General features: G+C 42.3%; 1 protein-coding gene and 1 non-coding gene across 5 annotated transcripts; both read left to right on the top strand.

Moving 5' to 3' along the window:
* The first annotated feature begins 378 nt into the window (after positions 1-378).
* Papola (poly(A) polymerase alpha) lies at positions 379-58,564 on the top strand. 4 transcript variants are annotated; one of them, XM_074067191.1, is made up of 22 exons: positions 379-595; positions 11,626-11,799; positions 12,394-12,460; positions 17,588-17,669; positions 19,738-19,847; positions 20,663-20,716; positions 22,037-22,148; positions 22,846-22,935; positions 23,026-23,164; positions 24,717-24,789; positions 26,027-26,147; positions 27,094-27,178; positions 31,871-31,924; positions 32,701-32,820; positions 34,253-34,362; positions 38,281-38,402; positions 43,423-43,565; positions 46,805-46,902; positions 47,166-47,386; positions 52,314-52,376; positions 53,915-53,989; positions 56,265-58,564. In XM_074067191.1, the coding sequence occupies exons 1-22, from the start codon at positions 588-590 to the stop codon at positions 56,358-56,360; spliced, it is 2,217 nt and encodes a 738-aa protein (XP_073923292.1). In that variant the 5' UTR covers positions 379-587; the 3' UTR covers positions 56,361-58,564. The 4 variants fall into 4 exon arrangements, with proteins under 4 accessions (XP_073923292.1, XP_073923294.1, XP_073923291.1 ...); XM_074067190.1 differs by having other exon boundaries at positions 380-595; positions 46,802-46,902; XM_074067193.1 differs by lacking the exon at positions 52,314-52,376.
* LOC141422017 (U6 spliceosomal RNA) lies at positions 17,187-17,293 on the top strand. The gene has a single exon (XR_012446686.1). It is a non-coding gene; the product is annotated as a U6 spliceosomal RNA (small nuclear RNA).
* Positions 58,565-121,896: the final 63,332 nt, after the last annotated feature.

Here is a 121,896-nt window from a genome sequence, read left to right as displayed (position 1 = left end):
TCATAACCCAAGACACCGACCCTGCTGGCCTGTTCCTAACCCTGCGCTCTGGGGCAGCACGTGGTGCACGCGCGATGCCTCAGCCTGCAAACAGCGTTTCCTCCCACAACACGCCCTAGGCGACGCCTCGTGGGCCAGGAGCCTCTCGATACCCTTCCTCGCTCTGTCAGCCACGAGAGCGTCCCCAGCCGAAGGAAAACCGGCTGCTCAGAGCCTCCTAGACCCGCCACCAACCGCACAGGCTTGAGAGGATCTAAACGGAAATTGCCAGCCGCGGGTGGTCTCATGAACTACATTTCCCGTGAGGCTGCACGGCGCCAGGCGTCTGGTGCGCAGGCGCTCGCACAGCGTGCGTGGTGGCGTCAGCGGTTCTAGAACGTTGCTGTGGTAGCGCTCGGGCGCCATGTTAGGACGAAGGGGAAGGAGGAGAAGCGCTTAAAGCGGCGGGAGCGGGTGCGGGAGTGGGGTTGGACCCAGGGCTGAGGCAGGCCCCCCCCCCTCCCTCCCGCCTCAGTGGATCATGCCCAGGGCGGCAGCGGCGGCGGTTGCGGGGGGGAAGTGACTGGGCGGTGCCGGCGCAGGAGACGATGCCGTTGTAAGTGATTATTGTGTTCTGTTTTCTCTCGCACGCCGGCTGGGCCTTGGGGGGGCGTCGGGGAGGGGGAGGGGAGCGCGCGAGCCGGGCCCTCGCTCTGTGGGGGAGGCGGGGGACTGCGGCCCTTCCTGTTTCCTCACCCCTCTCCGCCGCACTTCCCTTGTGCTTGGTCCTCATGTCCCCCACCCCTTCCTGGCTGGGTCCGCAGCCGTCTGGCCGGGGGCCTTCCTCTTCCGGGAGAGCCTTTGGAATCTTGTTCTTCCGCCGGGTCTGAAAACAAACAGAAGGAAAGGAAAAATACCCCCAACCCGAAAACCCAAATAAAGCAGGACAGTGGCCAGTGGCGGGGAAGGCAGGCAAACCCAGCTCCTCGTGGGCTCCGCCCGCCTTCCAAGCCCCTTTCGGTGATTCCCTCCCCGGGTACCTCTGCTCGGGTGCTCCCCCGTGAACGTGCGCCCGAAGCTCCCCACTTCCGATCCCCATTTCCCGGCCGGGTGTGCGGGAGCTTGCGGGGAGGCCCCGCGCTCGGGCCCCTCCTGCCGCCCGCCAGGGCCCACGGCTCCCCAGGCGCGTTGTATTAGCTATGGCGGCCCGGTTCTGTCTCGACGGGGTACCCAGGTTCCTCCCTGGTGCCTTCTCTCTGCATCTGTGGATACTTTTTTTTTTTTTTGCCTCCCTGATTGTAGATTTAAGTCTAGTGAAGTTACATGTTTTATAATCTTACCAGGCTTATCTCACGTACTTTATCCTTCAGGGTTTTAAAAAACTTTTTTCCCCCTTTTCCTTCTAAGAGAAAAAGATGACTGAAAGCTCATTTTGGGGATCAGAAAGTAGAACACAAGCTTTTATTCTGCGCATCTTCAGTGCAGAGGCTTAAATTGTGGGACTGCTTTTCTTCGGTTTTTGAAGATTGAAGTATAAGAGTGCTCCTCTGAGACAAGGACCGTGTTTTCTTTGTATCTCAAAACGAAACATGTAGTTGATACTCAGTTTTGCTTCAGTTAATTCCAAGATAAGGGTTTTATGATTTCTAGATAGCGAATGTAGCAGCTCCTTTTTTTTTTTTTTAAATAAAAGTTACAATAAAGTTTATTAGGAAAGGAACTGGATAAAAAGTGGAGAGAAACGAGAACAAAGGGGAGAATACATTTTCTGCTCCCCCGTGAAGGAAATGGGAATGAAGACTCTTGGTTAATTTTTTAAAAGATAGATTCTATTTTGCAAGTATGACCAATGAGGTTTTGCATTTATACATGCGTGTACATGTATGTGTGTCTCTCTCTACAGGTGAGACTTGACATTGACACAAACTTGATATGACATCTATCGAATTGTATATAGCAATTTTGAAAAAGAATTTCATGATTTCTCATGTCCTTGCCTCACTCACCTACCGCTGACACTTTGTTCAGAGGCCTGTCAAATTGTTATTTCTGTAATGAGAACATTTGTTAAGCTTAATTAACTACCACGTAAAGAATCTAAAGTCTTAAAATCTACAAGGTTCTAGTTAATTGACTCTTTCATGGAATGGGGAAAAAAAGCACGAGGAGGATGGAGTCTGAACAAGATTTTTGTGTTTTTCAGTTCAGTAAGAATTCAGATAAATATTTGAAGTGATGTCATGTGATGACCTTGTGTTCATAATTTATTGCTATTTCTGAAAAGGGACTTATGTCAGTACTAAAGATGTTAGGAATGTACACTCTGAAGAAAAGGCTTCAATTTACAAGTAATGCTAAGTAATTTGTATCTTATTTCAGGGAATTAAACGTACTTTTATATTTTTTCCTAACATTCTTTGAGGAAGAAAGGATAAGTTTCCGTTAAATTGTCACTTTGGCAGCACAAGTATACAGAGCTCTTTAGCATGGTTACTACTTGATGATGAAAGGAGGTCTTCATTAAAGACCTTAAAGGCTTCAAACTCTTTGTAAGTTCAAATGTACAAAAAAGAATAATCAAGCAGAATGACATGCAGATGTCTCTAGTGTGATTCTTGAGATTTGAACTGTATAGGCAGTTTTTTATTAGCTCTCTCTCCCACTTTTAACCCTAGTACTCTATAAAGTATACTTACAGGGTTAAACTTTTAACCTTAACAATAGGGCTGGAGCTAGAGGTCCGCTGAAGTGGTAAACAATGGGACCTGAGTTCAAGCTCCAGTACTGCCAAAAAAGGCAGATGAACAATAGACCGAAAGACTGCTTTAAAGAAAATAGGTCTTCTCTTCATTAATTCACTTTCTTTGTATAATTTCTTTTTCCTCTTTCTGGGGTACTGGGATTGACCTTAGCCTCCCAAATGCTAAACCCACTGTCCTATTGAGGGTTTTCTTTTTTTTTCATGTTCAGTTGTCACATCATTAATTACGCTTCTTCCATGTGTTGAGCTGTGATTTCCTAGGTGTTTTGTGTTTGACATGTAGTTTGAACTTTGGTAGGCTTGTTCAATTGTTAAATTAGGATGGGACCCCATAAATGAGTTGTAAATACCATGATCAAATGTCTGTATTTTGTCTCATTATTGTATATACTTCCATATGTAATTTAGAAAATGCTGCCACGTTTAAGGAGCAATGGTGGTGACACTTTTAAAAATTTTGGAAGTGTCAGTTTGAAAGTGTTTTGTTTCTCATTTAAGTACTATTGATGTGTAAGCTACGTAATTCCTTGCCAGAGGACTGTCCTGTGAATCCTAGAGTATTTAACAGTGTCCCTGACCTTTACTTCTTACCTAGGTGTCAGGAGTTCCACCTCCACAACTCGTTAGCAATGGCAACCATGAAAATGTGTCCAGATTTTGCCTGATGTACCCTAGGGTGCAACATTTTCTCATTTGAGACCAGCCTGGGCAAAAAGCAGGACCCCCAAGCCCATTGTGGTAACTCACTGCTGTAATTCCAGCTATGTGGGAGGTGTTGGTAGAAGGAGGCTGACCCCGAAAAAATAAAGAGCGTTTGAGGTCCCAAGTTCAAACCCCAGTTGTATCCCCCCCCCCCCCCCCCCCCCGCCAAAAAGGGTTTTTTGGTGGTATTGGGGTTTGAACTTCATGCTTGCTAGGCAGGCACTCTACCACTTGAGCCTTCAGTCCATTTTGCTCTGGTTACTTTGGAGGTGGGAGTCTCACCACCTATTTGCCTGGACTGGCCTCAAATCTCAGTCTTCCTTATCTCAGCCTCCCAGGTAGCTAGGATTACAAACCTGAGCCACCTGCTTGGCTAGAATGATGGTTTTGAGAAAGAACAGTTGTATGATTTGACTTGTGAGCCTTCGTTCCATGAAGCTCCATTTTTAAAAGAAAGAGCAAGTGATGAACTGTTGGCATTCATGTTTGAGTGTTCAGCAGACACTTGAGAATGTAGTGAGCCTGGCACTTTAAGGAAAGCAACTGGCAGTTTTGTTTTGGGAAAGGTTTTTCCCTTTCCCCTTCAAAGTTGTGTAAACATGTAATGTATTTCTTGGTATAAATACTTTAAAAAATTATTGCATGGCTTGGTGGCACATGTGCCTATAGCTGCAGCACTGGAGGCTGAGGCAGGAGGTTTGTGAGTCTGAGGCCAACCTGGTGAGACCCTGTCCCAAATTTTTTTCTCCATTATTTTTTTGTGTGTCGTATTAGGGCTTGAACTCAGGGCTTCACACTTTCTAGGCAGGTGCTCACTACTGAGGCACTCTACCAGCCCACAGTTATTTTTAAGGCAATTAAGTATTGGTAGACATAATTATATAAATAAGAGCTTTGGGATGGTCATTGAATTTTAAAAGTTCTAAAGGGGTCCTGAGAACTGTTATACAGTAATAGCTACCAAGACAGTGTAGGCTACATCTAGTATGAGTTGTCCAGGCAGTATATCCGATGATTTTTGAACATAGTCTGAAAGGGATGAACACAAACACACATGATTAAAAATTTTTTGTTGTTGTAAATGAAAAACAATGCATTAGTAACCTTTAGGAAAAATAACTTCCAACTTGTAGAATTTTGACTCTCAGATTTTAAGATTTGGAGATTTTTATGGTGAATTGCTTGCTGCTCAGTAAATGCTGGTTATGGTTTTCGGTTGTGGTGTTTTATCTTAGGTGTAATTTCAGTTGGTGCTTTTTGATAGAGAAGTTGGGGGGAGTAGTTGAGTAAGCTAATGAACTTTATTTGATCATTGTTTCCTGAACACCCCTCTTACTCCCTTTTTTCAAGGCAACAAGCTCTCTGGCTTGATAACAGTTTAAAAAAAATGTTTTGGCTCATCAAAACATTCCATTCCTAAGTGAACTTTAATATTACACTTAAATTTCTCCCTCATTTGCATCTAGGCAAGTTTATAAAAACTTTCTGAGAAAATGAGACCATTTGGATTCTTAGCTATTTCTCATTCTTCTTTGTATCTTTAATTCTGTATTTTTGGTGTTCAGACTATCCAGCGGCAGCTTTTAAATAATTGCATAACCTCAGCTTATAATTTACAAAGCAGCAGCATTGAAGGAGGTATTGGTTCTCCTTAAAATTGGTTAAATTGAGACAGAAAGTAGCCTCTTGACCAAGGTTTTAAAGATGATAAGATGAAGATTAGAATTTTTTTTCTTTTTAGCTGTATTTGGGTTTGAACTCATGGTCTAGTGCTTGCTAGCTCTACCACTTTAGTCATGTGTCCTGTTTGAAGCAGCTCTGGATTTCATGTTCATTCTCATTCTAATACCTTATCTCATCTCCTGTTGGGAATTTTTTTGTTTTTTTGAAACAGGGTCTCCTTATGTAGCTCAAGATGGCTGCAAACTTGAAATCATTCTGCCCCAACCTCTCCATGCTGAGATTAAAGACATGTGCCACTATGCCTGACTTATCCTCTTGGTTTAAGAGTTAATTTCAAGTTTTTGTGTGTACAACATTTAAATCTATTTGCTGATAACATATACTATATACTTGTATTTACAGGGTGTAGAACCTAAAATCTTAGTTTTTTGTCTTTTTTTTTTTTAGAAAAAAAAATAGGCTGGCCCTATTCTCCTGGGCTCATGCAATCCTCCTGTTTCAGCCTTCCAAATACCTGGGAAGTATCTGGCTTTGAGTAGGTATTTTTAGTGACTCCATAGAAGCTCACTGAAAGTCATGCACAGATTTTTAGGTTGTAGACCTGGATTGTTTAACATTCTCATTTGTGGAAATTTAAGGATTTAGAGAAGGAACAATGTAGAGGATTTGTTAGATTTCTCCCTCTTCTCTTAGAGTTGTCTTGCAGATTTGTGTTCTGTTTATATTTCATCCACTAACTAGCTTGGTTTTTATGCCAGTTTTTATAGTTTTTAGGATAAGTATAGTATTCCAGTCATTTAGGTCATAAGAAACATCTAAATTGAGCTTCTTGGAGTTAATGTGTGTAATACTGTGATTTAATTATTTTTGACTGTTCTCAGACATACTTTAATACTTTTTAAGGGTCTCTATATTTCCTTCATTTTAAAGTTCTTGGGAGTTGACCCAGGACTGCTACAATTTGGGTGAATTTTTACTTCCAGCCGTTCAGGAGAGAGAAGGCATAAAGGAGCAATTGGATCAACCTTGTATTTACAGTTTGGCCTTGAGCTTTATCATACTTTATTCCACTTGAGCAAAACCTATTACATCATTTCTGCTTGAGCTACTTAAAAAAATTGATTGAATAATCCATCCCATAATACAGTTTTAAGGACGTTGCCAGGTGTGGTGGCCATGCCTGTAATCTCAGTGCCCTGTAAACCCAGCACTCGGGAGGCTAATATAGGAAGATCACAAGTTTGAGGCCAGACTAGATTACATAGTTCTCAAAGAAACTGGGAGAAGGGGAGAAGAGATGGGCATATGTTCTGTGTAAACTTTGCCTTGATGAAAATATCTCAGATATCAAGAGACTACCCTCCTTTTTGGTGCTGGGGGTTTGAATTGGACCTCACACTTGCTAGGCAGGTGCTCTACCACTTCAGCAATGTCCTCATCCCCTTTTGCATTGGTTATTTTTGAAATAGGATTTTGCTTTTTTGCCTGAGCTGGCCTGGACTGTGATTCTCCAGTTTGTGTTTTCCTATGGTTAAGATGGGGTCTCTTGAATTTTTTGCCTGGGCTGTCCTCAAACTGCAGTCCTAGGGATCTCCACTTCCCAAGTAGCTAGGATTACAGGCATGAGCCACCTGCTCCCATATTCTAAGGAGAGAAAAGTTCTCAGAGTACACTTTTTACATTATGTCCTGACCCTGAAAAGGTGTGTGTGTGTTGGGGGGGGGGGTGGTTAGCTGTCTTGTGATTTTGAGAGGACACAATTCATGTGTGTAGATAATGTATTTATATCTTAAACAATTTAAAAAGGATTAAGACTTAAGAATTTTTTTTTTAAGAGGTCAGAAAAGATTTTATTTGTAGAGAAGAGAAAGACTGCATGGTGAGGCATATAGGGGGATCCAGAAACCAGTGGTCCCATAAGAATGCTTTTGTCATATATTAAAAGGTAGTGAGATGTTTGCATTGGAGGTGGGTGAAAAGTAAGAATAAGAATAGAGATCCAAAACAGCAAGAGCTGGATATGGTGTTTACTTCTGTAATACCAGCATTTGGGAGGCTGAGGCAGGAGGATTAAGTTTGAGCCCAGTATGGGCTTTATCAAAGCTATTTCAAAGACGGGGAAAAAAAAAAAAAAACCAGCAAGAAATTAGGGTACTATAACTAGTTCTTATGGGAATATGGTGATTTTTAAGGATAGTCAGTAGTTTCGCTCCTAAGTATTCAAACAAAATTTTAGCGGTAAATACAAATCACACTCGTGAATGAAAATGAACTGTGTGCTCAGAGCAAGCATGTCTGTACTTGTTTTTTCTTTTTCTTTGTGTGTGTGTGTGTGTGTGTGTGTGTGTGTGTGTGTTTTGATTTTGAAGGGCTGGGAAAGAACCCAGGGCCTTGTGCATGCTGATCAAGCATACTACCACTGAGCTACACCCCCAGCCCTGCATACATCTGCATGCATCTGTTTTCTTGATAGTTTAAAACAGAAACTTTAGTGAATTATACGTATTCTGGCTCTATGTGTAGTTGTGTGCTTTTTCCTCTCATTATTTAACATACATTGTAGAAGGATACTTTTTAAAGTAGAATAAAATCTGAAGAAGATTAAATACTGTGAAAAATGTTTCCAGAAAGTAATAGGCATAGGCAGATGTCCAAGTGTTCAGGAATGGAAAGAAAAGCTTCGCATTCTTGGGATCAATAGCTCTCTGATGTATGGTTCAAGGAGATGGTGTTAGTGCATGTGTAAAGCAGGATCATTGTTCTTCTGAGGTTTGTGTTTCAAGTTGCTCAAAATTGAAGTGTATATTTTTGTTTTGTTAGAAACCGAACAGCAAAAAGATGTTTTAGTAGTTTTTATCACTCTTATTTAATTTCTTCTTCCTTTTCCTTCCTTTCATATATCCCTTTTGTAGTGCTGGGTATAAAACTTAGGGCCTCACCCATGCTTGGCAAGTACTATGCCACTGAACTACATCCTTGACTCATCACTGTTTAATTTCTAATGTTAAAATTAAATGGAAGAACTTAGCTTCTTCCATTTAAAATGCGGAAATGCTTAATGTTTCTACTTGGGACATTTTGGACACTCAGCATCGGCAGCCATTTTTATTGGAGACTTAAATAGTAAGATGCAGAACATGTTTTTTATTTGGTTGTGATTTTTGCTTATTTTATGTATGTTTTTGAATTAGCTCTGTATGCATAAATATGTATGTATTATGTGTTCTTCATTTAGATGGTTTTATCTTAACTCATAATATGCAGTATGGATTTTATACAGCTGTGTTTCAAATGAAGTAAATATAATCCATCTTGCATGTGATTTATTTCCCCCATCAAAATGTTAATGTGGAAGTCAGGTGTGGAAGTGCATGTGGTAATCCGTGCATTCTGGGAGGCTGAGGCTGGAGGATACTGAAGTCAGCCTGGGCCACATAGCAGGTTCCAGGCCAGCCTAGCAAGACCCTGTTTCAAACCCCCTTTCCCCCTGTCCCCTATTGTAATGTGGAGACATCAGCATTTTTTTGAAATTAGAATGACAACTTTGTGTAAATTTATAAATGTGAACCTATATCATGATATTCTGGTAAGATAGTTGAAGTAGACAGGAGCATTCCAAGCATTGCTTTTTGGGTGTGTGATAATGAAAACTGAAGATTTGAAAGAGAAAAAAATGGCAAAGATAAGAGCGTCCACAGAGAATGAGTATACTTATTTGTTAATGCTCCAAATTGAACTGGTAAGGGATTTAACTCAGTCATAACAGAAAAAGAATTCAGAAAAACATGACTTACACGAAACAAAAATTGAAACTTTTTTTTTTTACTGTTTGAAGCTGCAAAAACATGATTTCTGCTTAGATTTGACTTGAAAGCTCATGCTGAGTCTAGCCTAGATGAAATAAATTTTACACTTGTTTTCATTTTTCCTTCTGTGACAATCATTTATGAGAGCTGGGTGTGGTGGCACAAATGACAGTAATCCCAACACTCAGGGATACTGAGGCAGGAGGATGATGAGCTTGAGACCAGCCTGGGCTACTACATAGCAAGACCTGTCACAAACAAACAAAATCATCTGTGAAAACACTCATAATATCAGCATAATTGTGAAGGCTATAATTTACATGGAGATGCTCCATGAAGTGATGACCAGCATAAGAAAATACAGTTAGGCTAGGATATGTGCTAAGTGTCTGTGTACTGAACAGTAAGGCATCTTGCATTTAAAAAAATAGAAGGCTCTCTTGTTAAGTACTCTTATAACAACAACAACAAAATAAAGGGACACAAGGAAATGAGGCAGTGGTGGATGTGATTATTACTTTGATGGGAACACAAGTACATGCATGTGAACAAACTCATCAAGTTGTATATGTTAATTATGTTCAGTTACTCTGATACACCAATTATACCCTAATAAAGCTGGAAAACGTAATAATCCCTTCAGAAAATAAGTAAATATTTTATCTGAAACCTACTAGTATATGGTGCAAGGGAGGGTCTCATGGTTAGGCAGTTTGAGGACAACCTTCTTGGTGTCAGTTTTGAAGAACTAATGATAATGGTCTTTTGTTTTTTTGTGGTCTAAAATAAACACTGCACATTTGTGACTTGTGTTATTCATAGGGTGAGAAACCCTGTCCTTACTCCCACTCTCACTCCTACTCCCAGGTACAATCTGTCATTGTGGTCTAGCTGTCGGTGAGGGGATGGGGTGAGTAGTACATGGGCTATGACCCAGGCTCTTCAGGGTGGGGAGCTCAGACTGGTGTTGGTTGCACTGCCTCAGGGACTCACTGACACCTTCACACAAGGACAAGCCACTCTGAGTGGTCAAGATGTCCATGGACTACCTGCTGTCATAGGAGCTGGGCTTCATCTCATCTGTAAGGGTTGGGGGACAGCACAGGTGAGGCCTGTTGGGCAGCAGGCCTGGCACCTTCCTAGCTTCCTCTACCGAGGGTCCCATCAGGGCCCTGCCCACAGCCAAACACACAGCTTTCCCAGTGGCTATGAATGCAGTCTGTACCATGAGATCCCTCAGTGAACTCACAGTGGAAGCAGGGGTGGCTGCTGATGGTTGTGAGGTATAGAAGGTTGGGCAGGAAGGTGCGGCCAGTGCCTGGCTGTCTGTCTGACTGGGCCACAGCATTGAGGCTTACCTGAGGCATGGTGACTGAGTTGGGACCCAGACATAAGAGTAGCGATGGCTCTCAGCTGTTTGTTGTTAGATGAAAATATGTAGTAACCAAGACATTATGAATTCAGTTACACTTAGTTTAATGTGTATGTTTTAATCAAAGATTCTCAAAAATAAAACATTTATTTTTAGTCTTCAGGAAGTGCTTGTTGCTCATGTGGCTCCCTAGCCTTGTGAGTTAACAGTGTAATCTTGTATAACTCTGCAGTTTGGATTAGAAGAGGAGGAGGAAGTGACCCAACATGAATTAATTGCTGAAAGAGATACAAGATTTATATTTACTCAGTAAATGTTACTACTGTAGTCTGAATAAAAAGTTGAGAGAGCATGCACCTAGACCAGAACACATTGACAAAAGATACACAGCATAGAGACCACTGGCTAGTTAGTAACAAGCAGTATGGACCTCCTGGTGTTCTTAGGTCCCCATTGATAGCAGAAGACAAGACAAAACATAGCCTATTAGGCATAATGTAGACTAGAGCTCCAGTGGACCTGGGTATAAATGTGTCATGGAACTTACTACATAACCTTCTTAGGTTTGTTGAAATATAAATTTTTCTTCCCAAAAATCAGTAACAAGTTGTATTTGTTATGCCACTTGCCCCATTATCTGTGTGTGAACTTCATTAAGTCAGGTGCTAAGTTCCGTCTGAGAAATGTCTTAAGTTGGCAAAATAGCATTTTTGTTGTATTGTTTATTAATGCTTTAGAAATAGAAATGCAAAAGATTTTGGCTCCTTTTCCAATAGGTAAAATTTCTCAAAAGTTTGTTTTATGGTTTTTTGTTTTTGTTTTTGTTTTTTTTTTTGTGGTGTTGGTGATTGAACTCAGGGCCTCATGCATGCTAGGCAAACACTAAACCACTGAGCTATATCCCCAGCCCTATGTTGCATTTTCTCCAGCAATATATTTGATCTGGATTTTAGTAGTTTTGTCACTTGGGGGAAGGGAAATAATTTTCGTTTATTTGTTTTCGGTTACTTTTTGCTATAAGACAAAATGTCTTTCAAAGTAGAAATTTGGAACCAGGTGTGGCGGTATACGTCTGTAATCCCAGCACGTGGGAGGCCAAGACACAAGGATCCTGATTGCAAGGCCCCGTCTGAGGCCTGGGCTAAGTCTTAATGAGACCCCCGTCTCAAAAGAGTAAACATTTTGGGGATATGGCAGGGAACCAACTGTTAAGACATATTTTACTAAAATAGTGGGTTTTTTCTTTTTCCCCAAGTCATGTGGATTGTTTTCAAATGGTAGAATTTTCTTTTGGCAGTAATTTTATCCAATTCTATTTTTAGTCCAGTTACAACGCAGGGATCACAACAAACACAGACACCACAGAAGCACTATGGCATTACTTCTCCTATCAGCTTAGCAGCCCCCAAGGAGACTGACTGCATTCTCACACAGAAACTGATTGAGACTCTGAAGCCCTTTGGGGTTTTTGAAGAGGAAGAGGAGCTGCAGCGCAGGTAAATAGATGGGGGTGTGTATTTTAATTTGTAATAATATTGAAATTAATTTTGTCTATTCACTTAGGAGGTCAGTTAGGTTATTCACCCAAATCTGTATGTCTGTTTCAAACAGTCGTGATACTCAGATACCTCATAATTTTTCTACTTAGAATTTTTTTCCTTGATTTTTGACGTTTTTTTGTTTGTTTCGTTTTGGTGGTTCTGGGAGTTGAATTTTGGGCCTGGCTATACCACTAAGCTACACCCTTAGGCAAATTTTGATTATTGATGTTTTTGGTCATTATAGTGTAGAGTGGTCAAGAGAGAGGGGGAATGCCTTACCCAGTGTTAACAGTGACTGTTCATAGCTAATTACTCTTTCTGATCAAGTAAAAATGTAAAATTTAAAGCCTGAGTGGTGGCTCATGTCTAATCTCAGGACTTGGGAGGCTGAGGCAAGAGAATCAGAAGTTCTGTTTAGGCTAGCCTCGGCTACATAGTATGATCCAATCACAAAAACAAAAATGTAAAATATAGGAAGCCACATATTTAAAACTTTTTAATCACTGATGTGGGTAACAACTTAATACTTGATAATTTCTTTGTCAACAGGATTTTAATTTTGGGAAAATTGAATAACCTGGTGAAAGAGTGGATACGAGAAATCAGTGAAAGTAAGGTAAGGTGACTTGTGTACAAAATCATTTTTTGAACACAGCAGTTGTATCATCTGGTCTTATTTGAGTGGATTTAAAATCTTTAATATGGAGTTCATTGTAGTCTTTTGATAATGTATTTTGTTGTTTTAAAGCAAGAAAAACTAAACTGAGTGGAGTGGCTTTTGTTTATATAAGTACTCTTTGGTTATAACCTTTCGAAGTTGGACTCAGTAATTGTAACCTCTGCCCCTCAGAGAGGCGATAGATGTTTCCCTGAAAAAGAAGTTTAAAGATGTACTGTATTAGAATTAATGCACCAGGCCCTACATTTGATCTCCAGCATCTTTGTTTTTGTTTCTTGAGACAGGGTCTTGCTATGTAATTTAGGCTGTACTGAACTCTTCCAGTTTCCTGCCTCAGCCTCCCACGTTTTGGAATTACAGATGTGCACCACCATGCTTGGTTTGAGAATCTTGTTAATTTTTAAGGAGTCATATAACAGTGAACATTTTTTTTTAAAAGGTTTTCATTATTAGACAAACTGAAAACCACTATTTAGTGGTTTTTTTTGTTTGTTTTGGCGGGACTGGGGTTTGAATTCAGGACTTCACACTTAAAAAGCAGGCACTCTACTGCTTGAGCCACAGCTCCAGTCCATTTTTGCACTGGTTATTTTAGAGCTGGAGTCTCTCAGGTTACTTGCCCAGGCTGGCCTTGAACCATGATCCTTCGAATCTCACTCCCAAGTAGCTAGGATTACAGGAGTGAGCCACCCATAACAGGCTTATTTAGTGTTTTGTGATAATGTTCTTTGAATTCCTAATACTTTTACTATGAATACGGATACACGCGTGGAGGAGTCCTTGGCTAGGCTTCTGGTAAAAGAAATGTATTTTTAGAGCTGTGTGTAGTATTTACTTGAACCATTTTTTAAAATTATCAAAAATAGTGGTAATTTTTCCAGGTTAGTGGTAGACTCAAGTTTAATTGTATAAATGCAGCTAGAAAATTGATAGAGAACCAAGGGTAGATGACAACCTTAGAACAGGGGGAAAAGTGTTAATTTAGAAGAAAAGTTAGTCGTTTGGTTTTAGTTAAACTTTGATGTTTTTCTTAAAGCAGTGTAGATACAGTTGAAACAAATGATTAAAACTTAAAACAGGGTAGGGGAAAGAAATGGCCCAAACATTATTGTATGCACATATGAATATACGAAAAAAAAAAAAAAACCCTAAAACAACTGGAATATATATATATATTTTTTTTAGTGATTGAAAATGAGATTTTCGGAAAGGAAATTGTTTTTTGAGCTTAAGCAAAAGATGTTTAAGCTTAAGAACTTTTTAATTTGTTGAACCTAGTACTAACTTAGTGGTGGAAACATAGGTTTGCTTTAAGCATTTGTTCTTAGTTGTTTTAAGTTTTAAAAATCCTCAAGTGGAAAAACAATTTTTTTTTTTTTTTGGTGGAGGGGGGCATAACTGGGATTTGAACTTTGGGCCTTGCACTTGCTTTACTAGGCAGGTACTCTACTGTTTGAGCCATACCTTCAGCTCTTTTTGCTAAGGATGTTTTTGAGATACAGTCTTGCTTTTTGCCTAAATTGGTCTGAACTGTGATACTCTTGTTTTAAGCTTTCCATTGTTGCTATGACCTGCTTTTTCTGTTGAGATAGGATCTTGCTAACCTTTTGCTCAAGCTGGCCTCAAACTGTGATCTTACCAATCTTGGCCACCCCAGTAGCTAGAATTACAGGTTTGAATCACTGTGCCTGGCCTTTCAAAAATTTTTTTAAGATAGGGCCTCACTGTGTAGGCCAGGCTGGCCTGGATTTTGTGGTCCTCCTGCCTCAGCCTCTCTAGTTCTGGGATTACAGACATGTGCCACCATGCCCAGCCAGAACTTTTTTTTTTTTTTAAATAGTGAAACCAGAGTACTGCTTCATTGACTTTTTTTCGTTAATTAAAAGTCCAGGTATTTGAGTGTCTGGTAAATTTCTTGAATTAGTAGTTCTTGATACGGATGTTCTTGCTTTATTTTCCTGAGTTTTAATAACAATTGCTTCATTCACAGGATTAGTGCTCATTCCTATTCTAATTGTCCTTTAGATAGTTTGGTGCTATAGGTAGCAAGTTGATTAGAAAATGGGCTAAAGGGCTAAGCATGGTGGCTTATGCTTATAATCCCAGCTACTCAGGAGGCAGAAATCAGGGAGATCATGGTTTGAGGCCAGTCTGGCATAAAGTTAGCAAGACACCATCTCAACCAACAAGCTGAGCATGGTGGTACATGCCTGTGATCCTAGTTATACAGGAGGCAAAAACGAACATACCTGATACCCTATCCAAGAAATACCCAACACATTTGAGCAGGCCTGGCTCAAGTGATAGAGTGCCTGCCTACCAAGTACAAGGCCCTGAGTTCAAATTGCCACAAAGAAAAAAAAGATGGGGTTAAAAAATTTAGGCTTCACAAGTTTCGATCTTTGGATCTGCCTTTTGTAGAGAGAATTTCTTCCTTAGCTGGTTAATTTTAAGATTTATCATGGAATTTCTTGGCCTTTTTGGGTCAGGTGATTCTTTTTTGTTGGGGCCATTCTGCATGTTGTAGGATGTTAAGTAGTAGCCCCAGCCTCTATCTGTTAGATACATTCCCCCTTTCACCTCTTTACCAGTTGTGGCAACCAAAAATGTTTTCAAACATTGCCATATGCTCCTTGGGGGGAGAATTCTCTTTGATTGAGAAGCATTGATTTATATATAGTTAGAAGACATTACAATGTCCTGGGGGAAAATTATATAATGTTTGAATTTTACTTTAGATGGCTGGTTTGTTTGCATCTAATACTCCTGCGAGTTCAAAAAAGAATGCAAGCTGGGTGCTGTGATTCCCTTCTGTAATTCTAGACACTCAGGAGGTGAAGTTTGGGAGGATTGTGGTTTGAGGCTAACCATAAGCAAACAGTTAGCAAGACTCCATTTCAACCAACAAAAGCTGCATGTGGTTGTGTGCACCTGACATCCCAGCTAAATAGTCAGCACCGTTCTAGGTCTAGAAGTGAGACTATTCAAAAATACTTAAAGTGAAAAAGACTGGCAGTGTGGCTCAACTAGTAGAGCCCCTGCTAAACAAGTGCAAGGCCTGACCTCAAACCCTAGTACTGTCAAGGAAAAAAAAAGATTTGCAGTTGAAATTATCTTTTGCAGTGCTGGAGAGTGAACCCAGATTCCTTGAGCATGCTAGCCAAAGACCTGGGTTTTATCCCCAGCTGGGAAAGTATTTTTCTGTGACCTGAATTAAGAAATCTCTTCTGTTGTAGTAAGGCTCATAGTAGGTATAAGCATACTAATACCTAGAAGTGAGTCTCTAGTGCACATTTAAATAAAAACTAAACATTCAGCTCTTTAATTACATTAGCTACATTTCGGATTTTCAACAGTGGTGAGTATAGTGGCTAGAATATCACACATTGCAGATACACAATGTTTAGACTCTTGTCAGAAGTTCTGTTGGGGAGAGTATTTGTGGGAAGGATTTGTTTGATTTGCTGGAGAAACCTGCAGTGTGGTGTTCTAAGGAAGTTTCTGTGACTTCCTTTATGGGCCTCTTTCTATATATAGCTTGCTGGCTCCCCCCCCCACCCACAGTAGTGGGGTTTAAGCTAAGTGCCTGTGCTTGCAAGGCAAGTGTTCTACTAATTGAGCCATGCTCCCCCCAACCCCCCTGCCTCCCACCTTCTTTTTGCTTTATTTTTCAAGTAGGGTTTTGAGGGCTGGCCTCAGACCATGATCCACCTGTCTCCGCCTCCTGCATTGTTGGGATTATTGGCATGTTCTACTATGTCCATCTTAATTAGGTTTATTTTTCAATATTCTGAAATTGGGTAAACACATTGTTGAAAATAGAATTACTTTCCTAAGGTTTTTGGAGTTAGATAACACTTGTTTTATTTATGTTTTAGTTAGGGGAGGTCATCTCTTATATTCTGGTACTGAGTACAGACTTTATTACACTAAGAAATTAGGAGATGGAAGTACTGATTAGTACTCATTAAAGTTGCTTTTTGTTTGGACAGACATTATTATTCTTATGGCCATGGGCCTGAGGCACCCAGCATACTACTTTACTACAGTGCTAGGACCAGGAGGACACTTACTCCAGACGACTTGCCTGCTCTCCCTTCCTGATGGTTCTACTCTTTCTGACCAAAAACAATCAGTAATTTCAGTTCTTTTCAAAATCATCCCACCAAACCCTTTTGCATATCTAAAAACCTAAACTACTTAGTAATACTGACTTTCAAGTCATTTTTGATGTGGTAAAATTATACTCTTAATGTGCTACTGGATATTTGCTATAGTTGTTCAATATGATCGTTTCTGTTAGCAATCAGAATATTTTCAGTCTAATATTCGTAATTTTTAAAGCAATTTGTCATAAATAAAAGCCCTGATGCTGGCATTGCTTAAATTTCAAGTTAGACAGTGCTTGAATTTCAAGTTAGACCTTTTTTGTTTTTTAAAGCACTTATGTATGTGTTTGAACATACTGTATAAATTTGCATTATAATCTTGATTTTTCTTTTCCTTTTTATTTTTGAGGTGGGATCTTGCTATGTTGACTAATTTGGCCTTGAACTGCTGGGCTCAAATGATCCTTAAGCCTCAGCTTCCCAAGTAGCTAGGACTGCAGGTTTGCACTACTATGCCTGGCTTGTTTTATTTTTTTTTTAAAGTACAGTATCAAGTGCTTGCTTCAGCAGCACATAAACTAAAATTGGAATGATACAGAGAAGATTAGCATGGTCTCTCTGCAAGGATGACAGGCAAATTTGTGAAGAGTTCCATTTAAAAAAAAGAGAAAGTAAAAGAAGTACAGTATCAAAAACTGGGTATGGTGGGGGACTAAGCTCAGCACCTCAGGAACTAAGACAGGAGGATGTTGTTTGAGGCCAGTCTAGGTAGTACAGCACTACCCTGTTTCAGAAAAGCTGAATGTATGGTATTATTTCTTTTCTTTTTTTTTTTTTTATTGTTTTATTACTCATATGTGCATACAAGCTTTAGGTCATTTCTCCCCCCTCCCCCACTCCTTACGGTATTATTCCTTGTGTGCTCTACTAACAACCATTTTGTTTGTTTCAACAGAATCTTCCACAATCTGTAATTGAAAATGTTGGAGGAAAAATTTTTACATTTGGGTCTTACAGACTAGGAGTACATACAAAAGGTAAATATTAATTTGTTTATCTTGAATAAATTTACTTTTTATTTCTTAAAGTTACAGCAATTTACTGATTTCAGTTTTTTATGGATTATACACTAGCTTAGGTTTGCATGGAAGAGAGTACTTAAAGGATTTTAAATTTGTCAAGAAAGATAAAAATGATGCCTTCTGTACCTGCATTGTCCAATGTAGTAAAATTACATGAAATAAAAAATTCAGTTAGTAAAAGTTAGCCCATTTTTTATATATTGACTAGCCGCTATGGCTAGTAGCTACTGCTTTGGAAAGTGCAGACATGGAATGTTTTTCCTTTGCAGAATTTTTTGGACAGTGGTGCTCTGTATGTATCTTTTCCTTCCACCTGAACTTGGAAATGAGCACTCTGGAAATTAGAACAAAGTGAGTTAAGACTTTTAAGAAAACTTGTGGGCTGGTAAAGTGGCTCAAGTTATATAGTGCCTGCCTAGCAAGTGGGAGGCTTGAGTTGAACCCCCAGAACTTCCACAAAACAAAACAAATCACAAAAACAAAAGAAAAATAGAAAACTTGTTCATTTTTTCCCTCACCCTTCATTGCAGACAAATTATAAAATATAGCTTAACAAAAACAAACCAGTGTGTATCTGTGGCTTCTGATAATCATGGTGAATATTTTCTTGGAGTTATTCCCTCTGCAAATAAATACAAAATAAGCATGTTATTGTGGCAAAGAACATGTACTGAATTGTTGCTTTTTTATTGGGCACTGAGCTAAGCGCTTTATCTTCATATCTTATTCTCATAGTACTTTTATTCTCATAGCAAATAGGATCTCAGACTTAAGAGACAATAATACTCGAACAGATCTTCCAACACACCTGCTGATAGAATGAGTAGATATAGCTCAGGCAGTATGAAGCTAAACTCTTAAATCATTAAAAAACTGACTTTTTTGGTTTTTTCCTCTGTGGTGTTTGGGGATCAGAACACAGGGCCTTGCACATAGCTAGGCAAGCTCTCCACCACTGAGCTATATCCTCAGCCCTTGGGTTTTATTTTTTTGGTGGTGCTGGGCTTTGAACCTAGCACCTCTAGGTAGGTGCTCTACTACTTGAGCCACTCCACCAGCCGTTTTTTTGTGTTGGGTCTTGCGAACTATTTAGCTGGTGGCTTTGGACTGTGATCCTCCTGATCTCTGCCTGCCAAGTAGTTAGTATTACAGGTGTGAGCCACCAGCGCCCTACCAACCCTTGGTTTTTTGAGACAGGGTTTGAATATGTAACCCAGGGTGGCCTTGAATTCCTACCCTCCCCTGTGCTGGAATTGCAGGAGTGGGCTACCACATCTACCTGACCTCTCTTTTTAAAACTACCTGCCAGTAGTGGTCTCTGTGAAGCTGCCAATACAGCATTCTCTGTGTTCTGGCATTCTTCCCTGCCCCTATCTTTCATTGCTTTATCTCAGTAAGATCACATCTGCTTTTGATGTCCTGTGTGTTCTGTATATCCTTCTTGCCATTTATTCATTTATTTATTTGTATTGAGCCCAGGGCCTCAAGCATGCTAGGGAAGTGCTATACCATTGAGCTACTCCACACCTCTCCTTTCTTGAAGGTGCTAAATTGTCTTCAGAGTAGTGCCTCAGTCTCTCATCTGTTGGAAAATGACTGTGTTGACCTGATTTCCTATAGATCTCTTTTTATAATCTCAGTTAATTGATTTTAACCCTCTTTTTTGGTAGGGGAGTCAATAAACACCAATCACAAAGTAGGTAGAGGAGAAAAGCTTTGTTTAACTAATGAGTATGGCTATGATTAATGACATCAAGCCATTGCGTATGTGTTTCAGTAATTCCCTGTCTTAACTATGAGACTTTGCTCTAATTTTTCTTAGGCCGTTGTAAATACATCATACTTCAAGAAAAAACAGACCCCATTACTTACAGCTATTTTTCCTCTACTGATTGGTTGTTTTTTATTAAGGAGCAGTGAATTTTTAGAACTTGACAGTATAATGTTAAATAGGTTGTTAACATCAGATGCTGTCATGATAGGATGTAATGTAATTGTAACAGTGTTTTTTTTTTTTTGAAAGGTGCTGATATTGATGCGTTGTGTGTTGCACCAAGACATGTTGATCGAAGTGACTTTTTCACCTCATTCTATGATAAGTTAAAATTACAGGAAGAAGTAAAAGATTTAAGAGTATGTAAATGTTTGGGGTGAGGGAGAGGAGTTAAAAAATGCATGTAGTTAATTAAGTGAATTTTTTTGCATAGCCAGCATTTGTTGATCTGTTTCAATTTGTTAGGCTGTTCTAAACATTTAATATGTGTTTGCATTTTAGTCTTTGAACTTAAAATTGTAAATGTGTAAGCTTATAGAATAGGAAATAGAGACAAGCAAAATAAACACTTGGTAATCTGGGAACAGTTACACATCTGAATTACAGAAATCAAGATTTTTGAATTCTAGTCTTTTTGGTGGTACTGGACTTTTGAACTAAAGGCATCACTCTAGCTAGGTAAACACTCTACCACTTGAACCATTTCACCAGTCCTTTTTGAGATAGGGTTTCACTTTTTGCTTGGGCTTCCTTGAACCACAATCCTCCTGATCTCTGCTCCCCTAGTAGCAAGGATTACAGGTGTGAGCCATAGGTGCCCTGCTGAATCCCAGAGTCTTAAAAGCTAGTTGCTGGGAAGTTACTTTGTGTAAAGCATTGTTCTAAAAACAATTTCAAGTATCTCAGTGGTAGAGTGCTACCATGCTAGTGGCAGACCCTAGCATGCGCCAGGCCCTGGGTTTGGTCTCCTGGCACTGAAGAAAAAAACCAGATAGTCACAATAAAAGTATTAAATAAAGTTTGGGCCTAATGAAGGTATAGCTTAAGCACTTGCTTGCTTTCCAAGTGTGAAGCCCTGAGTCCAAATCCCAGTCCCATCAAAAAAAGAAAAAGAGAGAGCAAGAGAGAGAGAGAGAGAGAGACAGACAACTAAACTTGTTTACTTTTCTTACAGGCTGTTGAAGAGGCATTTGTGCCAGTTATCAAACTCTGTTTTGATGGGATAGAGGTAAGGTGTAGCTCACATGGATAGTTCTTAGTATTCAATGTCACTAATTTTTATATGAGTGTAGGTTAAAGGTTTGGTTTATTTTCAAGTAATAAGTAGTGAACTGGTTCATATTAATAAATTTTTTAATGGAGGAGGAGCCTATTTTGTAGAATAAACCTGTTTGGTTCTTTTATCATAAATCATAAAAATAAGGAGCCTAAACATAAGCAGAAGGAATGAAATCCTGACTAAAATGCTACTATAAAACAGTTTCTTGGTAGTTTTTTCAGGTGCAAGATTTGTTTTGCTTTAGTCTCACTGAGGCAGTAACAAAGTATATTTTTACAAATAGCATTTTACCATAACTTCATTTAAGTTAAATATAGAAAAACTTGGGAGAAAAGTGTGTGAAACAGTAGTGTGTGTGTTGAAACATTTTCTGACAGGAGAAGATTTAGAGGTCAAGTTTTTGAGATGGCGTGTATTTCTCCTTGCTGCTTTTTAAACATGCATAGCGAAAGCCATTAGAACAAAGTTGATGGTGAGGCAACTTTAAATATTTTAGTATGTTAATTCTATGTACAGAATAGTGCTGGAAAGTCACTGATAGTGATGGTGAAGATTATTAAGTTGTAGAAACTGGAAAAATGATAATTTGATGTTTTGCAAATGATGGTAATTTCTAGAATTGTTGCATAAGATGCCCAACTCTGTCTTTTATGAAAACATGAACTATTTGACCTTATTAATAAGTAGGCATAAAATGTTAAAATTAGATTTATAATCAGCTTTTAAATACAAAACAATGTGTATACACACACACACACACACAATTTTCCTCATTTTTTCAGTGGTTTTGCTTTCTTCCTACACAAAACCAAATTGGAAAAACACTGTAATACACTTTTAAGTTCTCGTAGAAAACAGGAGCTCCTTTTTTACTACGAAATGGTTGAACTAAATATAAAGATATTTATCTTGTATTTGAGTACCTTTTAATACGTAATCAGTTTAGAATTCCTATAGATGAAAAACTAAAAAGTTGAATTTTAAGAAATTCAGTGTAAGTCTTTATCAAACCTAGTAAATTAAACTTATTAAGTATGATTAAAATGAAAAGTAGGTATTTGTACAAGTTCCATTTCATATTATCATGCTTTAACATCTGACTTAAATACATATGATATGAATTAATAGTGTGGCTTTACAGGGGAGGGCATTGTCATATTCATAATTGATGAAAAAATCCTTTCCTTAAGTAGACTTATTTTCTTTTTTATAGAAGTGGCTTAAAATAGTTTGACAGGTATGGAATGTTAAGTTTTGTTTTTGTTTTAGATTGATATTTTGTTTGCAAGATTAGCACTGCAGACTATTCCAGAAGATTTGGACCTACGGGATGACAGTCTGCTTAAAAATTTAGATATAAGATGTATAAGAAGTCTTAATGGTATGTCAAAAAACCTATTTCCTTTTCCATAGTTGGAGTTTTTGTCAAATATTAGTTGTTTTTAGCTCAAGTTTTGAAATCAAGCTTATTGTAGCTTTTCTGTCAATGCTTAGTGAATAAAATAAAGTGTACTTTAGAGTATAGAGAAGTTTTTGGTAACTTATTTTACTCATTGGTACCTAACACTTCTTTTCTGTTTATGGCATGTGGGATACTTAAAAAGATTCTTTGACATTTGTATTCTATTACTAGTGATTTATATTTTACTGTGTAATACTAATGACTTTTTCTCTTGATACCCTCCCTTTAGTAATGAATGCTACCAGTTAGAAAGGGCTGTTGTGAACAGTTGTATATTAGCATAGCTTGATAATCATTCTCTTTCAGAACAGTTCTTAGAAATGTAAGTGGATTGAATCCTTAGTATAGCTAGAGAAGGAAAAGTTTCAGTTGTGAGTTGTAAGGTTGAGATTAGGCAGATTGTAGTGCATTTTCATTGATTTGGGATTGTGTTTATGATAGGAAAGAAGTGGTTTAGAGTTCTTATTTTTTGTCCTTTATTGAATTAACAATGATGATTCTATCAAATAAAGCTTTTCTTTAATTTAACATCAGTCTCAGAAAGTTAAAAAGTAGTATTGCCATTAAACTTTCAATGATTTAATTTCTTTTTTTTCCCCCCACTCCTGTTAATCAGGTTGCAGGGTAACCGATGAAATTTTACATCTAGTACCAAACATTGACAACTTCAGGTTAACTCTGAGAGCTATCAAACTGTGGGCCAAACGTGAGTTCAGAATTTGTTGGATAGCTTATTAAAAATGTTTAAACTTTTCTTCAACACTAACCTATGTTTTTGTTTTTCCCTTATCAACAGGGCACAACATCTATTCCAATATATTAGGTTTCCTCGGTGGTGTTTCCTGGGCTATGCTAGTAGCAAGAACTTGCCAGCTTTATCCAAATGCAATAGCATCAACTCTTGTACATAAATTTTTCTTGGTATTTTCTAAATGGTATGTGTTTAGATTATATTAAAATAAAATTGATTGTAGACACTGAAGTTTAGTCTTATTTCTATGACATTTCTGCAGCTGGTTTCAGATTCAAATTTTAGTTCATGATATAGCCATTTAGGTAGCCATGGGATATCACATTGCATGTAAAATAGCAAACCTGAACTCCATCCTTTTTCATAGTGATGCCAGCAGATTCTATTTGTGCTTACTTGCATATAAACCTTACCCTTCAGATAAACACTAAAATTTAGTGGTAATGTCTGCTAAAATCTAACTTATTAATAGCTTGAGATAGCAGTTATTTTTAGATAAAACCTATACACACCACCTCTTTCATTCTTTGAATGCTTCTAAATCCATAGACAATTACTTTTTTCTGATTGTATTTTGCTTTTAATTGTCCATTTATCTTTAGTAGTGTGTTTAAAGGGGTTAGTTTTATAAAAATCTTTTAAGAAATACATTAATGTAAAGTGCCCGGAAGAAAAAAACTACAGTTGCTGGATAAGTCATTAACCTAAGAGAGATTTTTTGTTGTTCCTTCATGTTCACAATTGTGAACGATGATTTCTCTTAAGAAACCATCAAGGCTTATTGTCACTTTGTAGTAGTTGCTTTGGCCTCAAAAGTGAGGGTTCTTGGTTTTTAATCGAATTTATCTTAAGAGATTTAAGTCTTTATCCCACCCGATCCTCCCTTTCCTCAATCTACAAAAACCCCAAAACAAAACAAAAAAGCTTCCTAAAACAAAATTCTTTTCCAGTAATTTTGTAAAAATTAGAATTATTGGATAAAATTTATGAGTAAGCACTGTGACACATTTTATGATACACACTCTGCTGTTTTGTGATTTGATAGCACATTTTACTCATACGAGCACATTTTACTCATACGTAGTAAGGTGCAGAATATCAGAATTTCTCTTTCGGCTATGCTGTGTAAACAAACAATGCCTTTAATAAGCTACCTTGATAGTAAGGGTGACGCAGTTTTCCATTTTTTTTTTTTTTGTATTCTCCATAAAGGCCTGAAGTAGCTAATTTATACATTGAATCCTCAGAAGAATGTGTTCATGACACAAAATCGTACTGCACTTACTTATGTTACAACCTTTAAGTCATGAGGTAGAGAAAAATTGTCCTTACTGATTTTTATAATTATTCTTATCCTTTTGACTATAACCCAAAATAACTTAATTGTCTTCAAATGGAACTAGTACAGAGTTTTTGTCCTTCAAGGGGATTTATCCTTTTCAAGATTGAGGTGAACCTATCAGATGTCTTTGAATGGTGCTTCTTCATTTAAGTAGTGCTTTGTTAGTTCTTCAAGAGTCAGAGAAGTTGTTTGATAGCAGTTTGAGAAAGCTGTCAAATGGTTTAGTTTAATAGAGGAAAAATGTTTCAAATATGTCAGCAGAAAAGGAGTAAAACGTTTTATATACCAAAGTGTATGAAGAAGGATCACATTCACAAATGCTGTATGTTTAACAAAATACGTTTAGATGATAATATCCAATAGTCTTATCAAGTGCTACAATCTTTTTAAACAGGGAATGGCCAAATCCAGTGCTATTGAAACAGCCTGAAGAATGCAATCTTAATTTGCCTGTATGGGACCCAAGGGTTAGTGTATTATTTTTTCCCCTACAAATCCACACTGTGCAATAACAAGTAAAAGTCACCTGCATAAACTCCAGGGAGACTTTCCAGCCTTTTACAAATGAGTGGACATGTCCGTATTACACTTTCTTCTGATGACCTCATCTATCATTGTCATCTGATGTACGAAGCATAATGATGTACCCTGTAAACCACCTTTAATTGTACATAGTCACACAGATTTCACTAACATCTTCACGTACTCTATATAGAACTACCTTGTAAGTTAAAGTTGTGTGGGCATTTGTGCTTTAAAAAAAAATAAAAGGATACTAAAAATCCCTGTATTTTTTTATTTGATCTAAACACTTGTTAAAATTGGATTGTTGTAGGAAAACTGTTGCTTAATGTTTATGTGTGGCAGATAACTTCTAAGCAATATTATTCTAATTACCATGATCTAAAAATTGGTTTAGATGTTTCAGATATGATGAAAACATGGTTGGGCTAAAGAAGAGCTTCCATTTTGTTTCTTGAGAAGTTACAGCATTTACTGCTTATACATTTTATGTGTTAATATCATGAACTTTATTAATTGATTAAAAAAAAAGTTAGGTTTAAGTTCCATTAACTACATCAAGCTATGTATTTTCAAGTTTTCCAAACTTCAAGGCATTTAATTTTGGAAGATGTGTGTTAACAGTTTCCTTTGTGGAAATATGTCATTTATCATTAGTATGTAGATAAAGATTAAGTTACTAAATCATTCCATTATTTCTTAAATGATACCAACATAGACAATATAATTTCATCACGTGTTAACAAGCTTAATCTCCTTAGTACTTAAGGTTTAAAAGTTTAGTTTCATCTTGTTTAAAGTTAGTTTTACACGGAAGAAACTTGTATGATGACATTTCTTTAACATGTTATTTCATGGGCATCCCCATTTCTGTTGTTGAATAAAGAAAAACTTAATTATCGATAGATTCCCAAGTAGAACTTTCTTTGCTTAGCAGGCACACTTAGTAAGGCTGCCAAAATAGTTATGCCCATATGATTGCAATCAACCATTAGTTTAAACCATATCATTGATTCTATGAAGAATTCTTATAAAAACAATGTCTTACATGGTTTTTCTTTCTCAACTCCAGCTATGAATGAAATAAAATTTAATCATTGGTTCAATTTAACAAGGGGTAAAAAGTCCAAGTTTCTGTTGCATGTGTACTTGAAGAAACTGATTGGCTGTTGTTGTATGTAGGTAAACCCCAGTGATAGGTACCATCTTATGCCTATAATTACACCAGCATACCCACAACAGAACTCCACGTACAATGTGTCCGTTTCAACACGGATGGTCATGGTTGAGGAGTTTAAACAAGGTAAGTGTTTATCCTTATGCTCTCCCTTGTATACACAAAGGATTTACATATCATAGACCCATTAGTAAGCAGTGCAATTTAATTGAGGAAAGTGTTAATTGAAGTGAGTTTTGTCATTCTTTATTATATATTTGAGAATTGACTCAAATTTTCTTCTAGGCAGTTTATTTTTGATTGTATGTTGGAGGATTAATCAACATTTAAAACCGTTGTCTTTAGCTGGGCTGTTATGAGCTGGTTTAGTGCTACATGTTGCCTTGTAAAATTATAAATGGTAATACTTTGTCTCCGCTGGTGACAAGAAGGAATTCTTAGTAGACTTCATACTCTTGGAAAAAACTTTGAGCCAGCTAGGTACCAAATCTGCTCAGTATAGAACTCCTTTTAGCTTGTTTGAATCCCAGTTTTACTGTAAATTTGAAGGTATTGCTGTTGCCAATTTTTTTTTTTTTTCCGAGTGAAGTAAGTGGAATGGGACTGTTTAGTTGATTGAAAGTAGTCAAAGAAGTAGGAAAAAAGCTGTTAGCTTCAAATTAAATTTAAAATTATTTACTTTTGTCCAAAGAGGCTTTTTATGGGGTAATGCTTCTACCCTCTTAGAAATAGCAATTAACTTCTTTTTAGAGAGGCAAGAAATGAAGTTTTGGAGAAAATTTTCCTTCTCACGTAACTGCAGTGCTTGAGTTTTGAACAAGTCTTTCTATGAGCTTGGTTGTAGAATCATGGTGTTTTGCCAGAAATCTCTCAAAAAAATCCTCCAGCTTTTTTGGGAAAAAAAAAAAAGCGTATGTATGTAAGAATATGCTCTAAAGCCATAAAATTAAACTATTTTGAAAGGTTACTGTTTTAGGATTATAATGAATGCATGTAGTATGTTTAAAGATTACTTAAAATTCTAGCTTGTTAGGCTGAAGCATGCCAACATTCTAATATGTTTTTAATTTAGGTCTTGCTATCACAGATGAAATTTTGCTGAGTAAGGCAGAGTGGTCCAAACTTTTTGAAGCTCCAAACTTCTTTCAAAAGTACAAGTATGTATTTTAAGGCATGTCGGACATGTTGCTCTCTTAAGTAATGGTTTCATGGTACCATATATGACATTTCTTTTTACTAGATCAGTGTAGCTTTGAAGTTCTTTAAAAAAGTGTAGAATTTTCCCTCCTCACAAAGGACATACTGTTTTTGTAAACTCCATATTTTTTCTGTGTCAATGTAATGTGCAGCTCTTTCAGTGTTGCTGCTTGATCTAACTGAACTCCTACTGCCTTTGTAGCAGCATCATTTTGTAGGCATGTCAGTCCTGACCAAAATAGTGAATCTGTATACCTTGGCAAATGGGTGAACTGTTCAAATCTGTAGTTAAGATTTTCTATTGAGAAACCTAAGTATTTTCATCTAATTCTGGAAACTTGTTTAGTATAATGATCCATTAGAACCTAGGTACACCTAATAAAATGTTAATTGTAGCCAATTACATGTTTTCAGTAGTCACAACATAATATTGGCCTACCATTTTCCGCCACTGTTAAAGCCCCATCAGTTATTTCTATTGGATCTAAGTGAGTGTTATGATTTTTTTACTAATGGTTTTAATATTATGGTTTAATACCTTAGCAGAGGTTAAAAGCCTCATTAAGTGTGTTGGTTTGATGAAAAATGTAAGTTATAATAAATCTTACTTTTCTAAAAAAAAACCATGGACTTGCACTTTTATTTGCCCTGGGCTGAAAATTTTCAAAGTCCCCATAATTTTTTTTTTTTAAATGCTTGAAACTTTCCTGACCATTTGATCTTGTGTTGGATCGTGTTTTGTAATAATCTAAACAAGATTACTTTATGCTTTTTCCCCAATTAAAAATCAGAATGATGACCTTCACGATGTCTCTGTGTTTTGTTTCTGTATCTTTTGCATGAAAAAGCAATAATAGCTTAATTGTTGTGTTCTGGGAGCATTGTGTTGTTAGTAAAAGTTTAAATAGCATGATATTGAATGCTCTTGTTTTATTACTTATTCCCCGTAAATTGTGCTTTCCATTTAGGAGATATTTTTTCTTTTTCCTTTAACTAATGCTGAGAAATACCTTTAAACGTTTAATAAATGTACTGATATTTTAAAAACTATCATATGAGAGACATAATTACATGTAAGGAGAATAAAGATTTTGTGGAAAAGTGTTGACATTCTTTAATTCCTGAGACTCAATACATGAATTCTTTTTCCTGTCTTACTTTCTTAGAGGAGTTAGAGGGGGAAAGAATGAATTTCTTAAATACTTTGCTTTAGTAGTTCTTTCACTTTAAGAAAGATTAGTGTTGAACAAACCTTGTTGCTAATTTCATTTGAATAAATTGATATTATTAGAACTTAGACTTTTATTAAGCTTTCTTAAAATTTTTTAATTCTTAAAAAATTCTTTCACTGTCTTTGCTAGATAGTACCTAGAAAGGTCTGTGGTAAACAATATTATATATTAATATTTTTACTAAATCTTGAAGCACTCAAATAGTTCTAGGTTATTAAAAAAGACTTTAGGCCTTGGGGCATAGCTCAAAGAGTAAACTGCCTGCCTAACCAGCACAAGGCTATGAGTTCAAACCCCAGTACCACCATAAAAAAGAAAAAGATAACTTTGAACAGATAAGAAGTAGCAACAAATTTATTTAAGGAAAGTTTAAATTTCACCTATGTGTTCTAGGAATGCTTAGATTTGGAAAGTGACAACGGGTTAATTTTATATATATACTAAATTGTTTGTTTTTAACTATATTCCAAAAATGTCCCTTTTTAAAATACGGTGATAAAACTATTGTAAGTTTTTTGGAGCTTTTCAGAAATTTGAATTCTTAAAATGTATGTTCACATGAAATACCCCAAAGATTGATTGTACAACTGAATTGAAATCCTTAGTTTTCCTTTAATTGAAAGTTGGTTAAGGCTTTTGAAATGTGTCTTGGAAATACTAGTACTATTTGGTATATGTGAAATTTTAAATTGTGTGAAATTTACCTGCCATTCTTGGAATGGAGGGAATAAAAGAAGATATTGTCTTAAAAAACTAGTAATATTCCAGAATATCATCTTACCTTGAGACAAATTTTAAAGAGTTCTAAGAAAATACTTTTCTATTTCTCTTTTAAGATATTTATCTTGATACTTGGGAACTAGCAGTAAAATGAGTCATTGGTATTACATTTCACTAGGAAATAAGGGAAATAATAAGGAAACCAGAGTGTTCTTTGAAGGGCCTTCATTTTAATAGTGTATATTTTAGCCTTAAAATTTAAGAAGTTTAAAATTGTGAACTACAGTTCTTGGTTCTGAATTATCAAAAGAATTGTAAGGCTTTTTGACAGAGATAGATTTTCTAGGGTATGTTTGAATAAAATTTTATTGGAAACTGATAATCTCTACTTTTTGGGGAAAAGGTAATGACAATTGCATTGACTTCAAAGTTTCATGGAGGTGTTTGAGATGATTGATGCATGGCAGTTGTGAAATAGAGGATCACATTTTTTGGTACAGTAGCGAAATAGATTAGAAGTGCTTCTATTTGTCTTCTGTGCTCTGATAGAGACTGCTAATGGAACACCAATTCTGGTTCTTGAAAGTTTACGATACAGATATTTAGAGAATGAAGTTGGGATTTTTAATTTCTTAGATGAACCTTTTTCTAATATTTGCAGCTCTTTATTAAACTTAATTATTTCATTTTATATAATCCAAATTTGCTTAAATGTGGCTGCATGAAAAAAAACATTTATCCTCACCGTAAATACTTATTATGAGTTACTTAACCTTTGAGCTCATTTGTGCGTAAACACTGCATAGAGAAATGTTTTCTCCTCTGGAATTTCAGAATCAAGAATTGAACTCTTAATTAAGACTTCAAAATTGCCAACAAAATTATATTCAAGTGGATTGTGTATTTTCCTTTGTAATTAGAGAACATTGTGCTGCATCATTCAGTCTTTTGTTGAAGACTCAGGTGGTTATTAAGAGTGTCCATTTTAAGAGTGCGGTAAACAGTGATTTAGAATATTGGGGATTTTCCCTGTGTTTGGAAAACTCGGACAAATTGGCGTTTTTGAGGTTTTGTGTGCATGCCTGATTTTTAGATTTTGTTAACAGTCTGCTGTTAAAGTTATTACACGGCAGCAAGGGAGTTCCTCATTTCCCTTTCCTTTATTATTATTTTTTTAATGTATCAGTTCACCCTTTTTAATGGCTCAGGAATCTAGAAATCGACTTACCAAGCATGTTAGAATTTTGTCTGATTAATGTAGGACTCTGAATATGAGTTCCTCTGCACATAAAACGCATGAGCTTTTAGTGCTTTTATGTGACTATTGATGTAAAATGTGTATTTGGCTTGTTTCTGAATAATGCTGAGCAAATGGGAAAGGAAATGTTTGTCTATGGATTTGGACTGTGTATTTATTTACATAGCTGTTTACTTATTTTCATATACATACCTCATTTTTTGCATATTTACCTCTGTTATGTTCAAGTTCACAGTACTTCTACCAGTAAGAAAGGTACTATTATCCCATTTTACAGATGTATACAAGTCTTAGAACTGTCTATGGTTGCAGAACTTATTTTTTAAATTTGTTGTGAGCACAATTAATAGTCAGTGGGCTGTTTCAAAGGAGCATAGCTAAAAAAATGCTGAAGTTCATCAGACTTCCTTTAGTTTTTCCTGAAATGGTGTGAAAGTGGCTTATAGTTTTAGAAACTTTCGTTATAGGTTTTTTCCTGCCTCTAAGACTTGCTTTTGAGTAAAAACCTCACCTATGAAATATGGAGAAAATATCAGAAAACTTGCAGACTTTGAAAAAAGTAAAATAATTTAAAATTATTGATCATACTGTCAAGTTTCCTAGCTACTGTCTGTATTAAATAATGATGTCAGAGTGCTATTTGAGGTGAAATTTAGCTTCTAGCACTTACAAAATGGATAGTGTAGAATGGTTTATTTGAACTTTATTAAAGTGTAAGGAAAATGAATTATATCTTGTAATTGTAGTTTAGGCATAACATTTTTCAAAAGGCAAAAATAAGTTTTTTGGCCCCGATGGTATTCTCTGAAGAAAAAAAAAAAAAAAAAAAAAACTTAACCTTTTCTGTATTTTGAATGAGATAGAATTGAATCAGATCTTTGTTTTTTAAAATTGATGTCAGGATAGTGATGTTTGACTTAGAAATTTAATACTATTTGGAAAAGTCTGAAGGCCTGACTAAAGCATTAATTCAGTTTATTTTTCAATGTTAATATAATTACAAAACCTGATGTTTATAATTTTGGGAGTTACTGTTAAGTATATTTAGTCATTATGCTTTTGTGGGCAAAATCCTGGTGTTTATATTCTGTTAAAAACATTTGAATAGATTATGTTTGTGAGCAGCTCTTTAGTCTTAACAGGCCGAGCACTCCTCTGGAGTCATTGAGCAAAATTTTCAGTTAATGTTTACTCAGCCTTCTTGAATTCAGCTGCTTTGTTTGTAATTATTCATAAAGTCACTTATTCAGAAAAATTCAACTCCAGTAGTTAGAAACATGGAATTTAGCTTATGATTTGATGTTCATTTTGAGATTGCAGGCTGCCCTCTCTGCTAAGTTGATTTGATCTATAAATGTAATGAAGTTTATTACATTATGGTTTTAATATCCAGAACAAAGCATGTAAATAAAATAAATAGCATGTTGTCTTTATCTTCAAAGGCATTATATTGTACTTCTAGCAAGTGCACCAACAGAAAAACAACGCCTAGAATGGTAAGTAGTAAAATCAGACATTACAGAGAAAATAAATTTCAAACTGAATCATTGCCACAGAACAGTAGGAGATGGGAGGAAGTTAAAATACATAGTTTTGGGTCAGGCACTGGTGGCTCACACCTGTAATCATAGCTACTCAGGAGGCAGTGATCAGGAGGATCAAGGTTTGAAGCCAGCCTGGGCAAATAGTTCTCAAGACCCCCTGTCTTCGAAAATACCAGACACAAAAGACTGTTGGAGAGGCTCAAGTAGAGCCACTGCCTAGCTGTGTGAGGCTCTTGAGTTCAAATCCCAATACCACCAAAAAAAAATACACAGTTTGGTTTCATTTGTTCATAAATGCAGCTTTACTACTTCTGATGAATGTATAGGAATTAGTGGATCCCATATATAAATTTTCTAAATTTTTTGGTGTTTGCTTTAAAGATCCATGTATTATTTCTTGGCTGTGTATTTAAAGTGGCTGCTTTTAGCTCGCTGATCTTTAAATATTTGTGAGGTTATCTTTTGTAATCTTCCCACTTTGGATGAAGCGCTCCTTAGTTCTGTTTTCCCCCACCTCAGCATTTTTGGGTAGATATCAAGGCTTTTGCTTTTGGTCTTTGGGGGAATCGTTCAGCCAGTTGAACAGCTTTGGTATGTGTTTTAAGGTACATGTGATGATCATATTGTTTTTACATGAATGCTTGATTTGCACCTTTGAGTCTTTATTTATTTAATTAACTTACAAAGTCAGTAAAAACTTTCACTAATAGTAATTGACGTTTATTCAGGGTGGGCTTGGTGGAATCAAAAATCCGAATCCTGGTTGGAAGCTTGGAGAAGAATGAATTTATTACACTGGCTCATGTGAATCCCCAGTCATTTCCCGCACCCAAAGAAAATCCTGATAAGTAAGCATCTTTCTCTTTTAATCTAATATACCCATCCTTTTTCAACTTTACTCATAGAATCTTACAGGCAGATTTTTTAACTAGTCTCTCTTTTCTGCTGGTTTCGTGTAGTTCAAAACAACCCCAGTACCTCCAATTAAAACAAAAAGGAAAGAAAAACTTAGTTTTTCCTTATCAGAAACTTGAGGGAGTCTTTTAAGAAATTTTAGCACCAAAATAGTTTCCTCTAATAATAGTTTCTTATGAGGTGCCTAACATGTTTTAATGTCTTTTTTTAACATTCCTCTGTTTTATATAGTAGTTGTTAGGACAGCTGCTATACCAAACATCAGTCTTTGCTTTTTGTCTTAAGGGAATATATTTTGATTTGATCTTCAAAAATCTGATTTGTGGTGGATTTTGGATCATTGAGAAAACAAAGCAGGCTCACATGTTTTCTTTCAAGAGTCTTAATAGGTCACTTGCTGGTTTATTGTTGCTGTACTGATGTGAGACTCTACCTCCTTTTTGTGTTGGAAGAATTAATGGAGTGTCAGTAACAAACTTAAATGGGCATTATTTATGTAAGGATCTCTTTTTAAATTTATTTTTTTGGTAGCACTGGGGTGTAAACTTGGGGCCTCATGGTTTCTAGGCAGGCACTCTACTGCTTGAGCCACTGATTAAGTGGATTTTTTTTCCCTTTTAATTATGTAAAGAAATTTTTTGTTTTTGTTTTGAGATGGTTTTGCTAAACTTGGCTGGCCTCAAGTTTACAGTCCTCCTGCCTCCAGCTTCCCTGGAATTACAGTTGTGTACCATCACACCAGACTTGTAGTTAGAGTTTTTTGTTGTTTGTTTTGTTTTGGGTGGTATTAGAAATTGAACCCAGGGCTTGGTGCTTGAGAGATAGGTGTTCTGCTGCTTGAACCATATCTCCAGTTGTAGTTAGACTTTTATATTTAGAAAATCCTGTTTTGTTTTTATAAATGCCACAATCTATCCCCAATACAACAATAATATCATTTTTTAAAAAAATCCTGTTTTCTTTCAGACCTCTATAAGCATTACTCTTTTCCCTTCATTAATTTGAACATAATTTTTAAAAAATTCCGGTATCTTGGGTACTTTAGAATCATCATTTGTCCTGGAAGTTGATTATTTGTATGGTAGCAGAAACATAGAGGACAGGTATGGGGTAGGATGTTTTTTGGGGGGTAGGGGTCATGCTGGAGTTTGAACTCATCATGGCTTTGTGCTTGATAGGCAGGTGCTCTACCACTTGAGCCACACCTCCAGCTGAGGCCTTTTAAAGTTTTGATGAAGTTAGGATGTAGAACTTAGTTTGCTCATTTATTTGTATTACAAAGTTTTCCATATACCTCATATTGTCAAACCATTGATAATTATTTTTTCTGAGTCCTGGTTAACTGATAAATGCTTTTCTTTACAGGGAAGAATTTCGTACAATGTGGGTGATTGGGTTAGTTTTTAAAAAAACAGAGAACTCTGAAAATCTCAGTGTTGATCTCACCTATGATATTCAGTCTTTCACGGATACAGGTATGTTTACTGGGATAATCAAAACATTCAGGTGCTGGCATTTTAAATTTGTCTTGATCTATATAGTAACTAGTAATACTTGCCGAAACTGATTAAATTACTTGAATATTGATCAACTATCATTAAAATAATCTTAATGGTTTCAGTAATGTCTAAAACATCAATGATTTTTCTTTATTAGGCTGGGCCTTAAAGTTTAGTTGAGCCATTTAAATTTAATTTTTCCACAATTCCTTATGAAATTAGAAACAAGGTGAATATTGCAGAGTTGTCTACAAGACTGAGTCTGCCCGCTTTAACCATCTTCAACCTGAATTTGTAGTAGCTCGGAAGAAATTTGTCACATTATAGAGATTCAAGTGTTAATTAATTCATGGGCAGGGAATAAAATGATTAAGTGTACATTTAGATTGACATATCTTTGGATAAGAAGGTAGTGTACTTTAGGTAAAGACCATATAGTTGACAGAATCCAAGGCTCTTTTGTAGATGTATAACCCTTCAAGAGAATGGTTAATATGCATAAGAACAACTTTCCATCTTCCTTACAAATTCTGTTCTCTTCTAGACATCTTCCCACCCCCATTTTTAAAAAATTTTAGTAAGTAGTATATTCACTAGTGAGTTTACCCCATGAACATTCAGATTTAGCATTATAGTTTTTTTTAACCTTACTTACTAAAGGAGAGGAAAAAAAATTGGTTGACAGTCTTTTTTAAAAAGCCAGTATTTACTATGATTGTAATGTAAAGGATAAATAAAAGGAAAAGAATACAGTGGTTTCCCCATATCTGTGGTTTTACTTTCTGAGGTTTCAGTTATTCAAGGTCAGAAATAGTCTGTAAATATTAAATGGGACATTCCAGAAATTATTACAAGTTTTAAATTGAATGCTGTGCTGAGTGAGTAGCCTGGTGAAACCTTGTGTTGTTGTACTCTGTTCTTCCTGAAAGGTAAAGCATCCTTTTGTTCAGCGTATCCACATTTTATAAGTACCTGCCTGTTAATCACGTAGTAGCCACCTATATTATCAGACAGTTGCTGTATTGCAGTGCTTATATTCAAATAACTCTTACATGGTAGCCTAATGTCATCAGAATGCCTGAGTCATTCATCTTACTTTATTTCATCACACAGATACTAGATCATCTCATATCCTCCCAAGTATGTATAATACAGTAAGATACTTTCAGAGATCAGTCACATAACTTTTTATTACAGTGTTTTGTTGTAGTCCTCTCTTCTTGTAGTTTTTATTAACTTACTACTGTGCCTAATGTGCAAATTCAACTATCAGAGGTGTGTATGTATAGGGAAAGTGTGTGTGTGTGTGTATGATTCAGTACTATTTGTAGTTATCAGGCTTAGGGGCGGGGTAGAGTTTGCTCGGAACATATCCCCCTGAGGATAAGCGTTGACTGTTATAGGTATTTCAGTATATAAATGCTCAGGTACAATGATTTTAGAAAATGGCTTAAAATCATTATAGTCAGATGATGTGATGCAAGCCTGTAATTCCAGCAATTGGAAAGCTAAAGCAATAGGATCACCAGTTCTAGGCCAGTGTGGGTTACATAGCAGAGTCTTTCTCAAAAATAAGTAAGTAAATAAATAAATAAAAATTTCAAATGATTGCCACTTTTTGTAGAATCACTAACCGTGAATTCTACAACTGTGAATTCTGACTATGATAGGCGTTGTCTATAGTGATTCTGATAACCATCAGCATTGTTGCCATGGTGCTAGGGATTGAACTCAGGACCTTGGGCCTGCTAGGCATATATTCTCAACCCTGTGTGAAAACTCCCAGCTCAGTGATTTAATTTTGTTGTACATTGTACATGGTAGTTGGGTTCTTATAAGATTGAATTAAGTTTTTAACTTAACTACTTGTTAAGTAGATTTTCATCTTTACGAATGTAGATAGGACATAGTACAATTCTTCTCTAGGTGTACCTGTCCACATTGTACTATATAATGTTGTCATTGTGACAATAGCAACATTCTAGAGATTTTTAAGGTGCCATATGGTAATAGTACTCCTGATCACCAAAAAGTATTCTTATTCTGAAGTAAAAATTCTGATAGCAACTGAAATCAGTTTCATTATAAGCAAGACAAATGGAGAGATGCTTAAATTAGATAGTATTGTATATTGAATCCAAGTGCAGCTGTAAATTTGTACTAATGAATCATCAAAACTTTCAAGGATCTTTTAGGTATTTGTAGAATGAAATATTTAGTTGTCTTTTGACACATTTTAATGAAATACTTTGTGATTTGTTAATAAAATAGATTTAACATGTTCATAACACATTTTTACCCCCAATCCCTTCCAGCTTCTTATTCTGGTTCAAGTTAGAAACTTTGGGATCATGTAACTATTTTTCCCCTACATGGTATCAATGCATTATGAAAATTTGTTTCCTCTTTCAGAATATATTGAGATTCCTGATATTTACTACTATTTTGCTTCTAATTTAAGCCACTGTTATTGATTGCACTGTTGAATTATTGCTCTTGCCACAATAATACTGTTCTTCCAGTACCCACCTTAACTATTCTCACATGGCATCCAGTTGGTATTTTAAAACCAAGTCATGTGTTGCTTCCTTAAAATCTACAATGACTGTCCTTCACAGTCAGTATGAAAGTCCAAGTTCTAACTGGTTTGTAAGCCTCTTTCTGCCCTTACTATGCTTACATTCTCTGACTTCACCTCCTAGTATAAATTCATAGTCCATTGTTCATATGACTTGGGACCAGAAAGGTAGTAAAGTCAGGATACCCAGTAGTGCCTAGAGCAGAGCAACATTTGACTGTCATACATTTTGCTGGGGCCGTTGATATTCACAGTAGTGAAAGGTAAAGGCTATTAACCACTAATAATTTATATCAGGGTTTGTTGCTAGATGAGTTGTAATGCAAGACTCAAGAAAAATTTCTGTCAGGAGTTTGGGCCTTTTAGAGTTGCAGATGAGAGATTATGGATTTCTACTTTTCCCTCTTCTCTTTTGGCATTTTTATTGTTCTCGAGGTTCCAGGCATATTGTCTTGCCCAGGGTGTCTCATTCTTGATGTTTGCTCTTCCTGGAATACTACTTTAATAGGCAGTCTCAGCTCACTTTTTCATGTTCATGTAGATTTTCAGTCAAATTAAACTAAGTTTTCAGGCTGAGCTTCCTGCATGTTCCCTACTCAGTTTTTTTCTCCATAGTACTTATCACTGCCTGACCATGATATATTTTACTTATTTTCTGTTTATTCTGTTCTCTCCACTAGAATGTTGATTCCGTGAGACTGTTTTAGTCTGTCTTGTTTCCCTGCTATATCTCCAGTGTCTACAGCATTGTGACAGAATAGGTGCTCAGGAAATATTTGTTGTTCAACTGACTGAATTTTCTCAAAATGGGAGAATTATTTACTTGTAGCATTTTTTTTCTGCCTGTGACCTCTGTTATTTGCTTTTTAATAATAGAAAGCATTGCCATTCTTACCTCAAAATTTTATCTTTCATATTCTTGTAAGGATATCTTTAGTTGCAGTTTAGTAAATTTGACTTGTGTTGAATATGTTAAATACTGGGTATAAAATTTTAAATTATACTGCTACCATAAAAAGGCAAGGGTTTAAGGAACCCTTTTTCTCACATTTTGGTGTTTCTTAAAGAGTTACTCCTTAAAGTTACTATGTGACAGTCTACTTACTACACTTTGCTTTGTTCATTATATGCACCTGTGGTAAAAAGAATTTGCACAGGCAATGAATGATACCTAGGGCTAGGTTTTGATCCTGGATAATTTTCTAATTATGCAGTATTGAGAGAAGAAAGATCCTTACTTAGAATACTTTCTCCTGAGCTTGAACCTGTCTTTGTTAAAATGTTTCTATTTTTTGTAACAATTTCTGATTGTATAGTTTATAGGCAAGCAATAAACAGCAAGATGTTTGAGGTGGATATGAAAATTGCTGCAATGCATGTAAAAAGAAAGCAACTCCATCAACTGCTACCTAATCATGTGCTTCAGAAAAAGAAAAAGGTAACAGCATTGCTAACATAGTGTTTCGTGCACCTAGTCTGTGTCATCAGACTTAGGAGAGGTTAGGGGTGATGCTTCATATCCTTTTGTTTTTAATTTTATTTTTATCGTTTTTACATTTACTTACATGTGTATACATTATTTGGCCTTATTTTGTATATACTCAGGTTCGTTTTTAAAAAAGCCCTTTAGGGCTGGAGGTGTGGCTCAAGCAGTAGAGCACCCACCTGCAAGCAAGGAGCCATGAGTTCAAACCCTAGTACTGACCCCCCCCCCCAAAAAAAAAAAGCATTTTATTCTTACCCATTTAAAGTCCCATGTGATTATCTAAATTCCTTTCCTTTAAATAGTCTAGTTAAGTGTGGGTCAAGTAAATTGTATTTTTAAATGAAAATGACTTTTTTTGGAGGGGTAGAATGTAGGAAAATAAGTACATTTAAATATGCTTGGAATGGTATTGCATGCCTGTAATCCCAGCACTCAGATATCTGTGTAGTCGGCTTCGGCTACATAAGAAGACCACATGGCCAATTAAAAGAGAAAATAAAAAGTTAATGATTTTAAAGGGGATTGCATTGACAGAACCACCACATGTAAAATTTTGCAGCACCTTGTTCTGGTGTTTGTGCTTTCTTTGAATAATTTGGAGACAGTTTTATCTTCCTTAGACTTATAATGAACTGTACTTCCTTACTGTACTTTTTTGAGGAGGAGGGTTGACACTGGGATTTGAGCTCCGGACCTTACGTTTGCTAGGCAGGGACTCTACCACTTGAGCCACTCTACCAGCCCTTTTTTGTGTTGGATATTTTCAAGTTAGGGTCTCTTGAACTATTTGCCTTGACTGACTTTGAACCTCAACCCTCCATTTCACAGCCTCCCAAGTAGCTAGGATTGGAGGTGTGAACCTCTGGTGCCTGGCCTTACTATATTTTGGACTTCATTTCAGTTCAGTTTTTCTTGTAAGTGGTTCCAAAAATGGATAGTATTTCTAAAATGAAATTCCTTATATACAGGAGTTGCAAAGGAATGAAAAATAGAGCTGAACATATGTTAACAGTGTATGTTGATGAACGTGTGCCATTTGATACTTCATTAAAAAGTTTACAACTAGTTTGAAAAAAAATTTTTGGTGGTACTGGGGACTGAACTCAGGGCCTCACACTTGGCTAGGAAAGCTCTGTATCACAAGTTTAAAAACTTTAAAAACAATGTATTTAAGAGAGAGTAAGAAATACAAAGTATGTGTTAAAAGAATGATGACCACTGTTTTCAGGATACTAGTTTTCTAGGTCTGGAGTTGAGAGGAGTGGAATGAAATTAATACACGAAAAGCTTCAGCTTTGTAATAGTTCTTAAAACACAGAACATATTATGGTACAAAGGCATTGAAGTTAAGCACAAGAATTCTGGAGTAGACTTCCTCAAATTCAGGAAGCATCCTATCTGTAACACTTGCACACATTATTTTGCAAACATCTTTTCTTGATTGCTAAAATCAGGATGATATTTTCCCTGTTTCATTAGCTATTTATGAGGATGAAATAAATCAGTATACGTAGAAAGTGGCTTAGACTAGTCCCTGGCGTGTAGGAAACGCTCGAACTTCTGTTGTTGATAAACATCACCGTCATCTACAACTGTGGATAGCTTTTGATTATGGGAGTGTCTCAAAGATTATTTTTCCTAGCCCAGGTGAACCTTGAGCTCATAATCATCTTTCTCAGCTTCCTGAGTGCTGGAATTACGGGCATGTGCCACCATGCCCAACCCTACAGCAAACTTTTAAGGGCTTAGATAATGATGTTACCATTTATGTATTTATTTATTTATGGCAGTACTGTATGCTAAGCAGGTGTCTTCCCACTGAGCTGCACCCACTGCAGATACTATGTTATCAGTGGGTTAAAGTGGTTGCACTTAAATATAAATTTGCTATGTATAAAAATACTTAAAATATTTTGTGTTTTCACAAGCGAGTATAAATAATATTCTTTAACACTTAGCTATTTCTGTTTTATTAAAAGTTTTTTGTAATAGAGATTTTCCAGAATCCTAGATTCATACTACCTTTTATACTTAGTTTTAAATAACAGTATTGATACTTGGAGCAACTAATAAATAGTTTAACACAATTTTAATGTTTCATTTTTATTATATTAAGGTAGGTATTACTTCTCCTTCTAGACGGTAAAGAGAATTATTTTATTATTGAGGATTTTTATTTATAAAATGAAGTAACTAAATTTCATCTTGTAATAGCAGTTGCTTCCTCCCCACACCCCGAGTGTTGAACTCAGGGCCTCATACTTGCTAGGCAGGCGCTCTACTACTTAAACCGCTCCACCAGTCCTTGTTTTGTGTTTGTTGTTTTTGAGCTGGGATCTTACTTTTTGCCAGGGTTGGCCTCAAACTGACATCCCCCTGATCTCTGCTCTTGAGTTGGTAGGATTACGGAAATGAGTCACCAGTGCCCAGCAGTAGTTGCTCCTGATATTTTAGCTTATTTATACACAAGACTATTCAGTGTACAAGTTATCACATACACAAACGGTTTCCTATGAAACTTAACCATTTTGTCACCTGCCATTGTTTTGTGCTTGCTATTTTATGTCCATCTATTCAAATTACCTTTTTAGTAGTTGCTTAGTCTTTCTTTGTAAGGACATTTGATTTACTCAGTGTCCTCTATTTTTTTTTTTTTTTAACCTCCCCCTGTGCTGGTGTTTGAATTTAGAGCCTCACTTGCTAGGTAGGCACTCTGTGTTTTGTACTCCACCGGCCTTTTATTCTCTATTTGAAATCATATTTCTCAGTTTCCATTACTTATAAAACTTTGTTGTGTTTATATTGCATTAGCAAGTGTCTGGGAATTTGAATGCATAAGTGCTTGGATTGCACTGTTTTTTTTGTTTGTTTTTTTTTTGTACAGATTTTGAGCCTGGGACCTTGAACTTCCTTCCTAGGCAGAAGCCCCAGGACTTAGTTCACCTCGCCCCCGTTACACTGGACTTAAGGATAGTTTCCTATCATTAGTGCAAAGCTCTGCACTAGTCTTTTCTATATTTCATGTTCCAGCCAACCCATAGGTGTTGTCATTGCAGAGGAAACAGTTAAGGAGCTTGCCCAAAGTCATACAGTATGAGTTGTGAATTGGACCTAGGTTTGACTGAAAATCATGTGCTTGTTTTTTTTTTTTTTTTTTTAATGTGCTCTTTGCTTTATTTTATATTGGAAAAATTTGAATATTTATGATTATTAGGCTTCTATTGCTTTTTGTTTTTTGCTACCAAACTTTTTGTGGACAAAGAGGGAAAAAAGAAAGTAGCTTAATGCTGCTATGTGTTGAGACCAACCATTTGAAAATCTTCACATTCATATATTATCTCTGGTGGCGGCCTCATAGATATTTGGAGCCCTGGCTGTGCTGGTTACTATATGAATTGAACGTAATTTACTTTCTGAGAAGTCCTTAGGTCTGGTGAATAGTAAGGTTGGGGGTATCTTTGAATAGTAAATGTGCTCATTTAGAATATTAGATGGTTTTGTTTTACAAAGGCAAATAACATTATTCTCTCTTACTCTCCCTTCTACCAAATCTTAACTTCCCTCTTTGATCCTATTTTTGGGAGATGGGAGTTGTTCTTTGAGACAGAGTCTCCAGCAGCCCAGGCTGACCTGGAAATGCTGTCTTCCTGCCTCAACCTCCCGAGTGCTGGGGTTACAGGTCTGTGCCACCATGCATGCCTCCCTGTTTTTCTATATTTATTTGTATAAGAGGTCTCTCTACTGCAAAGGCAGAAATTAGGATATTTTGCTGGGAGCACGGCTGAAATGGTAGATCACTGGAGGCTCTGAGTTCAAACCCCAGTATCACAAAAAATCCTGATAAGAATGACTTGTCATTTGAACCACTGGAGGAGAGCGCACACAAATATATTTGGAATGGGCCTTTGTCAGTAGTGTATGTTGTTTCTGTTAAAATGTTCCTGTTGTGTTTGGGCATGTTGCTCAGCGGTAGAATGCTTGCTTAGTGTTTGAGGCCCTGGATTCGATCCTGAGTAAAGAAAACAAAACAAAACTCAAACCAAAAGTTTCTGTAGATAAGTGAACATTGAGGCTAAATGTATTCTGAGGGAAAAAAAATGAAACTGAAGGAATCCATGTAATATTACAGTAGCACTTATGAGCAGAAATTTAAATTTTGCCATTTAGTAATCAACTTTAATCTCATGAAACTACTCGAGTTCTTTTTGTTTGCCTGCATTATCTATTTTGGAGTGCTTTGATTTTTAAGAAGTAGGACCAACATGAGGTTCTTTGTGTGGTTATTAAGTTTAGTTTTCAGAAAATTATTTCTGTTTTTATTTTTCACACTATAATTTATACTTTATACTGTTTAAAATACAAATTGAAATTGGAGACTAAAACTCTTAAGAGTCTCACCAACTGACAAAATAGTAATGAGTAGCAATAAATTGTGCTTCATAGGTTTTTTTTTTGAAATTAGAAATCTATATATAATGCTGGATGTGATGGCAGGCCCCTGTAATCTGAACTACTCCTGAGACTTGCATTGGGGGAGCCCTTTTGAGGCCTACCTGGACAAAAAGATAAATGTATAAAAATAACTAAAGAAATCACTTCCAATACCAGTTGCTAGAAGTTGTCTTTGTTAGGTATCATGTTTATTAAGACTTTTTCCCTCATAAATGTGTGTGTGTAATTATAGTCCTGATTCAAGATTCATGTGTTTCCATATTATTGTGGTTTTTAATCTGTATTGTCTTAAAATTGGTATATATGCTTTACTTCTGTTTTTCTTTCACTTACGAACTACGGTTCGGTTGAAAAGAGCATGACCCCCAAATCTCTGCCTTTTATACTTAGTGTGGCACTTAAGATTTTCATAAAACAGTGATTTTGTTTTTAGGAAAAACCATATAAATTAAGGATTTTCATAATTCAAAGATCTGGGTGAAATAAAGGCATACTTAATTAAATACTGTATTGATTGCAGCATTCAACCGAAGGAGTTAGGTTGACAGCTCTGAATGACAGCAGCCTTGATTTGTCCATGGACAGCGATAACAGCATGTCTGTGCCTTCACCTACTAGTGCTATGAAGACCAGTCCATTGAACAGTTCTGGCAGCTCTCAGGGGTAAGGAAAAGAGACGATCAGAAGCTCAACACATTACATGTGCTCTCTTGTTACCATTAAAGTCATCTGTTCAGAATGTCATTTTTATTCCACCTCCTAATTTTTTAGTTTACTTTTTGTTACTAGCGTATACTATATACTTATTATATGTTATGGTAATTGTATATATAAGTTTTTCTTTGACATTTTCATAGATGTATGTAATGTACTTTGGTAATACTCATCCCCCTCCATTACCCTCTTACTTCCATTCTTCCTCCCTTGCCTTCTGGGTTTTGTCATAATGTATATACTTGTGTTTTGTTTTGGGACTAATACACCTTAATTTCTGAAAGAGAGTAGTGCCTTCATCCCTCATTTTACTTACTTAGGCAGCATCTGATAGAGTGAACTGTGTGGTGTAATAAGGAGAATTGACAAAATGAACAAAACCTTTCTGTCCTAGAGCTGCTTATCCTCCTAACTGGGAAATCTATCTATAAAATAATTAGTGATCTTCTGAAGAAGGTGTAGATCTGTGTGGAGTGGTTTTTAGGAAGAGAAACTTTTTTTAGAAGATAAAAAGTTAGGACTAGGCACAATGGCTCGTGCCTATAATCCCAGCTACTTGGGAGGGAGTGAGAAACATAGGATACAAAGTTAACAAGACCTTATCTCAAAGGACAAGCAGGGCATGATGGTGGACATCTATAACCCTGGCTATACATAGAAAGCTGAAGTTTGAGGGTTGAGGCATAAAGCCCTACCTGAAAAATAAACTTAAACTAGGACTGTGGTTGTGGCTCAAGTGTTTGAACACTTGCCTAGCATGCTGTGTGAGATCCAGAATTCAAAACCTCAGTACTGCCAAAGAAGAGATGTGTAAAGCAGTTAAAAATATTATTGTGAAAGATACAGATCTATGGCAATATAAAGTTAGAGCACGATAAAGCCATATATATATGTATGTATGTATGTATATATATGTATGTATGTATGTATATATATTCCCCCCCCCAACCCCGTACTGGGATTGAGCCCAGGGCTTCACATCTCTAACTCTGCCTCCAGCTCTGAAAAGCCATATTTATACTTTCATTATTTATTTCTTGGGTTCTCACGATTGCTAGATAGGTGCCCTACCACTTGAGACACACCTAGCCCTTTTTGTTTTTAGTTATTTTTGGAATAGCATCTGGCATTTTTCCATGGGCTTACCTGAACTGCAGTCCTCCTAGTTCTGCTTACTGCACAGCTGGGATAATAGGTACATGCTACTACACCCAGCTATTGGATTGGATTGGGTGGGGTCTTGCTGGCTTTTTTTTTTTTCCTGGGTTGGCCTCGAACTCTGATCCTCTCAATCTCTCCTTCCTGAATTGCTAGGATTACAGGCTTGAACTACTATGTTCAGCTGTATATTTAACTTCTATATGCCTTCATAATGTATTTTTCTGGAATTTCTTTTTATTTATATTGTACTATACTACCCTATTTCCAAAGGGAACTAACTTCTACGGTGATAGTTTTTTTGACTGTGATGGTTAACTGAATACTTTTATATGTCGACACTTCAACTTGAGACCTTTAAAGAACAACTACAGTATTTCTTTTAAAAAAAGGTATTTTTGGAATACTTACATATTTGAGGTTTTGAAAACAGTTTTCCAAAGTAGCTTGTCAGTTAATGTGTAACCAGTGGCAGATATAGTCAGGGGTTGCTGTTCTGGGAAGTGTGAAATAGAAACTGCCTTAGGTGCAATAGGGGAGGTCACTTTCCCCTTTGGACGTTGTGTACATGGCGTTTTTAAACTGATCATGAGTAATCTGAAGACAGCAGGGCCTAAACATGTCCTGTAAATTTTGTAGTTTACAACAGCTCCAATTCATAGAGAATTAACATCCATATTTTATTTTAATATGGTGAAGAATTTGGGGATTTATAAACTTCTTTTACTTTCATTTAGTGCAAGTATATGTAAAATATGCATATATACTTAGTAATCTCACACAGTTAGCCTTGAAAAATAGTTTCTTTAAAGTAATACTTACAAGCTGCTTGTTCATTAAATGTTTGTGCTTTCAGGGCTCTCTTCAGTCCTTTATCCCTTCTTGATATTTTTTTACTGAGTGGTGTCACCTGCTCTTTTGGCTCTATTTACTTCTGTGTATTCATGAGTTTCATAGCTTTAAAGCTGACCATTCTGTGGTTCCACGCAAATGCCAGGCATCAAAAGCCAAGTGTTGTTCACCTTGTCATGGCTTCATCATTCACCAGCTTCGGAGTATGACAATAGCTGAGGGAGAGTGGGTAACCAGAGAAAAAACTTCTTTCTTCTCTCCCCTGCTCCTCTTACCCTCCCTCCCTCCCTTTCTTTCTGGTGGTGCTGGGGTTTGAATTCAGGGCCCCATGGTTGCCAGGCAATTATTTTACAACTTGAACCACATTCCCAGTCCTGCTTTCTTTTATCTTTCAGAACTTTTAAAAAAGGGGGCGGGGGAATAAAAGAGGGGGGGAAGAGGGGAGAAATGATCGAAACATTGTATACACATATGAATAAAAGAAAACAAAAAAAAAAAAAACAAGATAAACTGGCTTATTCAAATTGGCATAGGTAAAGATTTGGTAAATTTCCTGAGATGACAGGAAGTACTGGGGCCTAGAATATAGAGGGAGGAATTGGGCTTTGATACATGATATCCTCTCTTGTCACTTGAGGATATTGTTTATAATGGGCCACTGGATGTGTTTACATGGTTTTTTTCATATACCCTTAGATTTTCTTCATACAGAAATTTATCTCTGTTTCTCAGGTCATTTTCTTACTCCTTTTTACTCGATTCTGATATGCCCCAAATTGGTTAAAAATAGATCTTTAACAAGTATTTCGTCCAGTGTAGTAGTCACTAGCCATATGTGGCAGTTTTAAATTTAAGTGAAATTAGAAGCAGATGCCCTGTTTATCACCAGCTGTGTATAAGTATAGAATAGCTACATCTTTTTAGTGACTACCATATTTCTTAGCACAGATAATAGAACACATTTTTGTCATAGAAAGTTCTGTTCAACAGTGCTCCTTTATAGAATGTATGATTTTGATATATTTTATTATTAAAGTCATTTACTCAAACAAAATAATATATATGGGAAGTATAACCAAAGAATCATTCACTTTAGATCTGTCTGTATTAAATACTGTTATTAAGTTATATACTTATTTTTTGCTTTTAAAATTTAATTATTGATTTGTTTTTAGCAGAAACAGTCCTGCTCCAGCTGTGACAGCAGCATCTGTGACCAACATACAGGCTACTGAAGTATCTGTGCCACAAGTAAATTCCAGTGAAAGCTCAGGGGGTAAGGAGATTGGTTTGATAAATCTGCAAATTCTTACAATATAATTGGTTTAGACTTTGTTTAAAAATTGAGTTTGTTGATTAAGTTATTGAGTTGAATTTCTTAATGTCATTTTATCATTTGAAAGTGATGTTACTCATGAAGTCAGATTCAGAGAAATAAAAGATTTATTTCTAATTTGCTTAGGATGATTTTGATTTGTATATATTCATGTGTTTACTGTCTTTTTCTGTGTGTATCCTGGGCATATATTTTCTATTTAGGTACATCGAGCGAAAGCATTCCTCAAACTGCCACACAACCAGCCATTTCTCCACCACCAAAGCCTACGGTCTCCAGAGTTGTTTCTTCAACACGTCTGGTAAACCCACCTCCTAGACCTTCAGGAAATACAGCAACAAAAATACCTAGTCCCATAGCAGGAGTCAAGAGAACATCCTCACCTCATAAAGAAGAAAGTCCCAAGAAAACCAAAACAGAAGAGGTATATATAAATATACTAGTATGGCAACACAAGCGTATTTTTAAATCTAATAGAAGAAAACCTTTTGTCAGTCAAACATGAAAAGGAGCAAGGCTTTTAGGAAATACTTGGTGTGTATATGGTGCTTTAGTGCCACAGTTTGCTCTTTACCTTTCCCACTGTTTTTAGTAACTACCTCTTCTCCAAAGCCTGGCCTCTGGAAACTTTTTTTTTTTTTTGTGGAGTTGGGGATGGAACTCAGAGCCTTGTGAATGGCAGGCAAGCACTCTACCGCTGAGCTACACTCCTTTACCTTGAAATGTTTTAAGCATTTGTAGTCTGACACACATTACACATCACCCTGATGAATTAATCTCTAATCACAGTAGTTTTATTTGTACTGATTCTTTGGTGGCCCCTTTGGACAACTTTTTCATCTGTGATTCAGATGAAGCTTTTATTCTATACTTGGCATTACAGAATGACTGGATCCTGGCTGAGTTTTAGAGGGTGCTGGGGTCAAACGCAGGGCCTTGAACATGCTAAGCACACACTGCTACTGAGCTTTACCCCATGCCTCGGGGTTTTCTCACTTAACGACTGGATGAAGTTGTAAAGGTAGATTTGGGTTTAGTTACACAGGGAGATTGTTGTTAACTTTTTATGTTTGCTTTTAAATTTTATTTATTTCTAACTGAGTATTAGGTTGGTATTGGTAAAGGTTTGGGACTTGAGTGAGTAGTTCCTTCGACCCTTAATGAAGCTTTCTAGCAATACTTTGACTTTTTGTAGTAACTGGCTTACCTTACCCATTATAAGTTAGTTTTAGGAAGAACATTAAAAGTGCATGTTAATTTGGTATGTATCTTTTTTGTTTGTTTGTTTTGTGGTGCTGATGAATCAGAGCCCGGGCATTGGATATGCTAGGCAAGCATTCTACCATGAAGCTAAATCCATAGCCCTTTGGTGTGAATCTTCAAACAGACATAGTCTCAATTTCCTCTCCTTTGAGTTGCTCTTCTCTTTTTGACATATTACTGATATATCCACCCATTGCCCCAGAGATGACAGTCTAAGACCACCAGTTTTATTATGATTTTGGTTGAGAGTTTGTTGATAGGGAAGTTTTCTTTATAATGGAAAATACCAGTTTCTCCTGGGGTCCATTATGTTTAGATTGGTAATGGTGAAAATTTTCCTCTAATTGAATGCTTTTGTTTTAGATTATTTTTGGAAATAGCCATAATAACTTGATGAATTTGACACTAATGGGTATAATAGATCTTGCGAGATGGATATTTGTTTTTGTGGTACTGGGTCTTAAACTGAGGGGCTTCACCTTGAGCCACTCCACCAGCCCTATTTTTGTAAAAGGTTTTTTGAGACAGGGTCTCTCGAACTGTTTCCCTGGGTTGGCTTTGAACCGTGATCCTCCTCACCACAGCCTCCTAAGTAGCTAGAATTACAGGTGTGAGCCCCTGGTGCCTGGCATGCAACATGGATTTTGAAAATCCTACCTGATTTTGTTATTACCTCTTAAGGCAGTGATTTTCATCCTCATTTAAATTTCTTCTAGGCTTATTAAGAGCCCCTCTTCCATATGATAGGTATTTTGCAACAATCTAAGAATTTAGTACTAGTTTTTGTCAAAGCATTTCAGAATTCAGATTTCTTTTTACCCTAGTAAAGGGTATGGAAGCCTAACCAGTGTTTGATTTCTACATTTGTTTCTCTTTTTTGGGTGGGTGGGTGGGGTGGTGGTGGTACTGGGGTTTTAACTGAGGGCTTCACACTTGCTCTACTGCCTTCACTCCTTTTTGCTCTGATTTCTTTGTAGATAAGGTTTCACTTTTTTTCCCAGGCCAGACTGGACCTCCTAAATTAAGGTGGCTGCTGGGATGACAGGTGCACAGCACTAGGCCAATCTTTTTTTCCATTGAGATGGGTCCTGAAAACTCTCCCTCCCCCAACCTAGAATCTCAATCCTTTGACACTCATCCGCCTGTGTACCTAAGATTATGGGTGTGAACCAACTACTGCCCAGCTTAGCTTTGATTTTCTGACATTTTATTTCCTTAATGTTATAAATGGCACCTCATGATCTCTTAGAAAATAAATGTATGCCAGTATACTCTTTGTAATTTTGTTTTTATTTATGTAGTTAGAAAATAATATTCATGTTACATATATGGTTTAGAGATGCAATAGGAACATCAAGCCTTTTTAACTTCTTAGGAACAATTAAAAATACGTATGAAACAGTCATTTAATATCCCTTTGTACCTGTCACACAGCTACAGTTGTAGTGAACTGTCAGTTTCTATTCTGAGTTGTCAGCCTTTCCATTTCCTCCTTTTTTTTTTTTTTTTGTGGTATTAGGGTTTGAATCCCAGGGCCTCACACTTGCTAGGCAGGTACTCTACCACTTGAGCTGTTTTATCAGACTTTTTTGTGTTGGGTATTTTGAGATAGGGTCTCTCTTTGATTTTGCCTGGGCTGGCCTTTGAATCTTGATCCTCTTAATCAGCTAGAATTACAGGTGTGAGCCACTGGCACCTAGCTATCCTTGGATTCTTTAGAATCATAATCCAGACACGGTTCATTAGAATTTTAAAAGTTACATATCTATAAAAGAAAGCATAAACAGCTCACTTCTAAGACATTAATAGTTTGTAAATGCCTAACAAGTGTGAAGCCCTGAGTTTCACATCCCAGTATAACCAAAAAAAGTCAAATATCAGACATATAGTCACTGTTCATATGTCTCCTGATTTACTCAATTTTTTAAAAAAGGTTTTCTTGTTGGAACATGGAACTAAATAAGATGCCTTTGTTTTAAAAAAGGGTCCTTTATAATATAGGTTCTTTTGTCATTTTTTTCTGTGTATTTTCTCAGTCAATTTTGCTATGGCATTTCCATGGGAATAACTCAGAACTTTAAGGCAGAGAAGGGATCTTAGTTATTTTTGGGGAATAGTGTATTTCCCAACAGATAAACTTGAGGTTCAGTGAATTTTCCAGATAAAAAGCTAATTTTAGTTACAAGTAGGATTAGAACTGAGGCCTAAATATCATGGTGTTAAACTTGATTCCTTGAAATTTCTATTTATTTATTTGGTATGGGGGTTTGAGCTCACAGCCATGGGCTTCCTGGACATACACTCGGCCACTTGAGCCACATCTCCAGCCTGAAGAATTTTGTTATAATATAGATATCTGAATTTTGAAACTCTCCTAAATTGGGTCTGTTCTGTGTTCATGAGTACATGAAATTTTGGCAAATCAACCATGTGTGATGTGTGGCGGTGCATGTCTGTAATCTTGGATCATTAGTTCCAGGCCAATCTGGGCTACATAGCAAGACTCTGTCTCAAAAAAAACAAAATAAAACAAAACAAAGATAACTGAGATTTACTTTAGCTTAATCTATATCATATCCGAAAGTTCAAGTCCGTAAAAATGGTGGTGTAAAGTAAAAATAGAAAAAAAGTTTGTCTCCTGGATTATATGGTGATGGCAAATTATATATGTTTAAAACCTGTGTGTGGAAAATTTCAGACATGTACAAAAGTATAATGAACCTGTTTGTATCACCTAGCTTCAACATTTAACTCATGGCCAGTCTCTTTTCATCTACACACCCACTCTCTTCTCCGTTGTTTAAAAGTGAGCCTCAGGCATACCATTTCAACCATAAATATTTTCAGTATTCCTCTAAAAATGAGGACTTCTAAAAATAAACCACAGTATATTTATCACACCAATTTTAGTAATTCCATAGTGTCACATAGCTAGTCAATATTTAGGTTTACATAGTTGTGATATAAATTACTTTTAACTTCTTTGCAGGATAAAAATAAGATCCTTGTTGGAAGTATGGGGCTTTGTTTCGCTTTTTGTTTTTAGTGGCACTGGTTTTGAACTCAAGGCCTCATATTTTTAGGCAGGAGCTATACCACTTGAGCCACTCCACCAGTCTTTTCTTTGTGTTGGGTATTTTTGAGATAAAGTCTCGCTTTTTGCCCTGGCTGACCTCAAAGTTTGATCTTCCTTATCTCTGTCTCCTAAGTGGCTAGGATTTTAGGCACGAGCTACTGGCACTCGGCCTGGAATTAGTTTTTATTGTACTAAATCTCTTCTAATTTTATTATGAGTTATCTGTAGCTTCTATGTTTTTAAGGAGTTACTGAAAATTAAATTTTAGTTTGCTCAGTAAATAAAGCTGAGAAAATAGTTTCAGTATAGCTTTAAGACCCAGTTTGTGGGGGTGGGGTAGGCAAGATCAAACCTTGCATTCTTCATGATATTAATGGTTTTTACCAGGAGGGAGGGAGGGAGGTGTGTGGGTGGGGTGTGTGTGTGTGTGTGTGTGTGAGAGAGAGTGATTTTTGTCATTATATACATTTGGGAATGTTAAAGTGATATTCTTTACAGAATTTTTTTTAAATTGTGCTGGATGGGGGAACATTGTGGCATTCACAAAAGTTCTTACTATGTATCAAATATATCATACTTTAATTCACCCTCTCCTCCATTCTCCTTTATACTCCCCTCCCCCTAGATTTTCATACATCTTTTACATGTTATTGTGTTTCCTCCTGTAGGGATGACAGTTCCTCAAGTTTGATCAGGGAATTCTGTTTTCTTTACAAAAAATATTTTATGAACTTAGTGGTTTTGGGAATGTACTTAAGGTAATGATGGTATTTAGTAACAATTTTCCCCATGTTTAAAAGAATCTCTTTTGTTTGGTGCTTATTGAAGCCAAGTTAATTAATTTCAGAAAACCCTTTTAATAGGCAACCTGTAATCTGTTTTAAGGCTATATTTGGTCTTACAGGCTTGAATATTATTTATAGTTTTAAAAATTAATACAAATTTAAGCATTGATTGGCAAATAATCTAAATTTTTCATTTTAGAGAATAAAGCTTTTTTTTTTAAAAACAGGATGAAACAAGTGAAGATGCTAACTGTCTTGCTTTGAGTGGACATGATAAAACAGAAACAAAGGTATACTCATTTAGCCTTTAGAAATACATACACAGTTAAGAATACAGAGATGTGATAGAAATGTCTGGAGAATATTGTATTTCGTGCTTTAGGTTTTAGATTTTTTTTTTTTCGTACTGCTTTCAGAGATTTGTTCCTTTTAAATGTTAAAGCCTAATCCTGAAGTTAACATGGTGGTGAGTGAGAAATGTTCCATAACTTGAAAGAGATAATATTATAATTAAGTAGAAAAGATAGCATGGTAGATGTAAGAAATTATATTAGAGAAAAATCAAAGTAATTGAGAGTTGGGGAGGCCAAGGAGCAGGTTGAGAAAGGTGGCATTTTTGATTATGAAATTAGTAGAAGTTGTTATGGAAAAATAGAGCAGCATTTGAAGTGGACCTTAAAGGATCCACAAGACTTGGGCAGTCCGTAATGTGAAGGTCATTTCACTATGGGATTTGAGAGTATGCTATGATTAGAGAGAGCATTTTTGGTGGAAGGTTTTGACTAGATCCTGGGTTGCATGGAGTTTGGATAAGTAGGTGGAGTGGGAGGGAAAGACTGGTTTTGTCCAAACCGTGAAAGACTTAGAATGTCATAATTTTCAGAAATTGAAATCTGAAGACTTTTAATTTTATTTCCCTTTGGGGTAGAAAAATTAGAAAACCTCTTTTCTCCAAAATGATCCATTTTCCCATGATGAATATTTTAACATATATTCTTTAGATGTCATTTTAGCTTTTGGGTGTTCCCTCATGTGCATATGTACCAGTGCCTTTGCCTTCTAATTTGAATCCATCTTATAAACCAGGGAAATAAGTTCATGTCATTACTTACGTTTTTGTAAACGTAATTTATAAAATTATGGTAATACACCGTATTTTAGTCAATGAGTCCCCTACTGTTAGCAGTTGTTGCCTTGAAAAACAGAGTTGTACTTTCCTACTGTAGTGTTTTATGTTTTTATATTTGCATACATGTCTTTAGAAATTTAAGTGTTTTTTATTTGTGCATGAATATGTGTATTTTTGTGCACTGTTTTTTAAACTTAGAGCAGTGGAATATGATTGTAGCACAATCAGTGCACTGATTATTAGCAAGAAGAGGAGGGAAAAAATCATTTAGAGACATACTTTCTATTTTTGATTACAGATGTGGGACAATTTTGTATTTCTGGGTGATCTTATTTAATAATATTGAATGAGTTTTCTTCATATAGCTAAGCACTTTGGGTTTCTCTTCTGTTAATTATTATATAGGCAACATTTCTTAATGTGCCTGTTCATGTCTTTAATCATTGTTTACTCAAAATGTCCAAGTTGGAGCTAGTTGGACAGTCATAAGATATTTTGACCATTCCTTACAAGATTTAAGTAAGCAAACAAATTTACGAATATGAAATGTAGAAATGACAAGGCTTCATATATGATTTTGTAATGTAGTTACATCTCTTTCTTTCAGTTTGTCTTCTTTATTAGTCACCAAACCCAGTTATGTTCTTTAATTCTTTTTTAAGTCTCTTTTCCCCTCTCCCCATCCTCTTTGTCTCACAGGAACAACTTGATACAGAGACAAGTGCAACTCAATCTGAAACTATCCAGACAACAGCTTCTCTGTTGGCCTCTCAGGTACTAAGTGCAAAAAGCAAGGGGAATTTTATCAGTGTTCTTAAGATTAGTATGGTACACTGAATTAAAACATGTGTTCATACGAGACTTATTAAAATTATCTTTGTGAGAGTAATTACTTGAAAGCCTTTAAATGTACTTATCATAATGCAAAAGCAGGCAGGACACTGGATTTGATGGAAATGTTCTCTTTGCTGTCATGATGCCATAACTAGCTTGGTGTGGTGATGCATAGCTGTAGTCCCAACTACTAGGGAGGATGAGGTAAAAAGATCTCTTGAGCCCAAGAGTTTGAGACCAGCCTGGACAACATAGCAAGAACCCTCAAAAAAAAAAAAAATGCTATAACTCATCCCCTTATATACTGCAAAGCAGTCAGTCCTCACTAGTCATCTGCTCATGGCTTATGTAGAGGTTTTACTTGAAAGTCAAAGAGTGAAGTTTAAACCAGGAAAGAATTAAAAAGCATTCTATGGATTTATTTGCAAAACTAATAAGATCTTGTTGTTTTTATGTTTATTTTAGTGCACATTAGTTTAGTTTTTTGAGACATCATCTCGCTGTTGTAACCCAGGCTGGCCTCAAACTTGTGATCCTCTTGCCTTAGCCTCCCTAGTCTTTTTATTTTTAAAATGTGTTTCTGTTCACTTTTCAGTACCGATTATCAGTTAGTTATTTAGTGTATAATCCATAGTTCTTGGAATTATTTTTTATTTGTGCTAGCAATTCTACTTGTGATAGTTCTTACATAAATAGTGGGCATCTTTTCACATTGTTTTGTAAGCCTTCATTTTGTTGTGAAATAAATGCTTTTCCCTCAAATCCTTTCAAATTGAATAAACCCCATAATCTAGATCAGACTCTGACACAAATATTTTAAGTAGATATTAAATTGATTAACCTCTATAGAATAACTGAAATAGTGATATTGCTGTACTTTTACCGTGATGTGAAAATGTTTTGTTGACTGTAGTTCATATTACTTTAATGTGATGATTTAAAATGTGCTTTTGCTGGATGTCAACTTCCATAGTCTATATATAAATTTTACATTTAGTTTTTGAATTCTTTTATTTCCATAATCTTTATTTAATAAAATGTATGGGAGGTAACTAAAATAATGTGAGGAAATGTGCTTAATACTGATACACAGACAAACTTGTTTGTCAGACTTACACTGTCTTTGATTATGACTGTATGTCTTTGGGCTTGCTACATTCCTTTATAAGGACATATTTTCATAATTTTGTCTTATTGAGTGTATCCCTATAGTGATTAGGAGTCATGGGTGTTTGCTATTTTAGGTAGTTTTATGAGTAGAATTTTTTCTTTCTAATGAAAGAATTTGATTTGTAAAGCCACTGAGAGCAAAACTGCATATGATTATGTTGATTTTTTTGAAGAGACTACATTCTTATGATATTAGGCACATTTATGGGGATGGGATAATATTAAAAGAGTATTGTTTTGAGGTAGATTTGATATATTTACAGATGAATGGTAGATTCTGAGATTTGCCTCGGAATAATCCAGGAATTAATAAACTGAGAGTGGAAGGATGGTGGATTGTCTTTAATTTGACAGTGATGAAGCTGGGTAATGAATGCGTGGCAGTTCGTTATATAGTGCTCCCTGCTTGTTTGTATGTTTGAAATTTTCCATAATAAAACACTTTATGGTTCATCTCCATATTTCTGAATGTTAAAGAAGTCTTATGATTTAATCTGTTAAATGCAATAAAAAAACTTGACTACAATTTAGGACAATTAAATCATTGTTCAATTGTATAGAGTTAATTTTATAATTTATGGTGTCAGAAAATAGTACTTTTACCGATAGCTGCTTCTGTGCATAAGGTGAACTTGAAGTGTTCTCCCACATGGGGGTGCTCCAACACCAGTTAATACAACAGTTCTAGTGTTATATTAAGTAAGTAGAGTTTAATATTACCTTCATAATTACATTGTAGGTGATTATTATAAAAACATGTTTTTAAGAGCTAAATTTAAAATTACTTAGTTTTCTAAATATTGTGAAATGCTATTAAGATACTAATTTGAGAATTTCTGCAAGTGTAGAACAGATAATGTGGTAGTAATAGTTGTGTTTGCTTGCATCCCATTTTGACATTTCATAATATTTTTGTTTGAATTTTTAATAGTTTCCTTCTTATGATAAGACTCCATTATTTCTTAAGGTAAAGCAGTGGAAAGTGCATCTCATTGTTAAATTGCAGTGCTTCGAACCGTGATGTGTTCTTTGCTTCTGTTCTCAGAAAACATCCAGTACAGACCTTTCTGATATCCCTGCTCTCCCTGCAAATCCTATTCCTGTTATCAAGAATTCAATAAAACTGAGACTGAATCGGTAAAACAACCTCAGGGGTCCATAAACAGTATCTGCCAGCTCAACCTGTTGTGTTCAAATGCTAAACAAGGAGAATGGAGGGTACAAGACTAGACATGACTGACAATGGATTTAGGCTTTTTTGGTGACCTCCTTTACTGGACTAATCAGCACTTGATCGGAAAGTCCAGGTTAGTATGTGAATCCAGGAGTACTATTATTATTGTGTTAGCAACAGTTGCATTAACTATTTCAAGAAAAATTACTGCCTTTAAAAAAGAAAAAAGAAAAAAAAAACACCTCAAGCTATATTTGTATCCATAATTGACAACTGGATTGGGTATATGTTTGATGCATTGGTTGGAAATTTTGCAATACAAACTGGCATAAGAATTCCTTATTCTGATGATGCACTTTTATGTATTTTTTATTAGAAAGTAGAACTAATTTTAGATTTTCAGCTTGATGGATTTTCATTTTTCCCCAAGAAATTTCCTTTACCATTAATCTTCAAATTGGATGCCATTGTGCAGTGGTATACTGTTACACTTCAGAGAAAGGACAAGAGTACATCTAGTTTTCAGCCCCTCTGAGGTAGCCGTACCCTTAAAATGAAATGCCTACTGTAGGGTATGCATTTGACATTGAAAGTAATTTGGAAATACTTGGCTTTGACGGAGTTAATGATTAAAAAATAGTATCTCGTTTTTATTTATAGAGTTGTTTTATAGTGCATACAAATTAGCGATCAACCAGGAAATGTATTTCTTTGAGATCACTGAAGTCCTATATTCTTTTGCCTTCAATCTGTTACCTTCAAAGCAAATTAAAGAAAAAAATCTTTTTTGGCCCTCCCTCTTTTTGTTTTTGTTTTTGTTTTTTTGTATGCACAAAAGTAGGACTTACTTCACAAAGCCAAAATGCCAGTATTTTCTTAAGCCATGATGTGAAACCAATGACCCTGTGGCTGCGTGGCACAGAACACTAAGTTTTGGTCCCATGGCTGAATTCTTAGGATTACTATAAGTAGCGCCTGTGAGACACGGTATCTATCTTGGATGGCCATTTGATCTCTAAGAGGAATTTTGTACACTCCACAGAACTCCTGTTCCTGTCTTGTAGAAATTGATTTTCAATTTTAAACATGTGGGCAAAAAGGCATTTTCTCCAAGATTTTTAAACAAATTTTTATTTTTAACTGGTTTACCAAAATTTGTCATAAATTTTTCAGAAACACTTTAAAATCATTTCTAGCAAGCACCTGACATCTGGTCAGCTCACTACTCCTTTTTATTTTGTTTTGTTCCATCAAAAGATTAGCAGCGCCTTTAAGGAAAATAATTTCTCATAATTAAGCAGCAGAATTCTCATCCTCTTTATGAAGCACGAGGGATACCAGGTGATAAACTTACTCTTTCTTAATCTGGACAAAGCAAACCTGTAACAGTTTTCTGATGAGCATGTTTTATGAATCCTCCATTCGCTCCATTCTGTCACACGTGCATTTTTCATGTTAAACCGCATTTACTTCAACGCTTCCCTATCCTTCTAAATTAATTTCCGAAGTTGGAGTGTAGTTGTTTCCCCCTTAGGCTATGCATTAATTGAGGCTTTCTCTTCACCATGACTTTGTAATGTGTAGTATACAATATTTCTACTCCCCACATCTTTGCTGTGCACAGTCACCTTGCCCTTTCTCCCACCACCTAAGACAGAAAGAGGGTCAGCTGACAGGTGAAGCGTAAGGTGTCTGTGTTTGTGTAGCTTCAGAGTTAGATTGACATCGCCGGGCACAGATTTAGTCTTGTCATTTTGTTTACACATTGGGAAAAAAATTCAGTTCATTAAACGTTTCATGTAACTGCATCCAAGTTTTGCCAGGCTGGAAACTTGGACTTTTTCTGTGTAGTGACTTTTTAATTCTAGTTTTCATAACTTGGAGATCAGACTGTTGCTTTCGCATGATGTACGTAGTGTCTCATGACTGGAGTTTGCTTTGTTTTATAGTATCTGTACTCCTTGTATTTTTCAAGAGCTATTTTGTAAACAGATGATGTATTTCTCCATTGAAAACACAATAAAAAAAAAAAACAGCACAATCCTGTAGTTGGCTGATTTCTTTTGACTAGTTCTTTCTTTCTTTCTTTCTTTCTTTTTTTTTTGCCCATGATTTGATTTGCTTTACATGTAAGTTTGTGGCATGGCTGTAAATAAAGATTTGAAAATGAATTTACTGTGGTCGCATGTTTCTGGTTAGCCCATTAGCAGCAACCTGATAACTTATGTGTCACATAATCAGGTCTTTGTTTTTATGTAACTGTTAATCTTTAGGAAGGAAAACATGAATATAGCTACTACAAAGTCACTTTAGGCTATCCCATCCTCTAAAATATCTACTGCCTGTCTGAAGGCACACTTGCGTTCTATACATGTGGAGTGTGTTGTGTGCTTCCTTTTCAAAGCATTTGGCACTTTAACGTCAGCAGGTGGCACTGTTGTTTTTTGGTGAATTTAGAATTACCACAACCATCCAGGATCCTGTTTCTTATTTTACTAAGTCCAAATCAGATTTTGCTTTTCTTAACTCCCACCCCTCACCCCAGTGCTTAGCATTGCCTTCTTAACCCATGGATTAGGGATTGAACCGGTCTGTGTGTTTTGTGATGGTCAGCTCTTGGGTATGGTTATCTTTATATAATCTTTATGTAAAAACCATTCTAAAGGATACACAGCTATGCACATTTCATCCCTAAAATTCCAAATTCTAATACCTTCATTGAGTATTACATATGACTGCAATGTGGGGTAAATTCTTAGTAAAGTAAAAGCCAGCTTTTGGATTTATTCAGCAAAAGTAGTAACATTGAAAATTATCCATGACTCCATTGTTAACAACCTACAGAACTGAGCTTGCCATATTTCTTCCACCTTGATAGACAGCTAGGCACGGGACTGAATATCACTCTTGAGTTTCATTACCCAGGTGGCCTTTAGGCATTTCATGCATCTTGCCGAATTAGTAAAATGATAATTGAAAGTTGGATGTTTTGTGGCCTTGTGTAAATTCTGGAATAGTTTTTATTTTTCTAATTAACACCTCTTTTTCTCTACACAGAAAAAAATGTTTTAAAGCTCTGCATAGTATTTTGGCTGCATTCAAGGTGGCAATAAATGATCAGCAGCTCTGAGGAGTAATTGATACATGAAAAGACAAATCATTAATGTACACATTTATAAACTAAGTCTTAGAAATACTAGTACACTTAAATGCATTTAAATAAAAAGACAGCCATGGTGGCGCACACCTGTCTTCCCAGCACCTGGGAGACTGAGGCAGAAAGATTGACTAGTTCCAGGCCAGCCAGGACCACGGGGAAAGCGCAGAGACTAACATAAAAAGGCATTGGACAAGCCTTTGGATCATTTGCCTGTTTTAATCTAATAAAATGAATCATACAAGCAAAAGTAGTTGCCTTTTAGCCAGAATTGCTTATTTTATTTTTGTTAGCTTTTTTTCCAAGCCACACTCAAGTAGATACTGTCTTGACTCAGAACCTGAACTTGAAATACTGTGAAATACTATGCTTGTTTTGTAATAAACATCAGCTATATAGACAAGTGGTCTAATTCTGTGCAATACCTACGTGTCATATTTGTAGTGTCAGTTTATGCTTATTGAAAAATTCTTGCTACATACATTTTACTTATTTTTCAGGGCTAATAGTAGGAAAACAAAGTTACCTGAGTACTTTGTGTATTTGTAGGGTTTTTGTATGGTTTTTGGTGGAGCTAGTTATAGAACTCAGGATCTTAACACATGCTGGGCAAGCACTCTCTTTGAGATACACCCCCAGCCCAGAGTGCTTTTGGGGTTTTTAAAAAAAGCGCAAGCAACTTTATTACTAAGTAGACATGATTAATAGTCATGGAAATTAAAAATGAGATATATCCTCAGTTTTAAACCATAACTTTTTAATCCATTACTATTATAAAACATTCTTATTATGCTTTATATAGTTTTGTTTGTACCAAGTGAGAGAGAAGAAATAAATATTTTTGAGCCATGTATTTCATGTACTTCATTTTACAAGTGATTTCATATACTTAGGAAATCATTTCAGCCTTTTTTCTTCCTCAGAGACATGCTTTTGTCTCAGTATTCTGGGAACCATGCAAGTTTTCTGTTGGATGGAATTTAAAGTACATTTTTTCTTTCCTCATCCACTCCCAATTCACAGACCTTTCTTTTAAAGGGTAGAATTAAGGCTTTGCTCAAGTTTGCAGTTCAGAAACCAATTGTGTGGAAGGTCATGATTATAATTATTGTCCTTTATTCTTGAATTATCCTGTATGCTTAATATTTTTATCTAGCTCAAAATGTCTATAAAAGTTCATAGAGTCTAGCCATCTACTGTTTAAAATGCTTTCACAATTGTTTTATTTTTTGAAGCAGGGTGTCAGTATGAAACCCTGGCCCTTGGCTGGCCTTTATTTCCAAGCTTCCTGCCTTAACTTTAGAGTGCTGGGATTACAGGTCTTGTGCTAGCACATGTGGCTCAAAATGTCCATTCTGCAGTGTGACTTAAGACTGCTTAAGTCTTAAGCTAAAATCCACCAGTAGGATGGGAAGTGTGTTCAAATAAAGACCAAAAGAGTGCATTTATGTTTTAATTGAAGCCTCATAGTTTTAGCTTTTGTTATTTGCAAGGGTACAAAATATTGTTCTTTGCCACCCAGCTCAAGTTCTTGTTTGTATGTCTTGTTTTTGTGTGTTAGTGGGGAGAATGGATTTATGCTAAATATTCCTCACTGGGTTACCAAATTGGCTCGGGAAAGCCCAAGGATGTGTTGGTTTCATTTTACATTTCAGAGGAAATAATCAGTCTGGAAGCCAGAGAACTGCTTCACCTGCGCTTGGGCTTGGGCTTGCCGGCACTGCTTTGGTCTTCACGACAGAGCTCCTCTTCCCCAAGCATCAGCATCACGGCTTTGTGACATGGCCACAGCAAATGGGATAATCTTGGAACTGTAATTCAGTTATTTGTAGCATCAGAATCTTAAAAGACGTTTTGTAGAGTTTTGCCTATAGTTACTGAATAATGCTGTTTATTCGTGCATTTGTCAGACGAGTCAATAGAATGAAATAGAAAAAAGTATTAAGGATAAATCCAGACTTTTGGACTGGTAATAATGGAACATTTAATGATAGAGTCTCGTGGAAGGTTAAGTACCGTGCTCCCAATATTTAGAAAACTCTAGGCAGTACATCCGGTTTTAATATAGATGGTTTAATCACACTAGTTACGAGATTATATTCTGATTTATAAGACATGTTTAAGTCTCAAGATACTTCACAAGTCTTTTAGAAGCATTTCTTTTAATTAATTTATATGTTATTTTTGATCCAACAGATTTCATGCTGAAAATAATGTCTGAATAATTTAAACATTTCCATTTTACGGGTTTCTTAATGCTCATGCAGACATTTTGTTTTCTAATGTCATGTAGTCTTAGCGTAGTTAAAACTTTGAGGAGTTTTAGAGGGGGAGGTCATACACAGCTTTTGTTCTAAGATGATTTCTGGAAATGCACAGTAACAGAGTTATTTCTGGGGATTAGAGAGATCTTTACCACTGCTGTGCCCTTCTTAATTCACACATGGGAGTGTCTTGGTTCTAGGTTTTTGTTATAAGAAAGTAGGTATAATCTATTTTAGCATAATAAAGTAAAATGTCCCAACTTTGTGCTTATTCCTTGTGGATGCTGTTTCTCTCTTGGCACAACACTCTCTTCACAAACTTTCACACTGTGTAGTGCCTGGTGCTATGTGATTTCCAGAAATCTGGCATGAGAATTGGTCCTTGTTTGCGTTTTCTGACTGCAGTGGAGCTGTTAATAAAGAGATTGATGATAAAGTTGTTGAAAAGAGACAGTTGGGCAGAATTGCTCCCCATGAGTGACAGAGGGCATGATCTGCCTTCACAGCCAAGAAAGACGCCCCCAGCAGAGAACCGACCGTGCCTGGACACTGTGCCAAGACTGTTAGAAGCTTTACTGCACTCTTATACTACATCTCCCTTTAATTTAAGCTTTACATTCTCATTTGTATCCTTAAATTCGTGAGATGCACAGAACAAATATATTTACAAATATGAAACACTTCCCAACTGAAAAATAATTATTTCTGCAAATTCATAAGTACTCGTAATTCATCCTAATTTGGCTTAGTAAAATTGACTTTTATTTTGCAAATGACTGCAGTTTTTACAGGAAGCCTACAATTCTAGGCAGTAGCTTCCTTAAAAGCCTTAAGAAGTCTGACAGGTTCAAGGATAAGCATTGGCTACAGAGCAGCATTGACTTGAGGTGTTGAAAGTGTAATACTGATTGTTATTGTGGCACAGGCTTTGACCCCTATACACAGAAAATTTTTTTAATAAAATTTTATAAATCTAATAAGGGCTTAATGAACCATCCAGTCTCTTGTATCCATGACAGCTTCTCAGCCATTAACATCAAGCGAGGAGTCTGTATTTCATAGTTGCCATTTCTGAGCAGTATTGGAAATTTCAAGTTGGCGCCCCTTTAGAAGGAAGTTCTGACCTTTCTCTACCTTAGCAGGAGACTTCTAAATTTCTCAATTTGTCACTGGGTTTCTTTGTGAATTGGGGTCTTGCTACAGTAGCCCTGGCTGGCCTTGAACTCTCAGTCCTGCCTCTGCCTCCTTAATGCTGGAATTATAGATGTATGCCTCCATGCCTGGCATTGGTTGGTTTTCTTATCCGAAGTGAAGTCGTGCTGGGATCGATGTGTTTTTGACTAGAATACATTAGCACATCATTCCCCCCACCCCGCCCCTCCCGTAATTTGTTTAGTGGCACTCTCCTGGAGCTGGATGACTAAAGGAATGAGAGTGCTTGTGGCAGGTATGGAGCATCTTGTACCTTAGGGCTTAGGAGGTTCTTTTAGGCATTTTCAAGATTCATGGTGAGCATGAGCTGTTGCGAAGCTAGGAATCCACTGTGTGCGGGGGAATGAGGAAAAGTGGATACACAACTTTTTTACAATAGATGGTAATGTAACTTCTTTCCACGTCTGACCCTAATGTCTGTCCTTTGTGCTGTGTGTTCTTGACTCACCTTTGATATGGGAGGAAGTAAGATGGAATGCTGTGCACTTGGTATAGGGAGCCTTCCTGGTGTCCCTGTACTGCAACCTGGAGAGGTCTCAGGCCAGGTTTGTTCACAAACATCCTTGGCAAGAAGATGACCTCAGCAGTCTTTCCAGAGTTGGCTTTTGAACTTTGCAGGTCCTGAGCCAGAGTCTACACAATAGACCTGTAATGGGCAGAAGAAAAGTGATGTGCAAGCCCTCATTTTAGCTCCCACTTGCCTTGTGGTACTTTTTATGAAGAGCTTTGGATTTGGCTGTTGTCAATCAATAGGCTGTAGCAAAGTGAAAATCTACTTCATTACTAAAAGAATTTGAGATGAAAGGCTAATGGAGGCCAGCTACTCAGAAGGTAGAGATCTGAAGTATCGGGGTTTCAGGCCAGTCTCAGCAAAAAGTTAGGGAGACCCCATTTCAACCAATAAGCTGGGTATAATGGGGCACATCTGTGACTCCAGCTATGTGGGAAATGTAAGTCCTGATGGCCAGTGGGTTTGAAGAGGGACCCTGGCAAAAACTTGAGACCCTATCTGAAAACTAAAGCAAAAAGGACTTAGGGGCATGGCTCCAGTGGTAGAGTTCCTGCTTACAAGCATGAAGCTCTGAGTTCAAACCCCACTGGCGCCCCTCCCAAAGGCTAATGCAACAGAGATAGAGAAGAAATAAGTGTAAGGTGCTCAAATCCTAGAGATAGTAACTTAAAATGCCTTGTTTATTCGCCAAATGTTTTCAAGTTCTCTTGTCTAGATTGTTCTGGTTGTTGACTTCATGGAACTTGGTTTCCAATGGAAGTTAATTTTTTGTTACATTTTTATTAGTAATGTCTAGTAAATGACCAAATCATGTAACTTAGCAAGACTTCATTGAATCAAAATCATTGGAAACTTGTGTGTTTTGGTTTGATCGCCACTCAGAAGTACAATATCCAAAGCAATAGAACTTCCGTAAATAAAGGATGAGGCTGACTGGGGTAGTGTTTTGCTCAAAACTGCAATGCTAGTTACCCTGGGGAGCAGGGAGAGGAGGAATCCTGCCTTGGTGTTTCACACGTGAGCAGACTCTGGGGCCTGTTGGAAGAAAGATGGAGGTCTCATGGAAAGTTTTTGGTGGTGGTAAGTGAAAGGCCTGAGCCTCCGCTTCTGGTAAAAATGCAGTGGAAATGCATTGTAAGAATCTCTGGTGTAAGAAAGAATTCCATGGGATTACTGTGTCGTCTGTGTCAGGTTTGGCAGGTGGCAGAAATAGCCCTCCAATTAACTGAGTTGAAACATTGAGCCAACAACTTCTGTGTGGTGGTAAGAACATCTGTTTTCAAGTCTCAAGCTGCATCCAGGTCTCAGCTAGCACTTGCTAGCTCTGAGATGTGTGCAGTTGCTGCCTTCCTTTCAGGCTCATTCCTTTCCAGTGGAGATAGATAATGCCTCTGTCAGGTGACCGTGTGGACCAAAGGTTAGTGATGAGCCTCGAGTGGCCCCTCTGTTACTACTGTGATGCAATGCTGAATGTGCACCCGTCAGCATTTGGCCTTAACAGTTCCAAGAATTTAACCTCTTCCTTAGTTAACTTAGTCAAAGTGACCTATGGCAACTTTGGTCCATAGGTAAGGCTTAGAAAATCTTAACCTTGAAATGAGGTGGAATGTTTGAGATGCCATTAAAGTTGTGTCAGCTCAACCTGATTGTGGATTTTATTTGGAAATAATCAGTTTTAGTGAAGTATTGTCACAAGCTAGTTTCTGGAAATTCTGTGTATATATAGTTGGAGTAGCCCTGCTGAAGGCTCCTAGATAAGTGTGTGTGTGTGTGTGTGTGTGTGTGTATGGGGGGGTGTTAAACTACAACTGATGAGCAAAAAGATGTGATAAAGTGGGAAAACTCCTTCACTGCAGCATGTCAGATAAAAAGACAGGAAAAATGGAGAGGAGGGGCAAGTAAAAGACTAGTCGTGGGGTTGCTGCTCAAATGAGAGGGAAATTCTATGTTTACCTCATGGCTGAATTGCACAACCACTTTAGGACCTGAATACTGTTAAGTAATTTCTGGTTTTGTAATTTGAATATTGCCAAACCTTGACCTTTTCAGTTAAATTGTATTCCAGCTTTCATGAAGTCTTGAGCCTTATGTTTCTGACACCACCAGGGTGTGTGATGTTAATGTTTGGTTAGAGCTAAGAAGAGAGCCTAGTCGAGTGGTTTAAAGAAAGCCCTGGCCTTCAGAAAGGACAAATCCTGTCCTCTCCATGGCCTAGTGACCATGGGCAAGTCATTTAGCACCTTCTTTTCAGTTTCTGAATAAAGGATAGTGTATTCTATGTGCTAGGATAAACCTAACTTGAACTTGGTCAGGGCAGACACCAAGACCAACTGCAGCCAGCAAAAGAACATGGACAAAGCACCCCTGCTAATTCTCAGAGTCAACCTTCCTTCTGAAATTTAGGTAGGACCAGCTTTGGGAGGAAAGTGTTTGCCGTCAGGTAAAGCCTTCTTTCCTTTTGTTTAAATTAGGGTGGGCTTGGGAGCAAAGTGACCTCTTCACTAGAAAGCTTTCTTTGCCTTGCATCCGAGGGGAAGGTTAGGTGGACCTGCCTGCTTCTGGTACAGTGAACTGGCCAAGGAAATTCCTGGCAGTAGCTGCCTTTTATGGAGTGTGCCTATTAAGGTGTCAAGCAGTAGGTCTAATTGACATAGTAATTGTGACATAGTAAATAGTGTGACCAGATCAGAAAACAGGTTTACTTTGGCAGAGTGTCTTGCCCACAGTCACACAGTAAACTAGATTTTAACCTGGTTCTGTTTTATTGTAATAAAACTTAATCCTGAAATAACTTTGTGTTTTTTCTACTTTATTATGCTGCCTCTTAGATAATGTCTGGATATTTTCATTGGAAAAGCTCTTTGCATATGTGTCTAGTTTCTGAATCACTACAGTGCATTTCTACTGTTCGGATGTCTAAAACTGAAATGCTAGAGGGGAGGAGTGGGGGAGGTGATTTGCAAAGACAGGGTGAGAGGCTGTGGGGAGACAGGCTTCTGTGAGACTTGAGTATTATATTCTGTAAAATTTGGGCCCTCACTAGTCTGGGGTGAACCATCTTAAACCCAATTCACTTAATTGGTTTTTCTAGACTTTGAATTTTTTTAAATGTAATTTGGGGCTAGGAACTTAGTTCAAGTAGTAGAGTGCCTACCTAGCAAGTGCATGGTCCTGAGTTTAAAGTCTAGTACCACAAAAACAAACAAAAAACATAATTTTACATATTGGTTTGGATGGTTTCTCTTTGAAGTTTTGCATCTTCTTAGAAATGTTTATAAGCCAATTAAAACAGAAGATCCCCCTTTTTTTATTATTTTATTATTCATATGTGCATACAAGGCTTGGGTCATTTCTCCCCCCCTGCCCCCACCCCCTCCCTTACCACCCATTCTGCCCCCTCTCTCTCCCCCCCACCCCCTCAATACCCAGCAGGAACTATTTTGCCCTTATTTCTAATTTTGTTGTAGAGAGAGTATAGGCAATAATAGGAAGGAACAAGGGTTTTTGCTGGTTGAGATAAGGATAGCTATACAGGGAGTTGACTCACATTAATTTCCTGTGCGTGTGTGTTACCTTCTAGGTTAATTCTTTTTTGACCTACCCTTTTCTCTAGTTCCTGGTCCCCTTTTCCTATTGGCCTCAGTTGCTTTTAAGGTAGAAGATCCCCTTTTAAAATGCTGAATTTTTTAAAGCTGCTCAAGAGTAGAGCAAATAGAAATTATCAATAAAAGAGATCTTAGAAATGACTCTGCTCTGGAGGCTTTACCTCCTCTATCATATCTGAGGGTATGATGTTCCATCAATTTTCATTAAAAACAGAAATTAAGGTAGACATGCTTTAGGAGTTGGATGAAAACTAGAAGTCATGTTAAAAACACATAGAAATCAAAATTGTCTTTTTTTATGGGGAGGTCTTTGCTGGGCATAGTGGCACATGCTTATCATCCGGGTACTCAGAAGGTTGAGGCTGCTCTTAAGGTCAAGACCAGCCTGGGCTACATAACAAGACTGTCTCAAAAATCAAACAATGCCCAAGCCAATATAAAAAAGGAAGAAAATAAAGTTCTCTGTAATTTCACTTCTGAAAGGTTTTACCATCCCTGTGTGGTTTTTTGTTTGTTTATTTTGCATAACTGAGGTCATTTTACCTAAGTACTTTTATATCAAGCATTTTCCCTAGGAGTTGTCAAGGCTATTGAATAGGGAAAGTGAACAACCCAAGAATACCCTGGATGTGCCTCCATAAGCTGATGCCCAACCCTTTGAGAAAGATGGTATACCTGCCTGCACCCAGGAGAGCTCAGAGTGGAGAGCAGATGGTGTGATGGTGAGAGGGCCCCGGCATTGGGAGAGGATTGAATCATGGAAGCTCACTGCAATGACTGACTTTGGGCTGCATGGTAAACAAAGACTTTTAGAAAATTGTGATTCTAGTGGACATGGTTCTGCTTCTTGTGAGGAGCACATGGTCATTGATCCCCTACCTTGTGCAGGTGCTATACAGTGAGGGAGGCAAGGCTAGCAAGGAACATGGACTGACCAGCTGTCTGCAGTGTTCCAGGCACTTGGGCACTCCGAGAGGCATCACACTTGGCTGCTATGACAGCTGTCTGTGGACAGTAAGCAGTGGATCCAGTAATAGGTTGACCCAGTCTTGTTCTAAAGCACAGAATCCCCATCTTGAGAGGCTGATTCGTAAGTGGGAATACAGTTGTAGAGAGGCCCTGGCTCAGTTCAGCCAAACTGTCAATGATCCTTGCCCCGGTGAAAACAGAGTTCTTGGGATAAGGATGCTGACAATGAACTACAATGCTTCCAGAGCATCTGGAGCACCTAGAGCTCCCTTTTATACCTGGAGGCATCAACTAGGTCTTGGGGTGGGGCAGCATTCCCTGGATTGGGGGAAGCTTGGTGCCTGCAGAAGGACGGGGGGTGCAGGTTCTGGAGGTTAGTGTCTGGGAGGTGGGGTTCAGCAAGATGTAAAGTTAGATGTGGCTGTGTGGTAATAGTAACCCCAAACTTCTCAGGGGGCTTGCAACTTTCTGGTAGCTGGGGAAGCTGTAGGAAATCGGGTGCTATTTGAATGGTGATGTGGTCCTGAAATTGTAGTGGTGTGGAGGAGGGACAAGTTCAGAGAACAAAGCAACAGCAAGATGGTGTGTGGCTGAGATGTGGGTGGAAAATGTAGTTAACCAGAAGTTGAAGGGGCTTGAGGAGCAAGTCAGCTGACCAACACTTAGTCTAAACTCCATGTTACAAACTAAGAGAAAGGGTACATGCACAATTAAGTCCCAGGAGGTCTCATCCCTAGTCCTGATGGGGAAGGTGGCCTGTCTGATGACCTGGAGCACACACCTGAGAGTGAGGCCCTAACATAATGTCGAGCACTGCTTTACTCCCTCTGTCTCTGCCTGGGCCACTTGGCTACAGCACCCCAACTATGATGATAGCACTTCTCTCCTGGCTGCTGTGGGCCCCAGTTTGCTGACACACACGGGCATTTGGCTGTGAGGGAATGGTATGTCACTAGAACCAGTGGATACTGTGAGCAGTGTGCCTTTTCCATTCTGGCACTTGGGGGTCACATCTCTGCAGAGCCCTCCCCCAGAAAGTCTTTTAGTCCCTGGCATCCATCATTATGACATGAGTCTGTAAGGAAAGAACAGCTTTTCATATTTTCATTGATAAATGCAGTCACCCCACCCCTGCCACATGACCTGGCTGTTACCTCCCAGCCACCAGCCCACAGGCTCTACTCATTCATTCTTCCTGGTATTCTGCTGGCTGATCTCCAGTTCCCACCATAGAGAAGCCTAGGCTGGGTTCCTCTCATTGCCCACAAATCCAAATCTTGGTGGCAAAGCAAGCAGCGTTTGCACTCTGTTACTGGGAAATGCTATAGTTTGAACAAGCTTCCCCTACCCCTCTAAACCCCCACCCCCCATTCCCAAGTTTGACAACTTGTAGCCCAAGTGGAAGATACTTGAGAAAACAACCCAGCGGGCATTGGGAGTAGCCGGTTCTTGGCACTCTTGTCTGCGAGTTCTAATTACAGCCTCCAGGAAGGCTGAAGTGTGTGTGTATGTATGTGTGCATGGCAGGGCGGGGGCTGTACGCAGTGAACAATGAACAGAAGGAACTGGGAGGGAAGAGGAGAAATGAGGACAATCCTTTGGGAACTTTTGCTAGAGAGAGGCAATGGGCCCCAAGGTGAGCCCATATACTTCCTTGTATACTCAACAAGGGAGGGGGATTTCTTCCTCTGCCCCCAAACAATCCTGCCTGAAACCTTGGTTCCTAAACCCAGGCCACTCAGCACAAACTGGGGCCTCAGCCTGCATCTCTGACCAAGAATCTGAGTCCTCTGGGTTGTCATGATTTCCATGCTGGCCTGGCCTGGCCTGGCTGGATCCTGCTTGTCCCAGGCCACTCTCCTCTTCCCCAAGGTCTCCACACTGCTCTGGCTTCTGCACTAGAAGAAGCAACATCCCTCCCTGGAAGCTGGAGCAGCAGGGAGGAGAGGAGCCAAATGCTTACTCACTTAGCACCTTGTGAGCCCAGGTGCCTGGCATGAGTTCTATGTGAGTAAGTATACCACGGCAGGTCTGCTTCCCATTGCCTGTTGCATGACCTTCTGTGTGCTTAGAAGCTTGTGGCCCAGCTCCTCCCTCTCCACCTCTGAGGTGGCTAGCGCTCTCTTGGCTTGGTGAGATCCCCTGTGCTCACAGAGCACTCTGGCTAGATCTCTCAGCACTTGCAATGATGTGTTGCTACTCCATGGGGAAGCAGCGCTTAGAAAGCTGGGGCTGTGTCTCACATCACAGTATGTGATGTGTGGAAAGGGCCTGGCCATTGAAGTTCAGTGAGTAAAGGACTGTTTGACCAGGTTCTGCCTTTTGGAGCAACCAGGCTACAGGGGGAAATCAGCTAACATTTAAGACCTCATGTCCTAGATGTGCGCTAAATGTTTTATGTGGATTCTCATTGCACCTCCCTCACAATTCTTTGAAAGAGATTGTTTCCATTTTAGAGATGCAGAAGCTGAGACCCAGAGAGATTAAATACTTTCCAAGGTCCCATGCCTTGTAGATGTTGAAGCCAAGTTGCTGAGATGGAAATGTTTAAGGTGATGAACAGAGAAGGGCACCTGACTGTACTAGACACAGTTCAGGCATTTTCCACATCGCTCTTTCAGTTCTCAGACAGCCCCGTAGAAATAGTGTCATTGTCACCTAAGAATTCAGAGAAAGTCTGTGACTTGTCCAAGGGAGCAACAGAGCCAGGATTCAGACCCTCTGACCATGTTCTCAGACAGGCTCAGAAGAGTGGACCCTCAAAGGGATCTTCAAAGCAGGAACTGGTTTTGGTGTCTCTTTCCTGGGAAGAGACTAATATAACAATTCTTATTGTCAGTTATTGGGCAAATGAGGACAGGGAGCCCAGCTAGTAAGGATGTAGTTGGCAGCTAGAAGGTCCTTATAGGTCCCAGGGGTTCCTGTGAAAGCCCATTCCTTAGATTGGACTAATCGCTGCTTACCCAAAGTCTTCCATCCATCCCATTGCCTCCCTGGCTATGGCAGGTTTTATGGGACAAAATGACAGCAGGTAAGTGAGCTTGTGAGTGCAGTCAAAGGAAATGTAGCATAGGACTGAGCCAGTGGGGGCTTAGGAAATTAAGCTGTAGCTTACGGGATTTTTGATAAAAAATGAATATGGTATCACTGCTCTTAGCTGGTTGCTAAGAGCATTCAAAGGAGAGCAATGCCAGACTCACGTTCAACTGTAACAGTTTGTCCTTCCGAGGAGCACAGACTGACTTCAGAGTAATTCCTGTGATCATCGCCAATGGAGCTGGCGCTCGCAAGGGTGAAGGGAAGACTCAGGAAGGAGGACAGACAGGCTATGCTGCGAGCAAAGGCTTATTTATCTGGAGTCTGGCTCGCAAGAGTCTATCCCTCTGGAACCCAGCCCCCAATCTCTGAACCTAGTAGTAATGGAAGAGGCTTCCAGGCTCAGGGGCCTTGTTACTCTATTTTACAGATTGAGAATCAAATTCAGGTAAGAGGTATCTGACTAGTAATGTCTAGCATAGATAGCTGCTTTGCTGGTCGATTTGCTAATTAGGGGGAAAGTGAGCAAAGAGCTGCTTTTTGACCCTAGTTGACTTTTTTCTTTTTTGGCAGAACTGTGGATGGAACCCAGGTCCTTGCACATGCTAGGCAAGTGTTCTACCACTGAGCTCATCCCCATCTCTCAGCTGACTTTAAGTCATTTGAACCACTGGAACTACCCTCATCTATATAAATTGATAAGGTTTTTGTACCACATTTTTCTAAAAAGCTCAAAGGGAAGGAAGTCTGGGAAGGGGAGCAAGAGTGGGCTCAGAGTAGAGCTGCAAGGTGGGGAGGGGCCGCTCTGCTCTCCATCACCCCCAAGATAATACCAAACCTACCCAAGTCAAGTCCCAGCCCAAACCTGGCTAGCATGTGTTCATTTCATATACCTTTCTCCTCTGAGAAGGAGCCCATTGCATCCTTTAATTCCTTATCACAGTGTGTCAGTGACTCTTGCTAAGTTCTGGAATAGGAAATGGTCTTTGTATTTCCAGAAAGTACATGTGCATCTTGCAGGCATGGACCACTCCTTAGACTTCTTCAGTTATTTCTGCTGTCTGCACAGTGCAGAGCAAATAAGTCAGGCCGCAGCATGACTGACCTTCTAAGGGCCTCCTGGATCTTTCTTTACCTATTTGAACAAGATCAAATTAAACACAACTGTATTTACATATGAATAAAAACTACAACTGGGAGGTGTGGCTCTCAGCAAATTATGTCTCCTCTCTGGGCCTCCGTTTTTCCGTCAATAAGATGAGGCCATTAGGCTGGAATTCTTGAGGGGATCTTCCAGCTCTAAGCCCCTTTGAGTTCTAAGCTTCCTCTATTGGGAATGTGTTTCCCCCTGGAAAGTGTGATTTGGTCTCTCTTGTGGTCCAATGACCTCATTCCCACCCATCCTTGGTCTACTAGTCAGACACCTCTATGACATGCTCCTCTTACCTTTCTTTGTTTGCTGGCTCTAGAAGAGAGGGATCCTGGCCCCTGCTGGCTTCCTGAGAGTCCTGATGAATACAGATAGCGCCTCGTTTGCATATTAGCACCAGTGCCAGTCTGAACCCAGCTGTGTGCAACGTAAGGTGAAATATAGATTCCCCCAACCCAGCCATGGCTTCTCCATGCGGCTGATCGAAAAGCCCTGAGTTGGACCGCATTGCATATGCATAAGCTCTCCTTTGGCTCGGGCAGGTAGAGGACGATCTCACTCTCTTTTTGACAGTGTCTCTTTGTCCTTCTTTGGTTTCCTTCAAGATAAGCAGGCCACCAGCTACACAGCTATTTGAAGTAATTTGACTGAGCCCAGCCTAGCCTCTTGGAATCTCAGGGACTTGAATCTTAAATCCAAACTTACTCGCCTGCCCACCCTTGTAGCATGGCAGCAATGGTCATATGTGTTAGGAGTAACCTGGGGGGATAGGCAAGGGTCCCCTTTCCTCCTGCAGGATGAAGGTTGAGCTCTGTCTCCCAGGCCTCTATCAGCTGCCCTCAAGCTGTCTAGACTTACCTTCCAGCTGCTTAGCAGGCCGGGTGCTCCAGCCCCTGAGCCTTTGCACTTGCTGTTCCTCTGCCCTCTCTCCAGCACTCTTGGAGTGGTGCAGAGAAGGGGATCCAGAGTCGTCCTCTGCCTTCCTGTTGCCCAGGGTGGCTGCCTTTGGTGCACACCTCCAGCTGGAGCTCCTGGGCCTTCCTAGGGCCCTGGTCCAAAACCTGCACGTGGTGGATGCCGTGTGAAGAAGGCCCAAGGCCAAGGTGCTTTTAATCCCCTTTATCACGAATGCCAGTTTTAGAAACTTGCTGGATCTTATCACAGATGTATTTCATAGTGGCTGAGATTAGGAAGAAAGGCCAACTTTAGGGGTCATCGAGGCCCTTTAACAGAAACTACTAGCCAGGTTTGCAAGCATAGGATTTCATTGCTGTTGCTGCGGTGGCCACTGATGGCTCTCTCCAGAGGAAGCCCTTCAGATTCCCCAGCAGAAATGGAGAGGAAGGTGGGCACCATGGCTGGCTGCTCCACTCACTGCCTTTTCGACCTTCTCCCTGACCTCCATCTGCCCCTGCCAGGTCTCCCAGGCACCCTCTTTCTCCTTCCACTCCTCAATCAGGAGAGCTAGAAGAGCAGAGGGGCTAAATTGAGTTTATATAGCTTCCCCTGTATATATTTAGAGATAAGTTCATTTAGGGATTAGGGGCTGCTTCTTGTCTATGCATCATTAAGCATACCACATCTGCTACTGAGCTAGCAATCAGTGGAATATTGAGAAAAGTTATAAAGAAATCTTTGCAACGGTTCATTTTCATTCCCATCTCCCTGTGTCCTGGCTCTCAGACTTATGCAAGCAAGTGTATAGGAGGAAATGGAGCCAGGGGTGGAAGCCTAGCCTCGTGAGCTGGGACTGACTGCATGCAGAGAAATGGAAGTAATTTCACTTTGACCTGCTGTCTTTCTGGATGTGTGAGCCTCTGTGTGTGTGTGTGTGTGTGTGTGTGTGTGTGTGTGTGTGTGTGTGTATGTGTGCCATGTGCAAACGTATGTATGCATGGAACATGGAGAAGGTGGTGTCATGAGGATCTTCAGAGAAGCCCTCTCTTTGCCGGGAGAGGCAGGTGATCTGGTCAAGAGCTGAGTGTTCCATTGCAGTCCTCAGCACTGATCTGTGGTCAGAGGCCAGGCTGGGGACCACCTCATTGGCCAACCTTGACCACACTGCTTTCCTTCATGATCCTTGATCTCCTGGTCTATAAAATGAGCATATTGGACTTGATAGGCTTTCCTTGCTGAGTGGTGGAGGTCCCAATAGATGTCTGTCTGCCATGCTGCTGTGGTAACTGACACTCTGGTCCCTGCTGCTTCCTGCCTAGCTGGTATCCCAGGCTGTGATGTTCCCAGGTTGGTGGCTGAGCCAGGAGAACAACTGACCCAGTTCTGGGCTTCCAGGCTCCAGGCAGGAAGCAGGGTCCTGCCAAGTCTCTGCAGAGGAGCGGGTGGCCCCTCCATCCCTCTGGATCCTACAGCAGGTGCAGAGAACTGAGCCCCTATCCCTGGGACCACTGGTACCTGGTCCACTTGGCCCCAGGGGGTCAGCAGATGAGTGGCCCAAGGCTATTCTGTCCCCTCCCAGTGGTTGTCCAGCAAAGTGACATGTGGTGGGTTAAACTGCAGGTGTCACTGTTAGCTCTGGAATGGGGGCTCAGCCCCTGGGTGGCTACAAAGGAGTATGCTGCTCAGTTGATGGTGGGTGGGCAACCCAGGACCTGGCACTTTCCCTCCTCACCCATGGGATCCATCCTGGTTCCACAGATGTTGCCCACTCCTAGATAAAGTAAAGAAAATACTGAGCCTTGGCAGCCTGGCCTCCAAGAAAGCACCAGCATCTTGCAGCATGCAAGGGGCTCTCTGCACACCTGAGATTAGGACAAAAGTCTGTTTTGGGAGCCCTATGGTGGTGGTGCACACCTATGATCCCAGGACTCAGAAGGCAGAGGCAGCAGGATCCAGAGTTCAAGACCACCCTAGGCTACCTAACTAGACCTGGTCTCAAAGGAAAAAAAAAATCTGTTTTGAAAAATAACTGATTTTGTTGTTTGAGACAGGCTCTCCCTATGTAGCCCAGGCTGTCCTCCAACTCTTGATCCTCCTGACTCTGCCTCCCCAGTGCTGGGATAATAGGGGCTCCCCACCATATCAGGGTGGGTGTTTTTTTTTTTTTTTTTAATTAGCATAGTGTATTGAATGTATAAAGGATTTTTGTTGTAATGATTCTATACATGCATGCAATGCACTTTAATCAAATTTAACTTCCTCTATTACTGTTTCTGTTTTTTAAACACTTTTTGGTCATACTTGGATTTGAACTCAGGGCCTTAGCGTGCTAGGCAGGCTACCTCTGAACCATGTCTACAGCCCTTATCTTTCTTATTGAATATTGTTTCTGACCCCAGAAGTTACTGTCCTCTGGTCATCCTGTCCTGCCCCCCACTGAGGGACAACCCCAGGACCCCTGGGCACGGTCCCCCAGTCCTGCACCAAGGGACTCCTAGGCTGTCATGCATGTTATGGTTGGCTTATGGACCCCCAACATACCCTCTCCCACTCACTCCCCTTCTTTTTAAATCTGCATTTCATTCTGGACCAAGCAAAACCTTGGACACAAAACAAACTCTTGTCTGCTGGGAGCTGATTTGGGGGGAGGGGATGTGTCTCTGTCTACCTTGTTGCTGTGCATCCTGCCCCAGTTCCTGAAGCCACATGGAAGGGGGTCCCTTCTCTTAATTTCTGTTTAAAGAGAACACAGGAAGGTGTGTGTGTGTGTGTGTGTGTGTGTGTGTGTGTGTGTATTGGTTGTTTGGTGGGGAACAGGGGCATGGAATATTTAGACCTAAAAAAAAAAAGAAGAAGAAAAATAAATTTTTGAATAAGAATGGTCCATGTACTGTGACCGCAGGGCAAATGCAAATTCCTGTTTTCAAACAGGGGATTCGTGCATTCTTATTAGGAGTTCAAGACGCGCCTCCAAGCAGGACGTTGCATATTCATAAAAGCAGGGACCATGGCTGCCCACTTAGGTGTGGCCTTCCCAATGCCCATGTCCGATTAATCTTGGGGCAGGAAGAAGAAGAAGAAAGCCATGGCCAGCCCCATTTGGTCTGTTTTTTTCAGTTGCTAAAGCGTTAAAGACGAGGAGATAAAAAAGATGCACGCAGAAAGCAGCAGCCGCAGCGCCGCTCCACAAAGATCTTTTTAGTGTCAACTTAAATGTACACAAATAGTGGATGATGATCTCTCTTATTGGACTAACATTTATTCAGTAATATCCACACACTTTTAAAACCATTGAGGCCCCTCTTCAGGTGTTCATTTGAATAGAAATAGCTGAATGAGTGTTTTTATAATTGATCCCCTGAGAACTGAATGTCTGGTGCTGCATAACCAACATTTTCCCATTGCTGGTTTTTTTTTTTCCCCCAAATTGCCACTCTGCAAAATTAGGATTTTGTACAGTTTTGATAAGAGAATTAACCTCCCATGTGCCAAACTCCTTGAGTATGAGGGGCCTCCAAGAAGCCGGTCTATGTATGTTGTTGTGACACACGGCCGTTCTGGAGGCTTTGCTGCTTTTTGGTCTTGGGGGCAAAACCCAGGAAGAGGCTGGAGGCAGAGGGAGGGGAGGAGGCTTTGGAAGGCACTGAGCCCTTGAAACTGCCCCTTGGCCTTTTCCTTCTGTACTCTACAGAAACCCCTGCCTGGACCACACCGGCCTGACCAGGCTTCCCGGCTGCCTGACCTTCAGGAAAATGGGACAGATTCCCTGTCCTCTCCCATGTGCTTCTTGAGCACTGCCAAGGGCTCCCTTTCACTCTTCACCCTTGTTCTTGGGTTGTAAGCATAAGACATGTTTACTGTAGAACATGTGACAAAAATGTGTAGAAGTATAAAGTCGAAAATAAACATTACTCCAAATTCCACCACCCACAGCTTGCATAGTTTATATTTTACACCATTTACATTATTTATTATTATTTTTATTGCTAGGACAGGAGTTTGAACTCAACCCTAGAGTTGAAAGCAGGCACTCTACCACTTGAGCCACACCTCCAGTCCATTTTATTCTGTTTATTTTGGAGATGGGGGTCTTGAGAACTATTTGCTGGGACTGGCCTCGAACCTTGTTCCTCTCTGTCTCAGCCTCCCAAGTAGCTAGAATTACAGGTGTGAGCCACTGTACTGGGCAGAACATTGATCTATTTTCTTCTTGTCTTTTCTTATGTGTGGGTGTCTCATATATAAATGTGGGATTGGGATCTACTCTATACACATAGTTTTAGAACTCATAGGGTTTTTTTCCTGTTTGCATTTAACAGTATACAAGGCTCCCCACGTCTCCACATCAATTCAGCAGCACACACAGCCTTCCATGGCTGATGCTAAATGAATTTAGTCACCACCTATGATGGACAGTTAGGTGGGAGCTTTATTTTCTGACTGTGAAAAGGAAGTGCCTGTTTCTGGCCATTTGAAACCGGGATAAGTTATTTAGTAAAAAATTGTCCTTGGTGTCCTGGATAGGAAAAGTAGTTTCTTACAGCAGAAACTATAGTCAAACCAGATGTGGTGGTGAATGCCTGTAATCCCAGCTACTTGGGAGGTGGAGGCAGGAAGATTGTGGTTCTAGGCCAGTCCAGGTAAGGTTAGCTAGAGACCTTTATCTGAAAGACAAACTAGGCAGAATGCTTGCCTACTGAGTTCTATCTCCAGAAAGGGAGAAAGAAAGAAAGGGAGAAAGGTAGGAGGAAAGAAAGAAAGAAAGAAGCAGCTGTCAAAGTGCCTCAGCATGACAGCTCATGGTGACTAGAGCCCATGCAAAGCAGTAGACATGGCGGGTTGGGATCCCCTAATCCCTCCAGGTTGATGTTCTCAGCTCTCTTTTGTCCTGATGTCAGGTTGGCTGCTCCAAGCTTCAGGTAACAGAAACCTCAGAGAATTGTGTTGCTTGACCATGTTTCCTGAGGTAGCAGCACCAGGTTGGCTAATTCAGTGCCTTTGCAACATCTCTAAGGACCCTGGCTCCTTGACTTTGCACGGCCATCCTGAGCATATCAGCTGATTCTCAGGCTGCCTCCCCTCACGGTGGCAAAGTGGTTGCCCTAGCTCAGGCATAGCATCCAGACACCATGAACTTACTCCAAAGACAAAAAGGGACAGTTGCTTCAAATAAGGTGGCTTTTCTCTCTTTTTGAAAAAATCATCAAAGGCAACCTTTTCCAAAAGCCCACACCTCTTCCCCTTTCAACTGCCTTTCCCTTTCATTGGCTGGAGCCAGGTCACATACCCATGCCTAAGCTGATCACTGGCAAGGAGAATGGAGTCAGTTCCCTCCTGAGGCTGAGGTTGAGGCTGAGAGCAACACTGAGTGCCTGAGAGGTGTCCCCTTGCACTTCCGGGCCTGGAACTCCTGGACCCCTGTACTCTGCTTCCTCCAGGCCACTCTCAGCTGTGGTCACTGAGCTCTCTTAAGCTGTAGCTCACCCAGACCCAGGTGACCCTCACTATGTGACCAGAATGCTAGCTGTCACTACACCATAGGTTCATGGGGGGGCACTGGGTCTTCTTGGATCTCACAAGTGTCCCAAGAGCCCAGCAATGTCCCTGCCAGGCTGGATCCCGGGTCTCTGCCTTCATGTTTCCCATCCCTACCCGCTCTGTGCCCTGCTCCCTGCTGTTCTGTCCCCTCAGCCATACCTCTGGCATCACTAGTGCCATGGGTGGACCCCCTATGCTGATGGCCAATCACAGAATCATATTCCCACATCAATCTGATCGGCTACTATGGGGATGGGCAAGTAGTCCAAAATCAGCCAATTAAAGAGTTGACGTAGAGTCACCTGCTGGATCCAAGCACTCACTCTCCCCTGGGGCCTCCAAAGCTGTGAGCCGGAAGCTGGTAGTCACCACCTCACTACCCTAGGGGAGAGGCAGCACAGAACAAAGCAGAGTGAGGACATGGAGCGAGATCAGATCCTAACAACATCGGTTGAGCCCCTGGAGCCAGCCATGCTGGAAGCTGAGATCTATCTGAAATGATCCTTTAGGGAAGCCAGCAGTTTTCTTCTTTACACACACGCACCAGTGTGGGTTGGAGCTGAGAAAAATTCTGACTAGAGCTCCTCCCAAACAGGATCCCACGGCCCCACTTTGATAACCTCCAACACAGCCTCATGCCCCAGCCGCTGAGCTCTCGGCTGATTGGACCCATGGCCATGATGCCGTCTGTCCCTGCATCTATGCAGGTCAAGCCCAGGAGCCTGACTTTGCCACTTTCTTGGGGCACTGAAGACTGAATGGCTGGTGGCCCCTGAGGGTGCATCCTCCAGTTCAGGAGACTGCTCCAATGCTTGCTGAGTGGACCAGGTGTCCTCTTTCTAGAAGGAGTCAGACAGGAGCAGGGAAGGTATTTTGCTCCTCCCCTTTGCACCAACCCTTCCCTTTTGCCTCAGCTTTCACATGCCTGGAGTAGCGTCCTGATAATTCAACTGAATATTTCTATGGCTCCATTTCTGCTTCTGCAAGTTGCCCTCTTGGAAAGCCATGGACAGCCGGCGACTCTGACATGTCACTGTTTAGCCAAGCTTGGCACATTTCTTGTGTTCATCCTTCCTCATAAATCACACTCCAGCCTGCTTACCACCAGTTCAGAGGCTTTGCTGTCCTCATGGCCCTGAAACTGAGGTGGCTGCATCTTCTGGACAGTGGGCCTTTGCCTCTGAGAGACCATGCCCCTGGCCAGGTGATTCCAGTGCCAACACAGGGAGGAAGTGGGTGATGTGGGTTGGTGTAAGTTGGATGAGGGGGTCTGAGGGCACCAGAGGGGGCAGCTACCTTGGGGCCAGTCAATTGTTACCATGTAGGAATTAGGCCCAGCATATATACAGTTTATAATTTCTCAAGGGAGGCTAGAAATCCATGTTTTTATGTGAAGTTTCCCATTAATAAAATAAAACAGCAACTAAATCAAGCAGTCAAAATGCTTTGAAAACCAAACTATCTCTCAGACCACCAGATTGTAATTCTGTCCTAGGGAGCTAAAAAGTGGCAATGTCAGGCCACGAAGAGCAGGGCGGCCTAAGGGAGAGGACTGGATCTGATTCTAACCTGGACACTGTGTGACACTGGGTGAACTAGTGAGTCTCCAGAGTTTCCCAGTTATATCTGTGTATTTCCCAAACCTTGAAACGATCTTGGGTGGTGGCTCTTATGACTCCCATTTCACAGATGAGGAAAGGCCATGGAGAGTTAGAAGGCAGCTGGAAGGGGCTGTGGCCTCTGCTCCTGGCCTTGGCACTTGAGCCTGCCTGGCCCACTGGCAACTCTGAGTCCTGCACGTGTTCAGGTGTCAGGAGTCTGGTCTGTGGGAGGAAGAGCCTGACCTGTCTGGGCAACTCAGGCAATGCACACAATCCAGTGCCCTCTAGGGACCCAGCAACTTTCCTTGGACCTGAGGTGTACCCACCCTGCTTGGTGCCCAGCCTACTGTATTTCTGCATTCCTGTTTTCTTTCCATGCATTCAAACACTGCTGGTACCTGGTTAGTGATTTCACTCTGTAATTAAGAAAAACTCCAAGATGAATATTTCATATGTGCCTTTTCCCCTCCGAGCCTTGGGACCTGAACTATGAAGGCAGTAGTCACTATCACTTTCCAGTCTTCAACATTCTTCCTTTCACTTCATTAGACGGTTTCTACAAAGAGAGAGGTTCAAGAGCTCAGGCTTGTATCGACTCACAGTTTTACACAATGAGATCTCTCCCACCCCATCTGATTCTGGCAATCCTCTGCCAAGAGTAATTTCCAAATTTCAAGTCTTGGTAGATGGAGGGCTGAGTTTTGTGGTAGGCACGACCAAGGCTTGTGTTGCCCTAAGGAAATGGTCTGGAGAGGCCGGTGACAGAGGCAGAGCAGAGTGCACGCAGGAAAAGAGAAACTGACATGGGCCAGGAACTGCAAAAGTCCTGGGGCAGGAGGGCGAGGCACTGTTCTTGGGGAGTCCTAGAAATCTCAGTAATCAAAGGAAATAATAATTGAATGTCATTTAAAAAGCCTCAGAATTAATGGAAAAAAATCTATGATGGGCAAAACATCAACGTTTTAAAATAAAGACAGGATCAATTACCAAGCCATATTTGAGCCTGAGGCAAAGGAAAAATCCTTGAGACAAACCTGTCTTTATTTAAAATGTTGATACTTTGTTCACTGTAGAATCCGCCCCCCATTTTTTTTTTTTGCATAAAAATGTTACTTGTCTTGATTTTGATGCTCATTTGCCTTTTGTGCCTAGGCTGAGTGTGCCTCACCTGGGTCCCAGCCCAAGGAGGTCATAGGTCCTCTGAGCTGCTTCACTCTTGCTGCAGGGGTTCCCCATACCTCTGACTTCACTGAAATCCTTCTCAAGTACAAAGAATTCTGTGACCATTTTCTTGTGGAAATGAAAGGGAAGTGCTGCTTTCAAATTTAGTGACATTAGCAAGAGTAGTCAAGCTGTTCCTGAACTGGGGAGTGGACATAGGGTGGCCAGGAGCTTTCCTTGTACAGGGCTGGCCAGCTCACTTCTATTCACTGCAGTGATGCCACCACCCCAGCTGTCTTCATCCTTCTGGGTGTCTCTCATCCATGGGCCAGGCCTCCCCAGCTAACAAGCCACACAGGGACTCTTTGAGGGGCAAGGATCCTGGCTTCTTTACAGCACAGCCCCCAAACACACTTCATTTTTGTGGCGGACAGGACATCTTAGTTCTGCCAGGAAACCCTCCCTTCCTTCCTTCCTTTCTTTCTTCCTTCCTTCCTTCCTTCCTTCCTTCTTTCTTTCCTTCCTCTCTCCCTCCCTCCCTCCCTCCCTTCCTTCTTTCCTCTCTTCTTTCCTCCCACCTTCCCTCCCTTTTTTCCTTCCTGTCCTCCTTTTCCATGAATGGGCAGCACACTGCTCACAGCCACAGTTTCCAAGCCTAGAGGTCCCTTCTCACAGGACTTCAGGAAGTTACTGCTAACCTACAGGAGTTGGTGCTGGGGGTGAGGGTGGGGGCAGTTGGGAGAAGAAGAAAGAAAAGTGAAATTTGTCATCCTGGGCTGTATCAGGTCTCCTTCCTCTGCTTGACGGCTTGGTCTCTGAAGCCTTTTAAACAGAGAATTTGAGGATGAGGCATGCAATATCACACACGAAACTGGATTTACTGATAAAAAAAAACAAAAAAACCCCCTAAAACTAAAGAAACTCCAATGCCATGTTCATACAATGTAAATCAGTAATGAAAGGCGCTCTATGGTTAATTTCTATATACTAGTCACTAGAGAAATGTCCAACAAAATTCAACAAGATACTTCTACAGATGTACCTCAAAGCCATCATAAACTGTAGCTATCATAAACTGAAAATGCATTTTCTAAACTTAAGGCCTGAACATCCTCCTAGCAGCGGGATCTCTTGTAATCACCGTCTGACCACGAGCTGTGATCACCGACGCTGGTCAGGATCAGGAGAGAGGACCATACCGAGTTATCACTTGCCTGGGAAAGGATCCAGATTCAAAATTTGAAGTATATTTGTAATGAAGGTATTGGAATCGCTTTGCACCATCATAAAATAAAAAAATCGTAAATGGAACCACGGGAAGCCATGGACCATCTGCATAGTCACAACCACTCCTACCTCCTGTGCACACTGGAGTCCACTGGAGCAGGAGGAAGGGTGGTCCAGGAAGCCTGTGGATGTAGCCTGAACCCCAAATGCATTCTGGGATCAGTCTGCACAATGAGAGAGCAATTTTTTCTCAGATTGTAGGGAAAATTAAATGGGATTATGATTGAGAGTACTTAGCATGGTGCACACAGTAGGCACTTAATAAAGGTGCGTACTCTCTCCCTGTGTGTCCCCCATCCATAGCTCAGTGCCTGTGTGACTGAGATGTGACCTCAGCAGCCCCACTGTAGTCTGGCTCCAGATTTCCAAAAGCCTGTCCCAAACCTTGGTGCAGATGCAATGGGACAGCGAACATGAATGCTAGGTGCAGACCCAGATTTGGGGAACCCAAACCTTATACAATTTGGGGCACCCTCTTGCAAAACCCCCAATTCCACATTATGCCTAGGGCCTTGGAAGGGGCCTGGGTAGTGAGCAGCCTGGAGCTGGGGCTTCAAGAGCTTCTCACGCATCCCCTTTGATTCACAGGCTAGAATGTCACCTGCAGCCTCTGGGGCCTGGGGACCTTTGGGTTCATGTGGTTCGGGGCCAAGCACAGTCCCCTCTTCCAGACTCCTCCTGGTAGCTTTCTGCAAACCCCAAGAACAGAACTTAGGAGGCAGAGGGTGAGGAGGAACGGAGTTCTGAGCCCAGGCACCTATGCCAGGATTCATCCATCTGGGACCGAGGGATAAGAGCCCTGTGCTTTGCAGAGCTACTCTTGATATCCTGCTGGCATCCACTGAGGCCTCCCCCTAAGTGTCCTCTGCTGTGAGGCCCAGAGGCAGCCTGGTGCATTGGCTGCTGCCTGACAGCCAAAGCTGGGATCCAGGCAGTGGCCTGCCAGACCCTCCTAAGCGTGGATGAGGCTCCTGCTGCAGAGCCTACCTGGGCCTCCATCCTCTGCCTCCCCCTCTTTCTCTTCTTGCATCTTCCTTTCTCTTCTCCCTCTAGACTTCTTCCCACTCCTCCCTCTCTTTTCCCTCTTTCTTCCTCTGTCCTCTTTCCTTTTTTCTTAGCCTTTCCCAGTACAGCTGGGCTCTGAAGGATGCTAGCGCTTACTCACTCCCAAGCTAACACTGCCCACCCCCAGGCTCACACAGCTCACCTCCACCACCTCACGCAGCCCATCCCTGAGAGTCACAGAGTTCAACCTCCAAGCTACACTAACACAGACCCTCTAGGATCACACATACAACTCCAAGCTCACACTGTCCTCCACAAACTCACTCTCAGGCTCACAATCCACCCCCTCCCCACCAGCCTCTTGCAGCCCACCACCCTGCTCACCAGGTCCTTTGAGACATCCCGGTGATGGCAAGCCATCCAGTCGCCTGGAAAGGGCTGACAGCAGACACAGCCCTGGTCGGGCAGAGCAGGTCCCTGGCCAGCTGGCGAGGGATGGGCCCAAGCCAGGTAATTATTGCCTGGTGCAGAGGTCGAGAGCCGCAGAGCGGTTGATGTACTAATGAAACACAAATGGGACATCTGTGTTCAGGAGTTCAGCAAAGCACGGAAAACCCAACTTTGCCAAGAATTTATGTACTATTGGAAATGGAACGTGCCTCCAGCGGGGAGCAGCAAACCCACCAGAGGCCACTGCTCTGCTTCTTAACAGCATCTTCCCTGTCCCCAGAAAACTGTCACAGTGGAGTGCCCTGGTACTTAGGAGTCACCTCCCACCACCAGTTCTGAAAGTCCCCAAACCTGGGCTCTTGGGTATGCCAGGAGGGAAAAGGTGGGGAGGTGGCCTCTCCAGAGGATTCCAGCTCCTAGCATGTCACTTCTGTTTTGCACAGGGCTTTTCTGACTACAGTGCCTCTCCTGGTAGGAATGAAGCCTGTTTGGAGATAGAAGAGGCTCTGGTTCAGGCAGAAGAGGAATCAGGGAGCCAGGGGACCTGGGCGGTGGGAGATGGTGGCTGTCTCCTGGGACCCGTCTCTACTTGGCTTAGCTCTAGCACTTCCTGTCCCCAGTCTTGGAATCACCATGTGTCAATTCCCAAATTCATAGCATAGACTGTGGCCCGGCCACCTGGAGTCTTTCCTGGAAGGGGTACTCGGGATCTGTCCCTGAACTGGGGGCTACTTCTGAAGGAGGAGGATCACAGGGAGTCAGCTGACCACAATGTGACCACTGCCACATTGTAATGTGCAGTGGGTGTACCTGTCCTCTCAGAGCCTGAGGCTAGGGCAGCCCATGGGCCTGGCCTCTGCTCTGACCTGGCTTTTCCTCCTGCTCTGGTGCCACACTTTCAGCCTCTCTCTCACCTTGCTGACCTTGGGGACCAACACACAAGCGAGAGGCCAGTGCTCTCCAGACGGTGCTTTGGGGAGCACACCTGGACTACTGACCCTTGGGACAATGCTGATTCTGCAACCACTGGTGACAGACATACCTGGACCTTTGCCAGGTGCCCAGTGCTGTAGCTCCCAGGTTGCTCTCTGAGTGCCAATTACAGAATCGGGACCTTAGCTGGCAGCTGCTGGGGCATGTGGTCATGGTATCAGGAATGCCCTGGTCAACCTGACAGGGGTGGAGTGGGTTTCCTGGGGTAAGGCTGCACCGCTCATCCACATGGAAGCTTATTCTGCTGCCTGAGGCTGGACCCCAATGAGGCCTTTGCAAGTGCCAGTCTTAGAGCAAACCATGGTGCAGACCTCAACCAGCGGCCTGGGCTGCAAGGGTGCCGTGGGGGCATGAGTTTAAGCAGGAAGCAAGAGGGTGGGAGGTTCTAGATGGCCTGGGATCTGTCCTCCCAGGGGCTCTGGCTCCTTCTGCCACCACCTTTCCCAGCAGCTGTAACCCCTGGCCTGGAGGAGGAGGACTCACAGATAGGGTCTTCAGCATTTTCCAGGGCAACTATTTTGCCACACTGAGCATTTCCTTAGAGGCCTGGACTACTGTATGATGAGTCCACCATCAGCCAATGCTGTCAGCCTGTGGCTCTTTGGTGTAAAGCATCAAGTTGAGACTACATCTGTCTTAGTCAAGATTTCACTGATCTGGCTACTACTTTCCTGACATCATTAGGAAATGCCAGGACTATTTTGTAAGTAGACGAGGACGTCCACACTCAAAGCTTTTGTGCAACAGGTGTGGCAGACACTCCAGCTGCTCCAGAGCAATTCTTCCTCCTCCAGCCAATTCTGATGCACTCAGGATCTGTGCCCACCCTTTTGGCCAGGCTTGGGGCAAGCCCAGTACACCTCCAGCTCCAAAGAGCAAGTTGTGATTGGTCTGAGGCTCGCATTCCCCCTGGGGAATTGGTCAGCCCAAGGCCTGGTGTGGGGTTGATCCCTGCTCAGGAGCTTTCATGGAAGAAGTCATAGAGCCCCTCATCGAAACTTTTCAGTTCTATTTCTGTTACCTGCAGCCCAAAGCACCCTGGCTTAGCAGGTATGTGAAGAAAGACTTTCTGTTTTTACAGGAGATGCGCTATACATGCAGGAAGCACTGTGTGGGTTACAAACAGGTTCCAGGGGTGCTGTCCCATTTGGTTCCCATGGAGCTTTGAAGCAGGTGAGGTGTGGACCCTGCTCCCTGTCTCCAAAGGTAGCAGCTAAGATTGAGGACAGATCGCAGCTTGAAGACAGAGCCAGCACTCAGACTCTGGAGGGGATCCTGTGATGTGAGAGCTAAGAATCACACAGAAGCCACCAGATTCTGGAGAAGTCATAGAAGTCTTTGTGCTATTCTATTGTGGTCAGCATGGTCCAGCACTGCTGGGTGGGGAGGTATCACTCCTTAAATAATCACCACCGTAGCATTTATTAGCTGCTTACTGTGTACCACACCCTGTGCACAAACACTTGATCTCCACACTATCCCTGGAAGGCTGTTTTCTGTTAGTCACATTTTTGCTTGAGAAATCTGGGGCACAGAAAAGTTTGTGTGTTGGGATCTCAACTGTAATTTGGTTCTGTTGGAAACCTTAATATGGCTCTGAACTAGAAATCATGATCTTCTGCATCCTGAAGGCAAACCCATAAAGGCAGTGAAACAGATCTCTGCCACACTTGAGGACAGGCTCATTCTCAGAGGTGTTCCAGGCTCTGGACTGTGAGCCACTCATGCTGGAACCTTGTCCCAATTGCTCCAGGCCCCCAAAGCCTGGTACAGAACCTGGTTTTCAGGCAATGCTCCATTGGTGTTTGTTGAGTGAATGAATAGGCATCTGTAAGAGAATGGCCATATTGAATGAAAAGTGATGGTGGGTGCCTGGCCTTTTGGGCTCATGAGTGGAGAGAATGCCAGGAAAGAGGAACCCTTCCTGGACATTTAGTCTTATGCTGCCACCATAGTGGTCTTGGGTCATACCTGGAACATAGAGATGTCCCAACAATCTTTGCCTGTGGTCCAGAGGCTGTGGTCTGGGACAGAGGTTGGCAGGGATTCCTTGCCTCAGTGTCCCAGCATCCACTGGGGCTCCTGGGACTAACAGGAAGGCTTGGCTTTGTACTGCCAGCAATGAATTTTGCTCAAAAGTGCTCCATAGGCAGAACCGGGAGCAGCGAAAAGGCTTTCATGCGCTATTTCAGGATTGCTAGCCCCGAACATCTATCACTTACCCATGCATATAATTTGCCTGATGACTCAGTTTCATGTTAGTTTCCAAAGATAAACAGTTTTTGCATATTTTCTGCAAATGGGGTTCTATTTAATAATCTCTGGGTAGGAGGGCTAGATGCAAGGGATCGGAAGTTAGAGGGAGGCAGAAAACTTGGGTGCTTGAGTGCTGTGATCTGGGGTGGTGATACATGCTGGGAATGTGGGCAGGAAGGGAACTTCAGCCCGAAAGACCTCCGGGAAGAGGGGCAGAAGACTGGCAGAGGATGGACTCGATTTCAGACAAGGCTGACCTCAGTGAATACAGGCTTCTCAGCCTGGTTTGGAGGTCCAAGTGGGTTGAACACTGGGGAGGAGCACGAGGGCTGTCAGTCAAGGAAGAGAGGGCTCCCTCTTGCCCCGCCCATACTCCAGACCTGGCCCTGTGTGACCTGTGCACCAGCCCTTGGTTGGGCCAAAAGCAACAACCCATTCCTATCGTTCTTCCTCTTGAAGACAGTCACCTTTGGCTTGAACGCTTGGAGACCAGGAGGAGCTTGAGAAGGTAATGCTGACTCCAGTTCCAGTGGGGACCGGCTCTTGTGCAACTTTGGATAGAGTTTAACCTTTTTGAATCTCGACACTAACACTTACCTGGCAGGGTTTTTCAAGAACTGGGATGACATAGTCCAAGTAAAAAATACCTGGTGCAATGTCTGATACATAGTAGATGGTTGATAAATGCTTCTCCCCCTAAATGTGTTAGAGAATCAGGGTGTTAGACGTGGGCTGCAGGTTTCACTCCTGAAAGAGGATCTGTGTAATGGAGGAGTCAGAGTGCACTTTAGGAAAGCCAGGCTGATAGTGAGAGGGCCTGTCACTTAATCATGCCAGGACTCTAGGTGGTGAGAGGCAGAACCCAATTCACATGGCCTGCTGGCCTCAGCCACAACCAGCTGCAGGGGCTCAAGGGAGGTTGCGAGGGTCTGGTCTTGGGCTTGCTGTCTCTGGGAGAGCTGTGTTTCCTCATGGTGCTAAAACAGCTGTCAGAGTCTTCAGGCTTATATCACCGTTCTCAGAAAGGTCAGTGGGAATAAATGTTTCTCTTTCCCATCAGCCCACCTGGAAGGCTTGTAAATGAGTTTCATTAGCTCAGTTGGCCTGGTTTGGGTGGTGTGCAAATCCTTGGGCCAACACGTATAGCAAAGGGGCTGCCAGATGTGGTAGGTGTTCTGTCAGCTCTCTTTCTCCTTTTCCTCTGCTGTCCCAAATAAAGGCTGCTTCTTCAGAGCTGGACCCAGACATGAAGATAACGCATGGAACAGATCTGCGGCTCACCTGAAGTTGGCCTGAAATATGTGCAAGAGATGTTTGCTGTTGAAAGTGCTGAGGCATGGGGACTGTTTGTTACTAACGCCCCATGGCACAAGCTGACTGACACAAAGGGAATGGATCTGAGCAGGTGGAAGTAGCATTTATACCCCAGAGGAGGCAGATGGCCGATGGATTCCCAGAGCTCTGTGAATTTGAGAAACCTCTGAGCCAAGCTCAGAGGTTAAACAGGAATGGGTTTTTGTCATATGGAACCTGCTAGACAGTGGGATACTTGGTTCTCTGGGCCTTTGTTCCATGGGTCAGATCGTGAGTTTTGTCTTATATTCAGTTTTTTTGAAGGGATTCCTTTAAACACAGTCCTGATCATATAACTGCTTTGCTCAGAAGCCTTCAGTAGGTCCTCCCGCCCCAGGATGAAGTCCAGACCCCTTTATCATGCTCTGAACTGTTGAGAGTTAGGTTGTGTACATGCTTGTTAATCAAGTGTGCATTTCCCATGCTCCCCACCTTGCTGCTGCCCTGGGGCAAGGCAGCCATCACCCCTCAACTTCACCCAGCTCCCCACCCACTCTCCACCCAGCCATTCATGTGATACCTTCTAAAATGCCTTCCCAGTTATGTCACCCTCCCAGGCTTACTGTATCCCATGTGGTGAAGTCCAGACTCCTTGCCACAGTGGTGCTGCACATCTTCCCACACTGACTGAAAAGCGTATCTCCCATGCCACAAGTCCTTCTTATGGTGTGACTCTGACACTCCTCCCATGGAAGGGGTCTAATCTCCTCGCTGGAAAGTGGTCAGGCGGTGACTATCATGGAAAAGACACTGCTTTTGAGGCTGGACCCTGACAGGTGACACAGCTTCTGCCTGGCTGTCCTGGGACACTTACTCTTGGCACTTGGCCACCATCTTGGAAAAGAGCATCAGCTTCCAGTGGACTGGGATGCAGGGCTCTGGCCACAGCTAAAGCCAGCCATGTGAGTGAGACCTCTTGGAAGTGAATCCTCCAGCCCCTGGCCTAGCCGCTCTAGCTGATGGCACACGGAGCTGTTGGGTAAGCAGCTTAGAGACAAAAGGAAGGAAGAGGGGGAGGGAGATAGCTGGGGCATGGATGTGAAGTCACCTATGCACTTACCGTGTACCTGGCAGCTTGAACACAAGATGTCTTCTTACAGGGTAAACTGAGGCTCCAAGAATAAAAGAAGACAGTTCTTTTATTAGTGGCCATCCAGGTAGTGAGGTAATGCCAGAACTGAGATGACAGAGAGACACCCACGGATGGGTTCAGCACCACCTCTTTCTAGGCATTATATCCTTCCTTCCTCAGCTGTCCTGTCAATGAGGAAGTGAATTGGTCAGCTCCTCCACCCCAGCCCTGAATGACTCTTTCTTCTTGGGTGTTTATGCTAGAAGAACCTAATGAGAGGACACTGTGATGGTCTGGGAGGTGTAGGGACCCTGGTCAGGGTGGGGTCAGCTGTTTCTGCCTTGTGTTCAGATTTCCGTGGCGTGGTCTACTTGTTCTCTGTAAGATTAAGCATGATCCTGAGGTCCACGTGTCTCCATGGCAGCAAGACCATGAGGAGGTCCAATGACTCTGGGAGCCTGGCAGAAAATAAGAGCCTCCGTTTCCTTGTTGGGACGTGGGGGTAAGGATGTATGTCCCTTGGAGGTGCTAGGGGAGCTGAAGAGAAGATGACAGCCTGCAGGTGGCACCAAGAAGTACAAATTGTTGCCATTTCCATGGTTATTGAAGACAGTCATGACCATTGATGACCTCCGCCTTCGTAGTCCTTTCGAAATGCTTTCTTACCTAAGAGAATTAATTGTCAGAGGACCAGAGCTCCCTTCCCCCTTCAATGTTCCCACTGCCCTTGTGGGGCTGGACATAGAGGCTCAGGACAGGCCTGGCCCTCTAGGCTGGAGCTGGGAGGCTGTTCCCATCACTCCTTGGTTAGGCCTTGTTGGATGCAAGCCTGGCCTGAAGTCTTCCTCAGTGTGTGTGTGGTGGGGGAGTTCCTTGCTCCTCCAGAGCTAGGAGGGACCACCACCCAGCTCTGCTCCTTCATCAATGCCCATGTGTTTATTGGGCTTTTTTTCTTGTTTGGTCCCTTGTGGACATGGAGGGAAATGACCTATCTAAATCCAGGCTCTTGTTTCCTGGTTCAGCCCCTGTGTGACTGGCTACCCCAAGCCTGGTCTCCATAGCCTAGTCCCAGCCTGACCTGGAGTCACTGAGAGTTTGTCCTGAAGGGATTCTGGAGGCTTCCTTCCCCTGCAGCCTGAAGATCGGGTACCTGTGGAGAACGGGAGTTGGGAAGGAACTGCTGGTGGCCTCCTTTCCCTCCCCAGCCCAGCCTCACCCCAGCTCAAACATGCTGTCTCTTGTGCCACTACAGACTTTTGACTGTGACTTCTTAATGTATTTTTTCTTCTGACTATAAAATTAGTATGGGTCCATTGTGGAAAATTTGGAAAACACACAAAATGACAAAGGAGAGTAATGGATAGCTCCCATTACCACTCGGCATGCAAAAGTTTTGCTCTGATGCATCTCTGAGCGTCACTTACTTCCATTTTTGAGATTTTTTTGACTTGGCCTTCTTGTCAGTCTTTTGGTCTGAAATCCCTTCCTCCAGTTTTGCACTTCTCAGGCCTTCTCTTGCATTCCTTCCAAGGCTGCTGTTTTTACCAGCATCCATGGCTGTTTAACAGACACAGTCCAGTCATTATTTCTGTGGCTGTTTCCCTAGAACTCTCCCTCAGAAGATTTTTCTACTTTTTTGTGAAGGCAGGTTCTCCAGCTCTGACGACTGTCTAGCAGTCTGTGGCTGCCCATCCCTGTTCAAGAGTGGGGCGCTGAAGCACTGAGTAGAGGCCTTTCAGTTTCAGAGAAGGGCTTGTGGCCGGACACCATCATCATAGGGCGGCTAGGTGGCAATCTGGTCATTCCCTTGGGGACCCCCAAACATCAGCATGTGTTGCCATTTCCCCTGGACAGTCTTCTCTAAGGAGGATCTCCATGGGAGAGCCATGTATAACACAGCTGTTAAGATGTGCTAAGGAAACAAAGTGGGCTGGGGGCTCCCCGTGTTCCCTGTGCAGACTTTCTCTCACTCTAACCAGTCCCCCTCCATTTTTATCAGGGTCTCCTCTGTGCCTGGATTGTTGAATATACCACTGACTTCATTTTCATCACAAAGTAAACTTTATCCCAGTCAGCTATTGGGGTAGGAGGCACAATTTCATAGGGGAACACATACAGTTGGGGTGGGGGGGGAAAGCTGGCAACAGGGTGACCAACTAACTCATCCTGGTTTCTCTAGGGCTGTCCCTGCTTCAGCACTCTAAATCTTGCATCCTCAGGAACCCCTCAGTCCCAGGCAAATGACCTCCTGTCTTCCTATTTGGTGGTCCTATTGCTGTGCCTGTCAACTTTCCATCAGCCCTCCTGTCTCCAGCCTCACCTCTCCTCCAGCCTTGTGATGGCTTCTGTCTTTCTGGAGTTGTGTGTGTGTGTGTGTGTGTCTGTGTGTGTAGGGGGATGTGCTTGCTTCTTCTTGCCCCCTCTCCTTGCCACCCCTTGAAATCAATTCAATTTAAGCTTTAGGTCTGCCAAGTCAATTACCACTGATCCATTAACTGCGTATCTTCCAAAATTTTGTTGACATCATCCACTTGCTGGCTTATCATCCCTGTGTTCTTTGTCTCCCAGGTTGATGGCTCTTTTGCTCTGTTGCCATCACTTGGGTGGGCTTCCTGAACCCAGAGGAAAGATGAGTGTTTATCTCAACTCCTCCCTCTGTGTGACCAGCCATCCACTGGGAGAAGGCTGCCTGCACCCTCTGCATCCCTGCTGCCCAGCTTGGAGTACTTAATAACGCTAAGTCACCTCTTGAGTCAGTTCCCCAGCTGTTGAATTTTAGCTCTATATTTAAAGGGACAAAATCCCTGCCCGGAATGCTTTCATTTTACTTCTTTGTTAGAACCATCTGATTTCAACGCCAGGCAGATTTCCTGGGTCTGGTGGTACAACCCTCGTTCTTTTCAGCTTTGAGAACATCTTCTGTTTCCGTGGCACTTAGAAAGCATCTTTTTGCATTCTAATTCTTTTAGTCTTGTTCCTCTGGAACTCCAAAGAGGCTACCCAAGTACTTCCTGGCACTGAACATGGCTGCAGAGAGGTCATGGGCCAACTGCCCTTTTTTCTTCTTGTGGGTGATTTGCTTTTATCTGTTTTGACCTCCAAAGAACTCATCTTTTATCCCTGATGCTCTATAATCTAACCAGGCAATGTTTCAGCATGGATGGCTCCAAATTAAGGTTTTTCTGGGACACTGTACACATACAATTTGATCTGCTTAAAAAGTTATCAACTTAAGAGAAAACTTCTTGTATTATTTCTTTACATTTTTTGCTGTTTTGGTTGAATTCTTTGCTTCAGGGACCCACTGTTCTTGTGTGTGCCCTACTCATCATTTTCTGAATTCACTTACTTCTGTTTAATCTTTATTTCACCCATATTCACTGATTTTTCTCAAGCTTCTCCAGTGTGTCAATAATTTTAGTTTGAAGAATGTCTTCTCTTCCTTACTTGTAAGCTGTTTATTACTTTTGTAGTCATGTTTTTCTCTACTCTGTTCCCATAGGAATGAGCAATCTCCCTTTTCATCTCTTCCTAGTGTTTTATTATCTTGTCTTTGTGTTCTTGGTTTATTGAGTTACAATTCTCATTAGCTGTTGTGATAATGAGGAATTCTCTTCTCTTCCTTGGGGTGTGTTTTTTTCAGGTGAGAACCTTTGTTCTCTGTTTCTATCTCCCTGTATCTCTCTTCTTTTGTTCCTGAGTGTTGCCTGTGTGGTAAGGTGGTTATTTTCAGGTTGTCCCATTGAAGCAGCTCTGCCCAGATGTCCTCTGCTGCATTGCAGAGGACACCTGTGGGTATGCACACCTGTGGGTATGCAGGTGACTTCCTTTCCCACCATATCTGAGATCAGTTTGTTTTCTTTCTGAGGTTGTGTAGACTTCCGCTCATCATTTTGTATCTAGGGAATAGCCAGGGCCTGTGAAGGACAGTTCAGCAGAAAGCAAGGGTCTTCAGCAAGACCCAGAGCCCCCCTACTTCATCTGATATCAAAAGTGTCCTCTATCAGAGTGTGCCCCTTGGCTATGGGGTGCATCCCTTCCCTGATTGGCTATAGATGGCTCCCTGGTTTGGGGCACCCCTGAGAACTCCCTTCTGGTGACTTCCTCCCTTCCTTCCTTCCTTCCTAATACTGTTTCTGATGAGCTGATAAGAGTTGGGACAGAAAAAGAGGGTGGCATGTGGGTTCTGAGGGGTGAGGCCTAAAAGAGAGGCCTGGGTAGGGACAGGAAGAAGAGCTAGGGCTGGGTCATGGCAAGTGGCCAGCACGCACTCTGATTGTTAGATGTATTCAACACTTCCTGTGTGGGCCTCCTCCCTGGTGTGAGTGGGCATGGCTGGTCAGGAGCCTCGTGTGGGCTGTCTGGGAGAAGACTTATTGGGACAGGCATGGACTGAATGTGTAGGAGCTGTGGGGAAACAGAGAACCAACCATGTGAGCAGTCTAAGCTCCAAGACCCAGCCCACCATTACTGCCTGGACTCTCAGACTTCTTGTGCCACATTCCCCACCTGCCCTTGGGGACACATCTGAAGACCCCTCAGGCTCTTGTAAGCAAGGATGGGGGGGTTGTCCATGGTGTACTGGATTGAGGAAAAGGGCTGCCTATGCCAGGTTCACTGGACCAGCCTGAGGAGAGAGAGAGTGGGGTCTGCCTGTTACAGATCCCATTGCCCAGAGTGGGGCAGTAAATCACAGCCCCCGTCACCCCGGGCTTAGATATTTCAACAGAGAAATTCTCAGAGTGAATGGGGTGCCCCTTGCCCATCTTCCCCTTGTCCCCTGGTTCAGTCCCCTTCGCAGCACTTGTCACGCTGGGCTGTAACTGTCCACACATAGCCCACCCATGAGCTTCTGAAGTTCATCTCTCATTCACCAGGTGACTGGCACGCAGTAGGAACTCAGTAAATGTCTATCAAATGGACGAACACTTCCACTGAAAATAAACGGATGTCCTTATCTTTAGGGGTGCCTCTCCACATCCTCACACCAGAGAGCCCATACACAGGGGCGCACCTTTGGTGGGCGAGCCACTTTAAGGCTAATAGGATTCATTCATAATTACATAGTTAAGTAAAATTTATGTTTGGTGGAATTAGCTGGGCTCCCTGAGGGCAGCATAAAGCAGAGAGACGCTCTGTTTCAAAGCCCCGTTTCCCTGTTTAAGATAGTTTGTCATTCTTTTGTGGCACCAGTTACGAGGTCCTGGAGGCACACGGATGCTTATTTACTGATCCGAAGATGACGGATGGTAGATCCCTGCTTCGTTTGGAAGGGAAAACTTGAACAGCTTGTCTGCACCTCTCCACTCGGACATTAAATCAACATGGCTCTATTAGTGGCCTTGGGATGCCAGCTGAGCTGTCTCTGAGCCTGTCACCGTGATGTCTTCATCTGTAACCAGAGCAGACGTGAGCTCCTGGCAGCTTCAGGAGGTGACAACAAATCCAATTAGCTCCTCTCCATGGCGCCACAGTACCACTGCGAAACGGCCTGACAGGGAGGGTGGCTGCAGTACCCCGCACAGTGGGACATGGCATTTGCAAGAAGCGGGGGGGGGGTGGGGGGGAGAAGAGAGAGAAAGAGAGGGAGAGAGAGAGACAGAGAGAGAGAGAGAATGGAGAGGGGAAACAAAGGATCAGGCTTAATTACTGGAGTGACTTCTGCCTGAGAAGAGAGACCTCATGCCAGCTTGGCCTAAACCTGGCTAGCCTCTCATGTTCCTGTGTGACCAACAAGGTCGCCAAGAGTCCAGCTGATAGTCAGTCCCTACTTGGAAACCTTGCTTGACTTTGATGGTGCTTAACTTGGGGGACAATTTAATATTCATCCCTTCGTCCTTTCCTTCCTTCCTTCCTTCCTTCCTTCCTTCCTTCCTTCCTTCCTTCCTCTCTCCCCTCCCTCCCCCACCCCCCAATGCCCCTCCTGTTCCTGGCTTCATGAATAGCACAGAAAACCTCTGCAACTTTGGGTGTTGGTGGATCAAGGTTGGCACCAAAAGGCAAATGATCCCTTTTGGAAGGGAGGTGGAGGTAGGGTCGGGGGTTGCAAAGTGAGGGCAGAAGGTACAGAGGAAAAAGTCCACAGCTTCAAACATCACGTGGGAGTGGAAGGTCAGAGACTCCTGGAGGCTGAGACTTAGCTGTTTGCTCTGAGTGTAGATTCTGGGGAGGGTCAGGAATAAGGGAAGAAGGAAGAGAGAGAACCAGTTCTGAAGACAGCTTGACTCAGACCAACTCCAGGAGTCTGAGAGTTTGCTGGGGTTCCCCAGGGGAACACAACATTAATGGTTTCCTGGGTCATTTATTTCCTAAGAACAACACCCCTGCCAGCTACAGGACATTGCAGCCATCAGCCAGGATGCTTTTCTGGAACCAGGCATTCTCTGTGATTCGAGAATAGCCCAGGAGGAATGAGGAGAGGAAGGTCCTACAGAAGGGTCCCTTGAGGTCTTGGGAATGCAATGTGGGGGCTGGGAGGAGAGGGGCCAAGAAAGTGGGGAGGCAGAGGAACAAGAGAGTGGTCTCATTACTGCTGGGTGTCTGATCTTCAGAGCTTTAGAGTGACAGGGGAGTTCCCCAGGAAGAAGGGAGCAGGACGCAGGCAGGTGTGACCAAGTCAGGAGGTTTTATCTGAGGTGTGGGGGCCTAACACGTCATGCTCATCCTCTGTGCCTTTGGGTAACAGTGCAAGGAGCACTGGCCTCAGGAGGCTGTGGCAGGTTAGGGAGCAAGAACACTGGCTGGCACTTAAGCACCTGCTTCCCTCCTTTCTCCCTCCTAGGAGTTTCTAGGCACCTTTTTGCCTCTCATCTTCCCAGTTCTTTGGGGAGCAAGGAGGGAAGGGAGCAGGTCTCCGTTTGCAGAAGTAGTTTCCAAAGTCACATTCCGGGAGTTGCTCAGTGCACAAACTCCTGTGCCAGAGGCAGCGGGCAGGAATTTTTGCTGGGCAGCGGGGCTGCAGTCAGTGGCTAATGGCTGGCAGTGCAGGGGTCTCTGCTGCCAGCTTGCTGGTGGGGGTGTTGCTTTCTGCCACAAGCTAGTACCATCTACCTGTAGGGGTTGGCAGCAGCAGGGCCCTTGGAGTGAACGATGGGAAGGGGAGAGGCCACAAACAGAGGGACCAGGAAGCGGTTTTGTGATCCTTCTTTCAAAAGCAGGTTGTTGTGAATGTATGTTATCACAGTCCAACTCATTCCAGATTAATTGGGCAGGATATAGAGACATCCGGCTGTTACATAGAGGGACGGAAAATTCAGCGTCTGCTGGATCACCGGACGGCTTTTGGAAGCAGCCCCAGTGCTGCCAGGCACAATTATTTTCAGCAATGTCTTTCTGCCACCAAAACTTAGGAGTGTGGACTTTGGCATGCAAGCTAAGTGCCCATTTGCAAGCTCACAAATTGACATGATCTTTGATGCAAGATGCTGTATCTGGGCCGAATGGGAGGGAGATGGACCCCTGCCCTGTACCACATGGTGACTGGCCTGTTTGGAGGGAATTCTTTGTGTATGGTGTGGGTAGAATGAGAACCCAGCTCACAAAAGGTCTTTCTTGTAGGTCACCTGCAGAATGTGGATTTAGCCTGTGACAATGAGGGGGACACCATTGATCTGCACCATTATGTCCTTCCAAAAGTCTTTCATGGCCCCTGAAGATTGTCAAGTGACCTCTGCCATTCCCTAACTACTTTTGGCTTGTATTTTTGGTGGGTGCGTGGTGCTAAAGATTGAACTCAGGGTCTTACACATGCTATGCAAGTGCTCTGTCATTGAGTCACATGCCCCCCGTCCCCCACACGCTACTTTTGGTTTGTAATGTGGCAGTTCATTTACGTGTTACCATGAGACTAAGTGCTCCTTGGGACCATATTCATCCCCCTGACAGCCACACAGTACAGACTCCCATTAAGACACTAGGTCAGTTTCATGCAATGGGCCGCCATTGATGAGTGAGTGTCAGCCACAGTGTGGCAGTGGTCGAAGAGAGGGGAACCTGGACCTAAGGGACTATAGGATCCAAATCCAATAGTCTAGGTGACAGATAAGGTGGTTTTAGGTTGGAGCAGAAGAAATGGAAAAGAATTGGGAAGTCCAATAGGATTTGGCCACTCTTTCATTGTGAGACAAAAGGAAGAAGGCATCCCAGGGTAAATGTGGATTTCCGTTTTGGGTGGAGAAAGCTGAGAATACAGGAGGCAGAGGAGTTGCGGGCATCTGGGAGACATGACGAGTCCAGTTAGGGAGGACTGAGACTTCTGAGGGGGGCAGCTGTGGGACATTCAGGTGGGGGATTTCCTAGGATCCACGATCTGGACTGCCACAGAGGTGTCCAGGGTGGATCTGTGTGGTCATCAGCTATGGGCCATGAACGAGCATGGATGAGAAGACCCAGGACAGGCTGAGGGCTGAGCACAGAATAGCAAGGGAGGGGAGTGAAGATGGTGGGGATGGTGGAAGGGCAGTACTGTATGGAGGATGGAGGTGGTGTGGAGGGAGGCTCTTAGGGGGAATCTGAGGAAGTGTGGCTAGAGAGCAAGTGCAGGCTGTGAGGATGGGGGAGGCTGAACAGCAGGCTTTGGGTATGGCCACAAGGGGGTCCCTGGAGGCCTGGGCTGAGCATTGCATGTGGGGACTAGAGTGGGTCACAGCTAGACACAGTGAGCTGGGGAGCACTGGAACCTCTTAGCTTCCAATGTGCCTGGTTACCTGTTAGTTGGGACTGATGATCACGGTCATGTCCAGAGAAATGCCGGCAACTGGGCAGCTGCAAAGGCTGCTGGCGAGGAGGGCTGGCAGAGGCTCTTCCTGGAATCCCTGTTTTCCCCCATGGATGTACAGAAGAGCTGGGCCCAAATCCTGGCTCTTCCCCCTGCTGGCTGAAGACACTGGTGCTTCTGTGTTCCCTCTCTGAGCCTCAGCATCTCTCAAGCTGGGAATTAAACAGAGTAAGTGACAATATGTACACAAAGCAAGAAGACACCACTGGTGTGGGCTGTCATTGATCCTCAGAACACCCAGTGGGGCTAGGGCCAGTATTATTCTTGCTTTCCAGCTGGGAAATTGAGATTTAGATTAGGAAATTTGTTCACAGTCACATAGCTAGGTAGTAGCAGGATTGGATTCTAGGCAGTCTAATGCCAACCCTAGAACTGAGGTTTGTGAAGGAACCCATCTAGAGCCTTGGCCCTGTAGCTGTTAAATGAATATTGAATCAGCAAATGTGTAAGAAGGAAGACAGACAGAACCCTTTTAGGAAGAGCTGGGGAGTGTTGCACAAGCCATGGTGTTAGACAGAAGCCTCCTTTCCTGTGGATACCAGTGGGCCCCTTTGATCCTGGAATGACTTGGATGTTCTTTGTCCTCTGAAGGTGCATCTTTAGAAACTTGGTGTGATGGTGGAACATTTAGGAGATGGGTCCTGAAGGTAGGTGGTTACATCACTGGGGCTCCACCTTTGGAAGAGATTAAAGTGGTTCTTGTGCTACCCTGGTTAGCTCCTGTGAGAGTGAATTATTACAAAAGAGTAGACCTAACTCCTGACTTGTTATCTGGCTTCCTGTTTTACCATGTGGTGTTTCCCCCATTCTCCTGCCACTGTGATGCCATCACCGTGAGCCATCAGCAGAACTGGACTTGTAGCCTCTAAAGCTGAGAGCTAAACAAACATCTTTTCTTTATAAAGTTCCAGTCTCAAGTAGTTTGTTATAGCAATAGACAGGGGAAAAGACAACCCTATAGATAGGATCACACAGTTTGCTGTGCTCTTGAAGCCTTCCTAGTGTGGCCAGGACCATGGGGGTCCTCCTATTTCCTGACACATATGAGGACTTCATCCTTCCCTGGGGGCCAGTTCCACCTCCCCATTTCATTCTTCCCATAGTTTCCTTCTTCCTTTTCCCTTGTGAACTGAAAACACTTAATTACTGCCCTCCCTCCTTCCTTCCACCTATATGGTGTAGGGGGACCTTAGGTGAATGACTGTTGTGTTGCTGCATGCCAAGAGCCATAGGAGACAGGGTGTGTTTGGTGCTGGAGCACAGAAGAGGGGCTCAACTCTGCCCGGGGAGGTGATGGTCATGGGAAGCTCTCCAGAGGAGGTGACACTGGACCAGGCCATATGTTTCCAAAGTGGGGGAAATTACCCCAGTGTGCTCAAAGTATCAACACCCCCATGCATGAGAGCATGGAGGGTGAGCAGGTGGGATCTGTACAGGAGAGGAGAACAGGCAGCGTGGAGTGGTCTGGGCTCCTTTGGACCTTCATCCTGCTCAGAGGCCCCCTGCCCTCTAATGGCAGAACAAGGCCTTCATGCTTAGAAAGGACTTGCTGGACCATTGTCAATTAAGAGAATGATGACAACCCATCCCTACTGTCTTCCATGTCTGGTATAGTGGAGCTGTAGAAATATCTAGATAGGCAACAGGGAAAGAGCCCCAGAAGCTTTGGGCTCCAAGTGAGGCAAAGCCTGATAATGATAATGATGGTGGATCTTGGCCAGAGGGGCTTGGAGTCCATGAGGGCAGATGGAGTAGGTGGGAGGCCACCAAGAAGGGTCTGGCCCAGTGGAGGGAGCGCTGCTGTCCCCTCACTTCCTCCAGCCTGTGGGGACTGATCCTGCTGAGGAGAGGATGGAAGAAGCCATGAAACCACAGCAGGACATCATTCAGGACAGGAGGGGAAGTTCCACAGCAGCTTCTTGCTGGGTGGCAGTGGTCCATATGTGAGCTCCATGTTGGAGGACCATGGTTACTGGGCACTGGTGCATCTCCAAGCTTAGAGTGGCTCTGGACACATAAAAGGAGTCCAGTAGGTAGTCCTTACAAATTAGGGGAACAGCAGTAGCTGCCTTAGGTCTGAATCATGGCCGCTGCCCACTGTAAGTACTAGTGCATACAGTAGCCTGGCCTTTCTGACAGAGGAGATGCAGTGAGAGAAAAACCAGATATGAGCAGCAATTTCTTTTTTAAACCAGAGTACTGAGGATTAGTGCTCTGTGAGAGCAGGTTCTCCCATGGGAACCTGGGTCCTACCTCCATGTGTGCCACTAATTTCCTTCAACTACCAGTTTCCCCCTTCGTCTCCCTCTTATGAAGTGCCCCTCCTCCTCCTCCTCCTCCTCCTCCTCGTCCTCGTCCTCGTCCTCGTCCTCCAGCAGTACTGGGGTTTGAAGTCAGCCTCATGTTTGCTATGCAAGTGCTCTACCACTTGAGCCATGCCCCCAGACCTTTTTTGCTTTAGTTATTTTTCACACAGGGTCTTGTGCTTATGCCTGGGACTGGCCTTGGACCAAGATCTTCCTATCACCACCTCTCAAGCAGTTGGAATACAGATGTATACACTATGTTCTTTAAGGTAGGGTCTCATACTCTGGTGCCAGTGGCTCACACCTGTGATCTTAGCTACTCAGGAGGCACAGATCAGGAGGATCTCGGTCTAGCACAAGTAAATGGTTTGCAAGACCCTATCTTCAGAATACCCAACATAAAAATGGGCTGGAGGAATGGCTCAAGGGATAGAGCACCTGTCTAACAAGTGTGAGGTCCTGAGTTCAAGTTCCAGTACCACCAAAAGAATAAAAAGTTAGAGTCTCACTAACTTTCTCTTTTTTCTTTTGTTTTCCCTCCCTCTCTTCCTTCTCTCCTTCCTTCCTACTCTCCCTTCCATCCCTCCTTCCTCCTCTCTTCTTTTCTTCCTTTCCCCTGGCTGGCTTCAAACTACAATCCTCTTGTCTCTCTCCCAAACAGCTGAGATTACAGAGTGAGACACTGCACTTGGCTTGAGGCATCTCTTTTATCTTGAAATTATTCTCTGTGTGTTGGATCTCAAGTGTGTGCACTGGGTTGAGCTGTCCACACATCTTTCTCCTTTGTTGGAGATGCTGCATCATCCGTGGTCCAGCCCCAGCCCTAGCCCCTGTCTCAGCCTCATGCCATTCTACCCTCCCCAGGAGCACTAAATCTTGTCTCATGAATGTGGAGCCCTTCAATCGCCCTTTACACTTTAATACACGCATGTATATGCACATACTATATGGTATTATGTTAAATGAACTAAGCCAGACACAGAAAGAAAAATAGCACATGGTCTCACTCACATATGCCATCCCAAAAAGTTGATCTCATAGCAGAGAGAACAGTGGTAACCAGAGGCTGTGGAGGGAAAAGGGAGAGGGGGAGAGCTTAGTCAGTGGGGATGAAGTTACAGAGGGCTAGGAGGAGGACTAAGGTCTAGTGTTCTGTTGTGCAGTAAGATGGCTATAGTTAATAACAAGGTACTGTGTATTCTAAATTAGCTAAGAGAGAGGAGTTTGAATGTTTTTACCATAAAGAAATAAGAAATATTTGAATTGGTGGATATGTTGATGACCTTGATTTGATCGCCATGCAATGTGTACTTGTACTGAAGCGACATTGTTTCATAAATTTGTACAATTATGTATCCATTCAAAGCAAAACATTTCCTTGAAATTGTATCATATTGTACATTTACTTCTACAACTTATTTTTCCAATCAAATAACCTTTGATGCATCTGAGTTGCAAATAGAGATCTAGTTCATCTAACAAATTGATGTACTCTTTTCTAATGTACAAACATGCCATCTTCCATCTGAATAGTCTCCCAGTGGCAGACATTTTTGTTTGCAATTTTGCCTTAACAGCAGTGCTGTAATGAACACTCCTGTACTTGTCAGTTTGTGTTAAGAGTCTCTTTAGGTCCGGGTCCACATTAGAAAAGCAACTGCTGAGTTGTGGGGCACCTGTATATGGTAGAGCGAGCGCATGGCCAGCCACAGTGTTGTGCAGGTCTTCCCATGAAGAGGTGGGATCTACTTCCCCCACCGCTTGCTTCTTGACTGGTCTCGTGACTTGCTTTCATCAACAGAATGTGACAGACATAATGCTGTGTGACTATGGAGGCCTGGGCATCAGTTGGTCTTGCAGCTGGGTCCTGTTGGAGGAAGATAACCTGTGGGTGAGAGAGGCTGCATCGACTTGTGTGGCTTTAAGCAAGTCACCAGGTGGCTCGTCTCAAGCCACTTGCAACTGGATTCCCAAGCGTGCTCTCTCTCTCTCTCTCTCTCTCTCTCTCTCTCTGTCTCTCTCTCTCTCGGCAATATTAGAATTTGGATTCAGGAAAGAGAAGCTTAAGGATGCAGTAAGAAACGAAACCTATCGGCGCCATTATTGCCAACACATAATTGCTAGGCAGGAGCTCTACCAATTGAGCGACACACTCAGCCCTTTTTTTGTCCAGGCTGGCTTTGAAGGGTGATTCTCCTGATCTCTTGTCTCCCAAGTAGCTAGGGTTATAGGTGTGGGCTACTGACACCTGGCCCCAGGCCTGAATCTTTGGACATAGCTCCCTTACAGGGAGAACAGCAGAAGCTGGGACCCTCTTCCTGGACTAAGCATCCAGCGGGGAGAAATATTGAAGGAGGAACAAAGAGGGGGGCTGTTTTTAAGGAGCCATCACTCTCCCACACAAGTTCTCCTGGGTGAGGAAAGGCATGGGAAAGGAGAGGACTCTGCTCCACCCCCTTCTAGACCTTCTTTCTACAGGGCATGATTAGACTTCTCTACAAAGGATTCTTTGATGCGGGGTGGCGCTTCCTGGGAGTTGTCAAGGGGACCCCTCTGGTGCTGGGCCTCTTCTCGGGAGGAGGTCAGGAGCATAGCCAGCAAAGATGCACCTTGGAAGTTCACTTTCTTTTCTTTTCTTTTTTTTGCGATAGTGGGGTTTGAACTCAGGGGCTACACCTTGAGCCACCCCACCGGCCCTTTTTTGCAAAGGGTTTTTTTGAGATAGGGTCTTGTGAACCGTTTCCCCAGGCTGTCTTCAAACGGCAATCCTCCTGGTCTCTGCCTCCTGAGTAGCTAGGATTACAGGTGTACGTTACTAGCGCCTGGCCGGAAGTTCACTTTCTGACCTTCCTACAGCTCCTAGATTTACTTCAGTGTGTAGTCCAGCCCCTGGGGGCCTTTCATGTGAGGCTGTCAGTACTGCCCAAGAAGCCCCTGACACCCACCATGCTGTGTCCATTGTTGTCTACTCAAGGCCATAAGATACTATACTTGGGTCTCCACACCTCCCCCCATCATTGGCCAGGTGTCCCCTCTACACAACCCACCAGACATGGTCACATTACCTGTAATGGCAACAATGTTGTTCAAGAAAGCAGTATCTACACCTATGACGGTCAAATTAAGTGTGAATTGACTTCCTTTCAACTTGATTTTCTTCAACTACAAATCCAAAGGGAAGGACAATGCCAAATCCCCACTGTCACCTGTGTCCTGCTTCGACATGGTTCCTAGACTTTCAGGTCTCTTCAGAACTCCCTGTCAGTGGAGCACTGACAGCAGCCAGATTCCAGAGCTTAGAGTTCCCACAGCAGTGACACTGACCATCTCTGGTGCCTTCTGTACCTGTGATCCTCAAGTCTAAGCAGTGCCCTCAGAACCCCACGGTGACTCACTTGTGGGTGGTAGATGAGGCCTTTGGTCACAGAGAATGGATTTTCCAAGCAGGTATAGAGTAGATTTTTTTCAGCAGGGAGGGGCTGAGCATGTTCAGAGAGTGGATGTGGTTAAGTTCTGTGTCTCAGCATCCATGCTAAACCTTGAAATTGTCCATCTATGGGCCTTCCATGCATTTGGGGGACACTGATCAGCAATGGATTAATGTGAGTTCCCTGCTCCCTGTCTCTCTCCTAGAAAGGAAACCTATCACTTCTGAAAAGTAGCTTTCAAAACACACATATCTCCTGGTGGAATTTAGGACTTTGTTAAAAAAAAAAAAAAAAAAGAAAAGAAACAACTGGGGAGGGGGTGGGAGTTAGGGATAGAACCCAGGGCCTTGCACATCCTAAGCAGGTGCTCTCCCGCTGAGCTCCACCCTAGCCCAGGACTCTGCTTTCTGTAATCCCCAGGTTTCCAAATTCAGGCAAAGGCCCTCCTCACTTTTAATCTTCAGTCACTTCCTCAAATTTGGTATGACCCCTGTCTTCTCCTTTGTCTTCTCTTCTGACACAGGAGCTGGGTTGGGGGAGAGTTAACATTTCTCCTTCGGAACAGGGTGCCTCCTTAACGTCAACTCACTCAAGCAATCTAAATCAAGCCCCAGCATCTCTGCTATTGTCCCTGGCCATTCTTTTTTTTTTTTTTCCTGCAGTACCAGGGCTTGATCTCAGGGCCTGCACCTTGAGCCATACCACCAGCCCTTTTTGTGTTAGGTTTTTTCGAGATAGGGTCTCACAAACTACTTGCCCTGGCTGGCTTCCAACTGTGATCCTCCTGATCGCTGCCTGCTGAGTAGCTCAGATTACAGGCCTGAGCCACTGGCACCCGGCCCCTGGCCATTCTTTAGAGGACTCTTGGGGCCACTTTTCTCCAAGCCCTCGGGAGTCTTAGTTTTGTTCAGCCTTGTAAAACTCTGTCAAGTCTCTCCATCGCTCTTGACTTCTACGTGGATTGCAGAGGGACTTGGGATCCTACCTACAGCGGGTGCCATCTCCTCCCCCAGGACCTTACTGTTGGAAGCTGGAAATATTGACAACTTTTCTGAGTTCCAAATAGAACCATCAAGTGCTTCTCTTCTCCTTCCCCGTGCCTCCTCCCAGAAGTCTCTCATCCTGTGTCTAGCACTATCACCTCACTTTCTGTGGCTGTCACACAGGCCTGGCTGGCTCCTGCCTCTGGCCGTTCTCTTGCCACGTTCTCTTGCCAGCATTGCTTGCTGGCTCTTTCTCCCACCATTCCAGTTGGGATAGCAAGATGTAAACTCTTCAGCTGACTGTATTTCCTTGGGTTTCTTGTGATGCCCCTCCTCCCCAAAGTAAAGAGAGGGTCTCAAGTTGTCTGTCCACAGACCTTAGACCAGTGCTGTCTCCTTCCTTCCTCTCCCCATAGTTTGGTGCTGTCTGTAGGTATACACTTGACCTTGAAGATTCCTGCCTACCTTTCTGACACTCCTTTCTTTTTTTTTTTTTTTTTTCATTTTTCTTTTATTATTCATATGTGCATACAAGGCTTGGTTCATTTCTCCCCCCTGCCCCCGCCCCCTCCCTTACCACCCACTCCGCCCCCTCCCACTCCCCCCCCCTCAATACCCAGCAGAAACTATTTTGCCCTTATCTCTAATTTTGTGGAAGAGAGAGTATAAGCAATAATAGGAAGGAACAAGGGGTTTTGCTGGTTGAGATAAAGATAGCTATACAGGGCATTGACTCACATTGATTTCCTGTGCGTGGGTGTTACCTTCTAGGTTAATTCTTTTTGATCTAACCTTTTCTCTAGTTCCTGTTCCCCTTTTCCTATTGGCCTCAGTTGCTTTAAGGTATCTGCTATAGTTTCTCTGCGTTAAGGGCAACAAATGCTAGCTAGTTTTTTAGGTGTCTTACCTATCCTCACCCCTCCCTTGTGTGCTCTCACTTTATCATGTGATCAAAGTTCAATCCCCTTGTTGTGTTTGCCCTTGATCTAATGCCCACATATGAGGGAGAACATACGATTTTTGGTTTTTTGAGCCAGGCTAACCTCACTCAGAATGATGTTCTCCAATTCCATCCATTTACCAGCGAATGATAACATTTCGTTCTTCTTCATGGCTGCATAAAATTCCATTGTGTATAGATACCACATTTTCTTAATCCATTCATCTGACACTCCTTTCAAAGCCATCTAGTCTCTCTAGTTAGGCTGATTCCTCTGGACAGCTAGCTGGTGGCTGAGACAGAGTCAAAGTTACACTCTTCCTGCCAGATGCCTCTCCATCTTGGATCCCAGTGTTTGTTGAGCAAGATGCCCCACAAGTGCCTCAGAGCCAGTGCCAGAGTGGACATGGAGGGTGATGCCACCTTCTCCAAATCAGCCCAGAAGGAGTGCAGGGAATTTGAACCCCTGTGCCAGCTGGCAGGATGAGGGTTCATCAGGCGGGGATAGGCAGAGGGGCCAAAAATCCTTCTGGGAAGGCTCTAGGGCAACTGCAGAGGGCGCAGTGACCTTCTTAGGGGCACTGTGTCTGGGCCTCACCCATAGCCTGTGCACAGTCAGCCTCGGGAGCAAGATTTGGAGATAGCTGTGCTCCTGCCAGCTCTTTCTCCCTCATGCATTTGGCCTGCCCCCTAGGGCCCACACAGCTGCCATCTGCCTCTCTCCACAGTGGCCCAGCCCATGCAGCTCCCAGGCCTGCCAGGATGGGCTGTTTGTCTGTGAAAACCCAGGGTCTGGGGAGCAGCACATGGGATGCCAAGCTGGAATTTCTGAAATTCTGGGACCATTTCCCCAGCCAGGGGTCTGGCTGGTTTCTGCCAGCTCCTGTGAGGCTTAGGCCTCAGTTTCTTTGCCAGAGCAGTGGCTGGAGACAGGTCTCCATCTAACATCTCAGCCCAGGGGAAGCAGAAAATGGGAGTTGTCTTCCAGGATTCTGAGTGCTACCTTTGGGTGTCCTGTTGGCTGGAAGCAAGCTCACAGTCCCACTTCATGGACTGACAGCTTTTATGGGCGGCCTCCCTCATCCTCCCCCACACAATGGTCCCAATTTTATTTTTAAGGAAATAACAGTAACAATTAGCTATTCCTTTGCATGGTTCCAGTAAAGGGATAATTTAAAGGGACCTAAATGCTGCAATTGCCCTATCTCATCCTTGGGAGAAGCCTCAGGAAGGGACACAGCCCCATGGCCTGGGGACTTGGGGCTCACAATTGTACCACAAATTGAAGGTGGCCCACACTTTCTGGGCTCTGAGCCCCATTGTGGCTGGGAGGGGTTAAAACATACTCTCTAAAGGAGTGAAGACAAAAATTGACAAACAGGCGAACAGATCAAACATGACACTTCAAAGAGAAGAAGAGCCACCAAGGAGCATCCCAGTCCCCAAATTCTGGGACACAAAGGCTGCCTGCACATACCCAGGGCTTGGCCACCACTGGGTTGTCGCCCTGAGCTCTGGGGATGGGTCTCCAGGACAACGTGACCACTGACTGCACTCTCCGTGCCCAAGCACTCAGAGGGTCTAATTAGTGCCTTTAATATGCAAATCAGAGCTTAGGCAGATTACATCTAGAAAAAAACCAGCTGGTGAATATGTTATTTTAATTATTAACCCAAAGAAGAAATGGGTCTGGCTTAAGAAGACAACAAGCCAGTAGGGGTGTGGGTCTTTGTAGAAGGACCCTGGTTAGTGGAGTAACCCAGCTTGGCGACAGGGACTCGGAGATCTGGTGTGGAGGTGAGGGGTTGGCAGGAGGCCTTAGAGACCAAGTTCATGTCCTGCACCCACCTGGCTTGTGATCTTGGTCAAATAACTTCCCTCCCCCCACAGTCTGGAGGCTGCTTAGTCTCCAGAGTGATGACATCAGGAGCTTGGAGAAGACAATGCCATCCATCATTCATTCACTAATTTATCCAATGGATATTTTCTGGTTCCCACTATGTGCCAGGCACTGTGCCAGGTGTTGGGGATATTACGGTGATCACAGCAGCAAAGCCCTTGTCTAATGGGAGTTGTATTTTTTTGCAGGGGGGAGGGAGGTGTGGCAACATGTAACACCAATGAATCAAAGCACTGCAGATTGATGGAGGTGCTTGAAAGAAGAAACTGAGGTTAGGTGGAGAGAGCGAGGAAGCCCTTGCTGGTTTGGGCAGCAAGTGGGATTTCACTGAACACCATTTGAACTGGGGGCCAGACAGTGAAATGGAGGTAGGGGTGTGATAAGGACAATTCCTCTGGGCAGAACCGGATGTCCCTATGGTACTCATTCAGTCTCACCAAAGTATTATGGGAAATGGAGGAGCAGAAGGCAGGTCATCCTCGAAATAAACAGAAAATAAGTCCAGGTGAGCTGATCTTGACTCAGATTCTCTTTTGCAACTATAGCACAGAAGAAAAAACTCATTCGGAAGTCTTTTTCCCCATGATGCATCTTGTTGCCCTAGTGGCTGTGATTGCAGACCCTGATTCAGTAAATGTTCTTGTCAGGGTGCAGGTGAGACCTACCCAGGGCCTCCTGGGGTGGGGGTGTGCTCACATATGCCCTCAGTTATGTCTTTGGCTGGATACCTAAGACCACATCCCACATCCTTGGACACCCATGGCAGACATTCTAACAGGTCCTTGCTCCCCTGCTGGGGGCTGAGCTGAAGGTGGCCTCTAGTCTCTCAGGACTGCCAGCAGGCCAAGTCCACTGGATGTCCCCAGGCTGGCTGCTCTGATTCTCTGAGGCTGGTACCTGGCTTTTTCAGCAGGTTTTACTTTTATGGGAAATGACAAAACAAAACTCAGAGACCAAGGTGTGTCATTGCTCTAGTCACATACAGGAGGACCCGAGTTTCACTGTGTTGGGTACAGGGCGGGATAATGGAAAAACAACTGAAAAATTCATCCTTCTCCACCAACTTTGCCTGGAGGCAGCAGGGGATGGGGAGCAGAGAAGGGAATGTGCGATGAGTAGCCCTCACAGACGAGAGAGAAAGAAGAGAAAAGAAACGGAGAGAAACAGGCATAAGGCAGAGGGGAGCAGAGAGATGGTGACAGACAAGCCAGGAGGCAGAAAGAGGAGAGAGAGCAGAAGAGAGGAAAGAGAAGATGAGACACCGAGCAGAGACCGAAGAAAGGAAAGGAGAGAGGGAAGGAAGGAGAGGAGAAGGGAGATGAGGCAGGGAAGGCAGTGGGATGGGTGAGGGCCTGGCATCCTGAATGTGGGGGGTGGGCTCCAGGGCCCCTGCCAACAACAAGCCTCCCCAAGCTGGACAGACTGTCGGCAGGCACCCACGGCAAGGATACAGACAAAGTGATGCCTCTTTCCCTAGAAAATAAATGTGCAGCGTGTACACATGCCACCGGGTTCCCCACCCTGCCTGGCTAGTGCAGAGCCAGGTCAAGGCCATGCAGGGCCTCAGCACAGCACATCCCAGGCACCCTCTTTTGCTGACTCTGGCAAACCGGCTTCACTATGCAAGACTACCTCACACACTATTAGAATTTCCATGTTAAGAATAAGTAAACCAAAGTGTAGAGAGGTGGAGTCATCTGACCAGGGCCACAGGATGATGGGTGACACCTGGAGGGGACTGGTGCCCTTAAGGGGACAGGTGCTTGTCTTTCCTTTCAGTTCTCAACTCTCCAATCCCGTTCAGCAGCTGTTTACTCAGCCCTTCCAGCACCTGCTATTCCAGGTGCCATGCAGGCTCCCACCTGGACAAGGAAGGGACAGAGTGATGTGGGGCGTTGGTAAAGGCACGGGGGTTCTAGGGATCGTCGCCTCGAGCTGGTGACTATGGCCAGGCAGGATTCCATCTTGGTGTGGCCACAAGGCTATAGCAGAGGTGAGAAGCATGCAGCCCTCAGGGTTTGGGGAATGTTTTCTGGAGGACATGCTGTCTGAGCTGGGTTTGGAAGAGCAAGGGTAAGGCTGGGAAAGAAAGGCACAAAGGCACAGAAGGCAGAGGATCAGCACAAGCAAAGGCCCTCAGGACAGCCCATGTGGGGAGGTGGGGTGGCCAACAGAAAACACTGGATCTGCAAGTCTTAAAGTGTGAGTCTGGTGGTGGGATGACAGAGGGCAAGTCCTAGAGGTCAAAGAGGCATTGTTGAAGAGTTTTAAGAAGAGGGAAATATGAGGATAAAATCACACCTATAATCCCAGCTACTTGGGAGACATGAGGATTGAGGTTTGAAGCCAACCCTGGAAAAAAGTTAGTAAGACCCTATCTGAAAAATAACTAAAAGCACAAGAGGGCTGGAGGTGTGGCTCAAAAGGTGGCGTGCCTAGCAAGTGGGAAACCTGAGTTCAAACCCCGTGCTGCCAAAAGAATAAGAAAAAGAATAAAGAAGAAGAGGAAGAGGAAGAGAAGGAAGAGGAGGAGAACAAGATAAAGAAATGATTAGAGTTCTGGAAAATTCCCTATAGCTGTAGTGGGAGCCAATGATCTATATCCCTTTGATCTATAGATGTAAAGGAAAGCAGTCAGGAGCCAAACCAACAACCCAGGTCAGAGACAAGTTCTCCCCAGGTCACAGCAGAGGGACGCTTAAGGACTATATGGGGACTCCCAGGACTTTGTGAGTTTAAAGTAGGAGAGGGATTCTGGGTGACTCCCAGGTCTTGGGCTTGGGCCAGGGGAGCTGGAGGTGGCATTAACTGAGGTGAGGTGAAGAGTTAAAACGGGTGGCCTGCTTTGTCACATTGTCTGGACGTGGTGACATTGGGGAACCTCTGGAAAACCCTTAGGTTAGGCAGATGGATAAACTTGACAGGGTATGGGTGAGGACTGCGCCGGGCATTAGTTTGGGGCAGTAGTCATCATTGAGTGTGAAACTGGCTTTCTCTGGAGAAGGCAAGGGTAGAGCAGCAATGGCTGAGGCTGTTCTCAGGGTTCTGAGCTACAAGCAGAGGATGTGGGGTTCACAGAGGAAGCAGTTCCTGAGGTCAGGGGCTCAGGAGGGTGCACACATGGGGGCAGAAGCAGGGTGGAAGGAGCAGCCAGCAGTGTGCATGCTGCCAACATGGCCTGAGAGCATGGTGGGCAGTGCCTCCTGGGTTTGACAGCTGGGTGATGGGCAGAGGGGATGAGGAGGGATAGAAGCCAGCTCTAGTAGTTGAGGCAGAGAGAACACAGCCAGTGTGTCCAATCATTTCCAGGGTCTTCATTGTGTGAGAAGAAAGTGATCTCTGGTCATGGACCCCAAGGAAAGGAGAGGCTTGGTGTCCAGCTCTGCTGTGGGCACTGTGAAGGCCCAGGAGTAGAGAGGAGTCCAGGAGAGGGCCTTTGCTGAACAGGAGTGTATGTGGGAGACCTCGGCCCAGTGGCTGGAAGGGGGCAGTTGGACTGGGGTATGAGCAAGGGGCAGCCAGGCAGTTGAGGCTGCTCTCATTCACCTCTTCATCTCCCCTCTCCTGCCCTTGCAAAGTGAGAGACATTGTATTCCTCATGTTGGTAGAGGTTTCCTGGGAAATGAGGGGACCCTAAGTTAAGTAGGACAGGATGGTCAATCATCTATTCCTGTGTCACAAACTACCCCAAAATTTAGAGGCTTAAAGCCACAAACAGTAACTCACATAGTAAGTTACTGTGAGTGACTTAGTGGGTCCTGGCCCAGGGCCCCTCAGGAGACACGTGAGGGTTGGAGGCCCTGCTCCTGAGGAGTTCGTACCTATAGCCACTGGCCAAAGGCTCCTTGTGCATGGGCCTCCACACACTCTGGAGTTTCCTCCGCACATGGCCACTGGCTCCCCCCAAGGCAGGTGATCTGAGCAGAGCTGACACTCTGGTACATTTTGTGATATCCTTTCTGAAGTCATAAGCCACCAAATCCACTACATTCTATTAGCAGCTTGCTACATGTGGCTGACACTCAAGGGCTGGGAGAGGAGGCTTCATGATCTGAAGAGAGGGTATGTGGACATATCTGAAGACCTCCACATAGGTCCACGGTGTAGGAGACACACAGGAAGCAACCTGCCCAGCCGACAGAGCCGGCAGCATGAAGATGCCCAGCTCTGCAATCCAAGGATGGATGGAGCTCAGGTGGTCATGGGTGGTCTAGAATGGGTGGGGAAGGATAAGAGAGGCCAGGAGGGGCCCAAGGACTGGAAGCAAATGAGAGGTCATGCTCCATCCAGAGGGTAGAGAACAGAACCAAGACTAAGGCATGAGCCTGATGCTTACATTTCATTAGGGCATGGAAACCCAGCAAGGCAAGACGGAAGGACTAGGGAGAGGAAATCCAGGGGTGGAGGTGTGCCATGCAGAGTATTGGGCAAGCACAATGCTCTCCTGTCCTTGCAGAATGTCTCCAACAGTCTGTGGGTGACTGGAGCTTTGGACAGTGTGTCCTGTGGAAGGAGAAGACGAGATACTACCCTCGACTGCTCTTTCCCAGTGGTGATATTTTTGCTTCCAGGACCAACAACTTTCTGTTCTTCCAGGGAACACTAACCCTGGGCCAGCAGCCATCACCATCCAGGCTTGAAGCCTACAGATTTGTGGGCCCATGTGGGAGGGCCACTGAGATATGCAGGCCTCCAGGTGCACCCAGGAAGAATAGAGAGGCTTTGAGATTGGAGGGGAGAGGTGACCTCATGGGTGATCTGAGGCACTGGGTTTGTTCGTTGCAGGTGCCAGGCTTCTGTGCCATATTGGTAACATGGCCCTGTCATGAAAATGACAATGAAGATTGAAATTTTCCCTTAGGCAGGTGGCTGGTACTAGGTGATCTTCCTGGAGGGCTAGCAGTGACATGAAGCAGGAACTCTGGCCAGGCAGTTCTGGAAATTCTTCTAAATGAATCTAGCAGTGCTTATGGGAAACAAAGATGAATCAGACATGGCTGCCCTTCCCTACTCACGGAGCTCACAGTTTTGTGGGAGAGATAGACAGATGGACAGCCACTGTACTTGGTTTTGAATAGACAAGGGTCCTCATCCCGGGCTGGCAGTAGTACGGGGGACTAGCTCCAAAGAAAGAGGGAGAGAAGCTAGAGTGAGCCCTCTGTACCCATGGGTTCTGCATTCACAGGTTCAACCAACCAAACACTGAAAAGAGTTTTTAAAAAGCTGTCTGTACTGAACAGGTACAGACTTTTTCTTGTTATTATTCCCTGAACAATATGGTACAAAAACTATTAAGGTAGCATTTGCATTGCATTAGGCATTATAAGTATATCAGAGATGATTTAACATATAAAAGAGAACGTGCCTAGGTTCTATGCAAATACTAGATAACATGGTGACATTTTATGTAAGGTACTAGAGCATCCATGATGATCCTGGAACCAACTTCCGTGGGTACCAAGGGACCATGGTACTTAGTGGCTTTGGCAGATAGACATAGCATGGTGACAAAAATACTTAGATTTTAAGAGACAATTATAATGATATAAAACAATGGCAGTCACCCTTAGCTAATGATGATGTCAAGCCCACATCCTACGCCACCCCAAACACTTCTACCATCTCCTCTGAGCACACTGGCGCTGAGGAAACCAAAGTGAAGAGAGAGGGGAGGGGCTCTGCCCCAAGCCCCACAACTCACTGGTCACAGGGACAGGTACAAATCTCAAGCTTTGCATTAGGCCAGAAAAGACTCATGACAATCTGCTGTGTTTCTAAAGCTTTTTTTAATTTATGGAGCTCTTCCAATGTTTATCATCTGATTCCATCCTCATAGCAATCCCATGATGCACCTCGGCATGAATAGCCTCATTCCTCAGGAGAGGAAGTCAAAGATGGGGGTGATGTAGTTGCAGCTAAACAGTACCAAGCAGGCTCAAACCTGCTGTCACAGGACTGTCCAGTGGCTGCCAGGTGTTTGGGGTCAGTGGTCATTCAGTGGCTGTGCCTTGGTTTTGCTTTGGCATGTCAAAGTTAGATCAAAACTTGGTTTTCTAGTTTTATAAATTTCAGAAGGATCAGAACCCTCTCTCTCCATTCTTTGTATCCTCAGCTCAGGGGTTGGCAAACTAAGGCAGATGGGTCAAATCTGTCTGCCAATCATGTTTTGTAAATAAAGTTTTATTGGCATATAGCCACGTCCATTTGTTCGCACACTCTTGGGCTACAACAGCAGAGTTGAGTGTTTGCCACAGAGCCTGAAGTAGTTATTACCTGGCCCTTTACAGGAAAAGTTGCTGGCCCTGTCTTAGAGCCTAGGATAGGGTCTGCCTCAACGCTATTTGTTAAATGAATAATGAGTTCTAGGTTAAAATATTAATCCCCAAAGAATCCAGTTTGGGGTGTGGAAAGCTGGTATTCTCTTGGCTTCACTTTGATGTGACCAGGTGACTAAGGAAAATGTATTGAGCTGGGTTGGACTTCTCTTCAGGAATGACTTTGAATTGCTCCCACATCTGGGGTGTGTTGCCAGGACTCTGAGAACAGGATGCTATCTCCACTTGGGGTGTCCAGATACCTGATGGTGACCAGAGGACTTTGGAGTAGGGGTCACACTCAGAGCCTGATGTGATGTGGAGGTGATCTGCATGAGCCTGTCTGGGTGTGGACCCACACACCTCATCAGTGTGGGAAGCAAGCCCAGGAGAGGAGGTCCTGTAGATGGTGTATCTCTCTGCATCTCCACAGGGGGTGCCCTCCAAGGCTGATTGGCATTCATTCCCATGCATATCCATGGCATCCATTAAACAGTTGGTGGGCTGCAGTCAAGGGCACTGAGATCATGGAGAGTCCTCCGTGGTCACGAGACTGGCCTCCTGCTTTCAGGCTGGTCAGAGCCATCCACCCCTACTGGCAGCATTCCAGAGTCAGGTCAGGCCTCCCCTGATTTAAGGGCTCTGCAGGTCCCAACTGTGCCACTCCTCAAATCCCAGTCAGCTGGACTAACTCTGAGTCATTCCAGTACTAGGGGACTTGAATGTCATGCACGGCGTTAGACAATTCTTTCTTCCCAAGTGTTGACTACGGTCTGTCTGATGCCCAGCTTAGCCTTCCTCAAGGTCCTAGTGGAAGCTTGGGTATCCTCAGGGTTAGAATTCTTACCTCCTCTCAAAAATCTCTTTCTACTGCTGAAACTCCTCCTTTTGCTGACCTAAAATTGCATCCCTGCAATGCCCACCTGTTGGTTAGCCTGTTGCTGGTTGGAACCACTGACCACATGTCCTCCTTTTACATCAGGTCTGAAACAGTGTATGGGGAAGCCGTGGATGGGGTTAGATTGTCCGGGTGCCTCCTGCTCTCTCTACTGACCAGGGATGTGAACTTGAGGTAGTAACTAAGTTTTCTATGGTCTGGGCTCTCCACTGGAAATGTAAATAACGTGGTTTGTACCTCATCGTGGTGTTGAGAGGATCACAAGAAAGAATGCATGAGAAATGCCTGGTATAAAGCATGTGTTCAAGGGCTGAAGGAGTGGCTCAAGTGGTAGAGCACCCGCCTAGCAAGTGTGAGGCCCTGAGTTCAAACCCCAGTACTGCCAAAAATAAAAAAATAGCTAAATAAAGCATGTGTTCAAAAACTAGGGGCACCATATTGTGGTTGGAAATTTTCAAGGTGTTGAGACCTAGAATGCTGTAACCAGGGGAATGAGTGAGTGTGGGCATGGAGGCTAATAAAGCTTAGAACTTTTGACAAAAGTGTGTGTTTTGAATTGTATATGGCTGCATTGGATGACCTGTGACCTTGGGTAAGAATTCATGTAGCTGAGGAATCCCTGCAGGAGCCAAAAGCTGTAGACTGTCTGCCAATGGCACTCCAGGTAGAGGGACAGAAGTGCCAATGCAGGGGATCTGGACAGGACATCACAGTGACCCACACAGTCTTCCCATGCACTTCAAGGATCCACTCCTTCATGTATGTTCTGGGAGTCACTCTACTAGGGCCTGGGTGACATGTTCTCCTGGAGGAAACTTGGAAGAGGAAGGCTGCAGCTGGTCTCAGGGTCACTGGCTGGTAGTCAGCATGGCAGCTCCCTCCTCCACTGTCCACCTTAGGTTCCCTCAACCTCAGATGTCACCTTTTCTGCTCTTAGCTGGGTGCATGATCCAGACCCTCACCCTCAAAGGACCTGACTCCTAGCCACCATGCCATACCCTTTTTGGGTGCAGGGTGGGACAGTGGATTATCAAGAGGTGCCCAGGTTGTTCATCTAGGGGCTGAACATATTCCTCTTTGAGCTCACTTTATGACAGCCACACACACTGAGAACAAATAAGAAAGATCTGATTCCCCTGCCATGTTTTCCATCTTTAAGGAGAAAGAGAAGCAGGGTTTTAGATTTTTTTTTTTCTGGACATCCGCTCTCAAAAAGCCCTATTTATACCACTCACTTCTTTCAACACTCATAAGGATTCAAAGACACAGAATGCCTGCTTCTGACTGCTATATGTCCTTCCAGGGGTAGTGATAAGTTTCTTAGTACTGAGATCAAAAGTGCATGGGCATAGGTCCTGAGATGGGTGCAACAGCTCGCATGCCTACATGAATCTTCTGTCAGACTATATAAGTTTTACTCCTCGCTTCTTCAGAGAACCAGCCTGGGAACCCTGACCTGTGCACTGTCTTGCTTGTGCTGGAGCATAAGCCCTGACAAAGTCTCCTTTGGTTAGCAGTACTTGCCTCTCCTTGTTTCTATCTCAAATTGAGCAAAAGAGCCCTGACTACTTTTCTTGTTGATTGGGGTTAGCCAGCTCTGCCTGGGTGGAGACTCCCTCACTTGCTTGTGATTCTTTGGTTCAGGGACCCCAAAGCATCCAGACAACCCTTGCATCTTGCCAGGCATCCAGAAGAGTTGTTTTCCTTGGGAACCAGGACCTCTAACTCTGCAGAACTCAAGGTTTTGGGGTCAGGAAGCACACAGTCTTAGGTGTGTCACTCAAATTGGTAGCAGGCAGGAACTTTCAGTCTGCTCAGGCTGCTATAAAAAATGCCACAGATGAAGTGGCTTAAACAATAGAAACGAACTTCGTCTCTGTTCTGGAGGACAGAAGTCTAAGATCAAGGTGTCAACAGGTCGGTTTCTCTGAGGCCTGTCTCCATGACTTGTAGATGGCGTCTCCTCCCCTGGTGTTCTTTTTTTTTATATAAATTTTTTTTATTAGGATACATTCATTATATAGGGAGGATTCATGGTGACAATTCTGATTAGGCTTATATTATATATTAATTATATCACCCACATCGTCTCTGCCCCTTTAACCCCCTCCTGACCCACTTAAAGAAATTTTAAGAGGTTTCTTTGTTCTATTTCATATAAGTATATGACATCCATCAACCATATTCCCTCACCATCATCTCCTTCATTCACCCTCCCCCCTCCCATTAGCACTCCCCACACTGTACCTATTTTACAGTCCTTTCGTTATTAATATTTAAGTTGATGTTCAAAGGAGTTTTTCAATGTATCTCCGCTGTGAGTATACTTTTCTTTGGTCTATTCAACCCATTCCACTACTCTCCCTTATCCCTTTACCTCCCACCCCCCCATTATTCAACAGCTTTCAATACACATCCTTATATCTAGGTCTTCGTCTATGTGGGTACATGTCCTGATTCCTCTTATAAGAACACAAGTCATATTGGGATTAGGGTCACCCACATGACCTCATTTTACCTTTATTGTCTTTGTAAAAGCTCTGTCTCCTACTACAGTCACATTCTGAGATAGTAGAACTTCCACATATGAATCGGGAGGGGGACACAACTGATCCCATAACTGATGCTTTTGTTTCCATGCCTTAGTTCTGGAGTGACCCGTGCCTTCTATCTGGTGGGGACACAGCAGTACTCCCAGGTCTTTGGTTTAAATTGCGTATTACTTCTCCCTCTCTGCAAAGTAGACCTCAACCTAGGGCTTCACTTGTGCCTTTACAAGCAGTTCCGGGCTGGGCGGTATAGATGGGACCACCAGATAATGAAGTCATGGCTCTTCCTGTACCTGCTTTGCCATAGAGCAGGTTTCCAGTCTGATGGAGGTGACTGGGCTCCTGTGTCAGTGGATCAAATGCTCCATTGTCCCTGGATATGGTGATGGCTGAGGCCCCCCAGGTCTGAAAGGAAAAACTATAGCAGGAATATACATCTGGCTATTTTGGGGTAGAAGAAAGCCAGGGTAGTCCATTTGCCACCAAGTCCAACATAGTGCTATGCTGGAGACTCAGGAGGTACTCAGTGCTCGTGTGGCAGATGAGCTATGGTGGATCACTGGTGAAGAGCTTTGTGCTCTATGTCCACTCCCGGCTGTCCACGCACACGTCTCTCTTCCTGACCTCCTTGTGCCCCTGGCCAGCATATTTGCCTTTGACCACCAGGCTGTATATAGCCCAACTTTTAATCCCCAGAAGTGGATGACCACCTGTACCACCTGACCGCTGCCCCAGTGGGTGACTTCCCATGGGACTGTTATAAAGGTGCCGTGCATTTTAGCCTACATCCCATCCTGAGATCCTCGGATGCCACTCTGACCCTGGGGTTCATTACAACAACTGCATCTGTCTCTTCCCTTTTGTTGTCAGGGAACATAGTTCTGTCGTGGCATATTACACTCCTGTCAGCCTGGCCTATGGAGTGGAGTCCCCAGCGAGCTTTGTAAGGATGCTGGGCTCTTCTCAGTAGCCTATTTACTATGACCTTGGAAACTGAGTCATCTCCAGAACTTTCCATGGAGCACAACCACCCTTCCACAGTATGTGCCTTCTAGAGTGCTCAAATTTCTGAGTCTTTTAATCTCCTCTTGGTCTGTTCGCCACGGTAGCCCTGGCATTTCAGCCTCACTTGAGGCTCACTGCCTAAGCCATACTTTCCAGAGTCACCTTACCATGAGTGTGTACCACCTTCTGGTGTCCTCATCAGGAGGTTAAGACCTGTATTGCAGGTGAGTGCACCAGATTGGTGGTTTCCCTTTCCCAGCCTTAGACTCTGACCAAGCCCCCTCAGACTCTGGAACCATGAGCGGTCTCCTGAGCTCCTGCTGGCAGATTTCAGGGCTTGTACTCACATTCCCATCCCTTTTTTGCTTAGTTATTTTTCAGGTATTGTCTTGTGCTTTTCCTTGCCCAGGAAGGGCAAGGTCCTGAAGCTCCTTGGTGTTCATGTCCCCACCGGAGTTTGACTGAGATTAACCCTCATATAGAGCAGTCAAGGTAGCAGATTCTGAAGGGCATGTGTGGTTTTGTAGGGTGGGGCTCTGCACTGTCTCCAAGCAAGTGGGGAGAGCCAATGCTGAATGGGAGAAGATGATTCAAGATTTGGGGGACATGAGCATAAAATGTCCTCATTTCACATGCCAGGGCCATGGTCTTTTCCAACAGGGCCCTGTCCTTGGCATGGCAGATCTGTGTTGGACAAGTTCTTGACCTTTGGAGCCTGGCTACTGTGGCGGAGGACCTGGAGCACAGGAATTACAGCATTTGAGCGAGGTTTTAACAGGATCACTCTGGCTGCCTCATTGCAAGGGGCAAAGATAGAAGCCAACTGCATAAGCCGTGTTAGTGGCTGGTGTCCTACCTGGGGGAAGTGGGGTTTATTGGATAGATTTTCCCCAGGATCTGCCTTCTGCTCTTTTTGCCTTGTCTTCCCCGCTCCTACCTCCTGTGCCTTCTCAGCTGCCTATCCAAAGGAGCCATGACGAGGGTCCCTCTTAGTGATGGGTTGCTCCTATCTGGGACCCTGGCACTCTGACACCAACCAGATGCTCAGGTGTTGCTTAGTCAGTTTCACCACTGGTGCCTGACCACCTGTCTGCTCCAGCTCTGTGGCCATGCCGGGTTGACCCCCTTGGTCCTGGCTGAGTCCCAACACAGATTGTCTGCTCTGGGGATAGTGGTTGCCTCTTGTTGGAGTCCTAGTATCAGAAACCTTCATTCCAGTATGTGGGGAGGAAATCCTTTAGTATAGATATATATAATTAAGGCTGTAGCTCTTTTGTGAGACCCTCAGGTCTCAAAAGGAGAAGGAAAGAACCTCAAATCATCTGAGCTCTAGAGCAGAGGCTGGCTTGGGCCTCAAACAGCAGGAACAGGATTGCTTGCCTGTGAGTTCCCTTGGGGAGTCGGACTTCTAAAACGGTCAGTTGCTAAAGGAAGCCCCAGGCCCGCTGTCAGGAGCAATGAGAGGCACTGGAATTGGCTTGGAGCGTGGCTCTACCCGAGCTGTGATGAGTCCCTCTGGTACAAGGCCCAGCAGATGCTAAAGAATGCGGTGCAGGTCCCAGAAGACACAGCTCTCGGAGAAGTGGTACTGGGTGTGTGTGTGTGGTGGCGGGGGAGGGTGGATGGGAGAGGTGGTGTGAATCTCCTGAGAGTTTTAGGGAAATGCCAAATCTTAAAACCTCTACCATTCCCTCCTTCAGCCTTGGAATTTCCTTCTGACACTACCCAACCTTAATCTTTAGTAAAGGAATTCTGCCTTTGTCTGTACAAACTGCTGTGCTGGTGTGGGGAAGCTGATGCGGTAGTCATAGGTCCTATTCCATTCCACCCCTGCTTGTGTTTGACTTTTACAGCTTTCTTGAGGTATAGCTCAAATACCATGAAGTACCACTTGTGGTAAGCCTATAACTTGTGGCGTTCACTAACTTTGTCAAGTTCAACTGTGCCATGGTGCATCCTTGTAAGTCCCTCTGTGCTGGTTTATGTCAGACTCTGCTCCCTCCCCCAGCCCGTGAAACACACTGATCTGTTTTCTGTTCCTACAAATTTCTAGACATATCGTATAAGAAGTGGAGTGATTCAACATGGTCAGCATCTTTTAGTCTGGTTTTTTTGAGGTTAACTGAAGTTGCAGCATGTGTAAATAGTTCATGCTTTTTTATTGCTGAATACAGACCCATTGTCAGGATAAACAATGTTTTGTTTGACCATTCACTGACTGATGGAGATCTGGATTGTTTCAAGTTTTTGGCTACTGTGAATGATGCAACTATGGACATTCACCTACAAGACTTTGTGTGGACAAATGCTTTTGTTAACTGTGCATAGGTACCTAGGAAGGGACTTGCAGGCTTGTGTGAGGGCTTAGTCATTTATACCACTCTAATTACCACAGACTGGGTAATTTATGAAAAACAGAAAATTATTTCTTAAAGGTCTGGAGTCTATGAGTCCAAGGTCAAGGCTCTGGCATTTAGTGTTTGGTCGGGATGTTTGCTACATCCTCACTGGGAGAAGACAGAAGGGCAAGAGAGGTCAAATGCTGGCTGAAACTTGTTTTTTTTGGTATTGTTTTGTGTCTGAGATGAGAGTTACTGTTTTGCCCAGGCCGGTCTTGAACTTCTGAGCTCAGGTGATTCTCCTCCATCAGCCTCCTGAGTATCTGGGACTACAGACGTATGCATGTCACCATTCCTGGCTAAAAGCCTTAATCTCACTCACAAGAGAGGAGGCCTCATGTCCTGATCACTTCTTTTTTTTTTTCTTTTTTTTTATTATTATTCATATGTGCATACAAGGCTTGGGTCATTTCTCCCCCCTGCCCCCACCCCCTCCCTTACCACCCACTCCACCCCCTCCCTCTCCACGCTACCCCCTCAATACCCAG

The sequence above is a fragment of the Castor canadensis genome, chromosome 3 (genome assembly GCF_047511655.1).
Source record: "Castor canadensis chromosome 3, mCasCan1.hap1v2, whole genome shotgun sequence".
Classification (NCBI taxonomy): domain Eukaryota; kingdom Metazoa; phylum Chordata; class Mammalia; order Rodentia; family Castoridae; genus Castor; species Castor canadensis.
This window is presented reverse-complemented; position numbering and strand designations above follow the sequence as displayed.

Bases quoted from the DNA above. Each gene is read 5' to 3' on its own strand.
- Papola (XM_074067190.1), top strand. The intron at 12,461-17,587 runs GTAAGGTGACTT...TTGTTTCAACAG, and splicing joins GAGAAATCAGTGAAAGTAAG to AATCTTCCACAATCTGTAAT. The intron at 31,925-32,700 runs GTAAGTAGTAAA...ACGTTTATTCAG, and splicing joins GAAAAACAACGCCTAGAATG to GGTGGGCTTGGTGGAATCAA.